Source organism: Thamnophis sirtalis, unplaced genomic scaffold, assembly GCF_051295495.1.
Source record: "Thamnophis sirtalis isolate CommonGarterSnake01/CBP01778 unplaced genomic scaffold, rThaSir2_p1.2 scaffold_5, whole genome shotgun sequence".
Classification (NCBI taxonomy): Eukaryota; Metazoa; Chordata; class Lepidosauria; order Squamata; family Natricidae; genus Thamnophis; species Thamnophis sirtalis.
This window is the reverse complement of record NW_028261385.1, coordinates 135,731,428-135,875,606: the sequence shown is the minus strand read 5'-3', so window position 1 is coordinate 135,875,606 and position 144,179 is coordinate 135,731,428. Positions and strand designations below refer to the sequence as shown.

The 144,179-nt window shown below is 40.0% G+C and overlaps 1 protein-coding gene across 1 annotated transcript; it reads right to left on the bottom strand.

Moving 5' to 3' along the window:
• Window positions 1-56,483: 56,483 nt before the first annotated feature.
• APOB (apolipoprotein B) lies at window positions 56,484-109,380 on the bottom strand. The gene is made up of 28 exons (XM_087716964.1): window positions 109,247-109,380; window positions 104,099-104,214; window positions 102,580-102,725; window positions 99,584-99,737; window positions 99,268-99,429; window positions 97,935-98,059; window positions 97,306-97,388; window positions 95,011-95,233; window positions 94,422-94,649; window positions 92,264-92,381; window positions 92,010-92,156; window positions 91,179-91,387; window positions 89,788-90,028; window positions 88,132-88,308; window positions 86,583-86,777; window positions 84,847-85,014; window positions 83,143-83,354; window positions 82,004-82,186; window positions 79,989-80,110; window positions 79,442-79,652; window positions 76,837-77,012; window positions 75,621-75,808; window positions 74,205-74,344; window positions 73,079-73,452; window positions 63,073-70,590; window positions 61,899-62,013; window positions 60,625-60,808; window positions 56,484-58,389 (listed from the first exon to the last, which is right to left on the bottom strand). Exons 1-28 carry the CDS (start codon window positions 109,308-109,310, stop codon window positions 56,758-56,760), a joined length of 13,611 nt encoding a protein of 4,536 aa, XP_087573090.1. The 5' UTR covers window positions 109,311-109,380; the 3' UTR covers window positions 56,484-56,757.
• Between the last annotated feature and the right edge of the window lie 34,799 nt (window positions 109,381-144,179).

The following is a 144,179-nucleotide window of genomic DNA, read 5'->3' as shown; positions in this document are numbered from 1 at the left end:
AGCAGTTTAGCTGATCTTCGCTGCTCCCAGATTGTTTCCTGTCTCAGCTCAAAAAGCTGGAAGTAAGCACTTTTAATTTGGGATCTCAGTAATGCCTTCTCCTACATTCCTGTCATATCCTAAGATAAATGTCCAAAGCGGGTAAGCATCCTTGCGTCCTGAAAAGTAGTGAACAGCTACTGGGACCAATCCTTTTCAATGAAAGCTCTTCAGTTCCAAATGATATTCCCAGTGACAGGCACCTGGCACCAGTCATTTGCATAAATAGCTACTAGTCATAACAGTTATCTATTCTATGGAATGAAGACCAGCATTTCTCTTATTACCGGGTGTTTAAGATCAGGTGTACCAAGATGCCACAGCCCCCTCATGTCCTCCTCCTGGTCTTCCATGGCCATCTTGTGGTCACTCTGGGTACAGAATTGTAAACTAGGTGGACTATTGGTTGGTTCCATGAGGGGGATCTTCTTCTGTTTCCTTAAAAGTCTGCCTCTAAATCAGTGTTTCTCAACCTTGGCCACTTGAAGATGTCTGGACTTCAACTCCCAGAATTCCCCAGCCAGGGAATTCTGGGAGTTGAAGTCCAGACATCTTCAAGTAGCCAAGGTTGAGAAACACTGCTCTAAATAGTCTCCTCCAAATACCCCTTTTCAGATCTAACCATTCCTTCTAGCCCCAATGGCGTCTTTTTCTTTTCAAAATGATTCTGATAGATGAAAGGTATGAGAAAGCTATCATTTCAATGTTTATTCAATGTAGCCCTGTGTTATGTTGCCAGATATCTGCCAACATAACATTTACTTAAGGAGAAATTTGGAACCTGGATAGTGAAACACAAGCTGGAACACAGCTGAGATCGTCTTCCTGGTTTAGTTGAAGCAGAAGAAGAAATTGATTGTAAGATATGTTTGAATAGCTTCAGCATCGAGGCACGTCAAGCCCTTTGAGTTCAGAACTGCCTCACCTTCATTCAAACTTTATAATCGATCTTATTTTCATTAAAACAAAAAAAGATGTGGGGAAGGCAAACTAAACCAAATGCTAATCTGCTGCATCAGCCATTGGGTAGCTGTTTGGTGTTTCATTTGCTAATGAAATATTTATGAAGATATTTGTTTAGAGCTTTAATTGGGACTGCAAATGACTTTCATATGTTTATCGTGATTTACAGCCCATCATAAATGCCATATGATGCTCTATCATTCTGTCGGGAGTAGTCACTATGCATTTTACCATCACAACTGTTACATAACAATAAGCAGAAAGGACAAAAGGATAACTTAATCTAAAACAGGCCCTATACATATTTATTTTGTTGGTAATATAGATCCTATCTGAAATGAAATGTGCTTCCAATCAGGTAAGCGTGGACAGTTATCTTAATATTTTCCATATTTAAAGTTTTGATGAATACACACCATGATAAAATGCAGTAAGAAATCCAAACCTGTGGGCTGAGGTTGGAGTTTAACTCAAGGTGAGTTTTATTTAGGAAGGCTAAGGTCCCCTTTGTCCCACCTTTGCTAGATGTGTAGATTAAACTTTCTCACTCTAACAATACTACCATAGAACATTTGAAGGCAGATCCATAAAAACGAATAACTGCATGGAATGGGGATCAATTGGATATTTCTGTTTATGACTGAATGACATAAGATTGAATCTGTAGGAAGTTATCACCCAGCCCTCTCCCAGAAAAATGAAATATCCTAGGAAATATTGAAAAGGCAGAATATTTCTCTGGATGTGAAAAGAAAGAAATTTTTTTTAAAAGACAGAATAGCTGCCTATAGCTTCCTGCACATCCCCACTTTGTCAATGGGCCATTAAGAAAGCCAAGCTAGTCTACTTTACATAATAAAGACTTCTCCACTTCAACTCCAGGGGGATGGGATTAAGGAACTTTATCCAACTCACCATATGGCATCTGAGAACTCAACCAAACCTGGATTCAAAACACAGCCTAGAGAGTTGCCCCTGCATGGCCCCATGGGAGTCTGACAACCAATCAGAATACATTTCTTACACAGGAACAGGAAAGAGAGAGGTGGGACTGAACAGGTTATAAAAAGCCTAGCCAGCCCCTCCCTCAGCCCTTCTCTTCTTCTCCACCAACATTGAAGCATGTGATCACCTTTTCTGTTCAGGGCTCAAGCCATGTGGTCCTGTCCACCAGTAAACCATCTTTCCAAGCAGCCTCCATGTCTCCAGTGTCTTTTCCCCCACTTGGAGCTGAACCCAGAAGGACATTTCTTTCATCAAACCTAAAAAGCTTATTCCCATTATTAACACAGTTCTGACCAAACTGACACACTGATTATAGTTCCAATCCTACGGCATATCTGGGAGAAAGATTATTAAATTCAACATGAACTTCTACAGCAAATACAGATGTTCTTACGGTATTTCTTCTCTTTACAGCCAATGTATATAGTAGGTATAAGTTTTTACATTGTCCTATCTTGTATTATATAGGTAATCATGGAGAGTGTGCACAACTCTATGATGTTGAATAGAGTGAACAAGGGCCACAGAGCTATGCAACTGGCGATATTCACCAGCCTTGAGGGACATATATGGAAGCAAGGATCAAAATGGCGGCCATGAACACTGAATCAAAAGCCCCCTTTTTTTCCCCACACATACTGCATGCAGATGCTCCTGCCAATCCCCAAGGGACCCCATCCAATGCACAATCTATCCAGGGGTAGGCAACCTGAGCCAGTCCCCATTGCTGAACTATTAAGTCAACTACAGCTACAACCCTTACAGTTACTGCTAAAGTGTTGTGTGTCACTTTTTTTCCAAAGGGTAGGCAACTATTTGACCCAGTTTGGTAAAAATACCTATGAAAAACAAAATCAGGTCTGTTCCAACCAGATCGTAACCTTGGTACCGTAGGAAATAAAAGAAGGATATAGTCCCGAATACTTTAAACGTGGGTGAAAACAACATTTCATCTGGTGATCCCAGTTGTAAAAAGCAAATTTTCCCTGTTGCTGTATTTCTGACAGTAACCTGATTGGAAAATTCATCCTCAGGAATATCCTGGTTAAGATTTGTTGAAGCAGAATGAATTGGAACAGATATCCTCCCTCTCCTTGGTGTAGCTCTGCTTCAAGGGGCTTTGGAGTACACATAGGCTCATACATTGTCCACAATACCACTATCAATAGCACTTAGACTTATATACTGCTTTACAGTGCTTTACAGCCTTCTCTAAGCAGTTTACAGATAGCCCTAGAGGTGGGTTCCTACCAGTTCACACCTATTCGGTAGAACCGGTTCGTCAAATCTACCGAACCGGTTAGAAGAGGTTCCACCAGTGGACCCGGAAAGCAGGCCACACCTACAGAAGAGGTTCCAAACTTTTTTGAAACCCACCACTGGTTATTGGATATGATTATTCTACACTATCATGCTCATATTTATAAAACTCAGTGCCTCTGTGAAAGGTAAGGATGACTACTGCATTTGTGGTGCAATCAGAACATTGCGTGTGTTGAAGTTGTTTTAACGCAAACCAAAGATGCCTTTTAAAAAACAAGTTTACATCATATTCTTATGCATGCCAGTGCTGTGTGTGAGGTAATTTAAGGTGGTTCTGACAAGTGTCGTCGGCATCTTCATATCCGGTCACATGGGCGGCAAGCCACTCCCATCCGGTCACATGGGTGGCAAGCCACTCCCACAAAGGAGGCCACACCCACAGAGTAGGTTTGAACAATTTTTGAAACCCACCACTGACCCAAAGAGATAAATATATGATTTTGCCCTTTCTATTATGGGGCATGCATAGAGCAAAGCATCTCCATCTTTGCATCCTCAGGACTGTTGATACTGATTGACTGTCAATTGATGGCCAAGATGACCATTGTCCATTGTGAGGTAATTTAAGGTGGTTCTGACAAGTGTCGTCGGCATCTTCATATCCGGTCACATGGGTGGCAAGCCACTCCCACAAAGGAGGCCACACCCACAGAGTAGGTTCGAACAATTTTTGAAACCCACCACTGGATAGCCCCCAACAATCTATGTCTTCATTTTACCCACTTTGGAAGGCCGAGTCAACCTTGAGCTGGTGAGATTTGAACTGTCAAATTGCAGGCAGCCGGCAGTCAGCAGATGTAGCCTGCAGTACTACACTCTAACCACTGTGCCACCAGGGCTCATTCTTGAAACCAAACAATTTTTCCCTGTATTGCATTGCAGGTGGGAAGAAAAGCCACACAGCCCTGGGGCAAGACACAGCTGCTTTAACAAAGAAAAAAATATCATTCCTAGGCCGGGGCTTAATCATATGATTAACATTACAGAGCCAGGTGCTCTTTCTCTGTTAGAAGAAATATGTATTCTGTCTCTGGATGTTCCCAGCTAGCCGGCTGTGCAGAAATGTGCCATAATTGTTTATTTTTACTCCTATCTTCCAGCAATTTGCACCCCCAAGGTATTAAAGCCTCTTTGTTTTCCAAGCAGAAATGCTGTGCCCCGACATTTCACACGTAGGCCTTTCCAGGGTGGGTTGTTATCTCAAGGAACCTAGGATATTCTCTTGTGTCATCTACATTTGAAAGTGTGAACTTAAGTGTCATTCCTGAGGCTGGGTTCATCGAGCAGAGGTGCCCCTGCAATTTCTGAAGCCTCCAAGCAATGCACGCAAACTTTGCAATACCAGTTTCCTCTTCTCTCTCACTCCTCCCATTCCACTGTTTTCCAATGTCCCATTAATACAGCTGACATCACCCCAGCTGGAATTTTGGCAGGGTGGGAATTGAAATGTTGGTTGCACCTGTACCAAATGAGCACTTTGATGGTTGCTATGTTTTGGTGGGTTTTTTTCCCTTCCCCCAAGCTGGGAGGGGAAAAACCCCTCCAAACCCCAGCCCTTGAAGTGATTCCACACAGCTCTGTTCAATTTGTTTTTAAAACAAATTGCGGTTACGTTTGCTTTTCAAAGTTGACTTTTTAATGGTGTGTGTGAGTGCAGTGCTGTTGAAGCTTCCCTTTTTCGCAATTGACTTGGACCCAAATTCCAAGCCACCAAAAACCAAAAGTACAAGGCCTGACTGAGCTCAGAGGAAATTGATGGGGAAAGATCTGTGACTTAGGGAGAACATTGTGCCTAATGGCAATGAAAGCATTTAGAAGGGAGCCTATAGAGCCAAGGATTTTTTTTTTCATTTTTAAAGATTTTTATTAACAATGTAAAATACACACACACAAAAATTAGATGTACACCACATTTATACAATACAGTACGAACAGGAACTTCCTGTTTTTTATAATAGCAATCATCAATCGATTTCCCCTTCTATTGTATTTCATTTGAATTTCACCATTCTTAATCCTCTTATTTTACTCATAACTTATTTTTGAGTTTTGTTATATTCTTTCATTGATTTTTGTTTCTTTCCTCCATCCACCTATACCATTTATCCCATATCTGGTAGAATTCTGATTCTTCTTTGCCCTGGATTTCTTTAGTTAGTTTATCCATTTCGGCACAGTCCATAATCCAAGGATTTAAATGGATGAGGTTTTAGGTAAAAAGAATCTGAAGAAAACAAAATCTCTTGATTCCCCTTTTCCAGAATCTTAAGGAGAACTTCAGCAAATGCAGAAAGTGCATTGTTCTATTGTTTCCACCTGTAATCAGCACCCTTCCGGTGCCAGTCCCAGCGCTACTTAGACTGAATGTGAAACTCTGGGAGATGTAGTTCCAAGAATTCCAAACACACTACGTTGAAGCCATGTTCTGATCTGAGTATTTTTCTATTTTTTGTTTTGATCCTGGTATAAGAAAGCATTGATTGCTTCTCAGGTGATTAGCGTTGCACTTTTTTAAAGTCAGCAGAAGTGCTTTTATTGCATTATGGACAATGACTGGTTAACTACAGACACCCTTTCTCCTGGAAAACTTTATTATTAGAACAGAACAGAATAGAATAGTAGAGTTGGAAGGGACCTCGAAGATCTTCTAGTGCAACATTTGTTCAAGCAGGAAACCCTATACCATTTCAGACAAATGGTTGTCCAATCTCTTTTTAAAACCTTCCAGTGTTGGAGCATTTACAACTTCTGGAGGCAAGTTGTTCCACTCATTAATTATTCTGTCAGGAAACTAATGAATAGAATAGAATAGAATAGAATGGAATGGAATAGAATAAATACATAAAATACATTCATCAAGAATCATAAGATATGTTTTGTGATAATCATAGGATATTAAATAAGCAATCAAATTGTACTAGGAAACCAAATAAAACAATATAAATCGTAAAGATACAAGCAATGAGGTTATAGTCATAAGTGGGAGGAGATAGGTAACAGCAAAGATGATAAGAATAATAGTAATAAAGAATTAGTAAATAATTTTACAGTATTGTGTGAATTAGTTGTTTAGCAGAGTTATGGCATTTGGGAAAAAAACTGTCCTTGTGTCTAGTTGTTCTGATGTGCAGTGCCCTATAGTGTTGTTTTGAGGGTGGAAGTTGAAACAATTTATGTCCAGAGATGTGAGGGGTCTGTAGATATTTTCACAGCCCTCCTTTTGATTCATGCAATATACAGGTCTTCAATGGAAGGCAGGTTGGTAGCAATTGTAATGTTTGGTTGTACAGTCTGCCAGATATTTGGACTGGATTTGGCATTTATATCCACCTACCAAGTCCTTCCCAAGGACTGGGGATAGGCAAATATTGTTTTTTGATGGTGTTAAAGGTATCATCTCAGGATGTAAGTTGTTCCAAGTAAAGCTGCCTTTTGCAATTGACTGGCTGAGATTTTTGTCAATGCCAATGATTTTTAAGAGGTGCTCCAGATGTTTTGGGATTAAACCCAAATGCTTCTACTGCTATCTGTACTGTCATTGCTAATCTATTCAAGCAAGAACTTTCAAGAGGAAAATGTGGGGAGGAGAGGAGAAGTCAGACCATATACATTCATGAAGAGACTGGCAGTTTGACTTTATCTCAACAAATCAGAAGGCATTCCCTACATTTTCATCTGATTAATAAATATTATCCTTCTGAACCATGTATTTAAAAAAACCCACTTACAATGGTCTTCAGTCAAATGATTAGAGTGTAATTATTCTCAATGACTTCTATGTCATTTGTTCAACATGGTTTTGCAGTTGGAGCATATTGCTTGATCCCATCAAAAATTGTTTCCATTACTTTTGTTCCACATAGATTTCTCACTGGATTTTATTTTTTTCAAATTACATGAAAAATTGTCTCTCTTGTGAGAAAAATTACTCTGAGGACCAATGCATATAATAAGCAGGCTCTCACATGATACCTTTTATTGGAAATATTTTAGTTATCAATAGATGGTTTCAAGTTTGAAATCTTGCCTCCATCCTTCCTCCAGTTCCTTATGCACGGAAAACCATTGTACTAACTAGGATATGCCTACTCCTTTCAAGTTGAGGTGCTTTCCCCCCTCTTTTATTACAAATGGCCAGATCTACAAATATACAAACATTCCTGTCATCTCATCTCTTTGCAGCTTGGGGAAATGCAGTTCCAGAAAGCTTGAGGAAGCTATCTATTCTAGTTCTTGGTTTTTTGTTTTTTGTTGTTGTTGTTCTGCATGTTTTTGCCCCAAGTTCCTGTCTGTTACCATATTAATCTAACCTTAAAAATAATTTCAAGCATCTTTAAGTGTGTGTAATTGATTCATTGTGTATTGAACCAAATGAAACCCTTGGTGGAATGCTCCTTTCCAATTCACACAAAGAGTCCAGAAATGCAGAACTGATAATTTCGTTCTGGAATCTGCTAATATCAAATTGTTCAGGCATCCTTTTCTCTAGGAAAACTATGTTAACTGTTTATTTTGGCAGTCATAAAAATAAATAAAACAATTAGATGACCTAATTGTTTGGTCAGAGTCATCTGTCCACAGATTGTTTCAACATAACTAAGAATCCTGTTGGAAACAGACAGATCTTTCTTTCTTTCTTTCTTTCTTTCTTTCTTTCTTTCTTTCTTTCTTTCTTTCTTTCTTTCTCCCTCTCTCTCCCTCCCTCTCTCTCCTTCTCCCTTCTTTCTTTCTTTCTTTCTTTCTTTCTTTCTCTCTCTCTCTTTCTCCCTTCTTTCTTTCTTTCTTTCTTTCTTTCTTTCCTTCCTTCATCTATCTATCTATCTATCTATCTATCTATCTATCTATCTATCTATCTATCTATCTATCTATCTATCATCTATCTATCTATCTATCTATCTATCTATCTATCTATCTATCTATCTACCTACCTACCTACCTACCTACCTACCTACCTACCTACCTACCTACCTATCTATCTATCTATCTATCTCATCTATCTTCTATCAATCTATCCTTCCTTCCTTTAACTCCACCCACCACAGTTAAAAGAATTAATGATAGCTTGTCTACATTTACAACCGATTATAGATACTACAGTTAGACTTCACAACTCTCTTCACTCCCCTCTTTGGAGACTTTCCAAAATTGAGTTTCGACATTTGATCTGAAAGACTGGTAAAGTCTGAAAGCTGGTAAAAAGGAGAATGGCAATCTGAGGTGGCATTTCCCACTCTGAGATGGTTAGCTCAACATATTCCATACCACTAGGGATTTTAGACAGAGACCATGCTCTAAAGCCATGATGGTGAACCAATGGCATGGAAGTGCCACAGGTGGCACTTAGAGTGCTCTCTGTGGGCACCCAAGTCATCGCCCCAGCTCAGCTCCATCGCGCATGTGTGTATGCCTCTTGCCAGCCAGCTCATTTGCGGCTCTTTGCCATGTATGTGCAGGAGTGGGGCACATGCAGGAGATGCACGCATATGCGCAGGAGGCAGGGTGCACAGGGTGTGTGTGTCATACACCCATTGCATTATGGGTGAGCACACATGCACACACGCTTATGCTCGTGCTTGAGGCACTCGGCAACAAAAAGCTTAGCCCTCACTGCTCTAAAGTATTTTTCAACAACATATTTTTCATTTGTGCAATAAATAAAACAATCACAACTAATTCAACAATGGGAAGGATTTGGTATGCATGCATTACCCCATTGTGGAAAAATGTTGGCGGTACAGTGACCTACCAGCATGCACAAATCTCAGCTCATAATATTAACGTATAATCTAGTGCAGTGTTTCTCAACCTTGACATGATGTGCCAGTGCCTCGAGGCTGTTAGGGCCTGGATGGGGGTTAACAAGCTTGTACTCAATCCTGATAAGACCGAGTGGCTGGTGTGTTTCCCTCCTATTAATTGGCCAAGTTTTCCATCTCTCAGGCTGGGAGGTCAAACAGTACACCCCTCAGACAGGGTTCGCAATTTGGGAGTCCTCCTGGACCCACAGCTGACTTTCGAACACCACTTGTCAGCTGTGACCAGGGGGGCATTTGCCCAGGTTCGCCTGGTGCACCAGTTGCGTCCCTACCTGAACCGGGAGGCCCTCACAACAGTCACTCGTGCCCTCGTGACCTCTAGACTGGACTACTGCAATGTGCTCTACATGGGGCAGCCCTTGAAGAGCATTCGGAGACTTCAGCTTGTCCAGAATGCAGCTGCGCGAGCGATCGTGGGTGCATCTCGGTTCACCCACGTAACACCTATCCTCCGCGAGCTGCACTGGCTGCCTATTGGTCTTCGGATACGCTTCAAGGCGCTAGTCGTCACTTATAAAGCCCTTCATGGTATTGGACCTGGGTACTTGAGAGACCGCCTACTGCCAATTACCTCCAATAGACCGATTAGATCCCACAGATTACCGTATTTTCACCCATATAACCCGCGGGTTATATGCGGTTTTTACATGCACAGCGCCCCCCTGCGGGTTATATGCGTGGGCGGGGTATACGGAAGATATTTTACACGATCGGAGGCTTGCACAGGCTTGTTTCTCCGTTTCTTCCCCCACCCCGATCTCAGCTGTTTCCTTCTCCTCCGTTCCTTTCCTCTTCCCCAGCTTGCGCAGGCTTGTTTCTCCGTTTCTTCCCCCACCCCGATCTCAGCTGTTTCCTTCTCCTCCGTTCCTTTCCTCTTCCCCAGCTTGCGCAGGCTTGTTTCTCCGTTTCTTCCCCCACCCCGATCTCAGCTGTTTCCTTCTCCTCCGTTCCTTTCCTCTTCCCCAGCTTGTGCAGGCTTGTTTCTCCGTTTCTTCCCCCACCCCGATCTCAGCTGTTTCCTTCTCCTCCGTTCCTTTCCTCTTCCCCAGCTTGCGCAGGCTTGTTTCTCCGTTTCTTCCCCCACCCCGATCTCAGCTGTTTCCTTCTCCTCCGTTCCTTTCCTCTTCCCCAGCTTGTGCAGGCTTGTTTCTCCGTTTCTTCCCCCCCCATCTCAGCTGTTTCCCTTCTCTCTTACTCGTCGCGGGTTATATGCGTGGGCGGGTTATATGCGTGGGCGGGTTATATGCGTGGGCGGGTTATATGCATGGGCGGGGTATACGGAAGATATTTTACACGATCCGGAAAACCCGCGGGTTATATGCGTGGGCGGGTTATTTGCGTGGGTGGGTTATATGGGTGAAAATACGGTAGGCCTCCTCCGAATTCCATCCGCCTGCCAATGCCGACTGGTGACTACCCAGAGGAGGGCCTTCTCTGTGGCTGCTCCGACCCTCTGGAACGAGCTCCCCGTGGAGATTCGAACCCTCACTACCCTCCAGGCCTTCCACAAAGCCCTTAACCTGGCTGTTCCGAGAGGCCTGGGGCTAAAGAGCTTTGCCCCCTTCTCGAATGGTATGGTTGTTGTGTGTTTTTAAATTTTTGTACTGTTATGTTCGTCTTTTATTCCCCTGTCTGTACCCCCTTCCCTGAACTGAATTGTGAGCCGCCCTGAGTCCCCTTCGGGGAAGGGCGGCATATAAATGTAATAAATCTAATCTAATCTAACCTTGGTGACTTTAAGTCCTGTGGACTTCAACTCTCAGAATCCCCCAGCCAGCATAACTGGCTGGGGAATTCTGGGAGTTGAAGTCCACAGGACTTAAAGTCGCCAAGGTTGAGAAACACTGATCTAGTGCTATGAGTTCTTCATCCGTTACAGTACTAAAGAGTACAACAAATATTTGTAGATGTCATTCTATATTTTTATTAAGCAACTTGTAATACCTATTTGAAAAAGAAGTGACAATAATTCATTAATAATTGGGGGTGGGTTATGTATGATGGGAGGAAAAAGGCAATATTGGCTACCAAAGTAATGTGAAATGTCGCTTAAATTTTCATCAGTTGGGAAGTGAAATAAAGATGGAATATTTGGTGCCCCTGTAAAAACACATTTGCTCATAACAGTAAGTATGGCATTCTTCACACTGGGTTCACATTTCATTCAGTTTTCTTCAAGCAAGAAAAAATGATGATAACATGGAGTATTTCCTGAGTTTATTTTGATGGATGGCAGCAAAAGTATCTTTTCCTTATTAAAAAATACAGATTGGTATAATTTAATAGAGGAGTATAATACACAGATGTCCAAGGCTGTTGGAGTTAGGTGCTTATTAATCACACAATTTCTTTTCTATGTATAAAGATATACGCAGGAGCCAAATTTTTATTAGACCCGCATGCTACAGACCAGTATTGGATATCAAGTGCCTTATTTGAATTATAGCCGGAGATCAAAGTAGCTTTTAATTCATGTGTCTATAAACCTCCCACTCCTTATGCTGCTCTTAATCTTCCTTCTGGATTACTGTAACACGCTCTTCATGGGGCTGCCCTTGAAGAGTGTTCGAAGACTGCAGTTGGTCCAGAATGCAGCCGCGCGAGCGATAGTGGGGGTGCCTAGGTACACCCACGTTACACCTATCCTCCGCGAGCTGCACTGGCTCCCCATTGGTCTCCGGACATGCTTCAAAGTGCTAGTCCCTACATGGTTTACCTGAGAGACCGCCTCCTGCCATTTACCTCCCAGAGACCAATAAGATCACACAGATTAGGCCTCCTCCGGGTTCCATCTGCCGTTCAATGTCGGTTGGCGACTCCCTGGGGGAGGGCCTTCTCTGTTGCTGCTCCGGCCCTATGGAATGATCTCCCCGTAGAGATCCGGACCCTTACTACTCTTCCAGCCTTCCGTAAAGCGACTAAGACCTGGCTGTTCCGGCAGCCTGGGGCTGTTGATTAGTATCCAGCCCCACTCCAAGCTGTATGCATGTTGTGGAATTTTAATGTTTGTTTTCTTTTTAATTTTTATATATGTCCCCCCCCCCCACATTTTTCTGTAAGCCGCCCAGAGTCCCTAGGGAGTGGGTGGCATACAAATACTAATAAACCTTAAACCTTCTTGCTACGAAACGTGTAGTACAGTATCCAGCAAGAGATTTTCTGGAGTCACTGATGCTCATTCTGAAATCTACTGCTTCTTGAGATTCTAGCACCGTACGAACTATTTGAAGTTGGTTATGCTTCAGTTATCAATTCAGGTGAGATTGTCTTTTCCAAGGCGCACAAATACAAACACTGCATTCCAGAAATTGTCCAGATCATGGAAAAATGGATGGATCTTGGACAAAACTTAGTTTGATTTAATTTAAACTAAAGCCAATTAAAATTAAAGCCTTAGAGCATACAGTAATCCTTGACGTACAAATACAATTGAGCCCAAAATTTACAAGGCTAAGCAAGATAGTTGCTAAGTGAATTTTGCCCCATTTTACGACCTTTCTTGCCACAGTTCTTAAGAGGAGGACTGCATCTGGTTAAGTTAGTAACACGGTTGTTAAGTGAATCTGGCTTCCACATTGACTTTGCTTGTCAGAAGATCACAAAAGGTGACCCTGGGACATTGCAACCATCATAAATACGAGTCAGCTGTCAACCGACTGAATTTTGGTCATGTGGCCAAGTCAAATTCACCATCGGTCAATTGGAAAATTACGGTTTTATTGGAACAGCTTCCATCCTGTGACAATATCGGTAACATCATCAAACGTCCATATCTGCCTATCCCAGACAGACTAGACTAGACTAGACTAGACTAGACTAGAATAACAGAGTTGGAAGGCACCTTGGAGGTCTTCTAGTCCAATCCCCTGCCCAGGCAGGAAACCCTACACCTCTTCAGACAAATGGATATCCAACATCTTCTTAAAAATGTCCAGATGTTTGGAAAGGACTCAGTAGGTAGACAAAAGTGCCCAGCCCAGTCTGAACATCTGGCTGACTGTATGATGACAATCATTGTCATCGTCATCATCATCCTCATCGATACAATTGCAAGAATACAAGGCCTCTGAATGTGTCTTTTTTTCCCCCTTTCCTTCCAGAAAGTTCAGGGCTTGTAAGTTCTTAATCAAGATTGCCAGACATTTCCTGCTCCTTTACAGCCACCGTCGGGCGGCCTAGGTAACTCCCTCCTAGCTGCCGAGGAGCAGGCCCAGCAGGCTGTGTGATCTGCTGCCCACTGAGCCACCTGCAACTTGTTTTGCTACAGCTGTGGTAGATCTTATGCACACACAAAAAAGTGGCGTTAAAAAAAAGCTGGCTTAAGGCCAGGGAGGGATTGTAGCTTAATGCTTTGGGTTGACCTCCTCCAGGGAGCCATCATTCATTCAGTGCAGTGTCATTAGAGGCCACTGAGATTAGAAAGAGAAGAAGACAATTCAGTTTTTGTAACAGAGTGATCACCAAGAAGTTCTGTCATGATCCCCACCGGTTGTTGGAGATCCAAAGCAGAGGTGGGTTCCTACCAGTTCGCACCTATTCGGTAGAACCGGTTAATCAAATCTACCAAACTGATTAGAAGAGGTTCCACCAGTGGACCCGGAAAGCAGGCCACACCTACAGAAGAGGTTCCAAAATTTTTGGAAACCCACCACTGGTCCTTGGATATGATTATTCTATACTATCATGCTCATATTTATAAAACTCAGTGCCTCTGTGAAAGGTAAGGATGACTACTGCGTTTGTGGTGCAATCAGAACATTGCGTGTGTTGAAGTTGTTTTAAGGCAAACCAAAGATGCCTTTTAAAAAACAAGTTTACATCATATTCTTATGCATGCCAGTGCTGTGTGTGAGGTAATTTAAGGTGGTTCTGACAAGTGTCGTCGGCATCTTCATATCCGGTCACATGGGCGGCAAGCCACTCCCATCCGGTCACATGGGTGGCAAGCCACTCCCACAAAGGAGGCCACACCCACAAAGTAGGTTCAAACAATTTTTGAAACCCACCACTGACCCAAAGAGATAAATATATGATTTTGCCCTTTCTATTATAGGGCATGCATAGAGCAAAGCATCTCCATCTTTGCATCCTCAGGACTGTTGATACTGATTGACTGTCAATTGATGGCCAAGATGACCTTTGTCCATGGTAAGCTACACCATTTTTTAATGATTCAACTTGTCGCTAATAAAAATATTTTAAGGAATAGGGATGTTTATTTAAAGAATCATCTTTTGGATGGGGAATGTTTCCAGCTCTTGGGGAATAATTTCAATTCCTAATCTACTCTACCAGTGATGAATACATATCTCTGGTTTTTTTTAATTTAAACCAAGCCAGTTTCTACTCCACAACTTTGAGTACCATATTGGAAATCTGCTTCTGAATTAGATTCTTCAATGGCAGCTCCCTATAAAATACCTCGTAGTTATTCAATTGGGAGAAAATAGGTACAGTAGCTGTGGCCAGAACACCCTTTTTAAAGAATGAGTGGAAAACACTGAGTGAATTAGTTAAAGCTTCAAGACACAAGTGTCTTGTGGTGTTCTGACCAAGGCTTCCTGTTGTGGCCCAGCAGGAGCCATTGGAGCTGCCATCAGACTCTGACAGCGATGGGCCCTATGAGTCGGCTTTGGAGGATGTGAAGGACCCTGGACAGGGTTCCGACTCTGAGCAGGGAGCAGAGAGGCTGGTTGGCCACCAGGAGGCGCCTGAGCCTTGGACCAGTGGGGAGGAGACAAGGGAGTGTGATCCGGACGTCAGCAGTGGGGAGAAGCGAAGGGAGTTGTTCCTAGATGCCCAGCACCAAAGAGCTAATAGGCATCAGGAAGAGTTGTGCAGGTATAGGAGGTAATTGCACTCAGCTGGTGGTAATTAGGCTCCTCTCCAGACTACACACCCTTTTGCAGAAGTCAATGCAGGAACGAATGTTGGAGAACAGTCTTGTGAGCCTGGCAGGCTGGATTGCTGCCAAGGCTTATCTGTGCCGGTTTGCTGTCAAGGACCTGTCTGTCTGTTAATAAATTCCGTAAAATATCTTTGACTCAGAGTGTGTTAGTGTGGGACGAGGGGGGGGGGTGTGGAACAGCTTCCCAAGAGCATGAAGCAAACTCCTTGTCCTGACAAAACCCCCTTTTATTAATTTACTGTGAATTCCACTCATTCACACCCAGCAAAGTCTTTAAAGGGAGGATTTACAGTCACAGACCTTATCTGGCTTGGAGAGCTGCCAGGCCGATATCTACAAAACTAGGCAAGGAGTCTCGGAGAGTCACGAACCAATTAAGCAAACTAATTGTCTCCCGCAAACTTCGCTCCCATTTCGCTTCTCTTTTATTTCCTCTGGGAGGGGCCATTCGTTGTCCACCTGTGGCCTTACTCCCAAGTCAATCCCTGTTCTTTAGCTGTTCCCTTCATCTGGCAACTCTGCGCATGTGCACACTGGGAACAGGCTCCAGCTGTTCGTCTGCCTCACTGATATCTGACTCTGAAGACAGCTGATAACTGGCATACGGCTCTGGCCCCCTCTCTGCCTGTGACACAGAGCCCTCATCAGAGCCTTCCCCAGACTCCAGGACTGGCCCATGTTCCTCCCCAACCTCCTTACTGTCCGAATCTGGCGGATCACAACATGTGGCTTCTAGAATTGAAGGTCATTTGGTCTCTGGCTATAAAACTTAGTATTAATTAAAGCATCCTTCCCCAAGGTGGTACCTTCCGGACATTCCAGAATGTCCAAAACTATTTACTAGGAGTAGAACTGGGATGTTGTGGTTCCAGCAGAACTGGAAGATTACAGCTTTGGAAGAAGGTGAACTAAAGGACTGAGATCGTTAAAAGATTGTCTTGTTTTTCCCCTACAATATTAAAAAAGCAGGCTCAGCAAGTTTCAGGAAACCACGCATTTACCATTTCATTTCTCGGAGGACGCTGAGTATCTTCATTAAAATGATAAGTCTCTCTAAAACCGATGGCTGACATGTGACCTTAGAATATTATGTGGCTCTGCTTAGCCTGCATGAAAAGATTAAATGTCAGGTCATTTGATTCCAAAGATTGGATATTTATGAAGGTCAGCAAACGTTTGTGTAATGTAAGACAGTCTGCAATTTAAAGATTTGTGTTCATAGATTTTTTTTTTTTAAAAAAATCTTGCACATGTACAAACACACAGTTGCAGTTGATTTAAGGTATGTAGACGCTCAATCCACGTAATGTTCAAAACTGACATTGCCTTTTCTTTTAAGTATGGAGCTACAACTTTAAATCTTGCCAGCATTCACCCGACAGGCATTAAAACTGAATGTTTTGTGACTATATTTTAGGAGGGATTCTACCTGCCTGAGAATGAGACAAATACATACCTTGGCATTTTATTCCAAATCTGTTTGACTGCCTTCCACAGGAGAGGGGCTTATGGTGCTCTGATGAGGTTGTACCCTTCGAAGGGTGTTCATCCCTAAGTGCGCAGCTAAATGTCTATGGAGATTCTCGGTCATCCAGATCATGGTTGTCCCAAATGGTGTGGGAGTATCAACAGATTTCCAGAAAGATTGCAGATGACAGGAACCAGTTGTGCTTCAGTTTGAGAGCCAGACAAACCCAGACTCATCACCAACAGCCTGCGCCTGTGTTCAACAGTGAAGGGACACAGGGCAGAAAACATTACTGCGGAAAGCACAGCTTCACAACACCATCCTTTCAGCAGTTCTAAGAAGACTCCACACTCAGGTGACCCTGGGGACACAGACAAATCCCCCAGGTTTGTCTCTCTAAAAGGATGCAAATGACCAGCTGTCTGCAAGGAATATAAATCCTTCCATTCCCCACCATCCAGCCAGAGCTGAAGAAGCTTCTTGGATGAGAAGCAAAACATCTTCAAAGAAAAAACAAGAAAGTCCAATTGCCTCCTGAAAAAGCACCTTTGGATCAACCATGACCTGGAATGATTGAATATCTCCATAGGCACTCTGATGAGGTTGATTGTTATGTTGGTAGTAGTCAACGGTGGGTTTCAAATTTTTTTAGAACCTCTTCTGTAGGTGTGGCCTATTTGTGGGAGTGGCTTGCCGGCCATGTGACTGGGTGGAAGTGGCTTGCTGGCCATGTGACTGGGTGGGCATGTCCAACTTGTAAAATGTGGTGGAACTCACTTAACAACGCTCTTGCTTAGCAACCAAAACATTGGCTCAGAAACTCTGGCATTTGTAGCACTTAAAGCTGTCAAGTTTGAACAACCCTGGAGTTTTTAAAAAAAGGTTAGGGGTGCAAGGGTCTTGTAACTGTGGACTTCAACTCCCAGAATTCCTCATCTCGCTCTTCATCTTGATGATGTGTGGATGGGTGGTGGGAGGGAGCTGGAACCGGTTCTAAACGGCACTGTAGATTTGTGGAACCTCTTCTATAGAAGAGGTTAGAACTGGCAGGAACCCACCCCTGGTGGTAGTGTACTTATAGTGTATTGACCCATGCCAGTCAGCTCTTAGCCAAAGAATCAGACCAAGGGTATTCACTATTTAATATGGTGTGAAAACAGAAAAAATAATCCTATACTGGATCAGTCATTGCCAAGGTCAACAAGGATTGTATCTGATGTTGGAATATGTTGGGCATCTGTTGACATGTGGGCAACAGGACTCAGGAACTATGTCAAGGCAACTAGGGCCTAATCCTGTAGGTTTATAGAAAGAACCACCACCAAAAGATATACTGTGTTGGAAAATTGCAGCATTATGTGCTGCTGTTATAAACAGGAATCAACAAAGTTTGGCTACTTAAAGTGAATATTTGAACACTGTAAAAGAATTTATGGAAACTGAAATACCTCTCAACCACAATTAGCAGACTAAAGGAGATTCATTACTGGAAATAAAATGCTCTAAGATGCAGAACTCAAAGAAGTAACTCAAAGAAGTTCAGAAAATGGAAGACCTTAAACCAGGGGTGGGTCATTAATTTTCCCAAGGGGCCACATGAGAAAATGGGACTGTTATGGAGGGCTGCTGCTCTCCTGCCCAATGCCAGGTGGCATTGGACCCAATGCCAGCTGAGGTGGCGCAGTGGTTAAATGCAGCACTGCAGGCTACTGCAGCTGACTGCAGTTCTGCAGTTCGGCTGTTCAAATCTCACCAGCTCAGGGTTGACTCAGCCTTCTATCTTTCCAAGGTGGGTAAAATGAGGACCCGGATTGTTGTTGGGGGCAATATGCTGACTCTGTAAACCTCTTAGAGAGGGCTGAAAGCCCTATGAAGCGGTATATAAGTCTAACTGCTATTGCTATTGCCAGTGCCCTGCTCCCTGATACCACTGTCCTGCCCCCAACACTATCACTGCACCACCTCCTGCTGCCCTTCCCCTACTGCCACCTCACTGCCACCGTTACTGCCATGTTTTCCCCAAAATAAGGCAGGGTCTAATTTTCTTTTGACCCCTGAAATAAACACTTGGCCTTATTTTTGGGGAGCTTTTATTATTTTTGAGGTGCAGGAGGCGGTGAGTGTGGTCACCTCATGGCTGCTGCTGTGTTGCAATATTTTTGGGGAGGGCTTATTTTCGGGGTTGGGCTTATTTTAGCACATGCGCTCAAAAGCCCGATTGGGCTTATCATCTGGGGAGATCTTATTTTAGGGGCAACAAGGTGTCACCTCACCTCCTGTCACCTATGGCACGACAAAACCGCGCTCGTCAAAATAGCGGTGATAAAATTGCATCGCTAAAGCCGCGACGTCATCACCGCGCGTCATCACCGCCGTGACAATAGCGCGGCAACAGAAGGGCGCTTTAAAACGGCGCCGCAGCAGAAAGCTGATTTAAATTAAGGTAAGGGTTAGGATTAGGTTTATGGGTTTGCTTTAGGGTTAGGTTTAGGGTTAGGTTTAGGGTTAGGTTTAGGGTACTGAGTGCTTCGGAAGGCGCGGATTTGCCCTCCGCGATTATGTCATCGCGGTAGGGTCGCATTTTTCCTTAGCGCTTTGAACGGCGCGGATTAGCCCTTCGCGCTTATGTCTCTGCGGATAAGGGCTTCACGGTATTGTGGTGGAACCCTTGCCACCGCCACAAACTGGACTGGAATTGTCCACAGGCTAGATGTTGCCTACGGGCAGTAAAATGCCCAGGTCTGCCCTAAACAATAGTAGAAGAGACTCTGCTATGACAATTCACTATGCATTACATTCCCATGCTGACAATGCTAGATTGCAACTGCCCTGCAGAAATGGAGGCAAAGGTTTACTTCAAGTCAAACGAACTTTCAAGAAGAAAAATGTGCATCGGCTGATTACACGAAAGACATTCAAGAACAGGCATTGTTGCAAGTTACAAACTGGAATTTACTGGATGTGCAGGAAACAAACCATGAATATTGAAATAATGTAATAAAAACAAGGAAGGAAAGGGAAAGCATTCCATGGTCAATTTCTACAAAAGATTGAGGGGAAAGTATGCAAAGATCAAAGCTGACGATGGCTTACAATTGGACATTTTAAAAAAATGAAACTTGAAGGTTTGATTTTGACTGCACAAGAGAAAGCTATTTGAACTAATGCAATCAAGGTGAGAAACGGAAAGAGAACCCCCGATCAAATGATTCAAAGTGCAAATTGTGCAAAGAAGCAGTAGATCATGTGCTCCGATAGTTCAAGAAGATTACACAAACTGTTTATAAAAAAAATGACATAAAACAGTCCAACACGATCTACTGAAACATCTGTACAATTTATCATGTACAGTAATGAAAAACTGGTGGGGACACAGAGCTGAAACTGAACAGGTGATAATATTTATTAATAGTTATTGTCTTCCTCCCTAATTTTTCTACTATAAACAGGGTGGATAATCAAATAACGATATTTCATTCAAATATTTTTGAACAAAGTTACAGCTCTAACCCCTCCTCCGTCCACCCCATCCTTCCCTTCGTAGGTTGTTCCCTTTCCTCTCTCATTTCGAAGCCTAATAGCTGAGCCAAAATTTATCAGATGCAGACATGTTTTTCATTCTTCCCTCAATGTTGAAAAATTTTACATGTTGTGATCGTCCTTCCTGGAATTTCATGGCCCAAAAGAGAACATGTCAATGGCCTAGAGTCCATTTTTTACAGGTAGCTGGCTGTGACGTGCGCTAAGAAAACATTGAGAGTGCTGTAGAATTTAATGTTTGAAGCCCTTGCTTTGTAGACAGAAGTTGCAAAGCCGCTGCTTGAGATAAATGTCAAATGTGAAGGCTTTTCCCTTGTAATTTCCTTCCAATATTTCCCCCTCCACTAGGTCTGTTGTCTTCTTTTCCATCAACATTTTTTCAAGAGAACAGTATGTGTTTATATTGAATCCAAGAATTCCTTGGAGCGGTTGTGTGACATCTCTAAGCAGACCGATATGGAAGGTGCTGGAGGAGGGGAGGAGAAAAAGTGATATGAAGAACAACGCTAGCACTACAATATAGCTAGTCCTCGACTTACAACAATTCATTTAGTGACCGTTCAGACCGTTCAGAGGTCACTGAAAAAAGGATGCATGACCGTTTTTCACAGTTATGACCTTTGCAGCATCCCCATGCGCATGTGAAGTTGCCTGTAAATAGGTCTACACATTAAAACATGCCAAAAACATGCCAGCATACCTGCGAGACTGCCTACTGCCACATTCCTCCCAACGGCCGGTGAGATCCCACAGGGTGGGCCTCCTTCAGATGCCGTCAGCCAGATAATGCCGGCTGGCGGCTCCCCGGAGGAGAGCCTTCTCTGTGGCTGCTCCGACCCTTTGGAACGAGCTACCCCCAGAAATCCGGACCTCACCCACTCTCATGGCCTTCAGAAAAGCTGTTAAAACCTGGCTATTCCGGCAGGCCTGGGGCTGTTGACCTCATTGTTGAGGTCCAGCCCCGATCGTAACGAATGTATGCGTGTTGATTTTAACCTGTTTTTATTTTTATTTTTTATTATTTCTTTTTTCTTTCTTTCGTTGTAAGCCGCCCAGAGTACTCTGGGATTGGGCGGCCTATAAATTGATTAAATAAATAAATAAACAAACAAACAAACAAACAAACAAACAAACAAACAAACAAACAAACAAACAAATAAATAAATAAATAAATAAATAAATAAATAAATAAATAAATAAATAAATAGAACATGCTGTGTGGCCAGCCTGATTCGCTTCCGGTTCTTCAACCAAGGCCAACATTCCACTACCGGTTCAGCCGAACCGGGCTGAACTGGTAGCAACCCATCTCTGAATAGCTTGTTCTAAGTGGTTTAATAGCCTTCAAATACAGCCCCATATATGACACTTTAAAATAATCCATCATAGAGCAAGGAGGTTGGGAAGTCTTGGGCCCAGGAGAAATGTAGTTGTCTGATTAATTTCATGAAGTTTATTTCATAAACTTGACTTTAGTGAATTTTGGCTTCATCAGTTTTGGTTCTAATCACATCTATGTATCAGTGGTGGGATTCAGCCAGTTCTCACCACTTCGGGAGAACCAGTTGTTAACTTTCTGAGCAGTTTGGCGAACTGGTGGTTAGAAAAAATCATTAGGGCCGAGAACCGGTTGTTAAATTATTTGAATCTCACCACTGCTATATATGTCTTGTAAATTTACCCTGCAAGATTTTAATTGACAAAATAAAGGCTTCTTATCTCTGTACTCCAAAAGCATGGATTACAATAGCGAAAATTGGCAGTAACCACCCAGTTATGCAGGTTGTTTAATCCCACAAACCATCCTAGACCCAAGGAAATTAGAAGATTAGTCAGCCATCCACTGCTAGATGAGCAGATAGACACTGTCTGAACAGAATAAGCAAATGTATTACCAGGATGATATCAATGAAGGAGGAGTTTTAGAAGTGCTATGTACATTCCCTGATTAACATTCCAATGTATTCCATAAGTTGTTTTCAAAATGCATATTTTGAATGCCCATGAGTGCATTCCAGAAAGCCAAATACCAAGGGAAAATGGCTTTTCTCTTTTTAAATCCCCTCTCCCCCCAAACAGGGCACAGGAAGTGAGTGCCTTCTGTTTTGTGTATCAGTGACACTGGTCATAGACTTATTCCTGGTGGTGATGAGCTTACAATTGTTTTATTAAGAAGCACTTTCCTGGAGTTCTACCAGCTGCTCTTGTCTGTATACAAGCATAATTTAAGTACATTTTTCTAAAGATTTCAAATGAAGCATTAAAACAGGTTGGAGAAACACCCCTCCTGTTCTAAAAGCTTGTAGCAAGCACACAAGACTTTTCCTGAAGTTGGCTTAAAAAAAAACCCCACAAAAACCCAGCTGAAAGGATCTCTAACCTCTGTAATCATACCATGATGTGTGGGAGATACAGGGGAGGTAGGACTTTTCCTGCAAGAACCATCTGCAATCTTTCAAACAAAGGTAGAGAGCTATTCTTTTGATAGATATGTACTCTCCCACCCGCCACCCCATTTTGAGCGAGCTTTGTGGTGTTTTTTTTCCTCCCAGAACAATTGCTTTGGCTTTTTTGAGTCAGGAAGACTTTCTCTTCAAGCCTCCATGAAAAATTGCACATCCCATACTGTTCCAGTCCTTTTGCCTAGTTTCCCAGTTCATTTCAAGAGGTCTTGGACAGGAGCACCTGCTCGTACTCGGTAACCTTTAAGGGTTCAAGGACAAATAATTACCATTGGATGAAAATGCATCAGATAGGAAGTGGTTAATATATATTAAAACCTGAAATGTTTTTGCTGGGGATTTTACCAGAAAATTATAGTAAAGAAAATGTATATTTGATTATTCATCTTATAACAGCAGCTAGGATTGTATTTGCACAACATTGGAAAAGTGAAGAATTCTCTTCTGAGGAGAATGTGGTTAGGAAAAAATTAGAATGTGCAAAAATGAACAGATTGACACACTGGCTATCAAAGAAAAAGAACAAACCAGTTATTACACAATTTGGGAATCTTTACACCAGTGGTTGGAGAATAGACATAAGAATTAATAGTAAAAGAAGTTATCTAAAGTATAGAAAATGTATCGATAGTCGATATAACTAATAGATTTAAATAAATTACAATGGGATTATTATAATATGAGATACTTAAGATATTGGAAATTAAGCTGAAATGAGATTAAATTATGAATAGGATTGTATATTTTAACGTTGGCACAAGATATGAATATCCAGATGACACACTGGTCAATGGAAAATGGACTGTTTATATAAAAAGAAAATTAAAAAATACTCTGTGTGTGTATGTATATGTATATATTTCTACCATTTTTCTCTCGGGCAACAATTGTATAACTGAAAGTTTTCCAGCAGATAAAAAGAACTTAAAAAAAAAAACTACCAACACGGTAACTTGAGTTCAAAAAGTGCACGTGCCAAAAATGCATAACTCAGTCATGGCCAACATACTTTTGCAAGTGTTTCATGGTGTTACTGACAGGAGGATTGCTTTGGTCCAAGACAGATGTAAAATACTTCATTTAACAAATATTTACTCCACAATTATCTGTAAACCTAGAATGTACAACTTGACATAGTCAAATATCTCAATAACCTATTTAAGAAATATTCCTGCCTAATTGTTCGAAAGTATGCTTTGAGGGAGCTTGAACCTTCACAACAGGCCCTCGTGCTTTACACCTCCGGAATGGTTATTTGAATTTATGCTTCTTCTTTTTTTTAACTTTCTGCACACCCCTGCTTGGGTGTGTTCTGGTAGAGAACAATGATGGTTGCTCAGTCAGGTGTGACTTCCAAAAGTACCAGGAATTAGTTTCAGTTACAATACATAAAACTGATTTACATTTAATCTTTTTAATCAAGGCACCGCTGGAATTTAGTGAAAGAATTCTTACACATTATTTAACACAACTCAGAATTTACATACTTTTAAAGAAGAAGGCAAACATTTGAAGGTGAACTTAATTCTAAAAAGAAATTTACATGCAATAATCATTTGGGGATAAGTGAGTCTTCGAATATTTAATACAAGCGTGCTCTTTCTGATTGGGGTAAATCAATCCTATGTATATTCATGAAAGTACATGTTGTTGTGTTCAATGAGTTGCCAAACAAGGCGGCGCTCTCTAGGCAGTCTTTAAAGGCCTGAAACTGAACTTTGATTCTATCCCACTACAACATAAGACTACCATCTTCTAGGCTGTTGGGCTTGTCCCAACTTGACCATTCATAAAAGAAGAGCCTTTGACTACATTTGTAATGAAAGGAATATTTTAATTTAAGGCAAGTGGTTATAAAGCAGAGAAAACCAGATCTGAGGTTTGCACGCAAAAGCTGCCTACTTATTTCCCCCTTTCCCAGGTTAAACATCTATGGAGATTCTCAGTCATCCAGGTCATGGTTGTCCCAAAAGTGATTTTTCAAGAGACAACTGGACTTTCTTGACCAGCTGTCTGCAAGGAGTATAAATCCTTCCATTCCCCACCATCCAGTCACAGCTGAAGAAGCTTCTAGGATGAAAAGCTAAATGTCTTCAAAGAAAACCCAGAAAATCCAGTTGCCTCCTGAAAAAAAGCACCTTTGGGACCTTTCCCAGGTATCCCCCCCCCTATATAGTGTCCAATTCAATTCAAAATTATTGTTTTGGTACCCATTCTAGTGTAAGGCACCTTTTTAGAGGACTATCTGTATATGAATTTTTGAAGGTTAAAATTAGGAAGTGTTATGGACACTCAAAAACATAGGGTAGCATAATTTAGTCAACTACTATGCAATCTTATCCACAGTCATAGAATGGTTCTTGTGTAGAAGGCTCAGGAAAACAATACCCAAGAAGTTAATTTGCAAGCATGGCATGGTATGATCTAAGATTACAAATTCCTAATTCAAGCATACAGCCATGGGACAAACCTGACTTCATCAAATTAGAAGTACAGTATGTCCACTGTGCCACTATTGAAGAAAACTAGAGAACTGTATGATTCACAATCACTTTGGCCAATTTTTCTGTAGGCGTTGACAGCCCACTTAGCAAGATCAAACATCAATATCGTCAGCATCATTTTTCTTCCTTTTTTTTTTGTCTTCTCTTCCTTCTTTTTCTCCTAACTCAGTTTGTGCTTAGGATAGTTGCTGGTACAAACCAACAGACAACAAAAGGAACGCTAGGGCTCCTATCAGAAACAGGAACAGAATATACAACCAATCACCGCAGGCCGCCATTTAAAAATATTTGTTGAAATTTAACATCAGCAAGATAAGCAGCTGTAAAAATTTCTGAGGGGAAAGTCTGCAACTATTTCTACAGACGATTGAATGAATTCACAGAATGCACATAGATGACGAAGCTTAGCAAACTAGTCAAAATTGTACTAGACATCTTTAGATCTCAACAGCCACAGGACCATTAACAACACTTGCATGTGAAACTGGTTAGTATAGGCCAGGGGTGGGTTTCTCGCCCCGTTCCAACCGGTTCGGTTGGAATGGGGCCGGCGGTGTCCTCGTGCACGCACGCAGTGCACGCATGCGTACTAGCGCCTGTGCGATGCTCCAGCTGCTCCTGGAGGATCGCGCAGGTGCTGTATGCGTTCTGCGCATGCGTGGAAGCGCAGAACTTGTCAAAACCGGGTAAAAAACGTGGGCGGGCGGGCGGATCCTTCGGCATTCCCGGAAGTTACTTACTTCCGGGTTCGCCGACCAACCGGTTCGCGGGGACCGCCGCGAACCGCCTGAAACCCACCCCTGGTATAGGCATACAAGTATCTTTGTGTTTTACCTGTCTGCCAGTAAATAAAGTGCAGTACAACAAGAGTACAACAGTCCAATCTTCCTATGTGCAATTTTTTTCTATTTTGAACAGTAATGTACCAGGCAAGGCGATTGAAAGTCAGCTGCAAGCCATCTTCTATCTAGTTAAATGCTTAATTGCTTATTTTCTTTCAGTGTTCCATTTCCATTGCACGCCATCTAGTTTAGATCAATAACTGCAGCAACATAGCTGCACTTCGCTTGTTAATGACTTGTTTGGAAATGGTTGCAAATAGACAACCTAATTACAAGCCATAAAAGAACAGCTGAGTTAGAGTGCTTGGAATGGTCTAAATGCTCAAAATGACACTTCTGAAAACAGCCAAGTTTTTGTTTCTCACTGAGAACAAAATAGCGTACTTTGTTAAAAATCTCAAAAGACTAGCATTTGTTTCATACTCAGAAAGACACAGAACAGGAAGTCAGATCAACTTATCAGCACGCAGAATGTACACCTCCACACAAGGAGCAGCTGGGATTTGGGAGGTGTGCATGTCGGCTTTCTGCAGCCATCTGCAATCTACACTTACCCATAGCAATAACACTTAGACTTATATACCGCTTCATAGTGCTTTTACAGCCTTCTCTAAGCGGTTTACAGAGTCAGCATATTGCCCCCAACAATATAGGTCCTCATTTTGCCCACCCCGGAAGGATGGAATGCTGAGTCAACCTTGAGCCGGTGGGATTTGAACTGCTGAACTGCAGCTAGCAGTCAGCTGAAGTAGCCTGCAGTACTGCACTCTAACCACTGTGCCACCTTGGCTCAGTATTACCCAGCAACCCCTTCTCAATGTAGGTATGTGGTGATGCCTATGCCAGTGGTGGGTTTCAAAATTTTTTGGAACCTCTTCTGTAGGTGTGGCCTGCTTTCCAGGTCCACTGGTGGAACCTCTTCTAACCGGTTCGGTAGATTTGACGAACTGGTTCTACCGAATAGGTGCGAACTGGTAGGAACCCACCTCTGGCCTACACGTAGTTGCGGCAACTCTAAATCTAGTTGTAGTTTCCACTGAAGTCTTAACCTGGCCTGACTCTGCTTAGATTAGCTTAATTTATTTTACTAAAGATTGGCCAAGTACTGCTAAAACTATGGACAAGATTCAGAGACAATTGCTTACCATTATTAGTTTACTCGACTGAGTAGCCTCTGAGAGGATGCCAGGTCTATGTGGTTGCTGAGAGCATATTATTTTCTCCTCGTCTTCCATAATAGAAAGTCCCCGATAAAAATGAGGCCGGTGCAAGATAAGTCAACTGATTTTTATTAATAAAGTATGTTAGAACATCCTGAAATAATAACAATGACTTGCAAATAATTCTGCCTTTGCCATAAGGGAAGTGCAGCACTGCTCAATAAGGTACAGTATTGTCCCAAATGAATGGAAAGAGGGATCTACAAATTTGTGCTGTTATATAGCATCAGAGATTATTTTGTCAATAGAGTTTTTACTTGCTTTTCTGTGTGGAAAAGGGGAGGGTGACAAATATCAGGGAAAGATGAAAAACAGACTGAAGTCTACTTGAATCCCAAAATAGTTATATCCACAGAACTTGCAAAAACATTCCACAGTAATGTAGTGTGATGACCCGTATTCACAATCACAGCAACTCTATCCAACTTTTTTGATTTTTTTTTTAATAACCCTCTCATTAATCTTTGTTGGAAATAATAGAGATTTTATGAAGAAAGTTCACTAAAGAACTTGGAAAACCTACAAGACATTTAACAGCCGAACAGCGTATAGTCTTTAAAGGTGCGCTTTCAAAATGAAGCCTTTTTGATCTGGTTTTATAGTCAGAATTTGCTTTGGTCTGAAAACTCATCCATCCTTTCCAACTAATAAGAAAATCATCCCGCAGTGCAGTACTCCCAAGATACACAGAAGAGCACAGCTCCTGCACCCATTTATATTATTATTGCATTTATTGTGGGACTGTTCAGTTCCTAGGAGGTATCGTGTTTTTACAAACTCTTTCTTTTCTTGTCTTCTCTTAAAATGAATTTATGAGACAAACTGGCTTCTTTCTGCATAGATCCTTTATGCGCGTGCACGCACTCTCTCTCTCTCACACACACACTTTTAAAGATATGGACAATGTTTCTGCCTATTGCTTTAATCTGGATCTCTGTTCCGATAAAGAACAGCTTGTTTGAAGATCCACCCTTCAGTTTTATGAGGATATTTTTCAGACATCCCATTTGTAAAGCAAAATTGAAGCCAAGCCAGCTGTACTTTACAAACAAACTTCACAGGCACAATTAATCTGCTTAAAGGTTTTATGAGGGGAAACATAAAAAAAACCCCTCAAATAAAAGCTAATTGGAAGTATTTAAAAAATGCCTGAGCTAGTAACAATCCATGATGCTCAACAGTCAATGAATGTTTAGAAAACAAAATGGAAACTTAAGAAAGCATCCCGATTTTAATCCATTAAAATTTCTTACCTCCCATCCTGAACTGTACATATCCAGTTTAAGGAAGTTTTTGTGAGGCTGTTAATAGTCTCTTTTTTTTGGCACTTGACAGTCTCATTCTCTAAAGAGAGGGACATATAAAAGTTGAAACCTCGATAAACGTTGGCTTTCTACATTCACCGCTTCTGTTTTTGTAACAAATACTAGCTCTTCTCCTTCCTCCTCTCTCAAAAAGATAACACAGGTTTCATGATGTGCCATTAAAGTACGCAACTTGAAAAAAAAGTGAAGCAGGGGATTGGATGATTCTGACCATATCTTTGCTTATTTGTGTTCCTTTGAAATGGAAAAAAAAGAGGGAAACAAAAGGAAAATTATGCATAAAGTGGATGATCGGAGAATTTACAAGCAGATTAGAATTAGATTAAACTTTCTAAATTTTCACTAGGTTTTTTTTTTGAAGTAACTGAATAACTGCAGCATTTTTAAAACCCCAAAACATTGTTAACATCCAAGGAAAAATTGCACATCAACAGCAGTGGTCAACATAATGTAAATTGCAAAAAGAGATTAAGATTACTCCTTTGTATCCAAGCAGTTATGTTTATGTTAAGAGGAACCTAAATTTTGGATGTCGGACCAAGTTAGTGATGATTTTGTTATTCATGATTCAGTCATGTCCAACTCTTGGTGATTCTCTCCACATCTTCCAATCTTGCTCTTATTCTACGAGTTTTTCTATGCTCTATGTTCTTTGATGGCCAGGTTTCCATTTACCCCTAACTCTACCAAACACAATTGCTTTCCTCAGTAAATTCCCCCATAATTTTTTTTGTCTTTTAATGATCCCGTAAATGCCTTGCATTGGGGTGGAGTCAAGGCAACTGAATGGAACTAAGTGTTTACTGGCCAGATGCCCTTCCCGTCACCAATGCAGAGTTCACAGTTGATATTTACTTATTGTGCCCCGCTGTTACCTAGGATCAAACTCACAGCCTCCTGATTGTGAGGAAAGGGCTCCAATTCTAGGTCACTGCACCATTCAGTAAATTCCCCCATATGATACAGTTAAGTAAGTTTGACACAGTTTTGCAATTTTGCCTTCCAGTGACATGTCTGATGTTATGCATTCCAGTACTTGCTTGCTAGTCACCTTTGTTGTCCAAGGAATATGCAGGAGCCTTCTCTAGCACCACAGCTCAAGCAAGTTGATTTTGTTTCTGTCTTGCTTTTTCAAGGTCCAACTTTCGCAACCATAGAGAGTTACAATTGCAAAATGGTCTCCAAGTTGAATTAAATTCTGAATTGGATTTACTTTTGAAATAGATGGTTATTCTGGACATCACAGCTTATTACTAGAGCTGCATTAGCCAGTCGTGTGTACTTGTGAATATAACATGAAGAATATCCTTGCATTAAATTAACCCAAAGATGACATTCAGATACAAATAACAGCAGTTAAACTAGATTTACAATCAGATGGATTGAAATCTAATTTGTTGCTGGCAGATTTGAAAGAGAAGGAGGCAGGTTTGAAAACTGCAGGCTTGTTGGAGAAGGCTGAATAGGGCAAGAATTCTAAAGACTTAGAGATGACAGAATTGATCAGTGATGGACTGGACTTTCTTAAGAAGCTGATGGAGATTAGGGAATGGACTTATGATATCTAATCACAAAACATTTGCAAAGAGATGCTGCATTCCAACGTAGGATGATTCTTTGTATGTATGTATGTATGTATGTATGTATGTATGTATGTATGTGTGTATGTATGTATGCATGCATGCATGCATGCATGTATGCCAGATCAAATTGTTTGGATAAATAGAACTGCAAAAGTTCATAAATTAGTTTGCAAAGGGAGGAAACTTTGAATATCTTGACCTAGAACAGTGCAAGAGGTTGCAGCTAAGTAAAGGTGAGCATTGGATACAAGCCACATATGGAACAACCACACCAGAGGTGGTATTCAGCTGGTTCTCACCAGTAGCATAAATTTTGAGTAGTTCAGAGAACCGGTAAATACCACCTCTGACTGGCCCTGCCCCCATCTATTCTCTGCCTCCTGAGTCCAAGCTAATCAGGAGGGAATGGGGATTTTGTAGTAACCTTTCCCTGGAGTGGGGTGAGAATAGATATTTACAGTATCCTTCCCCTAGAGTGGGGTGGGAATAGAGATTTTACAGTATCCTTCCCCTGCCATGCCCACCAAGTCACACCCACCAACCCACACTACACCCACAAAGCCACGCCCACAGAACTGGTAGTAAAAAAAATTGAATCCCACCACTGAACTACACTAACACCAGTCAATTATTTAGTAAATGGAAATTAAGTGCAAACATAACATTGAATAACAAGTGTGTCTCAATAAAGATTTAATTTAAGCAGAACATATAATTAATTATTTCTCATGGAAGTCGGAGCTTAAATTATTAAGATACCTTCTGAAGAAAACTGGTTTTCTGGACAGAAAAAAAATGTCCCGGAAGAGAAATCACAAAAGTTGATGCATGAAATCTGTGTGCTCCTTATTCAGCTGTTCAGATTTTGTCTTTCCCAGGATCAGGTCTATTATGGATCATACAGGTGTACAATTCATTGTTTCTTCCACCCTTTTAAAAGAGTGTACGTTCAGCAAGTTGATGCCTTCCCAGGAAAGGGATGAATAATATACAAGCAGCCACACTACCCAATATCATTTGACACATTGTAACCTCACAAGTTCTACTTATACAGATTTAGAATTGCCATCGCCACCCATCTGAGGATATTTTACTTTCCTCACCTGTTTGCACGGTACTTACCTGTTCTGACCCTCTCTTCTGTCCAGTAACGAATGCCAAGACAAGCTTAACTGGAATGTACTTTAAGAGCAAGACACCAAAACCATGGTGGCTGAAAGCCAAGCAGAACAAACAGATAAGGACCTTGGCAGCAACTCAGACAAACTCAGGCAGCAATAAACACAGATAAGGCTTGGCAGCAATCCAGCCTGCCAAGTTCACAGTACTGTCCTCCGACATTCAATCCTGCGTTGACTTCTGCAAAGAGGTGTTGACTTGTGCCGTCTGCACAAGTAGCTTTTTATAGTCTGGAGAGGAGCCTAATGATCATCAGCTGAGTACAATCACCTCCTGTAATTGCGTAATTGTTCCTGACGCCTAGTAGCTCTTCGATGGCGTGCATCCAGGAGCAACTCACTACTGGCCTCCAGCTCACTCTCCCTTGTCTCCTCCCCACTGGCCCAAGGCTCAGGTGTCTCCTGGTGGCCAACCAGCCTGTCTGCGCCCTGCTCGGAGTCGGAACCCTGTCCAGGGTCCTCCACCTCCTCCAGAGCCGACTCAGAGGTCCCCTCGCTGTCGGAGTCTGGTGGCAGCTTCAATGGCACCTGTTGGGCCACAACACTTACCTATGATTATTTGTCTTGTCTCTCTGTGTGCTTGACTTTATGAAGAGTACAAGAGGATTCCAGGTTCCAGGACAGCCTGTCTTGTTCCCTGGGAAAGGATTTCAATGACATTTCATTCCCATGATACTAATCATTGCATTCAATCAAGGTAGCTTTTCTACATTAAAACAGGGCATTTAAAGCATCAGGTTAAGAAACCCAGAAATAAACATTAGTTCTGCTCCACTTAAAAAAACAAAACATAGGAGCAAAGATGGGCGGAGTGACACTACTGATTGTTCTCTTTTTAGGGTAGAGTTTTGCATCTGACTGTCAGTCTGCTTGGTTAATTTTTCTAGCAGTCTCTTGCTTCTTTGGTGCTTTTCAAAATCCAGCTTCAGAATCTTGGTCTGCAATGCCCCCTAACTGCTCAAGGCTCATTGATACAGTCAGTGTAATTAAGTAATAAATCTTGCTCTAGACAAGGCTCCCTCTGGAGGATTCTATGCAATTTGATATATATTTTTTTCTGGCTCATCTGCATTTGTAATAACTGGCTTTGGAAAAATGTTGCAGTTCATGCAGAGAACCTATCAGCAAGCAATGCCGGTTCCACCACAAAACCGCGCCCGACTAAACCGCATCGCTGATGTCATCAACAGGGCGACAACAGCGCAGAGACAGAAGCACGCTGTAAACCTAAAGCTAAAATTAACCCCTAAACCTAAATCTAGCCCCCCTAAACCTAATCCTAAACCTAACCCTTAACCTAAACCTTAACCTAACCCTAAACCTAACCCTAAACCTAACCCTAAACCTAACCCTTACCTTAAGTTGAATCGGCTTGCTTTCAAAGCGCTATTTAAAGTGCCCTTCTTTCTCCGCGCTGGCTGTTGTCGCCCTGTTGATGACATCAGCGTCGCGGTTTAATCGGGCGCGGCTTAGTTGAGCACGGTTTTGACAGGTCACGGTGAATGCCATCCCTGCTAGAATCCCTGCCCTTACATATCTGTGATTCTTAGACTTCAGGCCTTTCAAACAGAACAGTGGCTTATTAGCCTTGTCACCTCCCCTTCCATAGTAACCAATTTTTAAGTGGGGTCCTGGAATCAGATGAATTATTATTATTATTATTTGTATGGAATTGGGAAGTTGTGAGTTGTGATATTCTGCAACAAGTCAAGGTAGAGGATAATAAAGGATTTTATTCCTTTTCCCCCCTGGGCTGGTGTTTTGAAGTTGATGGCAGATTGCTTTTGAACAATTGGGAAGCAGAAGCAGTGGCAATATGGACATTCCAGATATCATTTTTAGCTGTCTTTAGGGTTGTTTAAATATATTCATGGATATGAACCTTCCTATGTACAAAACAAGTTGTGTATCAACTCCAAAGCTACAGCTTAATCTTCACTCTGCCGTTCTATTTTTCTACATGCCTTGTATCTTTTCTCATTGAATAGCATTCAGAAGTGAGTTCCTACCAGTTCACACCTATTTGGTAGAACCGGTTCGTCAAATCTACCAAACCGGTTAGAAGAGGTTCCACCAGTGGACCCGGAAAGCAGGCAACACCTACAGAAGTAGTTCCAAAAATTTTTGAAACCCACCACTGGTCCTTGGATTATTCTACACTATCATGCTCATATTTATAAAACTCAGTGCCTCTGTGAAAGGTAAGGATGACTACTGCGTTTGTGGTGCAATCAGAACATTGCGTGTGTTGAAGTTGTTTTAACGCAAACCAAAGATGCCTTTTAAAAAATAAGTTTACATCATATTCTTATGCATGCCAGTGCTGTGTGTGAGGTAATTTAAGGTGGTTCTGACAAGTGTCATCGGCATCTTCATATCCGGTCACATGGGCGGCAAACCACTCCCACAAAGGAGGCCACGCCCACAGAGTAGGTTCAAACAATTTTTGAAACCCACCACTGATAGCATTTATAGCTGAGTTTGTCAAAAGCTTCAGGCTTTTTCACTCAGATCAACTTTCTGTAAAAAACAGACGTTTGGAAGCAGTTCAGTTGAAAAAAAAAACCCATAAAACAAGGGAATCTGTAAAATATTTTATAGTGTGGAATGGTCTTATTTAGGGATCCAGCCAACCACTCGAGAGAAGCTTTTCATCTGACTCCTTTCTCCATCCAAAATATTCATTTTTCTCTCTCAACTTTAATATTTGGTTGAGTTAGAGCCAGTGCATGCACACACTCAGCATTTCACATAGAAACTACTGAAAAGATCCAGAAGAGGCATTTTGGAACCCAAAATAATAGTACTTCTTTCCTTTCTGTCGGATGATCCAGGAGGATTGTATGGTTTAATGAGGAGCTAGAAAAGGGGGGTTGCTGCTGGTTCAGCCCAGATCAGGCGAATTAGTAGTAGCAACGGTGCAGTGGTGGGTTTCAAAAATTGTTTGAACCTACTCTGTGGGTGTGGCCTCCTTTGTGGGAGTGGCTTGCTGCCCATGTGACCAGATGGGAGTGGCTTGCCGCCCATGTGACCGGATATGAAGATGCTGATGACACTTGTCAGAACCACCTGAAATTACCTCACACACAGCACTGGCATGCATAAGAATATGAGGTAAACTTGTTTTTTAAAAGGCATCTTTGGTTTGCCTTAAAACAACTTCAACACACGCAATGTTCTGATTGCACCACAAACACAGTAGTCATCCTTCCCTTTCACAGAGGCACTGAGTTTTATCAATAGGAGCATGATAGTGTAGAATAATCCAAGGACCAGTGGTGGGTTTCAAAAGTTTTTGGAACCTCTTCTGTAGGTGTGGCCTGCTTTCTGGGTCCACTGGTGGAACCTCTTCTAACCGGTTCGGTAGATTTGATGAACTGGTTCTACCGAATAGGTGCGAACTGGTAGGAACCCACCTCTGCAACAGTGGGAGGCTTTGCCCACACATCTGGATGCTTCTGTGCATGCACAGAAGTGTCATATATGCACAGGAGCATGCCCGAACTGGTAGTAAAAAAACCAGCAACCCATCTCTGGGAGCTAGGAGAGATGAAACAGCTGAAATGAAATCTAAAGAGCTGGTGGAGGAAAACAGAATATGAACTTGACCAAGTTCATGAAGAGGAGAGCAGGTTTATAGCATGCTAATTAAGGGAAATTAAGCCTTAGTTCTCTAGGCAGTTCTAAGAGTTACTGTTTGTTTGTTTATTTATTTCTTGCCTTTATTATTTTTACAAATAATTCAAGGCAGCAAAAATATCCAATATATTCCTCCTCCTATTTTCCCCACCATAACAAGAGAGGTAATGATTGGCGCAAGCTGACTTTCATGGCTAAGTCAGGACTTGAATTCACGGTCTCTTGCTTTCTAGCCTAGTGCCATTTCCCCCCACTTATGCAGCATTGCCATGGTCATGTGATTTACATTTGGATGTTTGATAACTGACTCACATTTATGACCAGTGGTGGGATTCAATTTTTTTTACTACCGATTCTGTAGTAAGCATTCTTTCTAAGCAGTTCGGAGAACCGGTTGTTGGAAGAAATTTCCTTTTGTTTTTTTCCACTTTACAGGGCTAATCCTGTAAGGAAGGCAGGAAGGAAACATTCAGGTGTTGTTTCTAGCCTAATCTTTATTGCCCTGCTTACAGAAACTGCCTCTCTGGTTAACCCTTATTACATTGTAACAGCTAAGTGAAATGCCCATCGACCTGAGTGACATTGAGTTGGCCATGCCCACCAAGTCACATTTACCACCGAGCCATGCCTACCCAGCTGGTCATTAGGGCAGAGAACTGGTTGTTAAATTATTTGAACCCCTCCACTGCTTGAAACTATTTCTGAATTGTTTCCTTGTTGCCGTTGCTATCTTTTCCCCGACTCAATGTGCTTTGAGAAGAGCAAGTATTATTCAGCCTTTCTTGCTATGTAACAAAGGGATAAGGGGGCCTCAGCTAAGAATGCCGAAGGTTTCATTGCAAAAAAAAACCCTCAACCAGACATTCAGTGCTAATAGATTGAAACAACCCGGCTAGATGCAACAGATAAATTAGAATGTAAATATAAACTGTTTGGAGATTGCAGACATCCAGGCCAATCTGAAAAGTGTGGTTCGTTTCCCAAACCTGTCTCTGGTGTAATCCCCCATAATTTATAGCCCCGCTCTAAACAGCAAGTTCTCCTTTCTGGGGTGCTCATTTGTTTGAAATATTAATCAGTTCCATGAAAGGAGTTGCATTTATGAACATTTCCTTCTGATGAATGGAGAATCCTGAGGCTGTTTTCTCTTTGCTGTGGTTTTCTCAAAGGATGATAGCTCCACATTCAGGCATTAACAGGATGAAAAGTTTTCTCAACACCTGCTACTGCAGTTCCAGAACAAAAAGCCAGGACACCATCTGCTTGGGGAATATTTTTGCTGGCAAACCCAAAAGGTTTAAGAGAGAGAAAATAACTGTTGCAGTAATGCCATCAGGGGTGGGTTTCAACCGGTTCGCGGCGGTCCCTGCGAACTGGTTGGTCGGCGAAATGACTGGCCCACCCGCCCGCCCGCGCTCCTTACCCGGTTTTGACGAGTTCTGCGCTTCCACGCATGCGCAGGACGCATACAGCGCCTGCGCGATCCTCCAGGAGCAGCTGGAGCATCGCACAGATGCTAGTACGCATCTAGTACGCTGCGCGCGTGCACGAGGACGCCGCCAGCCCCGTTCCAACCGAACCGGTTGGAACGGGGCGAGAAACCCACCCCTGAATGCCATCAAGGACTGGACTTGGGTCAGGGTTTGGGAACCTTATGAAGAAGAATAAACAGCCTCCGAAGGACTCCTATTTGAAGTAATTGAAGCAATACTCATTACTATTTAAAGAATCTCCCCTCTCAAAGATAATGTGAAGACGGAATTATGTTGCCATCCTGTAAGATCTTCCACAGATAAATCCACAAACTGCAGAAATTATGGCTACCTCACTAAGCCACCTATTCTTTGGAAATCTCTGGTGTTTAAATGTTAAGGAAGGAAAGAAAGGGCAAAAGCACAGACTATGTTTTTCTTCTGGCAAAGTTCTCCTTCCCTTGCAATTAAGAAGAGCTTTTGTGTCTATTTCAACACAGGTCCATATTTTTAAGGCAAAAATGGTGTAGCTGATCACCAGGTACTACTAGAAAAACTACCTTTTTAAACATTTAGTCTTCACGCTAATGCCTATGTTTGCTTAGCTAATCCGATGCAGAGGTTGCTCAGCCTTCTGGCCAATCTTAAGAGTGTCTCTCAATTCTAAATATTCCTTCTTCTGAGTCTTAAGTAGATGTAACTTCACGTGAAACCTTTATAAAGAATTTGATTACAGAACATTACCATCATTTCAATTGGACTGTAACTATTAATACCCATCACTTTACTTAGACTGAATCCCATGCTAAGAGGAATGTCTGAACATGATAGTTTGAGAATATGTTTTATAGCCATTTCACCTACTGTGAGTATGTATGGGATCCCTGTGGGTACAGATGGAAAGAGGCTAAATGATGGGACTGACAGTATATTTAAAAAAAGTGAAAAAAGGTGGGGAAAAGGAGAAACATCTGGCTTATAAATTGTCCTTTTATACATTATTTCAGGGTGATTTACTTCTTTAATAAGAAGGGAATGGCCGAAAAAAATCCATCCTATATGTTGGCACATGTTCTACTGTTAGCTCTTATTAATTTCAGACCTTGTAAAAATTATTTGGTGTATATTCAAATGAACATGTGGCCTCTGGAAACCTAGGAAGTTTTATTCCTCCAGCAGTTTAGTTGTTTTTTCTTAAAAATATAAAATCTCCTTTGAGTCAACCTAATTCATAGGGAACCCATTCGTACAGTTTTAGCAGCAAAAATACGGAAATGCTTTTTCTGTTGTTTCGGCTAAGATGGATGTCAGCAACCCGCTCCCTGTCCCATCACTGGCTGGCCCCGCCCCTCTCCCTCCTCTCCCAGTCATTCCTCACCTGGCCCGAGAAGGTAAGGGTGATGGTGGTTTGGTTTGGTTGGTTTGGTTTATTGGTTTTGTATGCCGCCCACTCCTGAAGGACTCCAGGTGGCTCACAATAAACAGGGGAGGGAATAAATAAGACAATACAAACAAACAATTTTAAAATCAACAACAGTCACAATTAAGACGGGGCTGGGTGCTTTAACAGCCCCCAGCCTGCCGGAACAGCTAGGACTTGGTAGCTTTATGGAAGGCCGGGAGGGTAGTAAGGGTCCAGATCTCCACGGGGAGCTCGTTCCAGAGGGCCGGAGCAGCAACAGAGAAGGCTCTCCCCCGGGGGGGGGGGGTCGCCAGCCGGCATTGGCTGGCAGATGGAACCCGGAGAAGGTCAAGCCTGTGTGATAGAATTGGTCTTTGGGAGGTAATTGGCAGGAGGCGGTCTCTCAGGTACCCAGGTCCGATGCCATGTAGGGGGGATGGAAAAGTGGCCGAGCCTGATTCTCTGGTGCCTCACTCTTGCTGAAGCTTCTTCTGGCCCTTGTTGGTGCTGGGTGTGCCTCTGTCGGGAAGACACACCCATCCAGGTTTTGAGGGTGTTTTTTTTAAAAAAGTTTTTTTTAATTTTTAGACAAACACAAAACAAAACAAAACAAAAAACATAAAGCCATCTTCCATCACAAACAGTGTGTTGGTTGGTTACAAGATTTCTGTGCATCCCTTCCATAGTCATCACTTACAATTCAATTCATAGGGCTTTCAGCCCTCTCTAAGCGGTTTACAGAGTCAGCATATCGCCTCCACAGTCTGGGTCCTCATTTCACTCACCTCGGAAGGATGGAAGGCTGAGTCAACCTTGAGCCGGTGAGATTAGAACCGCTGAACTGCAGCTAACAGTCAGCTGAAGTGGCTGCAGTACTGCACTCTAACCACTGCACCACCTTGACTATTTTAGGTAAGTGCACAAAAATGCCATGGTTAGCAGAATCCATGTGATTTTCAGGGGGAGGGATGTAATATAGTACAGTCAAGAATTAAAATGTTGCTGGTCCTAACGGGGGCCATTCCATTTTTGATTGCATTCTTCATTGAAAGGGCTTTGATTTTAATTGGATCATTGTGCGCGCATATGGATTTTCCTGGTGGTCAAACCAGTGAACATAATTAAGAGAAATGATGGGCTTTCACTTTAAGCAAACATCTGTTTTTACTTGAAACAAGATGACTTCGCCATTGCAGAATTATACCAAATTCACATTTTCATCTTAAATATCTATTTTCTCTGTTCAAACAGAATGCTAATATAAACACTATATATACAGTAACCGACAATCTATTTTTTTTTTTAAAAAAAGAGTTGGTGCTCTGGGCATTAGTGAGACCACAAGAATTATTCCATTTTTTTATTTGATCTTTGTCAATCAGTTTCAACAATCACTGATTTGGACAATTATTCTGATTTACATTTCAAGAGCTATAATTTGTAGAAAATGTAACCAACATTTCTCTCTATATAAAATAGTTGGCAATCTAGTTTGTTATGATGTCATGACTTTTGGTTTAATGGAATATTGAGGGAACAGGAGAAAAATAAATACTTTGAAAGATATTTCTCAAAATCTTTGTTTACTTCAAGTTTTGCCTTCATTCATACATTGGGAATTGATGTGAACAGTAAGTCAGTGTGAATTTCCTAAGCCCTATCTCTTTGTGTCTGCTGCAATGCCTTATAGGGCTTGTAGTACAACTCTATAATGACCATCATGTATGAGCCGAGGTGGCACAGTGGTTAAATGCAGCACTGCAGGCTACTTCAGCTGACTGCAGTTCTGCAGTTCGGCTGTTCAAATCTCACCGGCTCAGGGTTGACTCAGCCTTCCATCCTTCCGAGGTGGGTAAAATGAGGACCCGGATTGTTGTTGGGGGCAATATGCTGACTCTCTAAACTGCTTAGAGAGGGCTGAAAGCCCTATGAAGCGGTATATAAGTCTAACTGCTATTGCTATTGCTATGAAGTGCCACTATAATTAGACCACATTGGTGGCTGGTTTTGGAAAATGCTAAAAGACAATAAATGTCAGATTGAATGAGGGTTCTGGGTCAACTGCTATATTGTAAACTGTATTGGCTTAAAAATAAGTTAGAAAAAATAGGTTGGATTCAAATTTAGTAATTCCTTGCAATGGCCAAACAGGACTTAAATTAATCCTGAGGTTCTGAATTCAGTGGATGTAGTCTATGCAAATGAAGATAGTATCCAATCAATGTAGTGTGAATATGAATGAATAAAAAAATGAATAAATATAAAATGGTAGTAAAAGGTTTTTAAAGGTTTTTTTTTTTGAGATTTTATGTTTTTATTAGAATGGTATTCTAACTTAGTATATTTTATTACAATAATATTTTTTTATTAGAAAACAATATTTCTGTCATTTATTATCTTTATATTTGCAAAAGCTGGGTTTTCAGTTACATGGGCACTCCATTCAGACTGAGAAATCTGGAGTAGAATATCATATACATATTACTTCTCATTTATCAACACCAGGCACCAGAAAATAATTTTCATCATTGGAAGATAGTCTAATCTGCTTTTCAATGAGACCTAATGGGGACAAATGTGCTTTATTAAACTGCTAGATCTCATACATTTCATCACAACTGTTTTCTAAAATAAATAAATAAATAAATAAAAATAAAGCAAAATAATTGAAAGATTAGCACAAGTTATTTACTATATTAAAATAACATTCATTACTGCTGTGCATAACAGTAAAAACAATAAAGAAAATCTGTTCTATATAGAAGCTATTCATCTGGCAATCTAAATTGTAAGAGTTTCCAGGACATTTGAAAAAAACGTTCCTAGTATAAGACATTAAAAATACAATTTGGAAATTTAAATACTATCTTAAGTCTCATAGAAACAGAGAGGTAGACAGAAATATACATCTATGTTGGAAATATGCACTTTGCTATTATATTGGATTTTAAAAAAATGTATGTAGAATATTTTATTTAAAATGTAATATTTTCAGATGCTATTAATGAATGTTAAATCCATTTTCTTATGTTGTCTTTTCCAAATTAATTTTCCAAAGTTCCAAGTTATCCCAACACCAAAATTTTGCTTGGTGCGAAAAAGACTATTATGCAAAATGTTTTATTACTATCAGTGGATATTTCAATGGATGCAGCTTCAGAAATGTGATTCCGGAGTGCAACACCACTTGGTGGTTCAGACATAAGATTTCAGTAAAGCCAATATTAATACACAGTAGATGTTTTTTGTGGCCCAGGGATCCATTTTTTTTCTCTTTTTCTCAAATGTATTTATTTTCTATGATGAGAACAACCATCCATTATGAAGAGTTGTTCACACAAACTGATAGTGTAACAGTAATATAGTATCTGTAAGAGAAGATATTGGGGGCAGAGTCAAGTGAGTAATTAGCCTAGATGCATTCCCACAAATTGTCCAAGTCCAATTCCTCTTGAATTTCTTTGATTCTTATTTGTGCCAATTTAGGGCTGACCATTAGTTGACTAGATTCTTGTGCAGAGGCATGAGCAATAAATCATATTAATTGGAATTTTATATGGGGTCCAATTTTTGCACCTGACAGTATCCGAATACATCATCATGCAATTTCCCAAACTTGGGGAATATCCTTCCAAATACCACATATTGGTACTTACATGTGTTCTGAATATATATTATAGCACTAGTCAACTGTTTCTCATTTCCATTAAAGCGCTGCAAACCTTTCACAATTAGTTGGATTGACTTTACATGCATCATTTGACCCAATTTCAATTACTCTTCTAGTATTTTATATTTTTCTCCTTCTTCTTACATTTAAAATATAAAAACTCTGAACTGGCAACAATTTCAGGTACACCTGCACAATGAAGAAATGAAGTAGCTTACATTCCACGTGACCTCAACTCTTGTTACTGATTATGCACTTTCAGCTGTAGTTAATACTTTATTCATCAATGTTGCATCCTAATTTTTGATTCGGCTGCTGCTACTGCTGGTTCGCTCAGGGACGCGCTATGCATGCATGCACAGTACTTTAAAAAATGTTTCTGCGCATGCACAGAAGCAAAAAACAAGATGGCGGTGCCTATGGCAACGCTGAGAGAAGTGGTTCGGGGGCATGGCAGGCCAAGTTACTACCTATATGGCCGAACTGGTCCGAACCAGTAGGAACCCACCTCTGTCCAAATGTCATCACAATTTAGGATCCATGGGGAAGGCAGGAGAAAATGTTCAATAAATAAAAAGTAGACCTCCATTGCTTTTGTAGCTGGGATGGTAAGGAGACTGAAATTAAGCCTTTCTTTTGGGACATCTGTGATTGACAAGTGACTTCAAACTTAGGATTTAAGCTGAATCAGTCTTACCACTATGTCTGTGGGTCCAAGGGCTTTTTAGACTGGAGTTTACAAAAGTCAATCTGTGTGCAACTGAGAACAAACAAGTATGAACAAAAGAATGTGTGTGTGTTTGTGTGTGTGAAGGTAGCAGATAGGATAATGGAGTACAATAAAGCTTTCATACATAGAAACGAGTGCTGAAATGATGTGGAGTAGCTTAGAAAAGCATTAGCAAGTATATGGAAGCAGTTTGTCAAAATTACCTCTGATTAAAAGAGTAAGAACAGGCCTGCTCTGTTCTTTTAATTTACGGAACTCAAGGTCAACGGTATCTGCTGAAGGCAGCAGTGGCTTTGTTAATTTTTGTATTGCAATTTACATCAAGCTTTGAAAGCAGAGAAAACTGAAAAGATAGCAAAAACCTATTTAGACCTACAGCTGGTCTGCATATTTAGAAAAAAATCTTGTGAGGTAAGGCAGACCTTGTAACACTGTACCCGATGAAAAAGCATACATGACTCATATGATGGACCAGTTAAAAAAATTACCAATGCCACTTCATTTGGGGTTATATTATCTGGGCTTGTAAAAAGGAAAGCATACCTTAAGGACAAAATAAATGTGAGGCATGTTTCCATCTATCGAAGAAATTGTGTACTGTATATCTTGCAAAAGTTGGAAACAATTTTGAGTTTAGCAGCTGGATTTTGTATTTCAAAAAACGAGAAGACCATAATTATTTGTTTCTTCCTCCTAAAAAAACTTTGAGCTAGTGTTTGGTGCAACTTAATGACACTTTTGCATCTGATAGGATCCCTTTTACATGTCTGTAGACATGAGTGTCTGCCATAGGAGGGTAATGAAGGATTGTGTGACATTGTAAACAAATCCACTCCCTCTGCAGGTGCAGAAAAGTCATATGCCTATATGAAAGGGCCAGAATTTGTGCTGTAACATTATGTTTAGAATAAAAAAAACCCTGCCTATCTGTAGACTTCACAAGGAATTTATTTGGGACCGTCATTTAATACAAGCAGGGTGCCAACAGTCTGCAAAAATCTGGGTTACTCTCATATTATGCTAATTCACAAAATATTATTGGTTTTAATCTTTGATCAGAAAATGGTGCTGTTCCAAATACATGCACAGAACCAATGTAATTTTTTTTTCTTTTTACAACCCTGCCATCCCTTAATTTGGAGTAGAGTTGGGGCAACTGGATGGAGCTGAGCATTTACTGGCTGGATACCCTTTCTGACACCTACACAGAGTTCACAGCAGATACTTTTTTTCTTTACACCTTAGGAAAGACACGTCTGCTGCTACCTGGGATTGAACTTTCAACCTTCTGAATGAGAGGTGAGTGCCTTCACCTCTGGGCCATCACATTGCTCATTCTAATGCTTATATAAAAATAAATATTAAAGAAGTTAAAGATTCTAAGTAGGACTACCAGATTTGGGCTAGGAAAAACTGGATAGCAATAGCAGTTAGACTTATATACCGCTTCATGGGGCTTTCAGCCCTCTCTAAGCTGTTTACAGAGTCAGCATATCGCCCCCAACAACAATCCTGGTCCTCATTTCACCCACCTCGGAAGGATGGAAGGCTGAGTCAACCTTGAGCCGGTGAGATTAGAACCGCTGAACTGCAGATAACAGCCAGCTGAAGTGGCCTGCAGTACTGCACCCTAACCACTGCACCACCTCGGATGCCCCCTTGATTTATTCATTTAAAAATTTTCATATACCATTTCAATAATAAGACTCTGGACGGAGCACAGCAAAGAAAATGAAGCAGAGTAGAACACTGCGTACCTGTTAAAATCATAATCAGAATTATAATCATATATTTGGTTAGATGGTTTGGATTATACATTTCCCCATAACCATATTATGGGCCAGACACCCACTGTATTCATATAATCTTCAAGGCTTTCTTGAATGAGAGGAGAATCAGTACCAATCTATATCACCAAAGCATGTGGGTTATTACAGAAGAAGACTTGATGCTAGTCCAGGGGTCTTCAGCCTTGGCAACTTTAAGATCCAGAATTCTGGGAATTGAAGTCCAAAAGTCTTTAAATTGCCAAGGTTGGAGACCCCTGTGCTAGTCCAGAAGACTTTACCTTTAGCAAATTCTAGTCCTTTGCTACCATCTAGTGGTCTCTCCATTTTTTTCAACCCAGATTTGAAAACCCCAGATCTAGATAAACTACCGTAGATTGTTTTATGATTGTTTCTCGTATGAAGCTGCCTATTTATTTATAAAAGTTATGTAGCTACCAATGATCCCCGGCAACATAAAAATCCATCATAGCAATAGCAATAGCAATAGCAGTAGACTTATATACCGCTTCATAGGGCTTTCAGCCCTCTCTAAGCGGTTTACAGAGAGTCAGCATATTGCCCCCAACAATCTGGGTCCTCATTTTACCCACCTCGGAAGGATGGAAGGCTGAGTCAACCCTGAGCCGGTGGGATTTGAACCGCTGAACTGCTGATCTAGCAGTAGCCTGCAGTGCTGCATTTAACCACTGCGCCACCTTGGCTCTTCATACCCTGGGATTAGCCCTCACTCCAAATCCAAACCAGGACAAATCCATTAAGACACAATAGGAATTGCCCAACATCCCTTTAGAACACAAATCTCTTCATTACACCCTCCAAGATTCAACCAAACCTGGGAGCTCAGACAACCTCAGCTATGACCTCTGCATAGCCCCATGGGAGTCTGACAGCAACCAATAGAATACATGCTCTTGCCACAGGAACAGGAAGCTCATGTTCAAAGCCCAGAAAGGATATAAATAACCCTCATACTCCACTCCGTGTGGTCAGCTGCCCAAGACCTCAAACCCATGTGGTTCTCCTTCATCAATAATCCATATTTCCAATCAGCCTCCATGTTTCCAGTGTCTTCCTCCCAGCTTGGAACTGAATCAGATGGATATTTCTTCCAATAGTTGCCTTGATGATTTGTTTGTTTGTTTTGGTTACCAGTGGTATCCTCTGGAGTTTTAACCCCAAACCAATGGTGGATTGCTCTCAGTTTGGCTCGGTTCAGCCAAACCAGTAGTACCCGCCTGGATACTTCTGCGCATGCGAGCCCAAACCAGTAGTGAAAAAATTGGCAACCCACCACTGTCCGAAACCAAAGTTCAAAAGCATCAATATTATTTCTAGCCTGCTTCTTCCCAGACCAACATTTGCCACCATAGATTGTATAGGGGAAAAACCATTGCTTGCATGGTTCTTAACTTTGTAAAAAACATATGCGCTGGCTGCAATTGTGTTTCTGAATGCAATTCAAGGTGCTGGTTGTCACCTTTAAAGCTCTACATGACTTGGGGTACGATTATCTTAGGGACTGTCTTTCCCCAAAGGTTTCTATCTTTCTACCTCTAAAATTTTTGCGCACGGCCAAAACACCCTCTCTCAGCGAACTGGTAGCAAACCAGTTAGGAACCCACCACTGTCCTCAATGTTTGGCAGTCACAAACTTTAGGTGCTCCCAAACAGCTGGGGATTTTGGAATACAATGCAATCTTGAACACATTCCATCAAAGCAGTGTTCAGTTGCTGGGAGAATCCATTGGTGAATTCCTTTAAGTGTCATTAATCACTTAAGGAGTGACACCACAGGAGAGGCTTTTCTTCTTTTTTACTTCTCATTTGTTCTTAATATTCCCTCTTTATTACAAAAACTCCTTTTTACAAAAGTAATCCTGTGGCTATTTTCTAATACAGCTTTATCCTTTTTCACTCACGCTAGGAGGCAGCCTACTTATGAGGACTGGGAAATAAATGACTTTTGATGAACATTTGAAGTTCAGTGAACCTTCATGGTATAAAACACCTGGAGGGGACAAGCATACCAATCAGATCTTCTTGCAAGCCTTCATATTAATTCTATACTGAACTCTCTTTTCCCTGATTTTTTTTTTGTGGGGGGGGGGAGAAACCCTTCATCTATATTCAGCACTAGTGAATATCACTGAAACTGAAAATAAGGGGTTTGTTTATTGTTTATAAAGTCAGCAAGGAATTCATCTATTTTCTGTTATTATGTCAAAAGTTTATTATTGCAAAATGTAGAAAGACTAAACTTTTTCCTGAATCACGAGTGTTTAAACATTTGGGGAACTGTATTTGTTAACTCGTTAAATTAATAAAAAACACAGAATTTTAAAGAATCCTACAAATCGATTTATTAAAAAAACAAATATTTTTTTCCTTAGTTGTAACAAAGAATGAAGCCACTCAAAATAGATTTTTGTCTTTAACATAAGCGTTATTGCGGATAATATTGAATATGGAGGGTTGCAATTTTTATTTTTTTCCTTGCAGGCATATTTTCTGTTTTTTTTTCCTTTTCCATTACTTTGTTTATCTTTTAAAAGTTCATATTTATTGTTTTTACTCTGATGTTTTGTTTAGTAAAATTCAGAAAAACAAAGAAAGACAAAAATAAAAAATTCAGGAAGGCTATTAACATGCATAAATCATGGAACAATTTCAAGATTAGTCCAACGATCTTGGAAAAAATGACTTACAACCTATAATTGCAACAACTTTATGATTGTTGCACCACCCCATGATCATATGATCACAATTGGAGTACTTGGTAACTGGCTCACATTTATGACCAGTTGCAATGTCTACAGTCACTTGATCACAAGTTGTGACCTTTATGCTGACTTTCAGCGGGAAACACACATTGGAAATTGGATTTGCTTAATAACATGGGTCTTAATGACTGCAGTAAAATTGACATAAAATTGGGTCCAACTTGACTTAGATTGCAATGACTTATAACATAATTCTGTTTCCAATTGTGGTCATAAATCAAGGACTACCTGTAGCAGATTATAGTAAATTTGGTTGCCCTCACTTTCCACTAAAAGCCTTTTTGAAATGACTTTTCATCATGAAACCATACTGTTACTAATTTCGGATACATGTGTTATTCCAGAATATTTTAAAAGTTAAAACATAATTGAAACCAGAGACTTTTCTTCTAGGAATAGAATAGAAGAGAATAGAAGAGTTGGAAGGGACCTTGGAGGTCTTCTAGTCCAACCCACTGCTCAGGCAGGAAACCATCTACCATTTCAGACAAATGATTGTCTAATCTCTTCTTAAAGACTTCCAGTGTTGGGGCATTCACAACTTCTGGAGACAAGGTGTTCCACTGATTAATTATTCTAACTGTCAGGAAACAAGTAGAAAAAGGTAATGAAGCCCTGTTTTTATATATGACAAATACAGTAAGATTATTATATGCTCAAAAGTGGAAAAACTTGACATTATTCGCAATGGAGGAATGGCTGGTGAAGAGGATGGAACTTGCAGAGATGACTAAACGGATTCATTTATTCCATATAGACTGGCAACCCCTTATAGACTTTTTGAAACAGAAAACAAATTGCACTCATGATTTGTGGTTTCGATTAGGAGAAAGAGAGAGAATAATAAAAACGGACTTTAAAAAGCGAGCTCATTTTTGTAATCCTAAAATAAGTTTATATTATAAATGCACTTATAGTTGCTGCATAGAAATCAGAATCTTTTTTCTATTTCTTTTTGTTCTCTTACTTTCTCAGTTTGTTAGTTTTTATATTTTTTTGTAAAACTTTTAATAAATTTGTACACAGGCAGGCAGGAAGGCAGGCAGGCAGGCAGACAGACAGACAAACAGACACACCCTATTATTTCCTAAAGCAAAGGCGTATGTTTATGGGGAAGTGTTGAATGAAGATTGCAGAAACCTCTTTGTAATTCTTTTGATTTAAATAGGCCATGCCTTCTTCCCAACAACCAGGAGCACACAAAGTGAATGATATGGGAGGAATTTTCCTTCTTTTTTGGGGGGGTGGGGGATCTTTTTTCAATAGACAGACATTCCTAAAAGCTTCCCATTCACCTCCAGCATACCAAGAGCGTGGAATTGTTTTGTTGCTCTGTCACATATATATTGTTCTGGACTACATCCTGTGCTGGCATGCCAAGAAACAATGGTGAAGAAAACCAGTTTAACACGTGTGAAGAAATTATAAGAATATGCTGGGAGAAAAATGGAGATAAAGAATCAACACTAGTCTCCTTTTAAGAGATTTTGAATGGCCAAATTTGATGATCAGTGAAATCACAGATGATTGTGGTTGCAACAAGCCTGCAGAATTATAAAAGCAAGAGGAATTATAAAATTCCGCCACTGTAAAAAATGTTTTCTGAAGGTGGATGCCAATGGCTAGGCAATCCTTCCTGATTTGACTTTAATGGACAACTAGTACAATTTCTTAAATTATCTCCACGTTTTTCATACAAACTGTTCTGCACTGATCTCTTCAATTTTATATGCAAAGAGCTAAGTATATCTCCCTAAAGATGGAAGTAATTTTTGTTAATAATTAAATGTATTTTTCGTAAGTGTAGGAATAAAAATATTAGTGTACTTTTTCCTAGCTGAAAATCTTTAGTGCAGCTCAACCCCATCTCTGCAGCAGAATAGGTCTTAATTAACATACTAGTATATCACTCCCAACATTTGATTAATACTGTAACATAGTTAAACCTGTTTTAAATAGAAAACATGCTCTGTGGGTTTTTTCCTTTCTTTTGGATTTAGAGTTCTTGAAAATTGAGGAGTTTGTATCTAATTTTGTAATCTTGAAATTGGTCTGATACAAGCGGGTGGAGCTTTTCTGGTTTGCGTGGCCTGGTTTCTGGCATGACTGGTGGTTGGAAACACCTGGTTTAGAACATCAACTAACATCCTAGTCAGCTGAACAAGAGAAATAGGTGATGTTAATTCCTTTATGACTGAGATATCACAGGAGCAGAGTAGTATTCAGCAAGTTCTGATCAGTTCTGGAAAATCGGTAGTGGAAATTTTGAGTAGTTCAGAGAACTGGTAAAGACCACCTCTGACTGGCCACACTCCCATCTATTCTCTGCCTCCTGAGTCCCAGCAGATCAGGAGGAAATGGGGATTTTGCAGTAACCTTCCGCTGGAGTGGGGAGGGAATGTAGATTTTACAGTATCCTTCCCATGTCATGCCCACCAATAGCAATAGCAGTTAGACTTATATACCGCTTCATAGGGCTTTCAGCCCTCTCTAAGCGGTTTACAGAGTCAGCATATCACCCCCAACAACAATCCGGGTCCTCATTTTACCCACCTCGGAAGGATGGAAGGCTTAGTCAACCTTGAGCCGGTGAGATTTGAACAGCCGAACTGCAGAACTGCAGTCAGCTGAAGTAGCCTGCAGTGCTGCATTTAACCACTGCGCCACCTTGGCACCAAGCCACATCCACCAAGCAATGCCCACATAAATGTAAATTTTTTTGAATCCCATCACTGCATAGGAGGCTATGTCAAATGCTATATAGTAAAAGTCAATTTGGGAGAAGGAACAGTTATAGGAAATTATTCAAGTAAATAAAGTTAAATTTAGAATTATTTCAAGGGCATAAAAGATCTCTGTAGGTGCTGGAGTCAAAAAATTTTTGGCAAGGAGGTCCTTAGGTATAGGAGCAGGGGAAAAAAGAAAATAACAGGCAACAGATACTTAGAGTTAAATATACTCTATATTAAGACATTTGCATAATATTCAGGTTTTTGTTTATGGGGAAAATACATTTACTCTAAAGCTTTGGTTCAGAGACATTCTGACTTATACAATTAGATAATTTCGAAGTATAGCCAATGAGAACATGTGATTTATAAATGTTATTCTATTAGTACAAAACTGCCTATTTTAATCTTTCAGAACTTACGTCACAGGACAGCAGAGTTAGGAAAATTTTGAAATCTAAATTGAACGGTGGAAATACAATCAAGGCCATAAATACCTGGGCAATACCAGTTATAAGATACACAGCTGGTATAGTTAACTGGACACAAGCTGATTTGGACATTTTGGACCGAAAAACCAGGAAACTAATGACAATGCACTACAGTTTACATCCACGTGGTGATACTGATAGACTATATCTGCCCTGAAAATCAGATGGCAGAGGATTATTGCAAGTGAAGAAAACAGTTGAAGAAGAAAAACATGCACTGGCTGATTATTTAAAAGAAAGTCAAGAACATCTATTAATCGAAGTAAAGAAAAAAAATCTACTGAAGGCCCAACAGACGAAACAAGAATACAGAAAAGATGTGATAAAATCAAGAATGGAGAGTTGGCAGAACAAAGCATTGCATGGCCAAATTCTGGAAAAAATAAAAGATAAAGTGGACAGTGAACAAACTTGGTAATGGTTAACAACAGGTACATTAAAGAAAGAAACAGAGTCACTAATCCTGGCTACGCAAGAACAAGCTATCCGCACAAATGTCATTAAGGCCAAAATCGAAAAATCCTCTGATGATGCCAAATGCAGACTTTGCAAAGAAGTTGATGAAACTGTTGATCATATACTCAGCTGCTGTAAAAAAATCGCGCAAACTGATTATAAATTGCAGCACAATTCAATAGCACAAATGATCCACTGGAATTTGTGCAAAAATTATAATATTAAAACAACAAACTGGTGGGAACATAAGCCTGAAAAAGTCACCGAAAATCAGATGGTCAAGATCTTGTGGGATTTTCATATACAAACGGACAAAACACTGGCACATAATACACCAGACATCACACTGGTTGAAAAAAATAAGGTTACAATCATAGACATCACAATACAAGGTGATAGCAGGGTCGCCTAGAAGGAATATGAAAAAAATCGCGAAATACCAGGACTTAAAAATTGAAATTTAACGATTATGGCACAAACCAGCAGTGGTAATTCCAGTGGTAATCGGCACACTGGGTGCTATTCCAAAAGCGCTTGAATTACATTTAAAACAGTTAAAAATTGACAAAATCACCATCAGTCAAATGCAAAAAGCCGCACTGCTTGGATCCGCTCGCATATTACGAAAATACGTTACGACGTCCTAGGCCCCTGGGTGGGGCCCGACTAGTAACCAATGCCAAATCCGGCGAAACAACTGGCCACTGTGATACAATTCTGTTATTGTGATAATAATATAGGTAGGTCAAATCAGGTCTAAACGTCTGTCTGACTGTGTGATCAGCCATAAAATAGCAGTAGGTGACAGGAGAAAGATTTGAAAAGGCTGTGCCCTGGATTCATTAAGGTCAGTGCCAAAACTGCTGCTGACACTGTGGCAGATTTGATCATTTATGAGGTAGTGTTTTTTGGACAACCAATAGCAGTCACGTTTATAAAAAAAAAAAAGAAAAAAAGAAAAAAGGGGCTTTTATTGCTCACGGTTTGTATCCTAATGTTATTTCTCACACATTTATTGTGCTACTTCCCTTAATTTGATTCCCTGCTGGGTCCTGGTGAGATGCCTTTCAAACGCTGTGCAAATGATCTCAGGACTGAACTTGCGAGGGGTTCTTTTTACAAATGGCTCCTAACAGATGCGTGGCACACTTTATTAACTTAAGTGCCCATTAGTTGAAAATTTCATTAGTTTGGTGGAAAGGGGATCAGTTTCATCAATAGGTCTGGTATGGTTGGGCTCTTTGTGTCAATCTGACCCATATCGAAACGGATTATTGTTGTAAGTGAGACAAGTGACCTAATGTTCCGCCTATTATGCACACATGATCCTTTTAAAATGCTAGTGTGGGAAAACGGCATACTTGAATGAACCTCCGAAACATAGATTCTTAATAGGAGGGAGCCCTTCACCTAGCAACGTTTCATTTGAGGCTATAGGTGAGGATGTATGAATTACTTGGGCTACAGTTTCCAACCAAGTAACCAAGGGGAGATCGGAGCAGAGAATGAAACAGAACAATAGTTTATATTACATACATTTTAATGAAACCAGGTGGCCAGATATATTTTGTGTATACTCTAGTGCAGTATTTCTCAACCTTAGCAACTTGAAGATGTCTGGACTTCAACTCCCAGAATTCCCCAGCCAGCGAATGCTGGCTGGGGAATTCTGGGAGTTGAAGTCCAGACATCTTCAAGTTGCCAAGGTTGAGAAACTGCTCTAGTGCCACCATTTGACTAGCTAGAAACATTTTACCTCAGAGTTTTCCTCACTAGTTTGCTCTAGTGCCACCATTTGGAATTGGAATTGGAATTTTGGAATTGATTTTATTTGTAGGCCGCCCTTTTCCCTGAGGGGACTCAGGGCGGCTCACAGAAACCAGGGAGAGGGGAATACAATACAATACAATACTATGACAACAACACATAATAAAATAATACGCAACATGCATACAACATTCGGGCGGGGTAGTGGTCCTTATCCCCAGGCCTGAAATGTTTGACTAGCTAGAAACATTTTACCTCAGAGTTTTCGTTCAGGAGTTTTTCTTCATAGGAGACTACATTGATAAAATAACTATGCCATGTAGAACATAATCATATTGCTTCACAGGTAGAGCCAGTGAGTGCATTTTTTTAAATGAAGCTTGACGTAATGCATTACAATGAACTGCGAACAAATTTCAGATAGAGGTTTATCATGCTCACAAGATAAAATAATCACAAGTAGAATAGAGTAGAATTATTATTAATAATAAGTAGAATAGAAGATAGAATAACAGAGAGGCCACAGCATCCATATCCTCATTTAGACCTTTTCTGGATCATGCATGCTTATGCAGCTTTAGTGTATTAATTGATAAGTTATTAACTCAATAAATTTTAATTTTTCTCAGATGCTTGGAAAAAACGCAATCCAGAAAAGATTACAACAGCCTTTTGGTTGTTCTTGTAATACTTTTTATACTTATTTTGTTCTTTGGAGTATCATTAGGAAATCTCTTTCCGGGTGCTTTGCAGTTCTATTTCCGATGTATGGAAGGGAACACGATGGCTCAGGGGTTAAAGATGCCAAGCTTGTTAGCTGAAAAGCTAACAGCCTGGGTTTCAAGACATGAGCACTGTGTGATGGAGCAAGATCCCATTACTTGCCTGAGCTCCTGCCAACCTAGCAATTCAAAAGCATGCAAATGCAAGTAGATACATAAGTACCACTTCGGTGAGAAGGTAACAGTGTTCTGTGCACCTTTGAGTATAATCATGCTGGCCACATGACCACGGAAGTATCTTCTGGCTCCCTGGGCTAAGAAATGGAGATGAACACTGCTTCCTAGAGTCAGACATGAATGGACGGGGAAACCTTTACCTTTTATCTATAAATGAAATCATATTTAAACAATGATCCAGTGAAAACATTAAGCACAGTCTGTTTAAATAGAGCTTAGTGAAGTTACTTGGTCTGCAACTAGTCTAGCATTAGCACCCAGAACTTCTTGAGAAGCAACCAGCATTGCTTAGCCTGCTAGTACTTCCTTGGAATCAGCTGTGCTTCAACAAGAAGAGTGCTATAACCAAATTCGCCCCAATTGGGCTTTCAAGATCCCCTTGCAATTAGCAAAAATGGTGCTAGAGAGAATGTCCAGTTTGCATTGCTCCTTGTAGTGTTGATAATTATTTTGATACTAGCTGATAATCCTGCATTGCCCAGGTATTTATTTATAAGGGGAAAATGTCTGGACCAAACATAATTTCTAATGTTGAATTTTCCCCCTTACCAGAGAGAGCAGCCTTGTGGAGTGCTGTGAAGCCGTTACCAAGGCAACTCCACTGCGTTGTACGGTAGAAGCCATTTAAAGGCACAACAGGGTGTTTCTTAACAGAACCCACACCCCGAGCAGTGTTAGGGGTGTCTTATCCCCACAGTGTTTTTCTCCAGAGAGTAAGTCATCTGTGTACCAAGTTTGGTAGAAATTGCTTGAGGTATTCCAGAGTTATGCTGGAACTGACATACCTACAGCCTTTTATTTTTATTTAAATAAATATAAATATAGAATAGAATATATAGAAGAAGAAATAGAAGAATAGGTAGAATAGATGGCTAGATAAATGGCTAGATAGATAGATGGCTAGATAGATAGATAGATAGATAGATAGATAGATAGATAGATAGATAGATAGATAGATAGATAGATAGAAAGACAGACAGACAGACAGACAGAACAAAGATATATAGAGTAGATTACATTTATATATTATTTTTCTTCAAAAGCTGAAAGTGTTGCATGATTCCCCTTCACCACTTTAACTTCAGGGCATCTCTGTAGATTCAGCTGAATGGCCTGAACTAATTCAGAAGTCATTATGGCCAAGAAGAAGTTTTAATTTGGCTCTCCCAAGTTTTAGTCCAGCACTGTTTCTCAGTATAAATTTATTTCAAAGGTGGAGATGTTAGTATTTATTTGAAGTTATTGAGGACATGATGTCCAGTGGGAGGGATGGAGGTGAAGCCCTCATTGGGGTAAACAGCATCTTTATTTCAAAAAAGCTTTCGAAGTATCCTTTATATCCAAATACTGGCTTCCAGTTCAGTCATATTCCAATGTGGAATATGAAAATTGTTTAATCCCACCTCCATATTATACCTTATCTATTATTTTTCAAGGAAGAAGGTATCTTCTGGAAATGTAGGTTGAAGCATCATATTTCATTTTTTGTGAAGAGGATGGAACTCGTAGAGATGGCTAAATTAACTTCTTTGATCAGAGGGGGGGAAAACTACATTTGTGGCTGACTGAAAACCTTTTATAGGTGGTCCTTGGTTTACAACCATTCATTTAATGATTGTCTGAAGTTACAATGGGGATGAAAAATGCGACTTACAACCAGTCCCCACACATACGACCATTAAAATCTCCTCTTTCCCATGGTCATGTGATAAAAATTAAGGCCCTTAGCAACTGTGGGTGCAATTCACTTAATGACTACATTGCTTAGTGACAGAAGTTCCAATCCTAGTTTGGTTGTAAGTTAAGGACAGCTTGTATAGACTTTCTATATGAAATGGAAAAAATGCGCTTATAATTTGTGATTTTGATGATTAGTAAATAAACAAATAGAAAAAAAGTGAGCTTTTTTTTGCAGTCATAGGGTAAGAGATAGTTTTGTAATTGTACTATATGTGCTGCAAAAGAAATCAGAAGCTTCTTCCTATTTCTTTTTATTCTTTTTTGTGTGCTTTTTCTTTTTTTCTTCTTTTTCTTCTTTTTCTTTTTATTAGTTTATGTTAGATTTTATGTTTCCTGCAAAATGTTTAGTAAAACAAAATATTAAAAAAAGAAACTTCATCTTTCCTACATATATGACAGAAGAAAACTTTCATTTTAACAGATTCCTCACTGGTAGTTGTGTACAAGCCAGTACTTATGGTTTAAAAGAAAGAGTTACGTGTCTCAACATTCAGTCTTAGGAATTGTATAAAAAATTAATATTTCATTAAAACCATAACCGCAGGTTTATTCATAATGAAAGATGGGAATCAGTGAAAGTAAAATTACATTCTGATTATTCTTGACTCTATTTGTGAAGAGGAATGGAGCGATTTTTAATATTCCTACTTGCATATATAATATCAAATTATTATTTGATGTTAAAGGTGAAACCAGCCACACAGAACTCTTAATTGAAGAAGAAAGATGTATCAGAATGAATAGTTCAATTAAAAGATACACACACACACACATATTTTTTTTACTGAAATTACATAATATTTTTATTCTGTCAGTAGAAAGAAAAGAGGAGAAGGAAGCCTATTTGCTTGAACTCTAGTTCTAGTACATAACATTCTAACAAAACATGAAACAAAATAAATAATTAAGCTCAAATATTTTGCTATCAGAAATGATAACTTTCAAACCTGTGGGCTAAATATTGTAAGCTTTCTGTAAGGATGTCCTACATCTTTAAATACTGAGCAGCAGATTATGAATTTGCTTATGAAACACTGCATTCCCCCCCCCCCCCGGAAGATGTAGCACTAATGCAATAAAGCATGAACTGCCATTACATGTGCATGAAGAAAGAACTCATTTCAGGAATTGCCAAGGCTGTCCTTGGAGTGGAATAAGAATGAAAACATTGCACAAGATGAATAGAAGTACAAAAAAATGTTCACATGTTCTGAAAAATATGTGCACATGTTCTGAAAAAAATATTAATTTGGTTAATAAAGGAAAAAAATATTTTTACAAGTCTGGTGCTGAACCTTGATAGGAAAAAGAACTATTTGGGGCAGAAATAAAGCAATGACTACTTGGCATGCAAAATAATTCATCTGAATCATTTTTATTTTCTTATATAGAATGCATAGATTTCATCCCCGTATTTGTCTACAATCTCTTCTTTTTTTGGGCTTTAGGAACCCTTGTTCTATTCCCAATTGAAAATTATTTATAATTTACATTCTTTAATTTAGTGTGACCTCTATCTTATTCTGTAGAGTTGCCAATATTTATTAAGATCAGTTGCAAAATATATTAAACAACAAGGGGTGATTTGTGCTCTGAAGCCAGTGTAAAACCTTTTGTTAACAAACTGGATCATGAACTAGCTCCCACAAGTAAAACCTATAATAAAGGACAATAAGAGGAAATAAATGAATTCATTTATTGACTTTGCAGAGGAACAAACTGACTCACAGATTATTTAGTTTTCATATACAACAGCTTAAAATAGTTTACTGATAGTGCAGAAATTCAGATTGCTGCCTTTAAATATGTGATCACAATTTGTATCATCCTCGCCCCTCTCTGTGAGTACATCTGTACATTCTGCTTGATCTGTTTCACAGTTGCCCGGGCATAAATCTACAGATCCATGAAATTTTGCTGCTCACCGATTTATTTATTTTTTGGGTGGCATTTAGATCAGGGTCTTACCAAAATAGTTTGTTTTTGTTGAAGGTCTTCATCGCTTGCTGGGCCTTGATAAATTGCTGACAAATTGAACGGTTTCGGGATATCTATTCTGAGCTCTCCTTGGCGAACAGCTATGTAGGGCCTCAAAGTATCAGCTGTCACTTTCTCAAGCCAATCGAGTAGCTTCTGGAGATATTGGAAGAATGTAGTGTACTTCTCAATTGTCAAGTCAATCAATCTTTTTGTCTCACTGATGAGTGTTCCATAAGAATTGGAAAGCTGCTCATATGACTCTTGCAACTTTGCCTGCACCTGTTGGTTTTGTTTGGCAGCTCTCTGTTTGGCTACTTTAGACCAATACTGGATCTTTTCATGTGCAGTTTTAGAAAGCTCAGCAAGTTTTTCTTGGTTCTCCAGAACTTCTTTTGCTTGGTCTGTCAGGCTTATCATCCAGTTAGCAGTATCGTTTATCCATTTGGTGTGCCACTCGAGTATAGTATTAAAAAAAGTCTTCAGCCAGTTGATCAGTTTTTCTTCCACTTCATAATATTTTACTGACCATCCAACAACACTTGGGTCAAAATATTCCTTCCTCAAATCTCTTATGCCGTGCAGAATGTCTTCTAACTTATTAGAAATGTCGGAGAAAGTATTCTGGATAATGTTTTCAATGCGAGGAGCGAAATATTTTACGTCACCTGCTACGCTCTTCAGGCCCTGTAAGAACATCACAAGCAGTTTTTTTGTTTGCTCTCTCAGATCGTCATAGTTTTGAGCTTGTAAGTTTCTGATAAGCTCTTCTATCTTTTGGAAGACTTGCTGAATCCCTTCTTTTAGGTTTCTTAGATGTTGTGCAAAGTCAATCTCCCGGAGACCAACAAATATCTGACTAGCTTTCTTTTGTACATGGGTTAAAAATGTTTTGATTTCTGCAAGTACGTCACTGCCTTTGATTACCTCAGAGGAAGCTGGGATTTTAATTTCTGCTTTATTGACAAAGGCAACCAAAGAATCAAAATATTCCTGCACTCTTGTAATGCACTGATCTACAGCTTTTGCTACTTTTTCAGTCATTTTCACATAAAGTTCTTCACCGGTGTGCCTCCCAGGAAGGCCTGGTACCTGGAATCTTGTTACCTTCAAAAACTCAATGGCGGAGTCAATGAGACGTTTTATTTGTTTATGGTATTCTGCTATTGCATCCATTATGGCATCCCAAAATTGGGCTCTGATCTGGTCATAATCTATTTGGCTAGCTTGGTCTGCAGCTTTGTTGTATAGCTTTTTGGATTGTGCCTTAATCTGTTCGTATTGTCCTGTGACCTGATTCGTTACTTCATGAAGCTGTTGTTCTAATTCACTGATGCTGTTTACTGTGTTCATGTAGGTGCTGTTAATATTTCTTCTCAGAGTAGTCTTCAGTTTTGAGGCAGCAGAGCTGATTTCCATGCCTGTATGTTCACGGTGGTACTTGTCAGCAGCACGGTACAAAGCATCGGCCATTTTAGGGACCTTCTCTTTTAAACCTTCAAGGAACTCTGGAACAGCATTTTCTTCCCAGTTGGTTTTGATTTGAATCAGTTCTGGATTTTTGAAGGATATTTCACTTTTTAAGATGTCCTTTTCATTCCGAGGGTTAGACTGTAAATGCAAAATAAAATTTGTATGAAGGATTTTCTACTTTGTTACGGAACAAGACATTTACTCAGTGTTGCATTAAATGAAATCAGTTATATTTTGGCTGGTTTTATAGTACCTTGAAAGAATTTGAAATGAAAAAGCACAGCATATAAAAATATAAGTAACGTGTCTACCTTGTTGGCACAAGCATTTCTTTTCAGAGCAATCATCCACCCATAATGTGATGATTCCATTTATGAATTGATATAGAATTGTTAAAAATGTACCATTTTATAAAAAAGTACTCAAATGATTCAGTTTCTATCTGAAATCCTTGGCCAACACTTTGCATTTTGATGTTATTTAAGATTTGATTTTAAATCCAGATAGCGAATGACAGAGATGATGGTACTGATAATTAGCAGAATTGCAACAGAACAGAAGGGACAGAAGGTATCCTAGGATCTTTTATTTATTTATTTGTTAAATTTATTTGCCACCTCTCTGCCAAGAATCTTTTGAATGGATGGATCAGGCCTAATCAGTCCATGTTGCTTTAACATGTGCTGGTACTTGTTGTATCCCATTTCACATTAATGAGTGTTAGGCTTTTTTAAAAAAAAAATACTTAAACATTTCAGTTCACTGACAAACGCGCGCCCGACAAAAGTGCCCTGACAAAACCGCGGCGTGAAAACCGCGACGTCGAAATTGCGCCCACAACAGCGCACCAACAAATGCGCACCGACAAAAGCACGCCATCAACAAACAACGTGAAAACAAGGTAATAACCCTAACCCTAACCCTAACCATAACCATAACCCTTAACTTAACCCTAATTGCGCTTTTGTGGGCGCACATTTGTTGCCGCGCTGTTGTGGGCGCGTTGTTGACGTCGCGGTTTTATCACCGCGGTTTTGTTGGCGCGCTTGTGTCGGGCGTGCATTTGTCAGGTCACGAAACATTTCTACTGGAAATTACAGATACTAGTTCTGTTTCTATTTTTCGGTCTTTTAAAGAAATGGTAATAACAAACTGAACTACACATCTGCTGTAGATGTATTACAAAAGCCCTTAAGCACTGAATGGAAAAAAAAAAGTGTTATGGCTACAGTGCTCATTCACTGAGTTCTGTTTAAAGAGATCTTGAACTGCACCACAATATCTCTCTTGTTCATATTAACCAAGGAGAGAAGCAACCTGGATCTAAGAAGAAATTTCTAAGGGTGACAGGATAGCAGTATTCCAATATGTGGGGATATGAAGAGGGTGTCAAGCTATTCTCCAAAGCACCCGAGGGCAGGACAAGAAACAATGGATGGAAATTAATCAATGAAAGAACCAACCTAGAACAATTAATCAGTGGAATAACTTGCCTTCAGAAATTGTGAATGCTCCAACACTGGAAGTTTTAAAGAAGGTATTGGACAACCATTTGTCTGAAATGGTATAGGGTTTCCTGCCTAAGTAGGGTGTTGGATTAGAAGATCTCCAACGTTCCTTCCAACTCTGTTATTCTATATTCTATTCTATATCTATTCTGTTTCTGTTTCTGTATCTGAATCTTTATCTGTATTTGTATTATTTGCATTTGTATGAAATAGACCTGTAGTAGGATTGAGTAGTGCACTGCATAACTAATAAAAGTTGCACTGATGGCTACACTTCTTATCACTATCAATACTGATAGTCAGTATTGAGACTACTTAAGTATTCCTTAATTGGGTCAGTATTCGGGTATCTGAATGTTTAGCTTATACATATGTTTATAGGTGTATTTATACGCATACACGTATACTGTACATGCACATCAACACAATATTATGCACTTATTCTTACTCAGTATGCCTTTTGAATTAATCAGTCTCTATATGCCAACTAAATGATAGCAATTGAATACATACGGGGAACAACATTAACATTTTACTGGCCTCTAATTGTGGAGGTTCTGACAGGGCTGTTGATTAAGGAGACATTTGATCAAGGGAGCATTTCAGAATAAATTAAAGGAAATAATAGAGTTAACATTCCCTTTCATCTTTCTACTTTAGTGCCTGAATGTTGGACTTCGCCATGCTGAAAAAAATGTCTTTGTGTAAGGAGGGACAAATCAAAGCTGCAGGTAAGAGCAAATTAGTGGGGGCTTTAATGACAGTAACCAGACGTAGGTCCCACTGAAGTCAGTCCAACTTGGTCAGGATAAAACTAAAGGTCATTTGAACTATGCAGCATAGTCTTAATTTTAATCTTGCCTACCTGAGGTTGGTAGGCAATCTTGCTGTTGAGAACACTGGAGTCCAGACTGATAAGAATACGAAGAGTACCAGTTGAAGGAGATGATATCAATGTAGAAACGCTTGAATCATCTCGCTGGAAGCGCATTTGGACATCCGTGAAAGTTGGACTGGTGATGTCCAGGGATGCTGTGTCCCGAATAAGTCTAAAAGAGACACAAAGTAATCACAGGATAAGTTAATTACTCATTAATGCAAAGTAGCAATTTTTTTTTAAAAAAAATAGCCTATTATACAGGTTGTTCTCAATTTGTAACAGTTCACACAGTGGACCGTTGAAAGTTACAAAAACTGTGAATTATGAGCGTTTTTCACCGTTATGACCTTTGCAGCATCCCCATGATCATGTGATCAAAGCTCAGGTTCTTGGCCACTGGTTCATACTTACGACTGTCGCTGTGTCCCAAGGTCATGCGATCCCCTTTTGCGACCATTTCACAAGCAAAGTCAATGTGGAGGGCACTTAACAACCAGATTACTAACTTATTAACTGCGGTGATACACTTAACAACCGTGGCAAGAAAAACTGTGAAATGGGGCAAAGCTCACTTAATAAATGCCTCACTTAACAACAGAAGTTTGGAGCTCAATTGTGGTCGTAAGGTCTAACTGCAAATGGTTGAATTACTCTATTGAATCATTAAATGGTATGATCTTGAATTGATATGATGGAAAGAATAATTTTAAAAGTCAACATGGCACAGTATTTCAAACAGTCGTACTCGAAGCGCTGTGATTCTATCAAAGACAGTTAAAAGGAAAGTGTTGGTGGTGTTCTATAAAATAAATGATATTGTAGGCCAAATCCAGTTCCACTGGGAAAGAAGCCTGCTAAATATTATCATAAATATTATATACCGCTTCATAGGGCTTTCAGCCCTCTTTAAGCGGTTTACAGAGTCAGCATATTGCCCCCAACAACAATCCGAGTCCTCATTTTACCCACCTCGGAAGGATGGAAGGCTGAGTCAACCCTGAGCCAGTGAGATTTGAACAGCCGAACTGCAGAACTGCAGTCAGCTGAAGTAGCCTGCAGTGCTGCATTTAACCACTGCGCCACCTCGGCTGGTGGTAAATCAGCACTCCTCTTGACAGACAAGGGGCCTGTTTCCCAGGCTTCAATCATTTCTGTTCAAGAAATGTACACGGCAAGCACATTCTTTGACTCAGATTTTGATCCTGTAACATTGTCCTTGGACATGTATATTTGCCTTCACTTTGCGAGAGTATATTTACCTGTCACCTTCTACAATGTAGACACCTTTATATTTTCCACTTAGGTCAGGATGAGCTAAATCATACTGTGCATTTACTGTGAAACGGTTGCCTTCATATTTGTAGGTGGATGTACCTAGAAAGGAAAGGTTTTATATGGGTGAAATCACATTTCACAAATTTAGGATACATAGACTGACTTTTGCACAGTGTCCTTGAGATATATGTGGGCTTTTTTACCTTCAATTAATAGAATATTTTAAATTGTTAATTCATTAGTTCTAAAGTAGCTGTTATAACAACATGCATACAGCAAAACTGGTGTCATGAATACAGGTTTAATCATTACTTCTCTGGTCTAATCTCTTTTCACCCATATATAAAATCCAGATGGATTTCAATATCCATCAATGGATATCCATCAATATTTTCAATGTTAAAATATTCATGACTGGAAGAGACATGGGAACAAGGTCAGCCAATGAATAGGCCTAGCAACTAAGTCAGCCAATGGAAGCTTCAACAGATCTCACTCTGTGCAGAGAATTAAGCTTGGAGTCTGGGCATGGCTTAGCTGAGAATTAAAACTAATGCAGTTGGCTGAGAAGTAAAAAAAACAGTCTGTCTGGGCTTGTCTGCTGAAATGAAACTAGCTACTTGTGTTTGCCTGTAACTCTTCTGCCTTGTGTTTACTTGAAAGACCCACCTGTTGGTATTGTACATTTATCCATCTATTATGTATATAAAGAAATTAATGAATCCTGCTGCATCAGTTATCTGTGTGTGCCTTCTGGATTTGAATTTATGCAACAAACTCTGAAACTCCCCCCCCCCCAAAACCCCATTACTCTGCCTCATCTTACCTATGTTACATTTTAAAGGAGCAGAAGTTCCTTCATAGCAATAGCAATAGCAGTAGACTTATATACCGCTTCATAGGCCTTTCAGGCCTCTCTAAGCGGTTTACAGAGAGTCAGCATATTGCCCCCAACAATCTGGGTCCTCATTTTACCCACCTCGGAAGGATGGAAGGCTGAGTCAACCCTGAGCCGGTGAGATTTGAACCGCTGACCTGCTGATCTAGCAGTAGCCTGCAGTGCTGCATTTAACCACTGCGCCACCTTGGCTCTTCAATTCATCTGTCTTCAATTCCAATCAATTATATCTAATTCAAAATAATCTAGAATATACTTACCATCCAAATCGTATTCCAGAAACTGCAGCGGTGAATTTGCAGTAAAGTCAATGGAATGTTCGAAGGCTTCCTTGGTGTTCTTCACAGCTGTGTTCCAGGTAGCAGTGTACAATGGGGAAGCGACCTTGGCAGAGCTAGACAAAGCTCCAAATTTGGGGAAGTAAATTCCAGCAGGTAAAGAAAATGCGAAAGCTGGTATTTCAATCTGCTGTTGAGGGATTGTAATTGTAGGCAAATCAAAATCAGCTATCTTGTTGATTGCAGCATTCAGATCCAGATTTAGGTTGCCAAGAGAAAGTGACTTTGGAAGAGTAAATTGGGGCATTGTTACATGGTACTTGGGAACAGTCAACTCAAAGTATGGGATTTTATTTTGTTCCAGATTATTGTATTTGGTTACTACATTAACTTGGGGAAATTGTACTTTCGGTAGCAGAGGAAGGTTGATATCAAATGATGAACTTTCCAACTTTTCAGGGATTTTGAACTCACGTTGGACAATGGAGTAAGATGGATTGTCAAGACCGTTTGCTTGAATTTCAGGAATCATGATTGTAAAGCCATCTGCCAGTCGATTGACATTTATAGGGAAAAAATAACCATCTTCATTTTTTGTGTATACTATTTTTGTAGTTGCATTTAGGTATTGCTTCTCTTCAGGTCTAGTGGTCAGATCTAATTTTAAGATGTCCCATAAACTCCTTTCATAAATTGGCACTATAACTTTTCTGAGGAAATGCATACGTCCTCCCAAAGTTGCTGACAAGTCAACTTGAGCTTCTACATTATCATTTGCTAACTCCAAGCCATGTCCAAGGAAAAAATTAAGGATTTGGCCTTCACTCTTCCAGCTAATTTTTTGATTTCCATTATTAACAGTCAGTGAAAATGCTTGATTAACAGAAGTCTCATCAAAGAGATTACTTGGTTGGGCAACTTGTATCTGAAGGCCTGCTGACATAATACCAGGAGCTAGTTCCAGAGTTACTTTGCAGATCTGGTTTCCTCTAGTTCGAAGTAATGGGAAATAATTTAGATAGTTTTCTCCACTATGGTCCCATAAAGCATAAATACGATCGGTGGATGCTTCGATGGCAACATTTTCTTTTGCATCAAAATTCCAGAAGTCTGCAGAATTTGAACTGGTCTCAAACTTCATACCTGATCGAATACCTTTAGAATTCAAATAAGTATTTGCTTCATGAACCAACTTCCCAGAAAATGATTTTCCTTCATAAAATTTACCATTGATAAAACCATTGGTTAATGTATCAGCCGATATATAAGATATAAAACTTTCTAGTTTAGCTTCGTGGACAATTGCTGCTTTAGTATTGACATAATTGTTATCAATATCATAATCTATATTTATTTTTGAAGATATTATCGGTATTGCTTTGGCATTTCCTTTAAGCTCCTGTCCATAATTTACTTTCAAGCCTGGTACGGTAATCTTTGCTGTAGTTACCACTGAAGCTTCTATGTTTTTCTTTGTGAAACTGATAGTGCTGTCATGATTTCCTCCTATGAATTGGTTTCTCAGGGATAATGCAGTTGCTAGTTTCAGACCTCTCTTCCTTGTGATGCTTGTGGTCCCAGCCAACTGATATTGTAGGGCATCAATCACAGAAGTGGAGGAGGAACTCAATCGGGCAACAATATCAGATTGGTTAAAAAAGCCAGCGTTTGTATTCAGGGTAATCATGCTAGATTTAAATGAGAAATCATAGGTAATATTTCCAAAGGCTGGGATAGAGATCTGGTTTGGCAGGGGGCTTACTCGATAATTGGGAAGCTTCAGTGTTCTCAGGCCTTGGGGAATATGAAGAACTGGCAGCTCCAGTGATGGAAGGACAACGGTATATGATGGCATTGAAAACCCGACAAATGGAACAGTGAAAACTGGAGTCCTCATTTCTTTTGGAAGCACATAACCAAAAGTTGGGAGTTCTGCTGTAAAAGAAGAGACTTCAATATTAAGCACAGGAATGGTGTAGCTCGGAATCCTGAAGATTTGTGGGCTTTGGTTTACTGAAGTATCCACTTTGTATTTGTCAAACTTGACCTTGGCTTGGTTGTAGGAGTCTGTCAGAAATGCTAAAGTATGGTCTCTATTTCTTTCAAAATGTTTGTTGAAGTTCACGATGTAATAATTGAGTGTTTTGTGCACCCCATCTAAAGGAATTGGAAACGAGTGTACATCTTTGTTCTTCTTGTACTGAAGTTTTACATTCAAATCAAATGATTGTTTTGGAGTTTTCAGTAGCCTTTTCAGCCCCGTTTCTTCCCACAGAGAGTATTCTTGCACTTGGGGTATCCTGACACCAATGTAGGGAACAGATTGTTCAGGAAATGAAATAGGGATATTTAGGAATTCCAAGTTAGCATCACCATTCATGGATACAATAGCTTCAGTACTATCTTCATTATTACCAGCAGACAAGTTATGAGTGTATCTATATTGGTTAAATCTTCCCTCAGCTACCCAGCTAACTTGCTGAGTGGAAGGACTGAGCACCAAGCTGTAGGCATTTACAGACTCAATTTTTCCAACTACTTTGAATGGGAAGCTAACTTTTACATTCACATTGTTATTAGCTGATGCTTTAATTTCAAATGGTTGTATTGAAAAGGACACACCATTATTTATTGTCCCGGAGATGCGTCCCGTCACCTTAGCATTGTGTGTAGCAGACAGTTCCATTTTCAGCTGTACGAGGTTCCCTGCGCCTTGCACATTTAAAACACTCTGCCCAAGTTGCGGAGACTCAATTGTAGACTCCACCTGAAGCTTTGAAGAACTTGGCAAGTTGTATTCATACACCGCTCTTTGGTTGACTCTTAGGTATTTGGCACTTATCCTGTTTTCTGCTACAAATGCAGCTATGGATCTCTGTATGGTGAAACTGACTTTTGATTCGTGGGTTCCTTCATCAGAGTAGTCACGAGCAGTCCATTTCCAATTCCCTTTACCAGTGGAAGTAGCTGAAATGTGTCCAGCTTCCAATGCTGTTTTTATTTCATTGCTTAATTCAGCTTGGCTAGTGAACTGGGCCCTTGGAATGTTGAGCCTATGTGTATAAAGCGTCTTGCTGTCCATGGAAATAATCTTGTTCAGGTTGACTGTTAATTTGTTATGCAGTTCTATAGCATTACGTGTAGTCTGGAAGCTGGCTGTTGTTTCAGCATTTCCTTGAACGGATGCTGTCAAAAATACGACTTCACTTCCGTGATCGGCTTTAAGGTACAAGTTGGTGAACTTCAGGTTTTCTTTTAGGATTAACTTTTTCATCTCAGGTGCCAAAAGGTGAGTATTTGCAGTTAGGGTGAAAGCAAGGAAGTCGATTTTGGATACCGCTATAGCCGAAAGAGAGGCTACAAATTCTGGGCTGTGGGCATCTGCTGTTACATTCTGAAAACCAGCATTAGTAGTAAGCGTAAAGAAGGGAGAAGCAATTCTATAAGTACCAGACAGCTTTCCAAATGTAGGGATAGTTACAGTATGTGGTATACGTGGTAACTGGAATTCCGGAATTGTTATATCTGGAAATTGAAATTCATTCAAGTTCAGCTTTGGAATCAATAATTCGGGTACTTGTAACTGGGGCAAATTCATTTCAGGTAAAGAAAAGTCTGAAAAATAAAGATCCTTGATTTTCATCTCTTGAAAGTATGTATCAGTTGCTGGCAGCTGAAAGTCACTTGTCATTAATTGATCTATTATCCTCACGATCTTCACTTTCATTTCATTAAAATCAATTGTATAGGAGGGAACTTTAATAATGTTTAGAATGACAAATGCAGGAGTAGTAAATCTAGCTGGGATTCTGATTTCATTTAATCTCTTGAAATTTATCTGATAAGAAGGCACACGAAGGTCTGTTAGTGGAACAATAAAATCTGGGGTTTGAAATGTTGCATCCTTTAAGGCTCGGAGACTAACTTCAAAAGTTGGTATGTTGATTATGCCTAGCCTGATTGCAGGAACAATAAACCCAGTTTCAACGAACTGGTTCAGACGGTCAGCCATATTTTTTGCATTGTATTTCTCTGCTAAAACACTAATCTTCTTTGCAGTATTGTCCCATTTGTCAACTAGATAGGAGACTACGGTCCTGTATAGCTGGCTTGCTTTTTGAAGGATTCTTTGGCATTCTGTTGGAATGTCCATTTGGTAAATTCTTTTGCGTGCATCTTCCAGGAAATCATAGATCTTTCTTTTCAGTTCCTCTATTGCTGTAGAGCTTAGAAGATCATTGAACCAGTTCACTGTTGCAGCAAGTCTACTATCTTTCCATTTCTCAATATATTGGGAAATCACAGCATGGACATCTTTGATGTATTGTTTTGCAGCTTCCAATTTTTGTGGCAGCTCCAAAGCTTTAATTTCGTCATTGATTTTTTGAGTTGCTTGCCGAATTTTATTGTTTGTTTCGTCTACAAATTTGTTGTAATCAAAGGACTTCAGCTTCTTTATTGCAGAGTCAAGGAAGTCATTGATACCGTCAACTAGCTTTTTATAGTCAAATGTTTGGAGATTCTTAATTGCATCATCGATAAACTTCAAAATTTGATTGAAGAATGGTTTTAGGTCAATTTTTTTCAATGTGATGGCTAACTGCTGAACTGTTTCTGAGATTTTCTGTTGTTTATATAATTCTACCACCTTATCCATTAGAACCTTGGCCTGCTCGTCAATATTATACTTTTCAATAAGTTTATGCATGTGGACTGTGAATGCATTGATCTTCTCAGATATTTCATAATCTTCCATAAAATTTAGAAGGATGTCTTTGATTTTTCTAAGGAGTTGGTCTATTTTTTCAAATGGAAATTGTACTTTTAACTTTCCTATAAGCATTTCGACATCAATTGTTTTTATTTGCTGCTTCAAAGCTTCTGCAATACGTTGGGCATCGAAATTCTGAATCTGATTCTTCAGTTGATCAAGTTTTTCTTGTATCTGAGCTCTGATTTTGTACGTGTCATCCACATTTTGAGCCCATGCAGCAGCGTTGTTTCTGATTTGGCTAGGGTCATACTCAGACATATAAGACTGGAGTTGCTGAATTGTGTTGATCATTGTCACACTGATTTCATATTGCTTATCTAGAACTTTTATTTTTTCAACAATTGTCTCGATAAGTTGCATGATAGCTGGTCTTAAGTCAAAATTCTCCTTCACATACTTTTCAGTTTCAGTCAGAAATACTTGCAGCTTAGTCAAAACATTTAGCAGATTAGCTCTAGCATTTTCCAATGTGCTTTGAAGGTCTTCAATTGTTATGCTATAATCTTTTGTGAAAGCATCCAGATTCTCTTTCAATTTATTCACTTTACTTTCCAAATCGAAAGAGTTCACATAGTCATTCATTTGCTGGGGAAACCTATCTAATGCTGTTTTGTATTTTCTCATAAGCTGGTCTATATTTATGCTCTTTAGATTCTTCTGAATGGACTTCATTGCAGTTAAGATGGAATGTCTGAATTGCTCGTAATATGCCGGAAGTCTTTCCAAGAAAGGTAGATTGATGACATGCACATCTGCATTTTTATCATATTTGAGAGAAAGAGAGAGGCCAAATTCTTGAGGCTCGGCTATATTTTCTCTTAAACCCAGGGTATCTATTAGATTAAGTCTTTCATCATTTGTGAATGGTATCTTCATAGGAAAGTCTAGTACAGAAAGATCAGCTAAAGTTTGTCCAGTCAACTCCACACCAATATTTTCAGCATTGTTAAACACATTAAAGTCTTGGGTATATACATGGCTATTCAGCTGACTCTTCGTTTTCCAAGCACTGCTTTGTTCAGATGGAGTTAAAACAACAGTGACTTTGCTATCTAATCCAGTGTTGTATCTTCCCCTAGAATTGGTGATGTGGTTGGTTGATCCCTGGTAATCATGGGAAAAGACAAACGCAAGAGGTTCTGCTTTTAGCAGGAATTTGCTATACAACCGCCCAGACTGTTCTCCCCAAAGTGCCAAGCGTCCATCTCCATTAGTATGCATATCCAAAGTGACAGTAAAGGGGACAGCCGCAGACCGTATTTCATTAGAAAAGGTTAAGAATTTGGAATCACAGTTTGTGTTGACAACGATTGTAGAAGAGAGTCCTGCGACGTTCAAGTTAACTTTATGGGTAAGCGCTGCGCCTTGGATGCTTGCAGCTGTGTCCGTCTTCATATGTGCAGTCAGATCTCCATACGTAAAGATATAGGTATGCTTTATCTCATTGCCTCTATAAGCACCTTTAATATTACCATCCAGATTTACCTTGAAGAGCTCAAGCTGCAAGCGGGCTTTGTTGTTTACATTGGCACTGCTGTATTTCAAATCATTGTTCAAGTTGGCTGTGAGGGAAGAGGGCTGTAGCTGCAGGTCCACATGATGTTTGTGGGATATGTCTGGGTTAATAGTGTGGTCCAAATTGGAAACGTACGTCAAGGACAACCCTACGGTGTTCAGCTCATGGGTGTGCTCAAACTTCATTTGTTTGTAGGATCCTGTCAAACTGTTTGAAAATCGGAGTTCTCCATTATTTACTCGGAAGTTCAGAATATTTTTGCTGTCCATATCCAAAATGCTCCCTTGATATGTGCTCAACAGTGCTATTTCTGTGAGGGCTAGTTTCCCATCCAAACTGAATCTTGCATTGTGTATCCCTGATCTTCCATTGGTGTCAATCTTCAGAGAAGCACCAGAAGTGCCAATTCGTGCATTCATTTCATTCTGGAAGACCAGTAAGGAAAGCTGCAATTTTGTTGTTGCACTGCTCACCAATCCATCCTGCTTAATACTTAGAGCAGACTTATGTTCGGCTTTATTCCTTTTGTTTTCCAATGACAAATCACTGATGAGTTCAAGGCCCTGGTTATTAACAGAGCCTGATACCAGGGCATAATATACATTTTCAAAGTAAGTGGTCTTTAATTCGGAATGAAGGATAGCCTGTTGCTTGTCTAAAGTTAATTCAAACTTGTTGTTTGTTTCAAAGTTTGGATAGGCTCCCTTTGCCTGTGATGACAGTTTCAGCTGGTTGTTTTGATACTTTAAGGAAGCCTCATTAGTCAGAATGAAATTCTGTATGTTTGTGGTAGAGGACAGACTCCATGCATCCGCTGTAATTTTTTGGTTCATTTGGTTAGTAGCCACGAACAAGGAAGAATCAAAAGTCAGGGATGAATCCCATACCAAGTCGAGATTGTTCTTATTAGAGATGATAGATTGTGAGTATTTGGTTTTGGCAAAAATTGTAGCAACCTTCCATTGCCCTTCTAGTTTGGTAAAAACAACACGTGACTGGTCATTCTCAGTGGAATCCTGATTGACAGACAAGGCAAACATAACTCCGACGGGGCTGGAAGTCTCCAATGTCATGGTATTTTTGACGGTGGGATTGAGTCCATATTGGTTGACCCTGCTGAATTTAAAATTGGAATTGAGGAGGCTGTGACGGAGTGAGTTTTCATAGTCATAGGTAAGTCCATTTCCGTCATAACTTGCTTCTCCCCCACCTGAAATAAAATGGGGGGAAAACATTAGTAACTTTAAGGTGCCAAGTAGCTTGAACTACTGTGATGTTTAAATGCTTGCTCTCCTCATTCATCGTTCATGAATTCTGTAATTCAGATGTTTAAAATGCTTGTATACTTAAAAGTAAGCCATGCTGTGTTTAATAGGACCTTGCTCTGATTAACTGTGGGCAGAGACCGACTTGAATAGGACTATTTTTTTTTTCCTTCCTAGTGTCAAAGGAGATGCAGTTTATTTGCCAAAATTTTCAGATGTGGTTTCAAATTGTCCTCTTTCTAAAGCTCAGAAGTAATGGCTGACCAAAAATTACCCAGCTGCCTTTTGTCTCTAAGGCAGGATTAGAACTTGGGCTTCCCTGCTCCAAGTCCAGCACCTTAACCATTAGACCAAAACTAGGTTGCTGAGTGGGATTTATAACAGATTATAGTTATAGTAGATTATTTGGGCATTATTCTTTTTTTAAAAAAGGCATGCAAGGATTGCTTAGAAGTTTCACTGAAAACTTAACAATAATGTTAATTTAATTCAATGTATGAGCCCAGTTATAATTTGTTTGACATTTTAGCATGTGGGACTGATATGGGTGTTAGCTGTAGCAAATTACTTTTTTTGTCAATTACAAGGCCTACTTGAGGCTTATATGGTAACATGAACTATATGATTATTCTCAACTTGCTTCCATTTAGATCAGGGGTGCCAAACTCATGGCCCACGGGCAGGCTGCGTCATGCACTGGCTACGCCTACCCTCCTTTTAGCGAAGGGGGAAAAAGCCATGGTATGTCACGTGACACGCCGCGAGTTCGACACCCTGATTTAGATTTATTAGATTACTGCTGCCAAATTCTTCTGAGAATTTTTATATCAGAATAAAATATTTTATTCTTTATACTGTTTTCATTCTTCCCTTAAAACATTAACAAAATCCACCATGGACTGAGAATCAGCATCTCCACTAGATAATTGACAGTCAAGCTAAAGTCAAGCTAAAGATCAAGTCAAAATAGTGAACAGGGGAAAATCTTTTCCTCAAATTTCCTCAAATCCCCAAATAAGTTACCCAGACCTAATGCACACGTGACCCGTCAAAACCGCAGTAGAATAAAGCGCGCCCGACAAAAGCGCGTACGTGACGTCATCAGCAGCGCGATGAAAAAAATTAAAAATAAATTAAAATTAAATTAAAGCAAGCCGATTCACATAAAGGTAAGGGTTAGGTTTAGGGTTAGGTTTAGGTTTAGGTTTAGGGTTAGGGTTAGGGTTAGGGTTAGGGTTAGGGTTAGGTTAAGGGTTAGGGTTAGGGTTAGGTTTAGGGTTAGGTTAAGGGTTAGGGTTAGGTTAAGGGTTAGGGTTAGGTTTAGGGTTAGGTTCAGGGTTAGCGTTAGGTTTAGCATTAGGTTAAGGGTTAGGTTAGGGTTAGGTTAAGGGTTAGGTTTAGGGTTAGGTTTAGGGTTAGGTTTGGGGGGGGTTAGGGTAAGGTTTTCGCTTTAATTTTAAATTTACCGCTCACAGCGCGATGTTTTCGTCGCGCTGTGATGACGTCACGTACGCGCTTTCGTCGAGCGCGCTTTATTCCACCGCGGTTTTGTGGTGGAACCAATGCACATATCAAAGGATAAGGTGTGTAAACACAAATAGTTAATTAAATTACATCTCCCAGCGGAACTGCATGTTCACAAGAATAAACATTATAAATAATGTACCTACACATACGTACACACACTCCTCAAGTATTACACTAGAATCAGTACATAGATACTTCTACACCCAGGAAAGCTCCCCTATAAAACAGTACCCCATTTCTCTGCAGCTGCATCTAAAGGCAAAGTCTTTGCTTTTAGGAATAGTATTTCTTCTTTCCTTAAAGCTGTCTGGATCTCATTTTTATTTATTCTTGCACAAGCCTGGCTCAAGTTGGAACTCAAATCATTCTTCTGCCATTCTCAATCACTGTGCCCTCTGAAACTTAAAATACAACGAGGGTACCAGTATGAGGAAGACTACACAATACTAGGTGATCTTGGGCAGACACAAGATCTCAAAGTCTCCATCTCTCTTGTATGATAGTAATTTCTGATTCAGAACCTTGCTCCAAAATTAGACAGAAGATTGTGCAATACTTTGTAATAAGAGTATTGTACAGCTTTTCTTTAGTGTCACACAATTAATATGCTTTAAAAAAAAGGGCAATCAGTGTTTATGCAAATAAGCCAACCAGGCTGTTAGGAGTTCTCTGCATGAACAGTCAGGACTTAGTATGTTGAGTTCATTTTCAGAATCTACTAATCAAATAGTAAGAATTATTATATTTGGGGAGAAACTCATTAAATTAAACTGTGTAAACATAAAACATTAAAACCATTCATGTTGATGTGGTGTGTTCGGAGCAAAGAGTCGGTGACTTTTGAAAACATAGGAAAACATAACCGGTGCTTAATTAATTGCTTTTATAACACTAATTGATGCTTACCTTGTATATTATACGAAAGTAAGTCCAAAACAGAATCAGCTTTTACAAAATATCTTGTTTTCAGACTGTGGGCCTCTTTTGTGGTGTTAGCTAAAGAATAGGAGCCGGACCAATTGTAGTAATTGTTGTACAAGTTGGAAGTGATCTCAAAAGCGCCCAACAAAGGTACCCGAAGTGTATAATCGTCAGGGATGGTGAATTGCGGAATTTTATACTCCTGCGATGGAATATTTAATCCCAGTGATTCCACCACCAGTGCTGGTGCTCTCAGAGTCTTGGGTACGCTCATGTCCTGTGATGATTGTCCACCGAAGGGCACCGGGATAGTAATGAAAGTACTGTCTTTATTCCAAACGTATGTAATCTTGCCATCACTGAAACACAGAATTACCCATTGTAAGTTTAAAAATGCGCTATTCTTCTTCAAAACATGCCCATTTTAAAACATGCCCATTTTAATAGATAGCAGACAAAAGCAGTAATAACAAGCATTTTAATAATTTTGTTTGGAAAAAGTCCCAATGAAGCTATCTTTTGAAGAGAACACCACTGAAGAAGTGGTTAACTATTGCTTTTACTTACTATCATCCATCCATCTATCCATCTATCCATCTATCCATCTATCCATCTATCCATCTATCCATCTATCCATCTATCCATCTATCCATCTATCCATCTATCCATCTATCCATCTATCCATCTATCCATCTATCCATCCATCCATCCATCCATCCATCCATCCATCCATCCATCCATCCATCCATCCATCCATCCATCCGTTTACATCAATTTCAATGTTTTCTCAATATGTGGACTTCAATCTCCAGCATTCTCATTAATGTCTATATAGGCTGCAGAATTGGAGGTAGTGGTGGTGGAGTTGAAGTCCATAGTTCTGGTTGCCTTCAAGTAGGGCAGGCCTGTCAAACTCGCAGACCGTGGGCTGGATGCATCATGCGCTGGCCATGCCCTCGCCCGGTTTAGCGAAGGGGGAAAAAGTCATGATACATAACGTGAGCTGCCACTACGGTGAGTTTGACACCCCTGAAGTAGGGGAAGGCTAACTTGGAAATTCTCATGGGGTTTGCCAGCATCAGACAAAACAAACAATGATATTTGGCTTTACCTTTTAAAGAAAAGCTCTTCAGGAATGGTGATTACATCTGTGATTTGAAAGTCAAGTTGTTGAAGTTTACTTAATTTGTCCTGCAGGTTCTGGACATATGGTATATCTTTGGATGTCTTTTCCAGCCAGGTATTGGTTGCCTGAAAAATCATAATAAATTATCACAATACAAGAATCTTACATTTATGTTGTGGTCCAGCAGGAGCCGTTGGAGCTGCCACCAGACTCCGACAGCGAGGGGCCCAATAAGTCGGCTCTGGAGGATGTGGAGGACCCTGGACAGGGTTCCGACTCTGAGCAGGGCACAGAGAGGCTGGTTGGCCACCAGGAGGCGCCTAAGTCTTGGACCAGTGGGGAGGAGACAAGGGAGTATGATCCTGACATCAGCAGTAAGTTGTTCCTGGACGCCCGGCACCGAAGAGCTAATAGGCGTCAGGAACAGTTGCGCAAGTACAGGAGGTAATTGCATTCAGCTGGTGATAATTAGGGTCCTCTCCAGACTATAAAAGGACTGCTTGTGCACGTGCCCCTTTTGCAGAAGGAACGAATGTTGGAGAACATTATTGTGAGCTTGGCAGGCTGGATTGCTGCCACGGCTTATCTGTGCTGGATTGCTGCCCAAGCTTGTCTGTGCCGGTTTGCTGCCAAGGACCTGTTAATGTCTGTTAATTAAATGCCGTAACTTATCTTTGGCTCAAAGTGTGTTGGTGTGGGATGAGGGGGGTCAGAACAGATTTAGATGTAACAATTCGAACAGTTCCCACCAGGGATAAAATCCTAAAAACAGTGAGGATATGGTCTCGTGTGACATTCTCCAGTTGTGTGCAAACTGATGCATGCCACCTTTTCTTTCCACACTGCTGAAATATGAGGGAAGAACCTACATGAGATTCTCTTGTCCCAGGTACTGCAACAACTCAAGTTACAATTTGCATGGAGAGGAAGCCCCTACATCATCCCCACACTCTAGGGTCCCCTGGCTTCCTGATCCCTGATATTTCCATTGTCAAAATTGTGCTTGGTTACCATTGAACTTTGGCCTTTTTTTGGAAGATACTGACACCTCCTACAGCTAGAACATTCAAATCAACTGTACCAGAGGTGATATTCAGCAGGTTCTGACCAGTTCTGGAGAACTGGTAGTGGAGAGGTTTGAGTAGATAGGAGAACTAGTAAATACCACTTCTGACTGTCTCTATTCTCTGCCTCCCGAGTCCCAGCTGATTAGGAGGGAATGGGGATTTTGCAGTATCCTTCCCCTGGAGTGGGGAGAGAATGGAGATTTTACAGTATCCTTCCCCTGCCACGCCCACCAAGCCACGCCCATAAAACCGGTAGTAAAATTTTTTGAATCCCACCACTGAACTGTACCAGATACTTTGACAAATGGCAACTACGGCGGGCACATCTACTTACCACAATAAAATGTGAAATGATGTGCCGAAGTGTCATGTCAGTATTAGCTACTTTGTGATCCAGAAGTCCATTTGCCTTTTTCTGCAAAGCCTTTGAATAATCTTTCACATCTACAGGCAGATTGGCAGACATTCTCTTCAAAGAAGCGCTAGTGCCTGAGTTCCACTGAATCTCTACTTTTTCTGTATCTGAAAGACAGAACCAAGGACCCCATATTATTTCCTAGAGAACCTGGATTATGAAATTGAAAGTAAAATCCTACCAGTTTAATAATTACTCTGATGAGGTGAGGTAGAGCTTATACTGTATGTGGAAAAGACAGAGGAACTTAGAGAACCGTGCTAGAGATCACATTTTGTCCATGCAAAGATCTATTTCCAAATAAAGGACATACTCAACCCCATGACACACATATTTGTGAAGTGTTCCATATTTTGGAGGAATGACGTGTAGGCTACCTCCTCAATGGTATACCCCAGGCAATGTTCTGTCTTAACAAAGCAGTTAAAATTTTATACACAAGGCAACCGAACTGGATATTGCATCCCTCATGGTCAAAACTACTCAACCCGTGGGCTAGAGTTGTGTGATATCCATATTCTGATTTAATGACAAATTGTACCCTTCAAGCCCGAATGGTTCTCTCTATAGGGGACTGGAGACTAAAACATATGGTGAACAGTTGCAGGAACTGGGCATAGCTAGTCTAGTGAAGGGAAAGACTAGGGGAGACATGATAGCCGTCTTCCAAAATTTGAGGGGCTGCTCTAGAGAGGTATTTTCCAAGGCACCCAATGGCCAGACAAGGAATAATGGATGGAAGCTGATCAAGGAGAGATTTAACCTAGAAGAAAGTAGCAATTTTCTGACAGTGAGAACAATCAACCAATAGAACAGTTTGCCTTCAGAAGTTGTGGGAACTTCATCACTGGAGGCTTTCACAAAGAGATTGGACTGGCATTTGTCAGAAATGGTATAAGGTCTCCTGCTTGGGTGGGGTTTGGACTAGATGTGCTAGAAGGTCCCTTCCAACTCTGTTAATCTGTTAATGTATGTCACTACAAAGATTTGAGCTCCAGTAGGCAGCTCCCTGAAGGGGCTGGACAAAATTGGGGTGTGATTGGAGAAGTCTTGTCCTACATACACAGAATCAGAAGGCTGAGGTTTTTATTGTTGTTTGTTGATGAAAAGATTTCATTTCACGAAAGGAACCTACCATATCTTAAGACAATCCTCTCTGAAACTGATGAGCCGTATGAGGTAGCCGAGGAGTCAATCTGGAATATCACTCCATTACTTGACCGATGGTAGGATATATCTGTTTTAGCTTGAGTCTGTAGGCGGGGAATAGAGATTGCCGCTTCCATGGATGATTCTCTCCCAGCAGCAGAGCTGGTAGAAGCAAATCATAAAAAAGAAATACAGACATTATATATAACTATACATTATGTATGTATGTATGTATGTATGTATGTATGTATGTATGTACACATACATATCTATATCTATATCTATATCTATATCTATATCATCTATATCTATATCTATATCTATATCTATATCTATATCTATATCTATATCTATATCTATATCTATATCTATATCTATATCTATATCTATATCTATATCTATATCTATATCTATATCTATATCTATATCTATATCTATCTATCTATCTATCTATCTATCTATATATCTGTGTGTATGTGTGTATGTGTGTGTGTTGTATTTGTGCTGATAAATAAATAAATTTATCAGCACAAATACAACACAAATGTAACAAAGGCAACAGTAAAAAATATTGGGTTTCTGTCTGGATGGTCTCTTGTGACGAGCCGATGGACAGAGAAAGGAAGCAGTGGACTTCCTCCCATATTTGGGCATACCAGGGGTTGTAACTCTAATTACATATATCTATATCTATATCTATATCTATATCTATATCTATATCTATAGGATTTTTTTAGGATTTTATTGGGGATTTATATGCCGCCCTTTTCCCTGAGGGGACTCAGGGCGGCTTACAACAATGAAGGGAAGGGAGTGCAAGACAAGACTTAAAAAAAAGAATCGTGATTAAAAGAAAATTAACCATAAAAACACAACATTCACTCAACATTCGGGCGGGGTGAGAGTAATCCTATCCCCAGGCCTGACGGGATAGCCAGATCTTGAGGGCTGTGCGGAAGGCCTGGACTGTGGTGAGGGTACGGATCTCCACGGGGAGGTTGTTCCATAATGTCGGAGCTGCAACTGATAAGGCTCTCCTCCGCGTAGTCGCCAGTCGGCACTGACTGGCGGATGGAATTCGGAGGAGGCCTACTCTGTGCGATCTGATGGGACGCAGGGAGGTAATTGGCAGGAGGCGGTCTCTCAAATAGTCAGATCCACTACCATGGAGCGCTTTATAGGTAGTAAGTAAGACCTTGAAGTGCACCCGACGATCAACAGGTAGCCAGCGCAGCTCACGGAGGATTGGTGTTATATGGGCGAACCGTGGTGCGCCCATGATCACTCGCGCGGCCGCGTTCTGGACTAGCTGAAGTCGCCGGATGCTCTTCAAGGGCAGCCCCATGTAGAGCACATTGCAGTATTCCAGCCTAGAGATCACAAGGGCTCGAGTGACTGTTGTGAGAGCCTCCCGGTTCAGGTAGGGCCGCAACTGGCGCACCAGGCGAACCTGGGCAAATGCCCCCCTGGTCACAGCCGACAAATGATGGTCAAAACTCAGCTGTGGGTCCAGGAGGACTCCCAAGTTGCGGACCCTGTCTGAGGGGAATAAATTTTGCCCCCCCAGCCTGATTGATGGAACGTTAGCCAAATTTTTGGGAGGAAAACACAACAGCCACTCGGTCTTTTCCGGGTTGAGTACCAGTTTGTTAGCTCTCATCCAGTCTTTAACAGCCTCAAGGCCCCGGTTCAAGGCCCCGGCCTATATCTATATCTATATCTATATCTATATCTATATCTATATCTATATCTATATCTATATCTATATCTATATCTATATCTATATCTATATCTATATCATCTATATCTATATCTATATCTATATCTATATCTATATCTATATCTATATCTATATCTATATCTATATCTATATCTATATCTATATCTATCTACATCTACATCTACATCTACATCTACATCTACATCTACATCTACATCTACATCTACATCTACATCTACATCTACATCTATCTATCTATCTATCTATCTATCTATCTATCTATCTATCTATCTATCTATCTATCTATCTCTCTTTCTCTCTTTCTCTCTTTCTCTCTTTCTCTCTTTCTCTCTTTCTCTCTTTCTCTTTCTCTCTCTCTGTTAGAAAAAGTATTCAGACAACACTGCAAATTATCTTCACAAAAGCAAAATTTATAACACCACCATCATACATTTTGTAACTCTTTCAAAATGATCAGAAAAAAATGAAGAAGAAAAGTATTGGAAATAAGGATTGGCACTGAGAGCAAAGTTATTTTTTCCCTTTTCTATGTGGAATGTAGGTGATAGAATTTTTGCTGCCATAGTTTGGGGCGATAGCACCCTTATCCATGATGCTGGCATTCTCTTATGAGTTCAATTGGAGGAAGCACTGCCTAATCACACAAAGTTAAGGCAACTGTAAACTGACTCCAAATCACTTGAAATTCATTGGAGATTATGCCAAGTGGAATTGACCCTAGATATTCTTCTCCCACCATTGTAAGCAGTCAACAGGATCTTTACAGCATGAGTTAAGAAATCCAGGCCTATTTCAATACTATCAGCCTTGGGATGTCTATAAGAATTAGGGAGGGGGAAGGCATCATTACCTTAGGCTTCCTGTGATGGTAATTTCAGGACTTTTCTTGTTGATTATGTCTAAGATAAAGGCAACTACTTTCTTTCCTTGATTGGAGGAATCGGTAATCTTAAGGTTGGTGCCAAAATCGATGTTGAAACCGGGGGCCTGGAAGTCACTGGTAAAGATTTTTCTCCCTCGATTGAATGTAAAGATGATTTTGGCTTCACTTTCTTTTACACCTGAAACATATAATTATAATTGGTTATTACAAATGTGGGTGGTCCATTAAAATAAATGGTCAACATCAATGCAGTTCAAAATGTTGTTCAGTTCAAATATTAAATACTTCAAATCTTTGTTTGGAAAGCTTTCCCTCAGTATGTCATTGTTGATAGATGTTGGATTTGTGTTGATTTCATTAAAATTGCTAAAAATTTCCTGCATCCTGACCTTCCAAGACCTGTTGGCAGGAACCTGGTGATTTTGTACTAGTTTTAGTCAGAGAAGAGATTTACTATTAAGCAAATTACGGAAAGATTTCCCATTACTGCACAACAAATTGCACAGTTTCTTACCTTTGGCTTGAGCAATGAATTTTAAAGTGTCCACCAAGTCTTTGCCCTCTTTGTTTAGTTCATAGTTAGCACTTGCAATGTACTCCTTTACTTTTCCTGTCGGTTGCAGTTCAATTTCAAACCTAAATAAGGTGAGAAGACAATATCTCATTGTGAATTGTGAATAATTAAATGGAATAACAGCCAAGATAGAAAAGAATTACCACTGCAAATCCCTCGTGGCCCATGGGTTGGGAACTTCTGATCTAATAGACATCATGTGAAAGCTATGATGACTTTAACAATTTAACAATATTAGGTTCACTTTGGTCTATCAATAATTAGGGTATGTGGTATATTCCCATTTCCCTCCTCACCTACTCCTTTTCTGCATTGCATTTTAGTTGCCATCCTAATGATATACTCTCCACTTCACCTGCATATGGTTTTGCATGTGGAACTTATATACAGAATAATTAAAGGCGAAGTTCTACAGCGCTGACACTTTTGGAATAAGGAAATACACCTTCAATTGCTATTAGTTATCTGTTGTGGCCCAGCAGGTGCCGTTGGAGCTGCCACCAGACTCCGACAGCGAGGGGCCCTCTGAGTCGGCTCTGGAGGATGTGGAGGACTCTGGACAGGGTTCCAACTCCGAGCAGGGTGCAGAGAGGCTGGTTGGCCACCAGGAGGCACCTGAGCCTTGGACCAGTGGGGAGGAGACAAGGGAGAGTGAGCCGGAGGCCAGTAGTGAGTTGTTCCTGGATGCACGCCATCAAAGAGCTACTAGGCGTCAGGAACAATTACGCAATTACAGGAGGTGATTGCACTCAGCTGGTGGTCATTAGGCTCCTCTCCAGACTATAAAAAGCTACTTGTGCACACGGCCCTCTTTGCAGAAGTCAACGCAGGATTGAATGTCGGAGGACATTACTGTGATCTTGGCAGGCTGGATTGCTGCCAAGCCTTATCTGTGTTTATTGCTGCCTGACTTTGTCTGAGTTGCTGCCAAAGTCCTTATCTGTTTGTTCTGCTTGGCTTTCAGCCACCAAGGTTTTGGTGTGTTGCTATTAAAGTACATTCCAGTTAAGCTTGTCTCGGCATTCGTTACTGGACGGAGGAGGGGGTCAGAACAGTTATCCATAAAAGTTATAACATTAAAACTACTCTAAAGATGTTTGCAGTAAAGGGTGGCACAATAAAATATAAAGATACCGAATACAATATAAAATATTTGGTATCAGGATAGTCTGTCCTGAGGTTATACCACGGAAATGTAAAAAAATTATGATGGACAAATAATTCAACATCTCAAAGAATTCATTACAAATAGATTCCTGGCTTTCAGGATGGTGAAGAGGGGCTTAATTTTTGGAGCCAATAAAGCAAGTGCAACAAAGGTACAACACCTCACAAAGAACCATTTCCCTTTAACACCAGGAGGAAAACAAAGTAAGCAAAACAGATCTTTATCTGAATGTATGCAGGAGTGGAATTCAGCTGGTTCTCACCGGTTTGAGCGAACGGGATGTTAATTTTACATCCAGTTCACTAAAGCCATAGTTGGAAGGACCTGCTGGCCCCGCCCACCCCTCCCAGGAGTCTCCACACGGCCCGTTCATCATGCCAGGTAAGTGCAGGGTCTGCGCGGAGGTTCTGGGACGTTGAAAAACGGGCCTACTGGAAGTCCAGAAACAAGCCCATTTCCGGCCTCCGGAGGGCCTCTGGAGCCCAGGGGAGGCTGTTTTCACCCTCCTGGAGACTTGAGGAAAATCTCCGGAGCTTGGGGAGGGCGAAAAGTCCCCCCCGCGCCATGGTGCAGGAGGCTGAGTAGGCCACACCCACCATGGCCACACCCACCCAGCAACCGGGCAGAGAACCAGTTGCTAACATTTTTCAATCCCACCCCTGAATGTATTCATGTTTTATACAGTCCCACGAGCTTTCTATCTTTGGTGAAGGGTTGGCCTGAAAATATCAAAGAATCAAAGAGGAGTTGATGATTCATTCAGAGAAAGACCAATGGGCTATCTTACCGAGTTTCTCCTGTCAGTGGATAATAAGGTGCTGCATTTGTAGAGCTAGCATTGGAATATTCTATTCTGGTACAGAATTTAAGGCCAGTGAAGAAAGGAGAGCAAGAATGTCGTGACACTCTATTCTCAATCAGTGGAGGGATCACTTCTGTTCGGGTTGGGGTGACCAAATGCAAGACATTGCTGTAAAAGGAAAAGGAAATCAATGGTCTTTTTCTCTTTCTACTGATTCAATCAATTAGCAATTAAAATGAAGAATAGATGGTCATCAATTAAAATATTTTGTGCAAATCTTTAATCTTGTTCTTGGAAGGTTAATTCACATTCTGATATTGTCTTTGAGTCTGGTCTTTCTAGGGAAGACTGAAAACAAAAACTCTAAACTGACATGCCCAGCCCAAGGTATTCAGGCTGCTTAAAAATATTATTTGCAAGATGGAAATGGCACCTTTATAGCAATTTGCAGATTAAGTTCATTTCTGAATGTAGAGAAAGACAATGACTAGATTGGCATATCATAATTGCACCCAGGAACTACATTTTGTAACAGAAGAGTAAAAAACAATATTGGACAACATCTCTGTACAAAACCTGTACTGCACATCAATGTTTTATGCAGGAACAAAAATCAGCAACCAAAAAGGAAAAGTTGTTTACCAGACTTGAAATTTTGGGCTTAGACAATTTAGAACTATGCCGCTTTCGGTGTGACCTAAGCGTAGTACATAAAATTATTTGCTACAACATCCTACCTGTCAATGACTACTTCAGGTTCAACCACAACAATACACGAGCTCACAATAGATACAGACTTAAGGTAAACCACTCCCAAACTCGATTGCAGAAAGTATGACTTCAGCAGCAGAGTGGTCAATGCCTGGAATGCACTACCTGACTCTATGGTTTCTTCCCCAAACCCCAAAAACTTTAACCTTAGACTGTCCACTGTTGACCTCAGCCCATTCCTAAGAGGTTTGTAAGTGGCATGCATAAGCGCACCAGCATGACTACAGTCCCTGTCCTAATATTCCTTTTCATTCGTATCCATTTCATGTATCCAAAATCATGTTTATACTTATATATGTTATCTAACACATGCTTGATGTAATAAATAAATAAAACAAAACTGTTAACGATACCTCATGCTGAAAAGCTTGATTGGGCCCTTTGGTGCAGGAAAGGTGAATTTAAGGTGTCCAGCTTTCAATGCAACGTTAGTTTCGATTCCAGATTCATGGTATATATTGGTGTTCATCTGTATACCGTTTCTAGCAAACTCGGGGATATTCACTCCTAAATGAGTTATGAACTCAACTGCCATTGATGGTTTAAAAACCAAATCTGCGTGGATCTAGAAGATGCATATAAGATACAAATATTTCTTTAATCTTTCCCAAATATTTGTCATGATGTTGCAAACCAGAATTAGTTTCTGATAGTTTACTTACTGATAGTAATCCTCCCCAGGATGACAGACAATATATTTCAGATCTTGAAGCGGATTTACTAAATATTGGTATCTACATTTCTCCAAAAGTCTGATTCACATACATGAAAACCATCTAAACTTGGAATAAGCACATTTCAAAATCAGTGCTGTTTTCAGCACTTTATTTATCATACAATGAAGTATTTATTTACTTCATTTCTATAAACCGAGGTGGCGCAGTGGTTAGGGTGCAGTACTGCAGGCCACTTCAGCTGACTGTTATCTGCAGTTCAGCGGTTCTAATCTCACCGGCTCAAGGTTGACTCAGCCTTCCATCCTTCCGAGGTGGGTGAAATGAGGACCCGGACTGTGGGGGTGATATGCTGACTCTGTAAACCGCTTAGAGAGGGCTGAAAGCCCTATGAAGCGGTATATAAGTGTAACTGCTATAACTGCTATAAACGCCTTTTCTAAAAAAAAATCAAACCAGATCAGCTATGATTAAAATCCAAGCATAAAGATGGGCCTTTAAGATTCTCTCGTAGGCTTCTATAGAAAATAGATCACCAATAAAGTGTGTTTTCTGCAATCTAGGAATAACTGAGAAGACCCATATCACCACCAGATGAAGTGATGATATCCAAAGATGAAACTTACCTGACAATTTTGGTAAGTTATGAGGCTCATACAAGAAAAATATTTTCTGAAATAACCTGGGCCTAAGCTATATATTTATGAATTTGAATAGGGGTTCCCCCCCCACTAGAAGTGCTTTTCTGAATATGGAATTCCTAGATGGACTCCACAGAAAAATAGTTTTTAATGTACTTAAACTCACCTAAAGAACAAGAACTATGTACCTTCCTACATGACCATCATAATTCTGCTTGCCATGATGTAACATTACTTCCAGTATAGGGGAAATATAGAGTGGGATTCTACCGGTTCGGTTCGTAGCTCTGACGATCAGCTGGGAATGAACTGGTTCGCTCCAACGATCAACTGGGCCCGCCCACCCTCCCTTGCATTTTACTGACCAATATCCTCTCAGTTGGGTTCGCCTGGCAGTGCGGATTGTCTCACCTCAGCTGTTTTCCTCCCCAGTAGTAATGCGGATGGTAAGTTTTCTCTAAACTGTGCATGTGAATGCAGTGCACTATCATCAAACCAGTTGTTAAACCGGTAGGATCCCACCACTGAGTAGGTCATTGATGAAATCCTACACCAAGAGCTCCTGTTGATTTTAGGTAGCTCGTATACCCCTATAACCCTAAGTGGACCATTGAAAATGAAATGAGAGCCCACTCCCTCCTGAAATTGTGGCTCTTGTTTGCACTACTGTAGTTCACCATTTCATCTGTTGAATTGTAGGTTATTGAAGAAACTTCCAAGTTAGCGTGAAAATAAAACTCACATTCCTCTGTGAAATTTTCATTCCAACTTTTGCTCCAGGGGTGGCTATTCCAGAGAAAGCTACTTGTAGCTGCAGTCCTGCACTTGTGGGAAGCTCAAACTCATTGTCCATGAAGATGTAGTGAGCCATGAGATCATTCTCAGCCCCCTGGGAAATGGCCTGGACAATCTGCAGGGAAAAACACACAGAAAAACAAATGAGCTAACCTTTGCATCCTTCTTAGGGAGTTTTTCTAGCTTCCCCTTTTGAAAACTGATTAAAGATTCAAAGAAAATTCCGTTAGTTAGTTATATTAAGCCTTGTTCAAACATATCTCAGGGGTGTAACACGTGTCCAAATAAAAGCAAATAGGTATTATTAGAGGAAGTTTGCTTCCCTCTGCTGGTTTTCCTTTAAAAAATGTTGTAGCTTAATATTGGGTGGGATTTGTTGACTGGGGGCAGGGAGAACATGCATCGGTTTCTGTATTGAACAAGAAGTGTAACACAGAAGTAGGGAGCCTGAGTATTTCCAGATATTGTCCATTAAACACGGCTCTGAGTTTGGAAGGCTGGAAGTGAAGGTCCTTATGACCTTGCGACTGCTAAAGACTTTACGGACACGATCCCTTGCAGAATAACTACCTTCTGATATGAATGCTTTGTGTAACTGTGTCCCACAACAACAAAAATTACCTCAGTGATGATAGTGGTTTCACCTCAGTTGGGATAGATATATTACACCAATGAAAACCATACAGAAGAAATGTACGGAGTATGTTTAAAAAAATCCCACCCTTTTTGCTGGACTTTTACAATCTGGATTGTATGATGAAAGCCAGGAAGAATATGAAATTGGTCAAAATGAATGTATGTATTGTGTGTGTGTGTGTGTGCGCGTGCGCGTGTGTGCGCTAATCTGTATTAGGGCTCCAATGGGAGGATCAAGGAACATTAATCGTTTGTTCCTATTATGATTCCAATCCAGATCGCTTTCCATCTGCCTTCAATTTGCACTGGAATTAAAATTATCATTTGGGTTCCATTAAAAACCCTGTTCAGTTCACATAGTCCTCAAGAGAAAGCAAAAAGAATAAAATCCCTTCTCATGTCAGAGTTCGATATACAAATCAGATTCCCAGATCTGTTTTTCACTTTAAAAAAAAATTACATCCCACAAATTGGAACAATATAACTGGCATCTCATCTAGTCATCAAGGTTGACTCAGCCTTCCATCCTTCCGAGGTGGGTAAAATGAGGACCCAAATTGTAGGGGGCAATATGCTTAGAGAGGGCTGGAAAGCACTCTGAAGTGGTATATAAGTCTAAGTGCTATTGCTAATGCTAATCTGTTTGTCCAGTTTCAATACAGTGAAAGACTACTATTTAAAAACAAAAACCAAAAGCTACATTGCTTGCTCATCTTGAGCAAGCAACTTTCCACGAAGGAAATATTTTATTTTTAATAGGCTTGCATACTTCCTCCTCTTATCCAGCTTCCATTGGATTATAAGAGGTATCATAAAATTAAAATAAAGAAATAATTCCAGAATAAAAGCTGCTTTTATTTTTGGGGGCCTCTTAGTAATTTTGTACGCAACTCTGAAGGACTTCACATTGAATTCTGTGTGTCTTTTTTCATGGTTAAGTGGACATAGAGGATGCAAACTTAACTGGTTAGTGGTTAATTAGACTGATTAATGAATAGGAAATAAAAAAGGAACATTGAATATACTGTTTAGTATTTGAAGACTTACTTTCTGAGGTATACTCTGCAAGGTTTTAAAGCTTTTCAGAATCACATTTCCCAACAAGTTAATATCGCTAAGTTTCAAGTAGCCCAATTCTTCTTGGAAGATTCTGAAGTAGGCTTTGACATCTGGTGTTTGCTGCTTGCTGGAGATTTCTTTAAGCATTTTCTCAAAATTAAGCATGATTCCTTTCATAATATCCTAAGAAAAACAAGAAGAAGGGGAAATCTCACTATGAAATTTCTGATCTCATTTGAAGAAAGAATTTAAACCAGCTTTGATGACATACCACATTTTCAATAAATTTTACTTAATCTACATGTAGAAAAAACTTCGGGCTTCAACTATTAATCTGCAGGATTTCTCAAAGTTTTATTTTAAAAATACTTTGAAATAAATACAGCTTGTAAAATTTGCTGGTAAATCTCTGGTGTAAAAGGGCAAAAGAATATGGGGACAGATCAAAAACTGAACACTGGTTTTTTTTTAAGGAACCTCAGCTGCTAAGATAAATTTTATCAACTCAAATTCTGCTTTATGCTTGACCTTTTGATTTGACAACACATAGGGAAAGGAACGTTAGACTAAGAAAATTGTCCATATTATTAAAATACTCATTTGGTTAGACATTCAATAAATCACCTTACAGCAGGACAATTCCAAATGATGGCCAGTGGCTTTTAGTGCTATTTCAGTGTTGCAGAAAAACTGCAAACTCTTTTGGAAATACAGACTCAGCATTAAATAAACCGAATTACTGTATATATAAAGCCATACCTAATCCATTTTTTTTAAAAAATAGTTTTTATTAAACATTTTTACCTTTAAAAACAAACAAAACAATATAAAAAAATTTATACAGCCTTCTGTATTGGCATCAATGGTGGGTTGTAGTTGGTACTGGTGTAACAGTGCCTGCCGAGAGCACCAAATACTGTTCTGGTACGGTGCTCCGGAGGGTCTACCAGCCCTCCTTAACTGTATTTGAGCTCTTTGGCACTTCTGTGCAAGCACATGGAGCGTACGGCCCCTGTGCAACACTATGCCAAGCAGCTGGAGCGTTGCAGAGGCGCTGCTGCACGCATTCATGTGGTGAGTGCCGGGTCCCATTGCACTGTACCAGTTGCAACGGGATGCGGAACCCACCACTGATTGGCATACATGTTTAGCCTTTGTAGTTCTCAATTCTACATTGCCTTCCTATCGGTTTTAACCTCTGTAATAGTGTAATAACAGTTGTACTAACAATTGTAATAATATTAATTGTTCATATCACCATTGTATTTACATTGTGGTCACTACTTTAAGTTTGATAGTAATTAGTAACTTTGGTACATTTTTATTCAGTACTAGTTTAGAAAAAAAAAAGCCATACCTAATCCCAAATTTAACTACTTAAAGATAATAGTGAGAAACCTGCATTGAGTACGATAGCATTTGAACCTAATAGTAGTTCAGTTATTTCAGCATTTTACTAAACTTGACCAAATACTCTACAGAGGTTCTAATTTATTTGTAAAACTTAACAGTACAAAAACACCAAGAAAACACATACCTGATTCTGTGTTGGACCCTTGGAATATCCAAAATAATCAAAAAGGGCTTGAGAAACCTGTTCTGGTACTTTTCCATCAATCCAGTACAAAGCTTTGGTAGCAGCATCAGGGAAAAATCCTCCTGGCCCAAACATTGCTTCAACAGTAGGCTCTAGGTTTTTCCCATCCAGACCAATCTGGTTAAATGAAAATGGAAGTCATTTCACTCGGAAAGCCTGGGTTAACTTGTCTAAACATTCAGTAGCAGTTCTGTAGGTGTTTCTTGGCCAAAATACCAGTTTAGAAAATCTTGTGGAAGATAGGTTGTTCTTTCCATAGGGAAATACAAATTTTAGAGCTTTAATAGTCCCAAATTAAATGCAGTCCAGGAAAGGATTTTCTTTTATTTCTTGTTCAGGAAAGACATGTCGTCAAGTTGCTACAACACCACAAATCTATTGGCTCGCTTGGAATACTTTATTTGTTAGATTTTTTTAAATTGTTACTTTCTTTTGGTTTGTTTTATTTACCTTATTTATAAATCTTCATTGACTTCCTGTGTTTAAGATTAAGTTGTTTCAAACAAATGAATTATGCATTTGGGGAAGAGGAGATTAACTGTATTACTGTAGATTTGTGAGTGACGTTAACTAAAATTTTAAGTCACTTTGATTTCAAAGTGATTTGATTCCAAATGTTTAATTATTGGGTTGCAATGTAAATAAAGAGAACGACTTCAACTTTTTTGGAATTTCAAATATAAAATTAATGGCTCCTTGGTGTTGTGTTTGGTCATCACTGCATACAGACTTTGTCCTTTGATATCAAGATATTAGCATGATCATAATAGCTGCAGATTTAGCAATTTTATTCTTAAGAGCCGAGGTGGCGCAGTGGTTAGAGTGCAGTACTGCAGGCTACTCCGGCTGACTGCTAGCTGCAGTTTGGCAATTCAAATTGCACGTGACCCGTCAAAACCGTGCTCGACTAAGCCGCGCCCGATTAAACCGCGTCGCTGACGTCATCAACAGGGCGACAACAGCCAGGGCGGAGAAAGAAGGGGGCTTTAAATAGTGCTTTGAAAGCAAGCCGATTCAACTTAAGGTAAGGGTTAGGTTAAGGGTTAGCTTTAGGATTAGGTTTAGGGTTAGGTTAAGGGTTAGGGTTAGGTTTAGGGTTAGGTTAAGGGTTAGGATTAGGTTTAGGGTTAGGTTAAGGGTTAGGTTTAGGGTTAGGTTTAGGGTTAGGTTTAGGGTTAGGTTTAGGGTTAGGTTTAGGGTTAGGTTTAGGTTTAGGGTTAGGTTTAGGGTTAGGTTTAGGGTTAGGTTTAGGGTTAGGTTTAGGGTTAGGTTTAGGGGGGTTAGGTTTAGGTTTAGGGGTTAATTTTAGGTTTAGCGTTTACAGCGTGCTTCTGTCTCCGCGCTGTTGTCGCCCTGTTGATGATGTCAGCTACGCGGTTTAGTCGGGCACGGTTTTGTGGTGGAACCCAAATTGCATGTCTGTTGGATGCAATTTTATATAGGATTGACTTTTAAAACTATATTCTGTTTTGAGTTCCAGCACAGTATTTGAATAAAATGGTAAATAACGCAATACTTTGATAACAATATTAGTAAAGGGTAGAAAAAAAAATAAACAGGGAGAAAGAAGAAGAAAGCATTTAAAAGCTGTTGTACCTCAAATATATCCAGAGGTTTCAGTCCAAATATTTCTAATGTTGTTTTCAGCATGGTTTCCTTAGCTATATAGTTGCTTGAGTCAAATATCAGATTTCCTTCCAATTTTGCTCTGAAAGGATCCGCAGACCATGGGACAGTCACCATCTTGGAAACTTGATAATTCCGTGAAAATCTTCGGAAGTCTTTAACTGTTGGCATCTGGCTTCCTTTAAGTGCCTCCTGAATCTTGATTCTGAGCCTGATTACAGAATGTCCAAATAAGCAAAAGAAAGTTAAAAAAATATCCTAATAATGCTGAGGTAGTTTTCAGTAATGTAAATTTACTGTATCATTTTAGGGATCTCTTTAGCAACTGGACTGCTGGTGATGGGAGGAGAGAAAAAGGGGATCTGAAGGGGAAACCCTATAATTAAATTCTGAATTACTACTTAATTGCAGCCCTATCAATGAAACAGGGGTCAAAAGTTCTAAAATAACTTTCTAAATAAAATCATGAGCTTTAAGAGTTCCCAGAGAACAAAATATTTCATTTGACATTAAAACACATTTTTCCCCCTAAAAGTCCTTGTTACTTTTAACTAGGACAGGTTTTTGTTTAAGAAAGACCTTAGATAAGTGAATATAGGAGAAGGCAATTTTGCCTCACAGTTCAGATTAATAGCCTACTTCCAAAGGGGAGCAATTTTGCTTCAGCTTTTCCTTCTGCCTTCATCATCTTTCAAGAAAAAGTTCCAAGAGTATCAAGATTGCACAGAGAATTTTGGAAAATCTTTTCATTTAGAGGCAGGTCCATTTTTGATTTGTTCAGCTCTCTTTGATACATGCCTCAATATCTCAAAAACACCTCAAAGAGGTGTTCTTTAGCCCCCACACAAAGGCACTGAGGTTAATCCATTTAATTTTGGCCTCACAGGACATCCACTTATGGAATCAGGCTTTGAGTTACAGAATAGAACAACACAGAACAGAACAGAAAACGACAGAACAGAATAGAATAGAATAGAATTCTTCATTGGCCAAGTTTGATTGGACACACAAGGAATTGTGTCCAGTACATAAACTCTCAGCGTATATACAAACAACATAAATCATAAGATACAAACAACAATTGATAAATCATAATATACCGTTAGGGGAAGGTAATAGGAAATATGAGAGGTGAGAAATATGAGAAGATGAAAAGATGACAAGGATAATAGCAATACAGCCTACTATCTAAACAACTAGACCCAAAGAAACTATCTTTGGGTCTAGTTGTTTTGGAATACAATGAGTGGAGAAGTTGAAACAGTTTATGAAGTTCACGAAGTTATTCATTAAGGTTAAAGCATAACCTCAACTAAAACATAAAGTATGAAACAATTTCAGCAGATTTGAAAATGACTTACGGTTCATTGTAAAAATCAGTAGTATCTAAGACATTGGCAATGTGGGAAGCTACGAAATTTTTCACTTGTTCATTCTTGTCCCTCAAAGCAATTTTAATGATTCTGGAAAAATCATTGGAAGGGTATTTCATCAGTAGGAGATATGCCGCTAAACGTTTATCAGCTGGGGAAGAGGCCTCCTGGAAGACTCTAATTAGCATTCCACGATCCTGAAATAAAAGGAAAAAATGTAGCATTTTCCTAAGCAGTTGTGATTAGTTTAATTGTTATGCTAGATTTGCTATGCTATGCTGGTTTAATTGCTAATTTAGGATTTGGTGCATTTAAAACTCACCAGAGCTGTGGTGGTGTAATGGGTTGGAATGTGGTATTGCAGGCTAACTCTGCCCACAGCCAGGAGTTCGATCCTGACCAACTCATGGTTGACTCACCCTTCTATCCTTCCTAGGTCAGTAACATGAGAACCCAGATTGTTGGGGCCAATATGTTGATTCCGTAAACCACAGAGTGCTATGCAGCACTATGGAGTGGAACATAAGTCTAGGTGCTATTGCTATTGATTATCTAATTCTCCAAATGTCTATTACACAAACAAAGGAATCATAAGCTACATTCTTATGGAAAATCAAAATGTTTGAAGTCCATTTTTGATATTAATATGATTAATAGAATCATATGACTTCACTTTTATTCAAAACAATACCTTGAAACTAGTTTAGCCAATGTATGTGAAATTTGTTGTATCTTTAGAGATGAGATTTGTTCGATACCCATAAAAAAAAACCAGAATATTTGAAAAAGCATATTAAGTTACAGAATAGTCTGCTTTACCTCATCATTTAGATCCATTTTCCTCAGTGCCTGAATAGCTGCTTTCTGGACGTCAAGGGATGCAACATTACTTCGAATGCATAGTTTTAGGGACTGTTTCACATTGGGATTGACAATTTCCAAAACATTTCCCATATTGCCAATGGCCTGTGTAGCACAACAGAAAATACAAGTTTAGTTTTTTTTTCCCTCCCCACCAAGTAATATTAATCTGCAATGTTAAAAGTTGGTATTTTTTTTTTACAAACAATTACCCTCAAGGTCAGGAAGGTGAGGTCTTCATTTCCTGAACATTCGTTGCCAAGCAAAGACGTTACGAAGTTTGCAACATCTGTTAACTCTGGTGTAATTATTTTTTTCTGAGAGTAGAATCTGGAAGATAAGATTGGAAACTTGGAAAGATCTTTCAAAATTTGCAAGATAATTTAATATGTGAAATTCGTAAACCTGCAAGTTCCGCTCCTGGCTGGCTCCTCCTTGCCCACCTGCCCCCCCACCCATCCTGCCCCCCTCCCAGAAGTCTCCACGAGGCCCATTTTGTACAGTGGACAGGTAAGAACAGGGGCTGCGCGGAGACTTGGGGAGGGTGAAAAACGGGACACCTAGAAGTTTTGGAAGTCCAAAAACGGGCTCATTTCCGGCCTTTGGAGGCCTCTGGAGCCTGAGGAAGGCCGTTTTCTCCCTCCTGGAGACTCGAGGAAAGCCTCTGGAGCCAAGGGAGGGTGAAAATGTCCCTGCCATAGTGCAGGAGGCCGACTTGGCCATGCCCACCCAGCAACCAGGCAGAGAACCTGTTGCTAAAATTGGGGAAGCCCACACCCTGGTTAGCATCTTTTAAAGGATGTGCGTTAGGAGGGGGAGAGAATGTATATGTTTCCATCACTGTGTCAAATTAGGCATTTTATAGAATGGGTAGGAAATCTAAAGAATGCCAAAAATGTTATGTCAAAGTATTAAAAAAAAAACACTTAATGGTTCGCACATCACATTTTATGCAATGTGAAAAGGCAAACTGTCAAAAGTATAAAATACTCCAGGTAAAATGCAATTCTAGCCTTCCTTGTTGGTCAATATTGGTCTTTTTTCTCCTGTTTTTTTTCTCTCAGTAAGAACGACCTGTATTTTGCATTTTTTTCTTTCTCTTTCATACACAACTTTTCAATAAAGAGTTAGGGTTATAATTGCATATTAAGAGATTTCTTGCGCCCTACATGGGGCTGCCTTGAAAAGTGTTCGGAGACTACAATTGGTCCAGAATGCAGCCGCGCGAGCGATACTGGGTGTACCTAGGTGCACCCATATTACACCTATCCTCCATGAGCTGCACTGGCTTCCTATCGGTCTCCGAACACGCTTCAAGGTGCTGGTTATCACCTTTAAAGCCCTACATGGCCTAGGACCTGGATATCTCCATGACCGCCTCCTGCAACATACCTCCCAGCGCCCAATAAGATCCCACAGGGCGGGCCTTCTCCGGGTACCGTCGACCACACAATGTCATCTGGCAGCGGCTCCTCGGGGAAGAGCCTTCTCTGTAGCTGCCCCGGCCCTCTGGAACGATCTACCCCCTGAGATCCGGACCCTCCCTACTCTCTCGGCCTTCCAAAAGTCTGTTAAGACCTGGCTGTTCTGGCAGGCCTGGGGCTGCGGATATTTGATTGGACTTTAACCCCACTATTATTGAGTGTATGTTGTGTCTTTTTTAATCTGTTCTAAGAGCCGAGGTGGCGCAGTGGTTAGAGTGCTGCACTGCAGCCACTTCAGCTGACTGTTATCTGCAGTTCGGCGGTTCAAATCTCACCGGCTCAGGGTTGACTCAGCCTTCCATCCTTCCGAGGTGGGTAAAATGAGGACCTGGATTGTTGTTGGGGGCGATATGCTGACTCTGTAAACCGCTTAGAGAGGGCTGAAAGCCCTATGAAGCGGTATATAAGTCTAACTGCTATTGCTATTGCTATTGTTCTGTTTTGTATTTTAAACTTTTAAAAATATTTTTAAACAGTTTTATGTAAGCCACCCAGAGTCCTCCGGAATTGGGCGGCATACAAATCTATTAAAATTACAATTAAAAACCTCACACGTTCTATAGATAGCCTAGGCAATCTATACAAGGCCAGTTTTACACACATTGCTGGTAACATATATAATGCAAAAGTCATAACAATGAAGGCTCACGTGGCAGTTCTCATGTTCTCAAAGGCAGGGGTGGGTTGTTGCCAGCATTACTGCTGGTTTCGTGCCCAAAAGATGCTCATTTTCAGTCAATTAAAATGTTAATAGCGGCTTAATTTAAGCAATTCATTATGTTAACAGTTGCACTCCTAATGACAACTTTAGTGAATGCTGCATTAGCTAAATTATATTCCTAAGCAACAACTCTTCCTATCAAAAATACACTAAGTTATCACATACCTATTCACTGAATGGCTCAAGGCATAGAAAGACGCTCGGCTTGGATGGTACTGAGCCATATTTAGAATCTCCCGTATTGTTTTCGTGCACGGAGAAGGTAGCAATCCCAAGCTGAATGTGACTGCATCTGCCACCAGAGGGTCAATGTCACTAGTCCTCAATATTTGAAGGATAGCTCCCAAGCATTCTGGGGTTCCACACTGAACCAGGGCCTGGATTGTGATGGCTCTATAAAAAAAGAAAAGAAAAGAAAAAAGCAGAGGAATTAGAATGGATTCAAAGGCATGTGCATGCTCCCATTTTGGCACTTGTTGCCGAAAAGTTTCGCCAACACTGATATAGGGAGAAGTAAATAAATCTTGTCACAAAAGTAGATTATCCACAGAGCCATACTGAGTCTTCTATGCTCTGCTAGTAAAACTTTTGCCCACTATTCTCCCTGACTTATATTCATCAGCATTGGCTTCAGTGTAAGTTGATTATGGCCAAGTCATAGGGTCAAGGCATACGGTTGAACATCCATTGGGTGGCCCATTTCTTTCCACTGTAGGGTTCTATTACAATAAGTCAACAGATGATGATGAAATACCTGGATGTTTCCATCAACTTTGGCACCATTGGGCCAAGTGTGCTGTTATGCAAGCTTCTCAGGCCCGTAACAAATCTGTAGAACAAGTTGGCTCTTTTATGGTTCTGCTGAGAGACTGACAGCTTTTTTAATTCTTGAAGACTTTTCAGAACGGCATCGCCATGCCTGAGAATTTTGGCCTCCACCTTCTCCAAAGACAGTTCTCTCTTTATCAGGCCAGTAACTGGGGGGAGAAGAAAAAAAAAAGCATCTTTCAAATTGATACCATTACGTCACTGCCAAGTTCAAAGGAGAGTTGAACAACAAGTAGTTGTTTTGTGCTATTTCAAGAGTCGGCTTTGTCTGAGTGGAATTGCAGGTCCTTCCAACTGTAACCACTCATGCTCCCCCTAAAGATACTCCTACAAGTTGAAGGCTCCTCTGGAATGATGTGAAATATGGATGCCTCTGGTGCATACAGGGAATAAGCAAAGTCTAAATACCTAACTTTGTTCCACCAATGCTTAGCCAGCATGAGATACAACGGCTATTAACTTATTGCAGTACAAGTAGTTCTGAATGTATGACCATAATTGAGCCTAAAATTTCTGTTGCTAAGTGAGTTTTGCCCTTTATTATGACCTTTATTGCCATAGTTGTTAAGTGATTCATTGTAGTTGTTAAGTTAGTAACACGATTTTTAAGTGATCTGGTTTCCCCATTGACTTTGCTGAGCAGAAGGTTGTAAAATGGAATCACATAGCAATAGCAATAGCAGTTAGACTTATATACCGCTTCATAGGTCTTTCAGCCCTCTCTAAGTGGTTTACAGAGTCAGCATATCGCCCCCACAGTCTGGGTCCTCATTTTACCCACCTCGGAAGGATGGAAGGCTGAGTCAACCCTGAGCCGGTGAGATTTGAACAGCCGAACTGCAGAACTGCAGTCAGCTGAAGTAGCCTGCAGTGCTGCATTTAACCACTGCGCCACCTCGGCTCGACCCTGGGGCACTGCAACAGTCACAAGCACCTGAATTTTAATCACATGTCCATGGAGATATTGCAACGGTCGGAAGTGTGAAAAATGGTCATAAGTCACTTTTTCACTGCCGTTGTAACTTTGAATGGTCACTAAATGAATTGTTGTAAGTCGACAAATGACTGCATTGGTTATCATAGTAAGTTTTATGTTACATCATTCAAGGATACAAACTCTCATCCTGGACTCTCGCAAAAGAATCAATTTTCTTTGTTTGTAAGCTAACCGGATGTCCAGGTGAGCAAACCAGAAGTGTTTCAGCCTTGTTCCAACTGGAATAATGTCACATTGAAATGCTTCTATTTCCAAATAGCAATAGCAATAGCAGTTAGACTTATATACCGCTTCATAGGGCTTTCAGCCCTCTCTAAGCGGTTTACAGAGTCAGCATATTGCCCCCAACAACAATCCGGGTCCTCATTTTACCCACCTCGGAAGGATGGAAGGCTGAGTCAACCCTGAGCCGGTGAGATTTGAACAGCCGACCTGCAGAACTGCAGTCAGCTGAAGTAGCCTGCAGTGCTGCATTTAACCACTGCGCCACCTCGGCTCAAATGAGTCTAATAGGAAACATTAACCCGATGGGTGTGTTTACCACTGTTCAAGTCACCAGTGGTAAATAGATTTTGCTAACTAATCCTGATGGGCTTGATACTTTTTAAAAAAGAGATCAACCAAAGATCTTGTTGCCTTCGGTGCCTGAGTCATGAAGTACAAATCAAAACAAGTTTGCTCACAATCCCTCTCCGTATTGCATGGGGGTAATTATTAAAGCATTCAGCCTTTGCACTGATGATCTTAAAATCTTTATTAATGCTCTAAAGAAGCATAATAGTCAATGAGATACTGCACTCCACAACTGTGGCTGCTTCCATTATTTCCTTATAACAGACAATTCTTCGGTCAATTAATAAACCTAAATACTTCCTTTAAGGCCTCCTCTAGGAAACCAGGTAGGTAAAATATTAATTCATTTTTTTCCTCTATGGGTAACATAGAACCCCCCCCCCCCCGCCCTTACATCAGTGAGTTCCAACCTTTTGGGCACCAGGGACCGGTTTCATGGAGAGAGGGCTTTCTACCGACTGGAGGGGTATGGTTTCGCATGCTGCCTGCTTCCCGTAGATGGGGCTTCCAATTCCCATGGATTGTTTATGTGGCCTGGTTTCTGGCAGGCCATAGCCTGTGGTGCCAATCCACAGACTGGAGGACTGGATCCCTGCCTTCCATGACTGATAGGAACTAAATCAAAGTGGAAACCATTGCTTAAAGACTTACCATCCATGTTCCTGTTGTTGATGTTGGCAATGCTTTCATATTTCAGAGTTTGAATGACTTTCGCCATCATGCCATATTGATTTCTATTGCAATAAGGGGGAAAAAAAGCAATACACAAAGCTTTGTATAAAGTAACGTGGTGTTGTTTGCAACCATAGATGTAAACTGTCAGCTTCTGCTTTGCTGTCGCTTCAGCTGCCATGAAACGGGGAGGGAGGGCATGGTATTTGGGAGGGGTTACTCATTGTGCTGGAGGAAGGTTCTGGAGTTCACCGACTGATCGGACTACGCATGCGTGGGTGTTTCCCGCCAGGACTAACGGCACCAACATTCCATCTTCGTGATGCCTTTTGAAGTTATCTCACACCTGACACTTGGAAGACTTATGATTGGACTGGGACTATGATGCCAAGGGGTGGGGAATGGGCTATTCTATATATCAATCGCTTTCGCGCCTAATTATTCAGACTTCGCTACGCTTTGCCTTTAATCATTCTTAATTAGTAAAAGTACACTTGATTTCCACGCATGGAGTCTCGTGGTCTTTCTTTCCTAATTAATTAATGGAGAGGAGCTGACATAAACTGTGATCAGGAAGAGGTCGGGGGGAATAACCTTATGCAACTTACTTGTACGAGGAGGGCAGGAACAAGTGTTTCTCAGTGCAAATGGCTTCAGATATATGCTTTTTCTTTGTATCCACAGTGTATTGGCAATGCTGGTTGCTGCTTATCAGGGTGGATAAAGGTGCATTCTACAAACAAAATTGGAGTTGAATTAGATTCAAAACCAAAACCACTATAAGCTTTTTTTTTTTTTTTTAAATCCATAAATGTTACTTTCGTGCTGGGAATCATAGAGGAGGGACCTAGAGAGTTTCACCATTTCATCTAGAAATGCTGCATTTTTATACTGTATTGGACTTGCTGACTATTTCCCTTCTTGCTAATCGTTCTAGTACAAATGTGGATGGAGCAAAGGAGGAATGGAACATTCAGTCCTTCTTCTACCCAAACTGGTGGGTCATCTTCAAACGGTGTTTGCTTATTTACAGTGACCAGAATAACAATTAGGGCTGCTGTCCCTAGAATATGATTTCTATGACGACTTGTTTAGCTTGTCATCTATTTTGGTGAGCCGGTATGGATTGGAATTGCTTTTGCTGCATTTCCATTTGGATAACAAATATACAGTTAAATGATCTTCCTCCCTTGAAAAAAATCATATAAAATTCCAGTTTAATCCATACCTATCACTATTTATCATTTATATTAGCAACAATTTTAAAAAACTGTGGTGGCCCACCAGTGGAGCTGGCAGCAGATTCAGACACTGAGGAGGTTGGGAAGGAACATGGGCCAGTCCTGGAGTCTGGGGAAGGCTCTGATGAGGGCTCTGTGTCAGAGGCAGAGAGGGGGGCAGAGCCATATGCCTGTTATCAGCTGCCTTCAGAGTCAGACATCAGTGAAGCAGATGAACAGCTGGAGCCTGTTCCCAGTGTGCGCATGCGCAGAGTTGCCAGATGAAGGGAACAGCTAAAGAACAGGGGTCGACTTGGGAGTAAGGCCAAAGGTGGACGATGAATGGCCCCTCCCAGAGGAAATAAAAAAAGGAGCGAAAGGATTTACTTTTTAGGCAGAATGCCCCAATTTAATTTGAGATCTTCTGCATGTTGTGAACCACTTCATAGGTTTAGAAAGGCCAGTCCCAAGAACAAAACAAAGTGAGGATCTTAGATCACGACTCCTGCTAGAAACTTGCATTTCACTTTTTTAATTTTAATACTTGGTTTGCTCATTAAAAAAAAAATCTTACTTGATCTCTGAGAAAAGATATTTCATCAAATTATATTGATAAAAATGATAGCTTAGTTTCGTAATGATAGTGATTATGGAAAATGTGGTATATCCCAGTCATATAACACAAATAGTGCACATTTTCTCTCATGCTCCATGTACTTACCAAGCCTTTAATGAAAGCAATTGGGCTGACATAACCTCTGATAGGGTTGAAGTTCTCACAAGATTTCAGATTTCTTGTTATTTCAATGTCTACTAAATTAGGAGCATTGCTTTTTCTATTTTTTACTTCAATGTTGCTGTCACATTCTCCATAGACCGTATCCTACAAAGACAAAAATACCACATTTCTCTATAGTCAATCAAAGCATGTTTAACGACCCAAAAACCCCTTCTCACAGGGGCAACAGTTTGCCTGGGTCACTGAGCCATATTTAATCATATTCATTGAAAGAAAACAGGATGGATATGTTCTTTACCATGGGCAATGTTTGGATATTGGCTTCTGCCTCTGTTGGCACAAGGAGAGCAGAGACGATGCCTCTTTTGATGTTGAGTATATGGGTAGCTTCGTTGTCCACAGGATACAGCTCAACGTTCCTCTCATCCTGAATTTTGACTTTCAGCTCATATCTGTCCAAACAAAAAAAATTACATATTTAGAGAAAGAAAAACATAGTTTAACATTTCTTCACGTTCCAGCCAACCCTATAGTCTTCAATAGTCTTCTGTTTGTTTTTCCAGCCATCTCGTTCTTGGGTCTATTCCCCAGCATCTATTACCACTTGGAGGTTCCAAAGCATTTTGGATTGCTATGGCTTGTTTCTATCTTCAAGAATTTTTTAAGTATGTTTCACAATGAGTTATGAGTTATGAGTTATGAAAGTTTATTTATATGCCGCCCTTTTCCCTGGGGGGACTCAGGGCGGCTTACAACTCGAAGGGGGGGGGGGAAACAAACATTTGACACGTAAAACAATACATAATTAAAAGCACAACATTCATACCATTCGGGTGGGTTACAGTCTTTAGCCCCAGGCCTGACGGGATAGCCAGAGTTTAAGGGCTGTGTGGAAAGTCTGGAGGGTGGTGAGGGTACGAATCTCCACGGGGAGATCGTTCCATAGGGTCGGAGCTGCCACCGAGAAGGCTCTCCTCCGCGTAGTTGCCAGTCGGCATTGACCAGCAGATGGAACTCGGAGGAGGCCTAGTCTATGGGATCTAATCGGTCGCGTGGAGGTAATTGGCAGTAGGCGCTCTCTCAAGTACCCAGACCCACTACCATGAAGGGCTTTATGGGTGACAAGTAGCACCTTGAAACGTATCCGGAGATCGACAGGTAGCCAGTGCAGCTCGCGGAGGATAGGTGTTATGTGGGTGAAGCGAGGTGCACCCACAATGCACCAATTGCTTGCACCATCCTCATGAATCACTTCAGTCAACCTTATCATGATGCTTGGCAGTATATCATTCTCTGAACCCAATCTGTTCACACCAGGCAGTCTCATAAAGAATCCTACATTAGTTTTAAAACCTTTAAGTGTGATAGTTGATTGTCATATTTTTCCTGATTTCTTTTACATTATAAAATAGCTCCATGCCTAGCATATTGTCTCTCCAGCTATTCTCTATGATAGAATATTATATAGATTTTCATTAGATATGTATAAATCATCATCAGCGTCAAGCTTCTCTGTTATAGTTGAAATATATAGATATCTCTTCTCCCCAAATTGTAGGATCTCCGCCAGGATCATAGCTACTTTTTTTAAAAAAAGAAAATATTACAGTATATGTCATGATGCATAAAGAAAACAAAAGAGAGAAGGAGAAATCCCAAGATTTTATTTGGCCCAATGCATTTCAGAAAATGTGTTCCTTTTTTTAAAAAAGATTTTTTTAAAAAATTTGCAATGGAATGGAGTTCCACTAAAAGGAGTTTATTTTTTCTGAAATGCCTCAGCGCACTTTTTCCTCATTTGTACCTGGAATTCTTCTTTCTCTCTTTTTATGTGTTTCTGTTTAAAATGCATTCTGGCAATTGCTGGTGACATGGTTTTAATGATTGTCATAACAAAGAGCAGGATCCTTCCTTGTCCATATACAATTTTATATGTCCCGAATTGTTTAGCAAAACTCTGTTTTCAAACCACCTTCTGCTTGAAATGTTACTGTTCTTCCAACAGACAAAGAAATAAAACACTTGTGTTCCTAAATTTTTTTTCATAGGTGACTTGCAAAAATGGGGGTTTCCTCCCCCTGAATTTGTGTTTCACAACTTTGGAAAAAAATGAACGGGTGTTTGGAAATCTAAAACCTTTCCTTCCTACATGGGGCTCTATGCCTGCAAAAGAGATTTCTGGCTGGATGTTTTACTGGATGCTTTACATGAAAGCATCCAGACTATTCATGTTCTGCTCAGAGTACTGAGTAGTCTTCCCTGGTTCCATGAAGAATATCAGAAAGATGATCATTAAAGATATGAAGGAAAGCAGGCTTCTGGATAAGATAAGGCCAGTTGCTTCAAAGCTTATGGAATGCTGTAGCAACACACTGTGTCTGAGAGTAGGATAAAAGCTATTTGCAACAGAACTGTACAGTTCATTCTCTGGTTCTTCCTTTGGGACCCAACCAGGGGTGGGCTGCTACAGGTTCGGCCGGGTTTGGGAGAACCTATAGCTAACATTATGGCAGAGAACCTCCAAATCCCACCCCTGGCTGGCCCCGCCCTATCTACCACACACACCCTGCCACCCCACCACATCCCTCACAGGAGTCTCCACACAACCTATTTTGGATGTGAAGTAAGTGTAGGAGGCTCGGGGAGAGGAAAAAACGGCCCTTCTGGAAGGCCTCCAGAGCCATGGGGAGGCAGTTTTTGCCCTCCCAGAGGCTCGAGGAAAGCCTCTGTAGTCTGGGGAAGGCAAAAACGCACCCCCCCACCATGGTGCAGGAGGCCGACTAGGCCACACCCACCCAGCAACCGAGCAGAGAACCCATTGCTGAAATGTTTGAAGCCCACCCTTAGACACAGCTGTCATGATCGCAGTATTCCACTATTTGATGGGCTGCCCCAAAGAAGAGGGGTTCAACTTATTTTCCAAAGGACCAAAAGTCAAGACAAGAAACAATGGATGGAAAGTAATCAAGGAGAGAAGCAACCTGGGATATTTAAGGATATTAAGGAATATTTAAACTTCCTAACAGTGAGGGCAATTAACCAGTGGAATGAATGGCTTTTCTTCAGAAGTTGTAGGTGCTTCATCACTGGAGGTCTTTAAGAAAAGACTGGACAGTCACTTGTCTGAAATATTATAGGTTGTCCTGCATCAGCAGGGGGGTTGGTCTAGAAGACCTCCAAGGTCCCTTCCAGCTCTATTCCGATGGGATTGCTCAGTATTCAATGTCACTCACATCAGAAAACATTTAGCTAGCGTTAGAATCCTATAGAAAATTAGCTAGGGCTTTTTCTTACTGGGACATGGCAGCAGCAAATTCATCTGAATTCTTCGATTTCTTTAACAGAGCCTTTCCCTGGGCATCAATACCATACACCTCTTCAAGGATACACTGGTTCATCTTCAGGACAAAGTTATGGAGTTGTGGAACTTCCAGCTCAACCTGAAAACAGAGAAGTTTAAAGGTGTAAAACACTGGCTATGAAGCCAATTAGTCTGGAATCATTTGGGCATATCGTGCAGGATGTTTTCAGAACAGCTACTGCCACTTTCCAGTGTGGCTGTGCACAGATGGCTGGGGATCCTGCTACTTAATTACTTAGCTGCAGTAATTAAGATGTTTAAAAGAGAGCAGTGGAATTAACCCCAGGGAAGGAGGGGAGCACCCATGGCCATTGCTGTACTAAATAAAATTAGGATTCAGGACTTCAGTTCATCAATCTGCTGGCATTGTTTGATATATATTAGATCATTTCCACAGTTTTGACTAGAATGCTATGCAGATCAGATGGGATTGTGATCAGAGAAATTGGCTATAGAGAGGAGTAGATTATACTTGTTATATATATATATATATATATATATATATATATATATATATATATATATATATATATATATATATATATATATATATATATATATATATATATATATATATATATATATATATATATATATATAAAAAAAAACAGAGAGTGTCTCTAGCTTTAGCCAGAAAAGAGTTGTTAGGAATAAACTTTAAACAGCTGTATTTTGTATGTAGCACATATGAGATCTAGAGGAGGGATCCCTAACCAGAGTTTGCTGCCGTAGCATGTTCAGACCTGGTCTGTGGAAGTGGTGGGTGAGTGTCAGAATATTCATAAAACTGGCAAAGACATGGTAACAAGGTCAGCCAATGTATAGGCATGACAACTGGGTCAGCCAGTGGGAACTATTTGGTGACGGAGAGCCATGCCAGATGGCTCGGAGCCTAGGCGTGGCTTACCTATGTAGCTCTGAGTCTGTGCAAGAGAACGAATCTAGTTTGCTCTCTGAATTGAAACTGAAAACTGATCTCTCCTTTCTACCACGTTGGAAGAATCTGCTGTTGGCATTGTACATTTATTCATGTGTTATGATGTATACAAAGAAGTTAATGAATCCTGCTGAATCAGTGATCTCTGTGTGCTTTCTGGATTTGATTTTTTGCGACAAACTCTGACAGTGAGCATGTGCGCAAAGCTGCATTTGTGAAAGGAGCACGTGTGTGAAACTGTGCCTTCTCTTCCACTGCCCCGCCCCTGCCACCTCTACCCATCCTCCAAATGGAAAGGATGGAGACCCCTGATCTCAAGTCATTAGCTAAAATCAGCCATTTAAACTCAATTACAATAACAACTATTAGGTTTTTTTTTGTGTGGGGGGAGGCTTATGTTCTCTCTGCTATATGTGAATTCCCCATCTACTTGAACATAGTTTTAAGGTGCTGGTATGTTGAGAAGGATGTACAGCCTGATCATCTCCAAATATTTGATCCTACCCATTTCTTACCTTGCACTTAATTTTTGAGCCGCTGTGGGAATCTGCTGTTCCAGCCACGCCATTTGTGATTTCGGTTTCATAATCATAGATGTACTTTCTAAAGGGCTTAAATCTGGTTGCATCTCCTAGAAGACACAAGTATGTTTGTATGAATTTCCCCTTACAATTGTTTGGATTTCAATGATTGCAAAATAAGTGCAGTCCATCTTATTATGCATTCTGAGTAAATAACTTATTCGCATAGAACTTATTTTTTTTGTTTTTCTGTCATTTATTTTCTCAGGACACGTTGAGATACTACAAACAATTCCGCGTAAAAAAAAAATGGTTACTTTGTCAGGGTACATCCGAATACATTCAAGACCAAATCTTATTCTGTGACACAAGTCATTGGATTAATTTGGAAATATAAACATATTTCTCCTTAATCTTTCTATTAGGTTCTCTTGAGGCTAAAATGATGTACAAATAATGTTTTGAGCTCTTTGGAGAGAGCACAAAGCTTAAAACAATAGTTACTTTCTATGATTATACCACACATACATTTAAATGTAGACAGCATAGTGAGATGCATTGCAAAACAGTATTATCTTTTCTAGCTACCATGCCCCTGTTGGATCAGGATTATGGGAGTTGTATAACCATGATCATCTGGAACTACAATCTTTCACATGTATGCAGTGGTGGGATTCAGCCAGATCGGGAGAACTGGTTGTTAACTTTCTGAGCAATTTGGTGAACTGGTTGTTGGAAGAAATCATTAGGGCAGAAAAACGGTTGTTCAATTATTTGAATCCCACCACTGCATTTATGGTATTCATGATATACAGGGACAACTAAATGAAAACAATCAGCTGATGAGCATTACTATTTCAGTCCCCCTTAGTAGTGGTCTTGAAAAAAAAGGTGCTAGATACCTTGATTAATATTTTCTCAAATAGGTTGACCAAGCATTCTTCTTCCTACATCTAAATATAATGTTGAATCCTAAGCCTGCAAAAACCCCACTTCTTCCTCTTTCCCTTCTTTTGCAAAGCCACCATTACAAAGCTAATAAGATAAAACTGAAAAAATCTGGACGATTTCTGCGTTGGATTGAAAGTGTGAGACCTCCATGTTGTCTGAAGATGGCGCCAAAGGGCAACGTTTGGAAAAACAAGGCTTATCAGGGGACAGAGAGCAAACAAACTCACAGGATACTTTGACCCTCCAGAAGAACGCCATGTAATCAGCCAAGCATTTAAGAATAAACAAGTTTTCCAGAGTTGCTCATAAGCACTTTCTGATCTTTGACTCTTGTGATTTTAATCTGCAAATTCTACTAATATTTCATTTTCAAGTCAATTTTCTCCTTCTGTCCTTTCCTTGCCATTCCTATATCTGTGTATTGCTATTATGTGTGAAAACTTAAAAAAAAAAAACAGATGCCAACATTTCCCAATTATAATTCTGGGAAATAAATTATTATGCAGATTCCTTTATTCTGCCCTTCCTCCACAACCATCAAAATATATGCCAAAAGCCAAGTAAACGCTACTTGGAACATCAGAAGTACAACAATACTAGTTTATTTTCCAGCCCCATAGTATGTGAAGCTAAAATTCTTTCAGTTTTCTGAAGGCAAATTACTTGGATGGTCTGGGTAGAAATTGTACATCATTACTGTAATTATTTTAGAGGAAGAGGGTTTAGTAGTGGAGAAAAAAATCCTTTTGCAATCCACTGGACAAATAAAATAACCACCATATTAAACACAAGTGGATAGCTTTTGTTTTTAAAAAGTATTTCGGGTACATTTACTTACTTGATTTTGTCACTCTCCCTATTCTCCCCCCATCCGCCCCAAATCTGAATAAGATTTTAAATACTGAAATATTATTTCAAAGAGCGTAGAGAATTTCTTCTACTATTAGCTTCCAAGTGATTGGTTAACTGATGATGGGCTAACAACTTGGCATTGATTCTTAGCGATGACATGGATTTAAGTTTTCTAAGAGTATCTGTTCTTCAGTTGGACCCTTCAGGCTGTATTCCTCTACAGCCACCTTACTGAAGGTTATAAGTTCGATCCTAGGTAGAGGTAGATATAGGGTCTCCTGCTTGGCCAGGGGGTTGGACTAGATGACCTGCAAGGTCCCTTTCATCTCTGTTAATCTGTTACTTTTGCTGATCAGCCTTTTCTCTTCTCTTTCCTTCCTTTTCTACCACCATGGTGGGCTTCTCAAGGAAGCAGGGTGTTTGCTAAGGCCTCCAAAATATGAGAAGTCTGATTTATCCCATAATCCATTTGTTTCCTTGACTATCTTTCTCCTTCTTGTGCCATATCTGTCATCGGACGTTGGTGATCATGACTATCTATGGGATTCTCAAAAATCTTCTCTTGCATCAGTCGTAAAGTGTCAGTATTTTTTCTGCCCTGCTTTCCAAAATCCAGGTTTGGCTACCACAAACAAAAATGATTGTCTGCGTCACATTAAAGTTTATGGATGTAGATTCCAGGCAATTAATATTGCACAGATATAATAATCTTTGTGGCTTGCTCATTCTTCTCCCAAGTTTGAACAGTTTATAATAAAGATTATACACATAAGCGTGTATAATTTTGTTGCACATATTGGCATGTACTCTGTGACAGTCCAACCTGAAAGTTTGCTTAATGATTATTCTATAGCAGCCAGGAAAAAAGAAGGAATCGCATAAAGGAAGATATTAAAAAGGAATTACTTGAACAAACAGGGCTTTTATTTTGAATAAAATACTTATTCAAGTAACTCCTTTCATCTTCCGTAGAATGAAAGTCTTCTATTGAATAAAATTTTTTATTCTGTAGAGTAAATTAAAAAATGCAATTAATTGTGCCCTTTCCAGCTTAGAAATCATTTGTCTAGTAACAATTAAGGCAATATAGCTAGCAAAATACAACCCTAATAAAGAATCATGTGATACCGTTTGGTCTTACATTTGGGATAGATTCTTGTGCAAGCATTTTCGTAGTCTATAAAACCTTTTATGGACAGGAAACAAAGGCCCAGGAATTTCTCTCTTTACAAAATGGATATAGTTTTTTTTTTTAATGTTATAGACTTCTATTGTATTAAATCAAGTATCAGATGAATAGGCCTTTTTTATGAGCTTGATAATAAAAACAATGAAAAATTAAAAAGACCCAAACCCCACAGCTTCCATTGTATATTATATTAGCAAAATATAGTATAGTTTTTATGAAACTATGCTGTTTATATGATTTTAAAGTATTAAGGCAGTGCTCCACTTCAGACAATGATCTTAAACTTGTTGATTGAACTGTAAAACTAGGTTGATTTTTTTCTCTTTGCTAACAAGAGGTCAATCTTTTGTGTTGGGTAGTATTAACAGTTAAGACAGAAACACCTGGATGATCAGAAAACAGCAATTCATGTTTGATTGACATGGGTGAAAATCATACTAGCAAAAATCAACACCATCTACTACAAAACCTGAAAGTGACTGCTTCAGTGAGATAAAACATGTCTCTGAATGAATCGTTTTTTAAAAAAATTCTTTTATATTACTATTTGTCTGTCTATCTGCTTCTGGTAACACATATAAAGAGACTCTTAATTTGGATTAACTAAGTATCTCCCAAAACTGATGCATTTTCTAAACCTGCTCTAGATTTTTGTGGAACCAAGAGCCAGTTTGGTCTAGTGGTTAAAGCATCAGGCAAGAAACCAGGAGATTGTGAGTTCTAGTCTCACCTTTGGCACGAAAGTCAACATCTCTCTCAGCCCAGAATTGTTGTGGGGTAAATTGGAGGAGGAAGGTGCAATGGATATGTTTGTTGCCTTGAGCCATTTATAAAGATAATAATAATGAATAACAATAAACCTCTCTGCAAGGAATATTCTCTTAAATCTCCTCACATAATATTGAATGTAGCTCATTGGATGTAACCCATAAGTATGCCTGTGTGCTTATCCAAGTCTTGATAGATCCAACTTGTTTCATCTCAGAAGCCAGTGAATTCCACTATTAACTTTAGAATATAGTGGAGGAAATAATATTGCTGAATGCTATTTTTTTTTTAGTAGGCAACGAATGCACAGAGAAGCAACCTCACTGTGTGAAATATGACAACCATTCAGATACAAAAAGAAACAAGACACAAACTCCAGTAAACTTCTTTTGTTCCAAGCAACACGATTCCCATCCAAGCATATCCTTTCTTAAATGTACTAATCAGGCAATCCTCTATGGAAATAAGTACAAGTACTAAAATACAACCTTGATTGCAATACCAGACAAATAATTTAAATACTGCAGCCTTTTTTTTTGGGGGGGGGGGGGAATCAGATCTATCTAATCCATGATGGGGCTTGAGATGCAAACTCTTGTAGACCTGGCTGATCTGTAAATAGTGTTGATAAATAATACCTGATAAAATAAAGAGGGTATTAGGCTGCCATGTTGAATCCAGTTAACATTTGCGTTAGGCTCCCTGAAAGCCGTATTTATGATTGCAAGTGCATCGTTGTTCAATCCTATGGTGTTTAAATCTGAAATGACCCCTTCTGCCTCAAAATAGATGGACTCCCAAGGAAGGATATTCTTGATACAACTACTATTGACTGTTATTCTGACTCTCCTAAGCAATAACTTAGGTAAAGATTTAATTTTCAAGTTGTAAATTGTCTCGTCGTCTCTATATTTTTAAACGACAGCCAAAACCACACAGGGGATTCAAATGGGAAAAAAGTAGGATATAAATCTAAGAAAGAAACTCTTTGACAGAAGGGATTCCCCCTAAGCAAATACTATCCCTAAAAATAAGCAGAACCAGCATTTCTATAACATCTTATAAACGATTCCAACCCATCAGATCATTTGTTCGATTCCCGATATTCCCTCTAAAGTTGAAATCATGTGTACGTTGAGCCCATACTACATGCTAATATGGAAGGTAGGTGATACAAACCACTTTGTATGCCAATGGGCCAGATCCAGAACCATTCTTATTTTAATAAATTCCTTACAACAACATGCCATAATTCTAATCATCTGTCAAAACCGCTCCTATTATTAGCCACCTGACTATTGAATATTTTCACATCGAGGTTGTTTCTGGAGTTAAAAAGAACCGGCCCTCTCCCCCAGGCCACCTGAGAGGTCCCTACTTACGTGTTGAAGCCTCATTGCTTAGCAGAAGCAGCAGCAACAGGGGCCACAGCTGTGGGTGCCCCATGTTGAAAGGCAACCTTGGGGTTGCTCTGCTTCCTTCTGTTTCTCGTCCTCCAACAACAGAGTGAATTTGACTGTCCCTACTTGGACCTGCCTTTAAATACTCCCAGGCAAAGCAGCTGAGCCAAAGGGTTTAGAGCGCTCAGAGCAAATTGCAAAAGGTCCAAAGGTTATAGTCCTGTATCCTCTTTGCAACAGCCCCAGCGAGCTACTCTGAGCTGGTTCAGGCCATGCCAATGGGTGTTAGAAGGCACAGGGAAGCAGAATAGCCCTTTGAAATTGTACAGTCACGTCTTATCACTGACGGGGGAGATTTCATTGCAAGGGCTTGCAAAAAAAATATGCCTAGCTATGAAGTCAAAGGAACCTACCACTTAGGGAGAAAATATATTCCGTGCGCTAGCTAAAAGCGCTGAATAGAAAACAATACCCAAAGGGTATCCTTTGATCCAGAGTACAACTATAAGCATAACCACCAACCAGTTCAGTTTGCCAAAGATCAGCCAGGTTGGCTTACTACCCCAAAGCATTTGGGACTTTCCAACTGTTAAGCAGATTCCGTCTAGCTATTTATCACCTTATTTGGTTTTTTAAGAGGTTTTGGTCCCAGCTTTACTAGCCCCTCCTCTGGCTCCACCTTTCCCCTCCATTTCCTATGGGAACCTTGTACTGGATTTACCTGCAGGGGTATTAGCTCACAAGAGCACTCTTAAAAGACCCCTTTTACAGCGTGGCAAGAAAGTTCGTGTGCACCAGTAGTCCAGGCCAGGGAGGTAAATCCACCAAGTTAGCAATAGCAATAGCAATAGCAGTAGACTTATATACCGCTTCATAGGCCTTTCAGGCCTCTCTAAGCGGTTTACAGAGAGTCAGCATATTGCCCCCAACAATCTGGGTCCTCATTTTACCCACCTCGGAAGGATGGAAGGCTGAGTCAACCCTGAGCCGGTGAGATTTGAACCGCTGACCTGCTGATCTAGCAGTAGCCTGCAGTGCTGCATTTAACCACTGCGCCACCTTGGCTCTTCCATTCTAAGAATTGGTTCACCATTCTAAGAATTTATATCCTACTCTTCCTAGCAAAAATTGGAATCTAAGCAAACAGAATTCACAATACAAAGAAGGGATGGTTTCTTGCTAAGCACCTAAAACTTTGCAAGCAGGGAAATCGGGATAGTTCCCCTGTAATGTTACTTTTGGGGATTTAATTAAAGCAAAGAAACTCGGGAGGATGCATACAAATGGAGAAAGGGTGGTACTGTACAATGAAATGTGCAACAATAACACGACACGTATATTCCTTGATTGCCTCCATAGCTAAATAGATGTAGGAACATCATGTTTAATCTTGGGCTAATTCCAAAATCATTTTTCCCTTTGAAAGAATGACTGAAATAAATTTTCAAATCAAACACAAACTGATAAGAGGAGAAAAATGCTGGATAGCTTCTCTGCCCCACGTTGGAATTGTGGGTCAGTTTATGTTTTAGATCCTACCAAAGAAAATAACATTTAGTCTTTAAGTGAGCAGAAGGTTATGGCCTTAGCAGGGAAGAAGATTGTATGATATACTTCTCCAAACAAGTACATTGGTAATATGGAAGTTCTGTGTTGGATACAATCTCTATGTTTTTAGACAGGGATTTTTAAAACTTACAGTACATCTAAAAGAAGACTCAATTTGGTCTAGTGGTTAAAACTTAGGACTAGAAACCAGGTGATCATGAATTCTAGTCCTGCCTTAGGCATGAAAACTGGATTTGTGACTTGGGTCTGTTACTTCCTCTCTCAGCCTAACTCACCTAACAGAGTTTTGTGGGGAAAATAGGAGCAAGAAGGAGTATTATATATGTTCCCTGCCCTGAGGTATTTATAAAAAGTAATAAAGCTAGGATAAAAATAAATAAGAAAAAGCCAGTGGGCAATACAACTCTTTTAAGGCTTGTTTTCAAGACCAAAAATCAGGAGATAATATCAGCATAACTTGACTGGGGGCCTATACATTTTTGCAGCACGATCTCTGGAGACTGTGAAAATGCATTTGGGATCTACACAAGGGCTTTGGATTGCCCAGTGTTACATGACAATAACAAACATGCTGTAACTGAGGGAAAAGAACCTGCAGGACAAGGATTCAAGAAAATCTATCCGGAAAAGGTAATTTGAAAGATGGATGAATTTGCAAGGTATTTCAAATGTATGTGTGTCTAAAATAAATGATGGATCCACACTTCGTGGGAGAATGGGTATTTCACTGACCTTATCTTTACACTATTGAATACCGAGCTGATAGAAGAGACGTGGAATGGCTGAGGTAAGTAGAACAGCTTTTATTTAACAGAGTCAGCTAACAGGTAACTATCGAGTTCAGCACCTCGTCCTGCTTGACAGCTTGAACTGGCTGTCAGTCATAAGTCGAGGACTTGCGGCCGGTTATAAGTCAAGGACTTAGAACCGGTCGCAAGTCAAGGACTTACACTAATACTTAACACTCCTTCCCCCCAGTGGGTACTCATGCACGGTAATGGAATAAGTGGAATAAGTTTATTTATAGGCCGCCCTTTTCCCTGAGGGGACTCAGAGAGGCTAACAACATATATGGGGAGGGGATACATACAGTAACATATAACATAACACGTAATTAAAAAAAAACCAACAACATTCATTCAGCATTCGGGTGGGGGCGAATCAAATCTTTACCCCCAGGCCTGACGGGATAGCCAGTTCTTGAGGGCTGCGCGGAAGGTCTGAAGGGTGGTGAGGGTACGAATCTCCATGGGGAGATCGTTCCAGAGGGCCGGAGCTGCTACAGAAAAGGCAGATGTACTTGCTTAGGTAGGCGGGGCGGCGCCGGACCCACCCAGAATGTCGTAGTTGCAGAGAAGCAGCCGGCGAGACAGGTTATCCCCGTTGTAGCTCCTCCCTGATCGGAGTGGAGCTCCAGGTGACATCATCAGGGCCCACCAATGGAGACAGAATCCTCGAATCAGGTAGGTGGAATAGCGGCGCCGCAGCGGATTGAGGAGGTGCTAGGCCAGGCTGCAGGGAGGCGGTGGCTGGGTTAGAGAGGCCTGATTGAAAGAACTTCAGCATCCCCCCCCCACCTCGTCGCCAGTATTGAATACTGAGCTGATAGAAGAGATGTGGAATGGCTGAGGTAAGTAGAGCAGCTTTTTAACAGAACCAGCTAACAGGTAACTATATACAGACTTCAGCACCTCGCCCTGCTTGACAGATATTTATATTCAAGCTGTCAAGCAGGGCAACCAATAGGAATGGAGGAAACAGCCCGCGCTCAGCCAGACGTGCCTTAGCCAATCAGGCGCGGCTCAGCAGGAGCCGGCTGTCAGTCGTAAGTCGAGGACTTGCGGTCGGTCGTAAGTCGAGGACTTAGGACCGGTCGCAAGTCGAGGATTTACACTAGTACTTAACACACACAATGCTAAGCTACACTTCCTGTCATCCTGGCTTGTAGTATATGCCAATAATTTTAGCCATAAATCATTTTGTTTTCAAATATAGTAGTTGGAGCAACACCAAAGTCTAAGACAGAACTAGACAGATTCCATTATGGCTTTGGGAATGGGTTCATGGGATCCCATGATTTCTAGATTTCTGCTTAATTTATCATATAGGTTATAGTTCAAATAAAAAGGGGAAAGAATCTTGTATGCTGTCATGTGTCCTTTGAAAGAAAAGCAGGATATAAATGTAACCTTGAAGTATTAACATGAATCCAGAAACTTTGCTTTAAAAGGCATAGTGAAGGTAACTCTAGATTATTTGTTTCTCTCTCTCCAGGTTTCCCACTGTGGCTCATAAAATAATAGCTTAAGTACTTTAATAATAATAGCCAGAGTACTTTATCTCAGTAGGCTTGGACAAGTAAAGATTCTCAACCACTGGTGACTATGTGGATATACTTAGATACATTTCTTCAGCATGGAATAAATGTTCATCATATTCATCGCCTCCAGCATTATCTTTTGATTTCTTAGTAACTGAGGAGCTTACAGTCAAAAAAGAAAAGAAAAGAAAGAAAGAACAAATGCATATGGGATTTGTTTATTTATTTATGGAATGTATGTATGGAACAGAGCCCAAGGATAACAGTAATAAAATATATAGAAGGAGCACATAACACTATGGTACACATAGGATGGAAATATGTAGTCAATTTCATAAAGTTTGAGGAACTCAAACAGTTATATATAAGTTAAATGTTTATCTTCAGTGATTGCTTAAAGAGGAATGGATCAGAGGTGGTATTCAGGAGGTTCTGACCAGTTCTGAAGAACCGGTAGTGGAAATTTTGAGTAGTTTGGGGAGCCAGTAAATACCACCTCTGACTTTAGGTTTTATTAGGATTTGTATGCCGCCCACTCCCTAGGGACTCTGGGCGACTTACAGAAAAAAAAGGGGGGGGGGGACATATACAAATTTAAAAAAACAAACATTAAAGTTGCACAACATATATGCAGCTTAGAGTGGGGCTGGATAACTCAACAGCCCCAGGCCTGCTGGAACAGCCAGGTCTTAAGCACTTTGCGGAAGGCCAGAAGAGTAGTAAGGGTCCGGATCTCCACGGTGAGATCGTTCCATAGGGCCGGAGCAGCTACAGAGAAGCCCTCCCCCCCAGGGGAGTCGCCAGCCGACATTGACTGGCAGATGGAATCTGTGAGATCTTATTGGTCTCTGGGGGGTAAATGGCAGGAGGCGGTCTCTCAGGTAGCCAGGTCCTAAATCATGTAGGGCTTTAAAAGTAATGACTAGCACCTTGAAACGTGTCCGGAGACCAATGGGAAGCCAGTGCAGCTCGCCCTACCTCCATCTATTCTCTGCTTCCTGAGTACCAGCTGATCAGAGGAAATGGGGATTTTGCAGTAACCTTCCCCTGGAGTGGGGAGGGAATGGAGATTTTACAGTATCCTTCCCCTGCCACGCCCACCAAGCCACGCCACACCCACAAAGTCACACCTACAGAACTGGTAGTAACATTTTTTGAATCCCACCACTGGAATGGATCACAGTCACAGTGCAGTTAGCTAGATCCTGCATAGAAGCAATAAAGATTTTCTAGAACCTGATGAATAATACATTATAAACATTTAATACAATTAATGCACTAAACCTTTTGATGTTATCACCCCATTTTATGTATTTTACCTAATAATTATAGGATATCATAATTTAAGGATTATTATTATATTATAGCTTAGGGTGTGCTGTGCTCTTATTTATGTGCAACTGATTGATAGGCTGTGAAATTATGATTTTAACATAGATTTTATTGGATATAAAGCCCATTGGCTTTAGTTTGTCTAGATATGTTTTTTCCATGTTTAATATAAAAAGAAAACAAAACCTATGTTTTGTATGCACAAAACAGACTGATGTGCCGTTCAATGCAATGACCATTTAAAAAAGAAAATTATCATATTTTAAAACACTAAAAACACAGTAGAATAGCTCCAAACTAATTGGAATTGTAAAACACTAGGTTTTATTTATTTATTTCAAAATTTTATTGTAAGTTTGCTTTACTGTATAAATATAGAGTTCTGTTCCACTAATACAATTTAAATCTGCTGTGTTTTCAAAAGGAAAGATGTGAATGCTATATTACATATAGATGCATATATTTCAGATGCAGAGTAAATCTACTTTTAGAAAAGTCTGGTTGTTTGAGGTGAAAAATAACTGTTAGTATGACTGTGCGAGTGTCAGAGGGAGGCTTTGTGTGCATTATTCTATTCTATCCTCCGCTACAAAATTATTTTCCTGAAGCTGCAAACTTAAAAAAAACATTTAACAGGTTGCAAATGCTATAGAAACAGGTTTTGGAAGAAATGCCCATCTGGGTTTAGTTCCAAGTGGGGAGAAAGACACCAGAAACATGGAGGCTATTTGGAAAGATGGTTTAATGGTGAGCAGGACCACATGGTTTGAGGTCCTGGGTAAAATGAGCACATGGGTGTGAAAGAGAGATAGATTTAGACTCTCTTTTGGGTCTTGCCTTAGAACTTCCTGTTCCTGTGTAAGAAATGTATTCTGATTGGTTGTCAGACTCCCATGGGACCATGCAAGTGTAACTTTGTAGGTTGTCTTGGGTCCTAAGTTTGGTTGAATCTTGCTGGGTGATGTAATCTCCCCAAGTGCCATATGGTGAGTTCTGTTGCTAGTTGGGTAGAGGGCTAATCCTATCATGTATTGAGGGCCATGTCTTAATCCCATCATCCTGGGTCTGAAGGGGAGCTGCAGGAAGCTGCTTTGTCTGTAAAAATATGTTTCTCCTTTAGGGAAAATATAATATTCTGCGTTTTTAATATTCCCTAAAAATATTTCATTTTTCTAGGAGTGGGGTGGGTGCTAACTTCCTACGCAGGGGAATACATTTTAGAGTAAATATGCTTAAAGCTATCCGCCAATGTCACAGAAAGGCTTCTATATACATTAGTAAATATTATGTGTAGTAACTACTACTGGTACAAGAGGTATTCTTGGAGTACTATTACTAAAAGAAAAGGAGGCTTTGAATTCTATAGGGGGAAAAAGTTCTCATGGCTGAATAATTTGGTATGAGAGCAAAAGTGATGGGATGGAGGTAGAGTTACCCCTTCTTTCTTCTCATTCTCTCATCTCATTCCCACTAGTCCACCTCCAGCCTTCTGGGAAGAAAGAGCAGCCAAGGGGCTTTTGACCAGTGCATCTTTGAGTAGGACTTAAGCTTCAATTCCTGTTTCCAAGGCTGCCCCTGGCTTAGAGAAATCTGTAGCAATTCTTTTCGCTGTTTGTGTTAACACTCTTTTATCATGAGGAAACTCCAAAATGTATATTTAGGTTAGAGAGTATCTGCTGATAGTAGCTGGTGTCTAGGAAGTGAAGGGAACAGGTGTTATTTAGTAACAGAAGGACATCTTCTTAACAGTTAACGTTTTTTCCCCCTGTTCATCTTAAAAGAAGCTTAGCGAAGGTAAGCAAAATGTCTACAGAACTGTTCAAAGGAGATTGTGGGGAAGAAAATGTTATTCAGCAGGCATCTCCAGAAACAATGAAGTGGTTCAGGATTGTTTAGGAAGATAATAGCCAAATATGGCATAGTGGTTAGAGTGCCAGACAAAGGATAGAGGACCTAGATTCACACCCACACTTAACTATAGGTAGTTCTCGACTGATAGCTATAATGGAGCCTCAAATTTCCTTCATAAGTCATAGTGGTCATAAATTGAGGCACCCATGCGACTGGACCGTTTGCTGCGGTCTGTAAGTGAATCGGCTGGTCGTTAAGTGAATGTGACAGTTATTAAGTGTACGGCAGTGGTGGGTTTCAAAAATTGTTTGAACCTACTCTGTGGGTGTGGCCTGCTTTGTGGGAGTGGCTTGCTGCCCATGTGACCGGATGGGAGTGGCTTGCAGCCCATGTGACCGGATATGAAGATGCCGACGACACTTGTCAGAACCACCTTAAATTACCTCACACACAGCACTGGCATGCATAAGAATAGGATGTAAACTTGTTTTTTAAAAGGCATCTTTGGTTTGTATTAAAACAACTTCAACACACGCAATGTTCTGATTGCACCACAAATGCAGTAGTCATCCTTACCTTTCACAGAGGCACTGAGTTTTATAAATATGAGCATGATAGTGTAGAATAATCATATCCAAGGACAAGTGGTGGGTTTCAAAAAAAATTGGAACCTCTTCTGTAGGTGTGGCCTGCTTTCCGGGTCCACTGGTAGGACCTCTTCTAACTGGTTCAGTAGATTTGACGAACCGGTTCTACCGAATAGGTACGAACTTGTAGGAACCCACCTCTGGTGTATGGCTTGGTTGTGAAGTGAATCCATTTATTCCTATGATCAGTTTTTCCCTGGAAACTAGCTGAAAAGATCAAACGCAGCAAAAAAAAACTTGTCACAAATTGTGATTCCATGACAGCAGAATGCTGTAACTGGCCATAAGGGAGAGATGGTTGCCAAGTGCTTGACATGTAATCAGTTGACTGTGGCGTGTGTGTGTGTGTGTGTGTGTGTGTGTGTGTGTGTGTGTGTGTTTGTGTGTGTAGCCCTCAATAATTTTCCTTTCTAAAAGGCTAAAGTTAGATTAATACTTTACTGGTAGTCCTTGACTTATGACTAGCTGTTTAATGAAAGTCTGAAGTTACAACAGACTCAAACAATTACTTATGACTCTTCCTTAATGTTATGACTACCACAACACACTCAGAGTCATGTGATTGCATTTTGGGAGCTGGGCAACCAGCTTGCATTTATGACTACTTGCAGCATCCATGGTTACATTATCAGGTTTGCAACATATTTTTTTTGCTGTTTTCCAGCAGAAAACACTCATTGCATAAGTTGGTGTTGGATTTGCTTAACGGCCCCAGTCACTTGCCTAACAATCATTGCAAAAGCAGTCTTAACTTCGAGTCCAGGCATGTGGTGATTCGACTTGCAACTGCAACAACTTGAGACCAAAATTCTGGGCTCAGTTGTCATGATAAGTCAAGGACGATCTCCGATCTCCTGTAGTGCTCATATTCATTTCACAATTCACTCTCTAGGTTACTTCATTTTTCAGCACAAAATATATTTCCATCATTATTTTCAGGGCCAATTTCACAAAATACAGAAACCTCCAATGAAGTTATAGCTCATTTCCCACAAAGTATTAGCTGCTATAACTTTATAAGGGAAAGCCATTTTTATTTAAATGTGTAATTTTGTTTCCGAAAATTTATTTCAGTTTTATATATCTTCCCAGATACATAAATACTGTATGTGAAGATGCGGTCCCTTATTCCTTAAATGAGTTCCATTGAAGTCAGTGAGGCTGAACGGATCTTTACTGGATTGCACTTTAAATTATAATACAATATAATTCCCTTACTGTCTTGGGAGTTTGGTCCGAAGAAATTCCTTGGGAAAAATCCTGACTGTTTTCACTTGACCTGTATGAGATTCTTAGCCTACAAAACAACTGTACTTTGAGTTTTCTTATCAACTTATTTTCAAGTAATAAACCAATGCATCTAACAAATGCAGAAATGAATCATATGAAGATATCTTCTGTTGAATCATATACAGTTCCACCTATGTATTCTGCCCAGCAATAAGTCTTATGCCCAGAGATTTTTCTTGTCCTGTTTTCTGAACTCTTTGAACAGGAGGTATTTGGGGTGGGGGACAGCCTGGAAACTTTGCATGTGTGCTAAACATACACTTGACTTCTAAGATAGATGACGAAGAGAACTGGGTTCGTATTGGCAGAGTAACTGAATAACAATTTCTTTCCTTACCTATTAACCTCTGAATAACCTCTCTTGAATCATTAATATCATTGCATATATGTTTCTCTCTGTGTGTTTGTGTATGTTTCTTACAGAAGGCTGAACAAGTTATTTCCTTTCACTTTTTTATCCCAGTTATCTGTTACTGTTTTCTGAACTCTTATTATAGTGAGGAATCCTACCAAATATCAATCAAATCTTTGATAAGTAAAGCTCACTTTGATAACTAATTTAGTGTTTAGTTAAAAACAATGTAAAGCTTGAATTGTGTAGCTAAGCAACTCATTTATAAAATTCGTAGCAAATAAAATGTCCATATTTAGTTATACTTAGGTATATATAAAGGGACACGGTGACTCAGTGGCTAAGATGCTGAGCTTGTCGATTGAAAGGTTTGGTGGTTCGAATCCCTAGTGCCGCGTAATGGGGTGAGGTCCTGTTACTTGTCCCAGCTGCTGCCAATCTAGAAAAATAGGAACCACCTTTGGTGGGAAGGTAACAGCGTTCCGTGTGCCTTATATGTTTAATTATGCCGGTCACATGACCACAGAGACGTCTTCGTACAGAGCTGGCTCTTCGGCTTTGAAACGGAGATGAGCACCACCCCCTAGAGTCAGGAACAACTAGCACATATGTGCGAAGGGAAACTTTACCTTTACCTTATGTATATTTATTTAATTTATCAAACTCCTCATGTAATATATTTCCCTGTGTTTCCTAATATATTAATATAATAATACAACACAAATAGTGAGTGTTCCAGGCTTTCTGTTGTATTTAGAGGTTACTTTTAGATTCTTTTAGTTAAACGACATCAAGAACAAAAATAGGAATAATGCACTAATTTGGTCCAAAGCGTCATACAGTATGTGTTTTTGAGAATACTTCTACATAGCCTTCAGAGGCATTCTTAGAAAATAAAAATAAAAGGTGCCGATCAGAGGTGGGTTGCTCCCGGTTCAGCCTGGATCGGGCGAACCTGTAGTAGCGGTGGCAGGAGGCTCCGCCCCCTGCCCGGATGCTTCTGTGCATGCGCACAAGTGTTGTGAGTGTGCCTAAACTGGTAGTAAAAAAATTGGCAACCCACCACTGGTGCAGATCACTGAGTCTATAACTTTGTTCAGAATTATACCAAACCATTGGAACTGGGATGGGGGTTCAACATCAGCACCTTGCCTTGTGGGAACAAAAAACTAGTGAGGTATTGGGGGAACAAGTAAAGTAAACTGCCCAGTGGTGGGATTCAGCCAGTTTGCACCTCTTCGGGAGAACTGGTTGGTAACTTTCTAAGTAGTTCAGAGAACCGATTGTTGGAAGAAATCTCCTTTTGTTTTTTCCCACTTTACAGGGCTAATCCTATAAGGAAGGCAGGAAGGAAACATTCTGGTGTTGTTTCTAGCCTCATCTTTATTGACCTGCTTACAGAAACTGCCTCTCTTATGTAACCCTTATTACATTGTAACAGCTAAGGCGAAGCGCCCATCGACCTGAGTGAATTAAAGATTTGCCTGCTAGTAGCACTTACCTACTATCAGAAAAGAGAAAATGAGAATTCTGATTCATGTAAAATATGCACATGGCTAAATGCCTACTAAGTTTTCTGTCTGGATACTAACTTTGGATTGTCAACGTAATCTCCTACGCAAGAATTATCTTTAAAGCAGTCTTAGTATAGACCATTCCTTCAATAAAAGAACAGTAAAATAAACCATTGCAATCATATCTTGAGATTGCACGTCTTTATATCTGATGGAATCTTTAGGCTGTAATAATGACTAATAAAATGAAAATGACATGGCTGCTACCTTGTGCTATCCAGCAAAGATAGCAGCAGGTCATGCTATCAGCACTTTATATTTTTGCCCATCGTTTCTGCCCAGTCCTTGAACTTACACTGATACTAATCTTAAGAAATGTTTTCCTGAAGATTTGAGTTTAGTTTGTCCATGTTTAACTTTTCTGCTGAAAAATAATTAATGTTATCAGTAAATTAGAATAGATAATTGAAGTACAAATTTGTTAATTTGAGCCAAAAAGCCCAACAGTAAACTATGAAGTATTTGAGTGGCATTATATTCTGTCTCTCCCCCTCCCTCTCCCTCCCTCTCTCATTCTCTGTCAGCGTTCCAAATATCATCCAGAATTAAATCAGAGTCCAAGGCATAGCTTTCCTCAAAGTTCCAATTTAATAAGAGAGACATGTTGGTACATCTGTGGAAACCCGAATCTGAAAGCTTCCGGGGTTTTCCACCCAGTTGAAAGTTCGTGATCTTGCCCACATACCTACAAGTCCATCACATGGTCCAATCTTCCCCGCCACGCTGGCATTTCCACCCATCTAGTTCCAGTCAGGTGCAGAGGTGCAGAGACAAAGAATGACCTTGGGCTTCTAGAAAGGAATGTTTTATTTTGACAACAACATTCTACTCCTTACTAGTCCCCTTCCCAATTACCCCACTAATGAAACAGCATAGTAAAATAAGAGAGAGTGTGGCAGGCCAAAGATCCTAAAAGGAATATGACTGGAGGCCTGACACTCTCCCTCTTCCTCTTCCCCTCCCTCCCCCTCTCCCTCTCTCTTATGCACACACATATAGATCAGAACTGGAATCCATGAAAAATATGGCCTGACTTTGCTTCAGACAAAACTATACTGCAGGATGAAAATGCAGGGAACATTAGTGCAAGCATTCTTTAATGATGTGACAAAGTTTTAAAGTGTTAGCTCTAGCCTTAACATTTTAAACAATGCATCTGAGGATACAATTACTGTAAAAGGATCCCACTTTCCATCTCACAACTAGTTGCTAAGTCGTCATTAACAAGGCTTCTTCCAAAGGACTTACTGAGTCCTTTCAAGTACACATGACCTGCATCTAGAAAAATGCCCGTTTATCAATCACAACCATTTTGCATCACTTAATGAAAAGATACTTCCCATAAAATTACAATCCTGCTCCTCTAGAGATATATAAGAAGCAAAGGATAAAAAGGACAAAGTCAAACAATTTAAATAACATTTACGTGCAAACGAATAATGAAAAAACAAAACCTTGTGTCAAATTATAATCAGCCCAATAAACTTCAGCTTTCATGAACTTACAATATGAATGTCAAGGAAAAAAGAAAAGAAAAGAAGAACAAATTTCTGAGTCAGCAAATATGTTTCTATCTTGTATCTGAAAGGCATAGGATCCCAATTATTGTTCAGTTGATTTTATTTTAAGGTATTTATCCAAAAGAAAAGTGAGAGCAAAAGAGACCCTGAATTGAAGACCATCTCCTTCCTCTTTAATTGAAAAAGAATAAGTAGTCAGTTCAGTTTTCATGTGGGTAAGGAATTCTAATTTGAAAATTAGAAGTTTACATTAAAACAGTGGAACAAATTTCTCCATAAAAATGTATAGGATTATAATCTCACCACACCTGGCTCTGAAGATTCTGCAGTAAGTATTTATCTATTTTCAAAGTAAATTTTGAACCACTGCTTCAAGCAGGGGTGGGCTGTTGGGGGTTCGCATGGGTTCGTGTGATCTTCTAGCTAGGAATCTGCCAAGTTTGGCGAACGCCCAAATGCCACCCCGGCTGGCCATGCCCACCCCTCCCCTCCCACCTCTCCCAGGAGTCTCCACATCAGTGATGGGATTCAGCCAGCTCGCACCTATTGGGGAGAACCGGTTGTTAACTTTCTAAGCAGTTCGGAGAACCGGTTGTTGGAAGAAATCTCATTTTGTTTTTTTCCACTTCACAGGGCTAATCCTGTAAGGAAGGCAGGGAGGAAACATTCTGGTGTTGTTTCTAGCCTAATCTTGATTGCCCTGCTTACAGAAACTGCCTCTCCGGTTAACCCTTAGTACATTGTAACAGCTAAGGTGAAGCGCCCATTGACGTGAGTGACCTTGAGTTGGCCACGCCCACCCAGTCACATGACCACCGAGCCCCACCTACCCAGCTGGTCATTAGGGCAGAGAACCGGTTGTTAAATTATTTGAATCCCACCACCACTCCGCATGGCCCGTTCATCATGCCAGGTAAGTGTGGGGCCCAAGTGGAGACCTGGGAGGGGGAAAATGGGCCTACCAGAGGTTCTGGAAGTTGGGAAACGGGCCTGTTTCTGGCCTTCAGAGGGCCCCTGGAGCCTGGGGGAAGCAATTTTCAACCTCAAGAGCCTGGGGAGGATGAACCCCCCCCCTCCACTGTGGTGCAGGAGTAGGCCACGCCCACCCTGGACATGCCCATCCAGCAGCAGGGCAGCGAACCCTTTGCTGCAATTTTTGAAGCCCACCCCAGCAATAGTATCAGCCTAAAGACACTGTGATGTACAAGAATATTAAACTATAACTATTGGATATATGAGGAGTGACAAATACTTACTGTATATTTTCTAAAATAAACTACATATTTGGTATGCTTTAAAAAAATCATTACTTGCATTGCACTATATTTTGCACTATAGTGACCGTTTTAGATTGTGCTTTATGAACCAGAATATATATAAATGTAGATTAACTTTGGTCTCTCTGCCCAACCCATCTCAAGGGTTGTTATTTTGGAAAAATAGGAGTTTATATATGTTTGCCTGTTATATATAAAAAACAAAATAAATTGAGGATAAATAAAATAATAAATTAACAGATTATTTTTATGGAATTATGTATAATTGCATATTTGATATTGTTGAAATTAAGAATAAATAACATTAAATAGTATAAGCAGTAGGTATAAAAATTTTAAAACTACTGATAGATATTGGAAAAGATGCCATATAAAATGAGTATATTTTATATTGGGAATTATGATATGTTGAATTTAAATACTATCTATTAAGATGAAAAAATATGCTGTAATATCTTTTAAAGATGTGTATTATTCATTAATTGATTTATTATAATTAATGACAAAATCTAGGTTTGATGTTCAAATCTTAAGGGTAATTAAAAATATCCTTTTCATGAAGGAGTAAAATTTCATTTGACAGGCTGCGTAGATTTCAAGTTACGAATACATGGTTAATATTCACAACTAGATCATTTAAATCAAACTCATAACGGTGGCTTGTTAGAATTCATCATTCCTCTTCAAGCTGTTCATCTAGTATTTATCTTCTTGCAAATTTGAATATACAGCACTTTTCCCATGAATTATTCAAATAAAGATCGAAAAGATAAATAAAAATGAATGAGAAAGCAGTACTACCTGAGACCTTGTTCAAAAGTTTCCTTTATATAGCTGAAGAAGTATTGCTGGTTATTTAATCAGGGCAAAGTTTTTATAATCAATCTCTATAATGGAGTGACTAGAATGTCCTCTAAATAAGAGTATTTATCTATTAAGCATTATATAAATGTATTTTGTATTTTAATACGTTCATTGTAGCAAATATTAAAATATAAAGCCTGACTACCCAACTCAATATTATCTCTCCTGATTTATCACTGTTCTCCAGATTCACAGAGAAAGGAAAATCTTTTGCCGTCACTTACTTTCTGCTTATTTCAAAGAAGGTGCTTTCCAAATGCAAATCAAAGTTTTACCTGTGATAGGAACAAATAACATTCACCTGGTCTGCATTTTTAAACAATTTGACCATATTCACACCTTCCAATCAAATTGACAAATTGAAAGAGTTATTCTTCCAAATGCATCCTGCTTCACATTTTACAATACAGTAATTTCCCACTCAAACACGTGAAGAATAAAAATATATACAATATTTTTTGGAGTATAAGACACACCTCTTTTCCTCCAAAAAGAGAGAGAAAATCTGGGTGCGTCTTTTACACTGAATATAGCATTTTTGGCCTCCCGAAACCCCGCTCCCATTGCAAAAATGGCCTTGGATAGTCTTTAGGAGGCTTCCAGAGTGCTCCGGGAGGCTGGGGAGGGCAAAAATGAGCTCATTTTGCTCATTTCTGCCCCCCCCCCCAGCCGTCAGGAACATTCTATAAGCCTCCTAAAGGCTATGCATGCCCCCTCCTTTTTTTGACAAAAAATGGGCCTGTTTTTGCAAAAAACAGACTGGTTTTTTTGCTCATTTTGGGGGGCCCCAGCCCCCAGGAGCACTCTACAAGCCTCCTAGAGGCTATGTATGCCTTTTTTTGACAAAAAACGAGCCCGTTTTTGCAAATAATGGGCCATTTTTGGGAGGTCTGTAGAGTGCAAAAACTTTTTTTTTTTAAAGTTGCCTCTTCAAAATCTTGGTGCGTCTTATACTCCGGTGTGTCTTACACTCCAAAAAATGCAGTATATTTGCATTCAGGAATGTATTTTGGAGAAAATAGTGAAGAAATATACACCTTTTAAAAAATGAAGAGGCAAGCAGAGGTTATGTTTGAACATTGAGTTAATGCCTTCTAGAACTAAGCTGAGTCATCTGTCCTTATCCTTGAGCTATGATGCCTTCCCCAAACAAATATTAAAACTATGTGATTATTGCAGGTGGAGGACACAGAGAAAGTTCATTTTTTCCCTGTCTTTAAAAAAAAATTGTGACAATGCTTTTCTATATAGGATGTATAACGATAAAAATAAAAATGTCCCCTATCCAGTGGTGTCCCACTCTAGTGCCCATCTCTGTTTCCTAGCTGAGGGTGCCAGCTTTGTCCAAAGATGCTTCTGTAGCCATGTGGTCAGCATAACTATATGCCAAGGACCACAGAATGCTATTACATTCCCACCAAAGTGGTACCTATTTATCTATTATGAGCTCTGGTAGTGCAGTGGCTAGAATGCAGTACTGCAGGCTACTTCTGCTGACTGCCAGCTGCCTGCAATTTGGCAGTTCGAATCTCACCAGGCTCGAAGTTAACTCAAGCTTCCATCCTTCTGAGGTAGGTAAAATGAGGACCCAGATTGTTGGGGGGGGGGGGAATATGCTGCTTCTGTAAACCGCTTAGAGAGGCTGTAAAGCACTGTGAAATGGTATATAAGTCCATGTGCTACTGCTATTCACATTACTATGCTTTCGAACTGCTAGGTTGGCAGGAGCTGGGGTAAGTAACAGGAACTCACCCTGTTGCGCACCTCTTGGATCTTGAACCCAGAATGTCAGCTGACAAACTCAGCATCTTTAACCACTGAGCTATTCTGTCTTTGTAGGAATGTTTAGAGTCCTACAAATGATCCTTGAGGCCAATTGTCTTATGAATCGTTAATTCCAAATACCACACCAGTTTTAGAAACTAAGGGGCAGAGTTGTAAAGTAAGTTGTGCCAATTATCATTTCAGAGGACAGGAAACAATCCCTTTCATAAAGAAGAGAAGAAGCTGGGACAAGGCCATAATAATCAATGGAATCTAAATGGTTTGAAGTCAAATACATAGGGGCAATATCTGATTACTTAAAACACCAGCCTGACTTTGTTTACCATTGCTCCAACAAACAAAACGTTTTGGCATTTTAAATAACCAAATGGAAGAGTTTATTTAATGGACAGCTTCAACCACAACGGGATCACTGTTGCACAAGAAAACACAAGTTTAGTATTTACCCCAAACTGGATCTTTCACTGTTATGCTGTGCTCCCTCCAATATGTTAAGTTCCTTTGTGAGCCAGGGCAGAGCTGGGTCCAAACTTAATAAATCCTCAATTCACCTCATGTATCACTGTGACATAAATGAACAAGTCATGGTGTCAGAAATGGGGTTGAATTCCCTGTGAAGAAAGGATGGCATGAGCAAACAAGAAAAAGAAGAAAAAAAAACAACACCCAGGAACCTGCTGGTTTGTTTAAAGAAGTATTACCATACAGTTACATCATAGAAATTCAGCACAAACCCAAAAGCCTGCCGATAGCAGCTTTACTGTACAGTCCCTTAAGAACTGAATATTCTTTGGCAGTAGCAGTATTTGTCTCTGAAGCAAGCACCGGAGCTGAAGGTTACCAATAATGTGGAAAGCCAATGGCAATGCTTTCCAGATAGCTTTCTGATGCAATTTTTTTTTCAAGTCAAAGCTGAGTTCAAGCTGATCTTAATATACATAATCGGTTCACCACTTATGTTATTGGCTAGGCTTATTAATGAACAATGAAGCAGTACCACACGATTTAGGCCAGATCGATTTAATTTCTGCTCATATGCCAATTACCAGCCTAATATGGTGGCCAACCAGATGGTTTATAATTTCCTTTGTAGGCATATGAAATGGTAAGCATGCTGCGTTTGATTTAACAAAAAAATTATTTGCAGACATAGATTACCATAGGTGATATTGCAGATAATGAAACAAATGCCCTGAACGGCTAATCTTGCTGCTATCTACATTATGTTGCTGACACTATCGGTAGGGATAGAGACAGAGGTGGGTTCCTACCAGTTCGCACCTATTTGGTAGAACCGGTTCGTCAAATCTACCGAACCGGTTAGAAGAGGTTCTACCAGTGGACCCGGAAAGCAGGCCACACCTACAGAAGAGGTTCCAAAATTTTTTGAAACCCACCACTGGTCCTTGGATATGATTATTCTACCCTATCATAGCAATAGCAATAGCAATAGCAGTAGACTTATATACCGCTTCATAGGCCTTTCAGGCCTCTCTAAGCGGTTTACAGAGAGTCAGCATATTGCCCCCAACAATCTGGGTCCTCATTTTACCCACCTCAGAAGGATGGAAGGCTGAGTCAACCCTGAGCCGGTGAGATTTGAAACGCTGACCTGCTGATCTAGCAGTAGCCTGCAGTGCTGCATTTAACCACTGCGCCACCTTGGCTCCTATTTATAAAACTCAGTGCCTCTGTGAAAGGTAAGGATGACTACTGCGTTTGTGCTGCAATCAGAACATTGCGTGTGTTGAAGTTGTTTTAACGCAAACCAAAGATGCCTTTTAAAAAACAAGTTGACATCATATTCTTATGCATGCCAGTGCTGTGTGTGAGGTAATTTAAGGTGGTTCTGACAAGTGTCATTAGCATCTTCATATCTGGTCACATGGGCAGCAAGCCACTCCCATCCAGTCACATGGGCGGCAAGCCACTCCCACAAAGGAGGCCATACTCACAGACTAGGTTCGAACAATTTTTGAAACCCACCACTGGATAGAGAATTCTTTCAGTTCATTTCTTCACAAAATTTCTTATCAATTTCTCAATGACTATAAGTTCAATGTTATTCTATCGGCTGTACATTTAGCAGAATGTTTGCATTGATATTTCTATGCATTTTTATATAAATGCTTTCCAATGTATGCATTTGTACAAAAGCCATTTTTAATGGGCATATTATTTCAAGCAACTTTTCTTTAGGAAGACAATTTTTTGGATACGTTTTTCTAGTAGTCATATCCTTAGGTGAATTATTCCCTAATATGGATATATTTGAAGTGCATTGCTTTAATTCTGGGCATGTTGTAGGCTCTATATATTTGGCATCGTAAACAATTGCTGTAGTGATATAACAAGAAAAAAAAACCATGGAATTCAACTTCTTTGTTGGATCCTAATTATTGTTAGGAATTATATTTCTGTGTGAAGAGCTGGTGGGAACAGATGAATCAAAAACAAGGAGAAAGACTCATGAAAAATATTCTAATTGACAGCTACGGTACATGGTTTGTTGAAGACATAAGCAATATAAAACTGCTGGTTCAGTTTTTATTTGCTGTTCTTTTCAACAATATTTATTTGTTTGCATCCTGCCTTTATTATTTTTACAAATAACTCAAGGCTGTGAGCATATCCAACACACCTTCCTCCTCCTATTTTTCTCACATCAACAATCCTATGAGGTACGATGGGTTGAGAAAAAGTGACTTGGTCTAAGGTCACCCAGCTGGCTTTCATGGCTAAGGCAGGACTAGAACTCACTTGATTTCTAGCCTGGTGCCTTAACTACCGGATCAAGCCTTTGAAGTTTTTTTTCCCATCCAGTTTCTGAATCCATTTACAAGTTCTCATGAGCTTGTAAGGGACTTACAGAGACCTCTAAGTTCACTTTCATGAACCTTCTTCATATTCTACCCATTTTAGGAAAGTATGGGCACAGATCAGTAGCTGCATTCAGACATTGTAGATTTTATAGAAGTTTAGGGTTTTTTAAAAAAAATGAAATTTCTGATGTTTTTTTTAACTTTGTGAAGTTGCCCAGAATGGTTTAAAGTTGAGTAGTTTAGAAAATAAACAAATAGATAATTGGATAAGTTTAAACAAAAATGTATTTTTCACCCATCTCATCCCTAGTCATATAAATATGTCTGCCCTTTGTAATCTCTACAATGTTCTTGCTAGCAATTTTTGACCCCAAGGAAATGATCTTCCCCTTTATCTGTGTTTGTTCTCTGTGTTTGTTCTCTCTCCCTCTCCCTCTCCCTCTCTCCCTCTCTCTCATATGTATTTCCTTTAAAACAAATGTTTGGTTTCATTATTGTTTAATTTTATTTGATCATTTTGACTGCTTGTTTTGAAAATGTGCTTTAATGATTGAAAACTTACCTTATGTTTTCATTCATATATATTCATAAGTTGAATTGAGTTGCTTATAACTTTTTGGGCAGGTAGGAAAGCAAAGTAAACATTTCTTCAATCATTAACTACAATATATTGATTTTTATACTCAGTAAAACGCTGTTTTCAAGAAAAAGAAACCGATGGATGAGCGATTTCTCCAGTGAAAAAAAATCCAATACGATTGTCTATAGATATTCAGCCATCATTCGTTATAATGACCCCTATTTCCTGTAAATAACAAAGAAAGCAACTGGTAGGAGACATTTTAAATTTCCCGTGACCCGTCAAAACCGCGGTCGACAAAACCGCGCTCGACGAAAGCGCGTACCTGACGTCATCAGCAGCGCGACGAAAAAAATTAAAAAATAAATAAAATTAAAATTAAATTAAATCAAGCCGATTCACATAAAGGTAAGGGTTAGGTTTAGGGTTAGGTTTAGGGTTAGGGTTAGGTTAAGGGTTAGGGTTAGGTTTAGGGTTACGTTAAGCGTTAGGGTTAGGTTTAGCATTAGGTTAAGGGTTACCGTTAGGTTTAGGGTTAGGTTAAGGGTTAGGTTTAGGTTTAGGGTTAGGGTTAGGTTAAGGGTTAGGTTTAGGGTTAGGTTTAGGGTTAGGTTTAGGGTTAGGTTTGGGGGGGGTTAGGGTAAGGTTTTTGCTTTAATTTTAAATTTACCGCTCACAGCGCGATGTTTTCGTCGCGCTGTGATGACGTCACGTACGCGCTTTTGTCGAGCGCGCAATTGTCTACCGCGATTTTGTGGTGGAACCAAATTTCCAATTAAAAATTTATCTTGGCCCAAGCCTTCTTGGAGAACTAACTAGATTAGTTGTTCGGTTTTTCCAGTCCAAAAGAATTTTTCATCACTGTCAACCTAAAAGGACTGCTTTTAAAATGGGCAGACCTAGAAAAAAATATCTTGTCCATCAGTGTACTTCAACAAACAGTATTAAGAGTGCATTTATGGACACTCTGTTGCATGTTTTTCTTTCTTCCTTTTGCCTGGAAATATTTCAAAATTGACTATATCATTAAAATAAGGTAAGGGAAATCCAGGGCTCAGTTGTCATCCCCCCTCCTCCTTTTACTGAACATCTGGAAGTAGCTGCTGGTTTACTTTTATGTTAGGTCAATGTGAGATATCCATATGCAGATGATACCCAGTTGGGTTCACCAACAAATGCGCGATTCAGCAATAGCAGTAATAGCAGTAGACTTATATACCGCTTCATAGGGCTTTCAGCCCTCTCTAAGCGGTTTACAGAGAGTCAGCATATTGCCCCCAACAATCCGGGTCCTCATTTTACCCACCTCGGAAGGATGGAAGGCTGAGTCAACCCTGAGCTGGTGAGATTTGAACCGCTGAACTGCTGATCTAGCAGTAGCCTGCAGTGCTGCATTTAACCACTGCGCCACCTCGATGGACAAATGAGTGCCGTCAAAAGAGAAAAGAGAAGAGAAATCAGGATTAGTGAGACTAAACTGGAGACTGATGAGCTGTTACAGCAACTGGGCACGGCTAGTCTAGTGAAGAGAAGGATCAGGGGAGACATGATAGCAATGTTCCAATATTTCAGGGGCTGCCACCTGGAAAACAGGTGGTCAACCTGTTTTCCAAAGCTCCTGAAGGCCAGACAAAGAATAATGGATGGAAACTGATCAAGGAAAGATTCAATGTAAAAATACTGAGAAATTTTCTGACAGTGAGAGCAATGGAACAGCGTGCCTTCGGAAGTTGTGAGAATTTTATCACTGGAGGCTTTCAAGAAGAGATTGGACTGCCATTTGTCAGAAATGGTGTAAGGTCTCCTTCTTGGGTGTAGGACTAGATGACCTACAAGGTCCCTTCCAACTCTGTTAATTTGTTAAATACCAACTTAGACTCTGGAAGGGGTTGTGCTGCTCCACAACGGCAGCATGTAACAGGGTCTTTCTTGGTTTCATAACTTACTCTAACTTGAGGATCAAGTGGACGCATGTCCAGTAGTGTCTTTTCTTTGCTTTGGCTAATGTGCTACAGGTAATCCTCAAGTTACAATCACAATTGAGTCCAAAATTCCTGTTGCCCAGTGAGGCATTTGTTAAGTGAAATTTTCCCCATTTTACTACCTTTCTTGACACACTTGTTTAGTGAATCACGACAGTTGTTAAGTTAGCAACACAGTTGTTAAGTGAATCTGACTTCCTCTTGAGTTTGCTTGTCAGAAGGTTGCAAAAGGGGATCACATGAACCCAGGACAGTGCAACCATCATAAATATGAGTCAGTTGCCAAATGTCTGAATTTTGATCATGAGACCATGGGGATGCTTCAACAGTTGGAAGTTTCCAATATAACGTGTTGGTTATTACTTATAAAGCTCTGTATAATTTTGGAGCCCAGTTACCTTCAGTATGACTTATTCAGTGTTGAATCTGTCTATCCACCATATAAAAACAGAGAACGCCTCTTGATAGTGCCCATGTATTGGGAGATGTAATGAAAGGGAAATTCTCCACAGAGGCTTGTCTCCTCTAACAGAGATTTTTAAACTTTTCCTGGCTGTGAAAACTGTTTAAAACAAAAATTCTCAGAATTTTGCCCAATCAAGAGGCAAAGGTCAAATGAAAGAAAAGTGACTGTGTTTGAGTGAAAATTTTTACTGTCTCATGGAACCCTATCAAAATTCTCACAGAAAGCTAGGGCTCTATGGGACCAATTTGAAAAACGCTAGCCTATGGCAGGAATCCTCAAACTATGGCCCAGGGGCTGGATACGGCCCAGTGAAGCCATTAACCACGAGGGACAGAGGTGGGTTCCTACCAGTTCGCACCTATTTGGTAGAACCAGTTCATCAAATCTACTGAACCGGTTAGAAGAGGTTCCACCAGTGGACCCAGAAAGCAGGCCACACCTACAGAAGAGGCTCCAAAAATTTTTGAAACCCACCGCTGACACACACACACACACACAGAGACAGAGAGAGAGAGACAGACAGACAGACAGACTGACACAGAGAGAGAGAGAGAGAGAGAGAGAGAGAGAGAGAGAGAGAGAGAAAGAAAGAAAGAAAGGAAGAAATAAAGAAATAAAAAAGAAAGAAAAAGAGTGAGAGAGAGATAAAAGAAAAAAGAAAAAAGGGACACAAAAGGAAGGAAGGAGAGAGAGAGAGAGAGAGAGAGAGAGAGAGAGAGAGAGAGAGAGAGAGAGAGAGAGAGAGAGATTGGCCAGCAAGCCACTCCTACCAGGTCACATGGCCGGCAAGCAACTCCCACAAAGGAGGCCACACGCACAGAGTAGGTTCCAAAATTTTTTGAAACTCACCACTGACGAGGGACCACAAGGCTGCCCCACTCCCATTGCCCCACCTACCCTCCGGCCCCCACCCACCTTCTGAAGGCCGAGGAGACCAAAAACGGCCCCATTTTTGGAGAGGGAGGGAGAGAGAGAGGAAGGGGACACCCGCATCCCTTCGCTAACCTGCTTTCCACCCCAGAAACATAACAAATTAAAGTTTAATTTGTGTGCATTGTTTAATGGACTGCTGAATTGGCCATGACCACCCGGTCACATGACCACCTAGCCACAACCACCCAGGCAGTCCATCCCCCCAATAGGCTGAGGGACCGTGAATTGGCCCCCTGTTTAAAAAGTTTGGGGACTCCTGATCTATGGAATGATTTACGCCCAGAATCAAGAAAGACTCTTTCCACTGTGGTAATCTTGAGTCTTATAAAATCCCAATTATTCCAAAAATAATCTTGGGGTTATGCTGTCTATAGAATGTAAATAAATAGTGATAGTTTGCTTTATTGCACAGTATTATTTACAGTAATTGTATATTGCAGTTATCGCTGTATTGTTTTAACCTGTTCAATTCATTGTTAGTGTTTTTGCTGTAAAATCTTAGAGCTGACTGTGATTGAGGTAGCATAAAGCCCCAAAAATAAATAAGGAACTCTTTCAACCAACTATAACTGAGGTTAAAAATTAGAATGTTACAGTATGTTGTTCATGCAACTCTATTTTTAAAGCTGAACTACTGGACAAAAATAATTAGTTTGGATTTCTACTTTTTAAAAATAAGCTATTTAACCTTTCCCAATATATTTTATTCAAGCTATTGTCTTCACTCAGAGATTAAAAGTTATCCCATGCAAATTGCTTTAACTTTTCTAGGTGTTTAATTTGTCAGTTTACTCTGAAATGCCCACCTCCTGGACTTTGGGCTTCTTCCTGCAAAAGCAAAGTGAAGATGGATTTGTTGTACCTTTAAATGTTTGGTTGATCATACCTCTTTAAATCACTCTTTTTTGGAGAAGATCTTATATTCATAATATTTTGAATTCCTTCACCTTTCCCCCTCCTGAAATTTTATTGAATGAGAAGTGGGGAAAATTATAAGGAATTTCAGTTTAATAAACTGGACTTGCAGAATTCTAGGAAGACCTCTGTGCACATTTTGTTGTCCTAAAAAATTCTGTGAAGGAAACCAAAACAAATTTATTTTAGTTGAACATTAATTCTGCAGACATGTTTGCACACTGAGCAATCTCCGCTGTTATCCTTAACTATTTGTTTTCCTGAAGATATATATTTCTAAAACTCTTATCATTTAAGAAAGCTTTGTGACAGGAAATAAATGGAATGAAATGAAACCACTGCAGCCCTGCCCTTGTTTTGAAGGCAAATAAAACTTATTTATTTATTTAATTTTATTTATTTGTCTTGTATGCCACCCACTCCCGGAGGACTCCAGGCGGCTCACAAAAGACAAGGGAAAGGGGGGGAAACGAGACAAAGACAACATATTAAAAACAAGACCAACATTCACAATTTCCGTGGAGGTAGATGTTTCTCAGCTCCCCCCAGCCTGCTGGAACAGCCAGGACTTGGTGGCTTTGCGGAAGGCCGGGAGGGTAGTAAGGGTCCGGATCTCAACAGGGAGCTCGTTCTGGGGAATCGCCAGCTGACATTGGCTGGCAGATGGAATCCGGAGGAGACCCAACCTGTGCGATCTAATTGGTCTGAGAGAGGTAATCGGCAGGAGGCGGTCTCTCAGGTACCCAGGTCCGATGCTATGTAGGGCTTTATAGGTAGCGACCAGCACCTTGAAGCGGATTCGGAGACTAATAGGTAGCCAGTGCAGCTCGCGGAGGATAGGTGTAACGTGGGTGTACCTTGGTGCACCCACAATCGCTCGCGCGGCTGCATTCTGGACTAATTGGAGTCTTTGAACACTCTTCAACTTGGCTACAATATTTTTTTAATGAATATTCTCTTCTGATTTGTGTGAATTCCCAAAACATTCTGGAAGCGAAATGCCACTATGTTGGCTTATTACCCCAAATTGACAGCAATAATATATAATGACAAAATTTACTTTACATTTCACAATGTAGCCTGGATGTACCAGTTCTTAGCGCTTAATCACATTTAAAAAAAAGCAATATACTCAGCTATTTATCTACATACTATTAACACTCCCATTATCACAACCTTTAACTTGGAGAAATAGTGCATCGTGGGGCAACCATTTTTGAGCCAAGGTACCTCAAATGGGCTAATGTATGGTACGTGTCCAAAATCCAGGACCCATGACTCCTGAGGGAATGAAATTCGGGAGAGCTGTGTCTGTCAATGTTACTAATGGCTGCTGGGATGCTGCTGCAGTCATGTGATCTTCATTTTCAGAAGATCTCAAAATCCCTTGCTCCCACACCCACCCAGTAGCAGTCACTTACCTGCCTCCTGGGAAGGGAAAGGAGGGAGGGAACTAAGGAAGATTTCTGATACTCCCTGCCCACTTCCCACAAAGAAACTCAATGGGGAAGCTGGCAGGAAATCTGAAGCTTTTTTGCCCACCTGAGGTCATTCTGTTTCTCTGTTTAGTCAAGGAAACATCTCTGAAACAATGACTCAACCGGCAGGGATGGTATAGTAAATACTAAAGCTATAATCAAGTGACATTTGGTTATTTTAAAATATTTAATATCTTTAAAACTTCTAAATAGTCCCGTCATTGTTACAGGCAGCCTTCTTAAATAAGCACGTCTTTTCTTAAAGGGGTGTTAGGAGAGCAGGAATCTTGCATCGGTGTTTTCATGGCTTCCTACCAGGAGTCAAAGTGCTTTTGAGCATTCAGCCTAATATTAAATTGTAAGGTATGATTTTAGTAACAAATAAATTGTCAAAAGGGAACGGTTCCTGGAATCGTTATTAGAGAATCCTATACCAGATTAGAAGGTTCTCATTCAATATATAGTATAGGTCAGTGTTTCTCAACCTTGGCCACTTGAAGATGTCCGGACTTCAACTCCCAGAATTCCCCAGCCAGCGAAGTGGCCAAGGTTGAGAAACACTGGTATAGGTGGACTAGCATCGTTTATTCTGGCCTAACAGAATGTCCATCTATCAAATTGTCATGAGACTTTCTTCTAAAAAAATAATTCATTGATATAAGATAAGAGCTGCACACTTACTCCCTGCCCTGTATCTCAGTAATTGATACTTCAATCTACTTTCCTCTTGGCACTGTGTGGGGGTAATATTGATTATATATTCTTACATGGACTAGGACTGCCTAGAACAGTGGTTCCCAATGTAGAGCCCACACCCCACAGGGAGGCAATTTGATTTTTAATGGGGGCAATTTGAACCTTCTTTAAACCAAGTTAATGGCCTTTTAGGCTTCCTCTGTGTGAGTAGAGTTCACTTTTTGAGTAAAGTAAGAATTATATGTCACAGGAGGAGAGGGCATCAGGATTTTAGAGATGCTTAGGTGGGGCATAGCCAAAAAAAGGTTGGGAACCATTGGCCTAGAATGATGAAACAATATCCCTATTCTCTATTCTAATGTAAACACTTCCCATAATTACCAGATACTTCCCTCTACTTATATTAAGGAGTTTAACACCATATACATTTGCCCACATAGGGGAAGAATATTGCGATCTCTGAGCCTTGGGGAGAAGAAGTTTTATCATATGACTCTACTTCTTTCCAGTCATGTCTTGCCCTGATCCTCAGGTGTGATGGAGAAAAGGGTTAACTTGCATTTACCTCAAAACACACCTCACAAACCATATTTAACTAGCAGTATGTCAGCTCAGGCAGGGTCAGTGTGATTTGTGAAAGACAGCCACATCCAATTTCACTTCACATGACTTGGCTTTAAAATTGGAGAGGGGGAATGTTCATGTACTCTTTTTCTGACATTCCCACCTCAACATGCATGTTCTGATAAAGACAGTTGTGACCACCTGAATAAGCAAACCCATATTCTAAAAACAAGGATGAGCTGGAGGCTGTAGGTAACTTTGGCCATCCCAATTAATTGGACCCAAGGGCCCATATTTTTATACAACCAAGTTTTGAATAGTGATATTCATGAGAGGAAAGCTTGGTGGCCTCCTGCGTGGTTCACCAGCCCACAATTTATGGTTCTGGAACATGTGCCTGAATTATGTATAGAATATAAATTAACTGAATGGTGCAGATGGTATTTTTCTTTTAGGAAAGGATTTCAGGAGCTTCTAGGGCAACCAGCTGCGAATGGAATGCAACTGCCTATCAAACCTACAGCTGAAGTGACCGTTATGAAAACATCTTGTTTGAATTTGATTGGACATAGGGGCCCAGTGATGGGAGGCAACTAAGGGAGGAAAAAGTTAGACTTTGGGATTTTGGCATGTGATTCTCAGTTCTGCCTATGTAAACCACACCTTTCACAATAAATGGAGTTAAGGATTGTTCTTACTTAGAGTTTCAAGCTGAGGCAGTCTACACTTTGTTATTTGAGCCCATTCTTATTAAGAAGGCTTAACAACAGCCACACAAAAGAACTATTTCACGTGCTGAATGGCAGTGATGTAGCATGGGCCAAAGGGTTACAATTTTTATCGTCTTGTCTATCAGTGTACTTTATGGGCACCCTTATATATTCACTAAGGGCAGGACATAGGATTTTTGGCCCAGGATAAGATATAGCTGAGCCGACAGCTTTTTTCCCCTCTCCTTTAGTAAAACTCTTGTTAGAAATGCATTGCTGTGCATGGCTTGCTTATCATCGCAGAGCAAAACACTTTATCATAAAAACAAAGCTCAAAGATATGATTTTTAAAAAAGGATGGAAAAAGATTTGATTGCTAGAGAGTTCAAAAATAATTAACTGGAACTGTAATTCTTCCTTCCCAATGTTAACAAGAACACCACCACCACCCTTCCTCAAATGCCAACAGATTCTTCAGCAAAAATGTGGATGCAGTGTTACGTATCTCTCCTTCTCAAGTGTTTTAGTAAAATTGTGAAAACAAATGTAATAAGGAAATGAAGATGGTACAGTAGCTACATCTTTAAAAAACAACTGAGCTCTGATCATTGCTCTTGGTGAATGCATTAAGTAACTTTCTTAGATTAATTGAAAAAAAGTCATTGACTATAAGATGATCATCAGCCTGGAGTTCTCATAAAAGCCACAAATGACCATGATCAAATCATCCTACTTCAGAAACAGTATGTGAACCCTTAGCTCTCTAGAAAAAGCTCTAATGCTCAGAAATGTGGAAGGAAAGAGAAGAGGACAACTAGCAGCAAGGCAGATGGTGATGGGTGCACTGATGGAAGACTTGAAAGACCAAGTTAGAATCAGATTGTCATGGAGAAAAATCTGTCTGTGAGGTTGCTGAGAGTTTTGATGGTGCATAATCAGAATCAATAGATGATGATGGGCAACAGATTTATACACACACACACACACACACACACACACACAAATTCACAAAAGCTCCATATGGTATTTTGAATTCACTTAAACCATGTTTCATTTCATGCCATAAAAAATAATAGACGCACATGAGAACATAACCGAAGGCCTCTTCTTTAGCCATAATCATACAATTTCTGTTTTACTTCTTTATACTGTATAAAATCAGTGCTTGGTAATTGCTTGTCATTCTTGTTTGCTTTGCTTTGTTGATCTTGGACATGACAATGGCATTGCAAAAGAAACCGTTTCTACTTTCCCACAGAAACGGAATGTATGATTAGTTTTTCAGGGCCATATTTAAATTGAATCTTGATCAAAAACATGGTTTTATTAAATGTCAAGGAGAAAAGAATGATGCGATTCTGGGGTGGTTAAAAATACTCAAACCTAAAAAGTAAGGATATTTCTGGTATTAATCTACCTTATGATTACACATGACTAAGATGTGGTAAATGCAGAGGGATTTCTGAGAAAATGAAGGGCATTGGCTCTCTTGATTTCAGAGGAGGGATCAGGCATGCAGCTGACTTTATGGGCTTCAGATGTTCCAGCTGGAAAGATTTGGGGATAACTCCCACCCCACCCCAGTCTGTGTAATTCCACATTAAAGGTGAAAATATCTGTGAGGTCAAAAGTGAACTATTTCTAAATGGAATAGGTCATTGGATCTATGTTTGGACACATTTATTACACAATCCTCCAGTTCCTTTCCATAGCTTTTTGTGAGTCTACAGATCAAGGGAAGAACCCAGTCAGGGCTGAAATTAGAAATGGCATTAAGCACTTGAAAGATGTGGGACACAGGCTACCCATGACACAAATCTATCCCCTCCTCTCATATTATAAAAAATACATCATCATCATCATCATCATCATCATCATCATCATCATCATCATCATCATCATCATCATCATCATCATCATCATCATCTAAATCTAAATCTACCCAACTATTTCCTATCCAAATAACTCTAAATTCATAAAATTGGTTTGGACAATAACTGGACAAAGCAATAATCCAAAAACAAAGCATAGACAGATGAATGAGCTACTTTAATTTTTGAATTCCTATTCAGACCAGATGTCAAAATCCTTCAATTTAATTATCCCATTCACCCATTATTTTCCATACTTTAAAATTAAGTAATTCATTTTCACACTGGGGAGTTTCAGAATCTTGGACAAGAGTAGAAATAAGGGCTAGCTAATGGGACACAGAAGATGATTAGGAAGAACAAGGAAAAACTTTGGTTTTGGGTATATGTTGGATGGCGACGCTATTTTTATTCATTCCTTAGTCTGCAGTCATAGTGGAGATGGAAGGCAGTGGGGATTTTTTGTTTTTAAATACATTGTTAACATTACTTAAATGATTCCCATTTAAATATATATGAATCTTAGATATGACTGTTAACTTGAGTCCTAAAAACTTTCTATATGTGTCATTTCAACCTATTTCTCAATGTTTGAAGAATTACATAAGTACTCATACCTTCCAAAATCAATCATGTTTCTATTATATTTACAAATTGCCTAATGTCATTTAAGAATTAAGCAACATATTAATTCATGTGGAAAAAAAATAACCCCTATTATCTATTATGTAGGAAATGACTGAAATTAGGTTGCTCATTAGCTACAGAGGATTCATTAATTTGCCACATTTTTAATTTAGCAAAATTATCTGACTTCTTCCACAGCCCTGCAACTACACTGCCCAGAACTGCTAGTGCTAAAGTTCCCTTATCTACAGTTCAAGATCTCAATCTGAAAGGCCTCAAATGTGAGTTAATGATAACGCTCTCTGATAGACCAATAGCATGATTAAGTCCTTTTATACTGTATAATTGTGATAGTATTTGAATCCCATTTTAACTATATGTTCAATACATAGCTACCACTTTTTATAGAAAAGTCTAATTACAGTTAAGTCAAGAGAGGAGATAAGAAGACATCCCACAATTGTTTTTGTAATCAGTTAACAGAATCAATTTCATCTATATTTACTTATTCAGCAAAGTCATGGTGATTTTGTAATAAAAAGGTGATTGACGCTTCCTATGTGTGTTAAACATTTGTGGGAAAATGGGACGACGTGAGGTCCCTTTCAATCTAGATCAGTGTTTCTCAACCTTGTTAACTTGAAGATGTCTGGACTTCAACTCCTAGAATTCCCCAGTCAGCATTCGCTGGCTGGGGAATTCTGGGAGTTGAAGTCCAGACATCTTCAAGTTGACAAGGTTGAGAAACACTGATCTAGATCATACCAAGTTCAATGGGACAGTCTCATTTAAGCATGAAGAAGCTTGCAGATGTATAATATACAGCTAATCCTCGATTTACAACTATTCATTTAGTGACTTTTCAAAGTTACAATGGCACTGCAAAAAGTGATTCACTTTGTTTTTCACATTTACAACCATTGCGGCATCCCTGTGGCCACATGATCAAAATTCAGATGCTTGCCAACTGGGATCATGCTTATGACACTTGCAGTGTCCTGGCGTCATCTGACTACATTTTCCGACCTACTGACAAGCAAAGTCAACGGGGAAGCCAGATTCACTTAACAGTTGTGTTACTCACTTAACTGCAGTAATTCACTTAACAACTGTGGCAAGAAAGGTTGCAAAATGAGGCAAAACTCATTTAATAACTGCTCTGTATGGAGAACTGTTGTGACTCAGCAGGCGTCTCCTGTGAGTCTTTTCGGGATGCAAGATTAACAATGCAGCTGGGGCTCGTTAGTGGCGTCTTCTGGTGATAAAAGGACGGATGGTGCCACGCCCTGGTTGCAGGAGTCAACGTTCAACGTTCATTGATCCTAGGTCGTGGTTTATTTGTGAGAGACACTTGGAGAAGTGATTTGTTTTCTGTAAACCTGATTCAAGGAGACACTTGGAGAAGTGCATTGCTTTGTAAGAGTTTTGTTTTGCATTCTGTTATCTTGTCAGAGACTTGATGTTTATTTTTGGGCTCGCAGCCAGTCAGAGCCGAGGACTGATAAAGTTCTTTCCATTTAAATTTGTCTGCCTTGTCGTCTGTTAACGAGCGAGGAAGTGGGGGACAGAAGAGAGAACTAAGCAGGCAGGAACTGAGGTGAAGCAGGTTGCACAGTAATAAACAACCTTTATTGTAACAGCTAACAATGCTAATTTTAAGACAAATCCCGAACCAGCAGCAACAACTTTGGCCATCTGATAGTTCTTTATATAGTAGCTGTCAGACAGTTGAATCAATCAGAAGGCTGCATTATCCCACTGAAAGGCTGCTTGAGTCTTAGCCAATTAGGGGAGTTCTGCAGCTGGCAATGTTTTTGACAGCGTCATAAGTTATAGGAGTTACTGTCTCACTTAGCAACAAATTTTGGGCTCAATTATGCTATAGGTCAAGGACTATGTGTAGGACAATCCTATGCAAATTCTGTATATGTAGGTTGAACTCAGGTTGAAAAGCACAACATTCCGATGAGATACACTGCAGAATTGCAGCATGGCCTGAAATGGAAATATCTCTTTTCAAAAGATAGCTGTGTAATGGTGCCAGAATGAAAGAAGACTGAAATGCTGATGGAAAGGACAAGATCGAGCTGTATATGCCTAATCCAAACACCATTTGTTCTGGCAGGCAATCTGATTCAATTATGAGTTTAAATTGTTAGTTGAGGTTGACAAATGGGCAGACTTTGTGGAAGAGCAAAGATCTGCATCCATTATTTTGTTAATTAGGGGGGAAAAAGAAATTGTTTGGATTTTTTTATAGATGTTTCAGTCATAGCAATATTTTTGTGGTTGTTCATTTCACCAGGCTTGTCTAGTTGCTTTGAGTTGTGGTGGCTCTGATTTGTGTCATCAGTGATAATATCTAGGCTGCTTGTCTTCCCTGTCTTTCTATTGTCTTTGATTCTTCTGAGCATGAGGGCTTTCTCTGTTGATTCCTGTCTTTGTATTATGTGTCCAGAATATCTAAGTATAGTGCTTTTACTAAACAGTTTGTTTACTTCATCTCGTACTGAACAATTGTTCTGCTTACGGTCTCAAATATTCCTGACAATTTTCTCCAGCACCACAATTCAAAGGCAATTTTTCTTCAATGTTTCTTTATTAGCTTTTCTGGTGGTGTAGCTTTCACGGGTTTATGTTGCTATACAATACTGAAAACTATGGCCATTTATCTTTGTTGTCAGTGTGACGTCCTTGCTCTTTAATATTTTATCTGTATCATAGTTGTTGTTTTTTTCTCAAGTAGCAGTGCCTCTGTATTTCAGGGATGTAATCAACCTCCTATAAAATTTTGAATGCAAGAAGATAAACTCTGTCACTACAGCTTCTTTTGTAGCTGTTGATGATGGGTTAGCATTGTGTATTGATATAATTTCAGGGCCTGTTTTGAAGTACTGATCAGCAAATCAGTTTTCAGTTTTGCTCTTCTTTTATCCTTTCATTTGTCAACCCTGAAGTGAACCTGGCTGAGGCCATCTTGGAGGCTTCAGGATTGCCACGCAATAGAGGGAGCGGGGGAATAGCTAGATGGGGTTTTGTAGACCAAACAATAAAGTTTTCTTGTGGGAACCAAGGACATTCTCACAGGTGGCCGGCCAGAGGAGGAGTGAAGTAACTAAGTAACTGGCCAGCACCTTGACTAGACAGCGTGAGTTGGGGGAAAGGGGAAACTTTTATTTTTTAATTAGATGAAAGCCATGGGAACTTCAGAGTCAACTTTCACCAGTTGTGCCAATATGATTTATCCAATAAATTGTTCTTTGAGGAATTCCCTGCCTCTGAGTTCTGTTTCTATGGATGCGTTATTTAGAATGCTGACATCATTCTTAGCAACAGTTTCCTTATGTCTCTGATCTTCAGCAATCAACCTGGTATCCTAATCATAGCTGAGATATCTGATGGTTTTCCTAAGCAATTATAATTCAGTTTTATGCATTTTGCATACCAATTAAGTGGCAGTATACAACCATCACCCATGAGCCATTTAATTTATCTGTATTCCATTCTAAATGTTGTTTCTTGGTTACTAAACATATTCACCAGAACACAGTTGTAATGAACCAGAACATCTATATTTGTATTAGTTATCTGTAATTTGTTGTGGCCAATGTATTGAAAAAGCCTTAATGTAATCAATAAAGGGAAAATAATTTTTAAATTCCTGTCTTTTCCACTATTGTTCAGATGTTAGTTTTTGAATCCTGACTGTGCATCTGGCAGTTCTGGCTCCTTATATTGTTGAAATCCAAACTGCAAAATCTTAAGAGTTACTGGATTTAAAGATAATCACAGTTGTTTGGTAGTTTGGACAATCTTTAACTCGGCCTTTTTCATTTTGAAATATAAATGGGTATTTTCCAGTCCTTGGTTATTGCTCCTCTGTCTCTGTCGCTTTAGATTTCTTTCATTATCTATTTTCAGCATCACATATATTTTTTTATGGCATTTTTGAATATTTTTCATTTTTGACATTATCATGAATTTCGGTTCAGAGGAACTACTGTATTTTTCAGAGTATAAGACATACCTTTTTCCCTCAAAAAAAGAGGCTGAAAATTTGGGTGCATCGTATATACTGAATACAGCATTTTTTGCCTCCTGAAACCCCGCCCCCTTCACCAAAATGGCCATGCATAGCATTTAGGAGGCTTTCAGAGTGCTCCTGGGGAGCGGGCAAAATTGAGCAAAAAAACCTGGCTGTTTTTTGCTTGGTTCCACCAAAAAACCGCGGTCGACTAAAGCGCGCTCGACAAAACCGCGTACCTGACGTCATCACAGCGCGACGAAAAAAGCACGCTGTGAGCGGTAAAGCTAAAATTAACACGTAAACCTAAACCTAACCCCCCCAAACCTAACCCTAAACCTAACCCTAAACCTAACCCTTAACCTAACCCTAAACCTAACCCTAAACCTAACCCTTAACCTAACGCTAACCCTAACGCTAACCCTTAACCTAACCCTAAACCTAACCCTAACGCTTAACGTAACCCTAAACCTAACCCTAACCCTTAACCTAACCCTAACCCTAACCCTAACCCTTACCTTTACGTGAATTGGCTTGCTTTAAAAGCGCTTTTTAAAGCGCCCTTTTTTCTCCGCGGTCGTTTTTGTCGCGCTGTTGCATGCACCCCACCTCTGCCCATTTTTGGCTTCCAGGATGGTGCAGGAGTCTTTCCGGGCCCAAAATGGGGTGGGGGTGGGGCGCTGCACGAGGCCCCAAAGTGCAATGCAACTGTCTCCCCGTGCATGTGCCCTGCCCTCGTGCATGTGCTCGCATGTCCCCTGTATGCACCCTGGCCCCTAAGCATGCATGGTTCGCCATCATGGGTATATAGTTTAATTTTTCTTCTTGTAATATTTAGTGCCACACAAAGGATGAATCCGATTTTA

What these genes read in the sequence shown, in the direction of transcription:
- APOB (XM_087716964.1), bottom strand. Translation starts at nt 109,310, where the DNA reads ATGGGGCACCCACAGCTGTGGCCCCTGTTGCTGCTGCTTCTGCTAAGC. An exon ending in AAGCAATGAGGCTTCAACAC is followed by an intron (nt 104,215 to 109,246) that starts GTAAGTAGGGAC and finishes TGTGTCTTCTAG; the next exon opens with GAGATGCAACCAGATTTAAG. An exon ending in TTGCTTTCATTAAAGGCTTG is followed by an intron (nt 98,060 to 99,267) that starts GTAAGTACATGG and finishes TTTTGTTTGTAG; the next exon opens with AATGCACCTTTATCCACCCT.